Source organism: Sminthopsis crassicaudata, chromosome 4, assembly GCF_048593235.1.
Source record: "Sminthopsis crassicaudata isolate SCR6 chromosome 4, ASM4859323v1, whole genome shotgun sequence".
NCBI classification, from domain to species: Eukaryota; Metazoa; Chordata; class Mammalia; order Dasyuromorphia; family Dasyuridae; genus Sminthopsis; species Sminthopsis crassicaudata.
Genome location: NC_133620.1, coordinates 427,194,082 through 427,338,260, shown reverse-complemented (window position 1 = coordinate 427,338,260; position 144,179 = coordinate 427,194,082). Strand labels below are relative to the sequence as shown.

General features: G+C 39.5%; 3 protein-coding genes across 9 annotated transcripts in view; all 3 read left to right on the top strand.

Annotated features, from left to right (window-relative positions):
• Window positions 1-19,500: 19,500 nt before the first annotated feature.
• PSMA5 (proteasome 20S subunit alpha 5) lies at window positions 19,501-37,124 on the top strand. Its single transcript, XM_074262900.1, has 9 exons — window positions 19,501-20,222; window positions 22,116-22,182; window positions 24,646-24,772; window positions 26,503-26,570; window positions 27,441-27,548; window positions 27,657-27,715; window positions 29,208-29,310; window positions 31,586-31,672; window positions 36,867-37,124. Exons 1-9 carry the CDS (start codon window positions 20,194-20,196, stop codon window positions 36,942-36,944), a joined length of 726 nt encoding a protein of 241 aa, XP_074119001.1. The 5' UTR covers window positions 19,501-20,193; the 3' UTR covers window positions 36,945-37,124.
• A 4,478-nt stretch (window positions 37,125-41,602) lies between these two features.
• On the top strand, window positions 41,603-111,722 carry SORT1 (sortilin 1). Of its 4 annotated transcripts, none has more exons than XM_074262895.1 (20): window positions 41,603-41,949; window positions 77,353-77,412; window positions 78,551-78,624; window positions 83,421-83,523; window positions 84,138-84,302; window positions 87,461-87,534; window positions 92,769-92,818; window positions 94,963-95,093; window positions 98,323-98,467; window positions 98,997-99,152; window positions 101,869-101,975; window positions 103,360-103,462; window positions 103,787-103,955; window positions 104,624-104,814; window positions 106,124-106,313; window positions 107,517-107,633; window positions 108,103-108,223; window positions 109,866-109,972; window positions 110,349-110,472; window positions 110,682-111,722. In XM_074262895.1, exons 1-20 carry the CDS (start codon window positions 41,632-41,634, stop codon window positions 110,694-110,696), a joined length of 2,520 nt encoding a protein of 839 aa, XP_074118996.1. In that variant the 5' UTR covers window positions 41,603-41,631; the 3' UTR covers window positions 110,697-111,722. The 4 variants fall into 4 exon arrangements, with proteins under 4 accessions (XP_074118996.1, XP_074119000.1, XP_074118997.1 ...); XM_074262899.1 differs by having other exon boundaries at window positions 41,604-41,949; window positions 94,966-95,093; window positions 108,103-108,211; XM_074262896.1 differs by having other exon boundaries at window positions 41,604-41,949; window positions 94,966-95,093.
• Window positions 111,723-139,282: 27,560 nt separating this feature from the next.
• PSRC1 (proline and serine rich coiled-coil 1) overlaps window positions 139,283-144,179 on the top strand; it is a 5,236-nt gene continuing 339 nt past the window's right edge. The window contains exons 1-7 of one of the 4 annotated variants that reach the window (XM_074262892.1): window positions 139,283-139,395; window positions 141,131-141,184; window positions 141,311-141,368; window positions 142,157-142,595; window positions 143,158-143,272; window positions 143,369-143,605; window positions 143,902-143,995. In XM_074262892.1, coding sequence (XP_074118993.1) covers window positions 141,166-141,184; window positions 141,311-141,368; window positions 142,157-142,595; window positions 143,158-143,272; window positions 143,369-143,605; window positions 143,902-143,995 — 962 coding nt within the window. In that variant the 5' untranslated portion in view covers window positions 139,283-139,395; window positions 141,131-141,165. Of the gene's footprint in view, window positions 139,405-140,822; window positions 141,185-141,310; window positions 141,369-142,156; window positions 142,596-143,157; window positions 143,273-143,368; window positions 143,606-143,901; window positions 143,996-144,179 lie in introns of all 4 variants that reach the window. The other 3 variants (XM_074262894.1, XM_074262893.1, XM_074262891.1) reach the window with 3 other exon arrangements.

Sequence of the window (144,179 nt, the reverse complement as noted above, 5' to 3'; positions counted from 1 at the left end):
AGATGGTGAGCAATTTGGTGTGGGTTATATAGTCATGCAAAGCATATTTCCATATTACTCATGTAAAAGAAAACATTGACCAAAAAACCCGTGGAAAAAATAGAGAAAGTAAAAAACAGTACTCTTCAATACACATTCAGACTCCATCAGTTCTTTCTCTGGAGTTGGATAGTGTTTTTCATAATAAACCCTTAAGAATTTTCTTTAATCTTTGTATTGCTGAGAATAGCTAAAATCATTTGTCATTGATCATCATACAATATTGTTTTTACCGTACAATATTCTCCTGGTTCTGTTGACTTCACTTTCTATCAGTTCATGCAAGTTCTTCCAGATAAAGCATCATTCAATGAGATAATATTTGTAAAACACTTAACACAATACCTAGCACATGGTAGCCTTTATAGAAATGTCCATTTTCATCCCTTTCCTAAGAATCATCCACATAATAATGATAATGAATGCATGAGAACTGATAAGATTACTGAGTGAGATTGGATTGAGGGAAAAGAGAAGAGGATGATGGACAGCACCATGGGAGAAATTCAAACTTAATGGATATGACCAAGTTAAAGATCTAGCAAAGGAGAATGTTAACAATTAATGGATAGCAGAGCCAGGGAAGAAAGTGTCAGGAAAATTTAAGAGGCTAGAGTATCCAAGAAAAAGAATTATCAACAATAAATATCAAAGGCTGAAAAGAGGTCAAAAAAGTTGAAGACTAAAAAAGGCCCTTTAGATTTGACAATTAAAAGATCATTGATAGCTTTGGAGAGAGCAGTCTCAGTTGAATATTGGCGATGAAAACCAGAATGCAGAGGAACAGGAAGATCAAGTACACAAAAGAAGATCTATGATAGAAATGATGAAATTTTGAGAGCATGGAGATATTGATTTTCAATATCTGAAAAAGGGGAGGATATAGGCTTGGGGGAAAAAAGCCATAGACCTAATTATTACTGATATTCATCGGGTGAACATCAATAACTACCACTTAACATATCTTTTTCCATCTTCATGATATCTTTAAAAATTGTTAACAACCATCAACAAAGACAAACACTGAAACATACAAAGAACAGAAAAAACTATATATGAAGCTGTGGACTTTTGTAACTACATTTAATGACTCCTCTGTACCACTCCTCCAAATATGTACAAAGGGCAACCATTCCAGAGGTAACCCTATAGAGCCCTAGAGAGCTGGACTTTTAATACTACTTTATCTCTTTGAGAGTCTACCAACATGTTTTTCATCAACAGTCAGTCAATAAGGTTAATGTATAGGAACAGATAGTTCTCAAAGGAAGAAATTAAGCTATCAACAGAATTTTGGAAAAATTATCCAAATTACTAACAACTATAGAATGCAAATGAAAACATTCTGATGTTCTATCTCACATCAGCAAATGTGAGATAAGCAAAAATTACCCAAAAGGGTAAAAATTACCCAAAAGGGTAAAAACTACAGGAAGGCAGACATACAAATATATTTTTGATAGAGTTATGAATGGGTACAGCCATTCTGGAAAACAATTTTGAAGTATACTGAAAATATCACTGAACTGTGCATACCTCGTATGACCTAGAGATAACACGTGCAGGCTCAAAGGGATCAAAAAGGGAAAAAACCCATATGTACAAAGATATTTATAGCAGTTCTTTATATAGTGGCAAAGAATTGGAAACTAAGAGAATACCCATCTGCTGTGGAATGGTTGAATGAGTTATGGTATATAAATTAATGGGATATTATTGCACCATAAAAATGGCAAAAGGGATAGTTTCAGACAAGTGTGAGATATAAACTCATACTAAGTGAAATCAACAGAACCAGAAGGGCCATTTATACAATAACAATCACAACCTTATAAAGAAAAACAATTTTGGAAGAATTAAGAACTCTGATCCAAATGTGGTTCCAAAAAACGGATGTTAAAAAAATTCCCAAAATCAATCACATGATAGGAATTTGTCCCACTTGACTATAACTATTTGATGCAAAGGTTTTGCCTTTCTTTCAATTTGGAGGGATGGAGAAAGAGAGTTGGAGAAAAGAGGGGTAAAAAAAGGAGAAAAATAAGAGAAGCAAGTCATTGAAATTCTTTTAAAAGAATAGAAAGAAGATTAGTAGTAGAAAACACAGATTGGTTGGGCAGCTTTTAAATAATGTGTTAAATCTGTTTATACTCAGAGGGACAACAGATTTTCATGCCAATCCTTTTTTTTTTTTTATCTTGTCTTGTACATGGAAATTCTCATCTTCTTTGATAGTGAAGTTCACAATTTTTAAATAGATTTAATCTGGGCAAAGGCATTTACTAAGAATAATTGGTACAAAGTATTTTTCTATAAACCTGGAGTTTACTCTCCCCTAATACACAGTGTCTGTACAAAGAGTGGGCTCAAATTTATAGTACAAAAGTAGTGAGATGTACATATGAGGAATAAATGTGACACCAGCATAGCTCTCCATTTCTGCTCTTTCTCCCTTTGTAGAGTCCTCCCTCCCCTTCTTGTGCATGGTAGGCCTTTCATTTGTGATTTCTCTCTTCTAAAGTTAAAAATATTCCTGACTTCCCTTTACGACTGTTTTCACACCTGTCTTTCCTTAATGTGTACCTTTCTGTTTTTGATACAGATGCTTCCCCTGCTGGGGGATACTGCAACTGCTGCTGCCTTGAAGAACTCTCAGAATTTTTTGAACCTTTTAGAACTTAAAAGATTGCCTGGAAACTCTGCTTTAAGATTCTTATTCGCTTAAAGTCAAGAAAAAACAAACACAAAAGGACAGAGATGGACGTGTACTCTGCTGTTCTGGCTGAAGAGGGAAGTGGGACCAGCTGTCTCTCTCCCACCTACCCCTTGAGAGGCAGCTCAAACCAGAACTACCTTCCTTTTCTCCTCTCCCCTTTACCCGGGAGCAGAGGGAACAGTTGCCATTTTTGTACATCTACTAAGTTCAGGATTAGAAGCCAATTAGGGAACTCTGTTATCACGTAGTGCAACTCCCTATGAATAGCCAGAAATAGGGTCCTCTCCAAGAAGTATAGAAGGGACAACTGTGCATGCTCCAAGGACTGTCCCCAGAAGCCAATCTACCCCCGCTTTCTTTCTCTTTTCTTTCTTTCATTTTTAAAAAAAATCTCTATTACTTCCCACTAATTCACCATCCACACCCAAAGAGAAGCCTTTCTATAATAAGTACAGTCTAGCAAAATAAATCAAAACATTGGCTGTGTCTAAAAATGTATGTCTCACTTCTAGTCCATCAGCTCTGCCAAGAGACAGCAGACATGCTTCTTATCATCAGTCTTCTGAAATAATGATTGATCACAGCGTTGATCAGTTCTCAATTTTTCAAAATGGTTTTTCTTTTTCTTTTCCTACACAAATCTTTGTGAGAATAACCTTTGTAAGTATTATAAAAAGGGAACTGGTAGGATTTCACAAATAGTATTCTACAGCAAACCACATCTTTACAGATAGACTGAAAGGTACATAGAACAGGGTCTCAGAATGCTTGTCATTTGCTGGCTACAAAAAAAATTTTGATTTGATAGAGTAAAATGTCTTTTTAAAGGTTCTTTTTCAACAAGGTACCTCTCATGCACACTCTAAAATATAGAAGAGACCTTGAAATATATGACTACAGAGATAAGTTTATTTGGTAACTCTAATCAATATCAAGCAAGACATAAGACAAGGACATGTATACTTGCCAAAAGTGTTCCTTCCTGTTATGGAAGATGTTCAGCATATACCTTAAAGAGCGATCCCTTGATAATGAGATAATCCTCCAGCAGCTCCTGTTAGCAAGTGACATAGCAGAGCTTCTTCTTCTTCTTTTTTTTTGTAATGTATAAAGTAATTTATTGACATAATAAACTTTCTATATTTTTGCACCTTTAAAAATTTTAATATGTGATATGTTCTTTTGCTATAATTGTCTTTTTTCCATTTTATATATTTTTTATTAATTTTTATAACATTTTCTTTGACAGTACATATGCATAGGTAATTTTTTTTTTACAACATTATCCTTTGTACTCCCTTCTGTTCTGAGTTTTTCTCCTCCTTCCCTCCACCCCCTCCCCTAGATGGCAGGCATTCCCATACATATTAAATATCTTATAGTATATCCTAGGTACAATATATATGTGCAGAACCGCATTTTGTTGTTGTTGTTGCAAAGGAAGGATTGTATTCGCAAGATAAAAATAATCTGGGAAGAGAAACAAAACAAAACAACCAAACAAACAAAAAAACCCCAATGCTCTCAGTTTACACTCATTTCCCAGTGTTCCTTTTCTGGGTGTAGCTGATTGTCCATCATTGATCAATTGGAATTGGATTAGCTCTTCTCTATGTTGAAGATATCCACTTCAATCAGAATATGTCTTCATACAGTATCATTGTTGAAGTGTATAATGATCCCCTAGTTCTACTTGTTTCACTCAGCATCAGTTGATATAAGTCTCTCCAAGGCTCTCTGTATTCCTCCAGTTGGTCATTTCTTACAGAACAATAATATTCCATAACATTCATATAACATAATAATATGGTATAATAATATATTATATTAATATTATAATAATAATAGCTTCTTCAATGAGATGCACAAATACAGAGTTTGGTTTTGAACACCAGAGGATTTTTTAATAATATTTTCCTTGTCTTTTTAAAAGTATTATAATAGCTTTTTTATTTTCAAAATACATGCAAAGATAGTTTTCAACATTCACTCTTATAAAACTTTGTGTTCCAAATTTTTCTCCCTCCCTTCTCCCCATCCCCTCCCCTAGACAGCAAATAATACAATATAGGTTTAATATATGCAATTCTTTTAAACATATTTCCATATTTATCATGATGCGCAAGAAAAATCATATCAAGAAGGAAAAAAATTAGAAAAAAAGAAAACAGCAACAAAAAGGTAAAAATACTATGTTGTGACAATTTTCAGATGAAGAAATTGAAACCATTTCTAATCATATGAGAAGGTTCTCTAAATCACTATTGATCAGAGAAATGCAAACTAAGACAACTCTGAGATACCACTATACACCTCTCAGATTGGCTAAAATGACAGGAAAAGATAATGATGAATGTTGGAGGGGATGTGGGAAAACTGGGACACTGATGCAATGTTTGTGGAATTGTGAACAGATTCCACCATTCTGGAGAGTAATTTGAAACTATGCTCACAAGGTTATCAAACTGTGCATACCCTTTGATCTAACAGTGTTTCTACAAGATTTATATCCTAAAGAGATCTTAAAGGAAAGGGACCCACATATGCAAAAATGCAGCCCTTTTTATAATGGAAGAAACTGGAAAGAGAGTGGATGCCGATCAGTTGGAGAATAGCTGAATAAACTGTGGTATATGAATGTTATGGAATATTATTGTTATGTAAGAAAGGACCAGCAGGATGATTTCAGAAAGGCCTGGAGAGACTTACATGAACTGATGCTGAGTGAAATGAGCAGGACCAGGAGATCACTGTACACAGCAACAGCAAGATTATACAATGATTAATTCTGATAGATGTGGCTCTTCTCAACAATGAGACAATTCAAGCCATTTCCAATGATTTTGGGATGATGAGAGCCATTTATACCCAGAGAGAGGACTATGGGAACTGAGTGTGGATCTCAGCATATATTTTCACACTTTTTTGTTGTTTGCTTGCATTTTGTTTTCTTTCTCATTTTCTTCTTTTTTGATCTGATTTTTCTTGTGCAGCATGATAATTGTGGAAATATGGATGGAAGAATTGCACATGTTTAACATGTATTGGATTGCTTCATGTCTAGGTGAGAGAGTAGGGGGAAGGGAGGGAGAAAAATTTGGAACATAAGATTTTGCAAGGGTGAATGTTGAAAATTATACATGTTTTGAAAATTAATATCTTTAATAATAAAAAGAAAGCTATCCTCAGCTCTGTGCTGTTTAATATTTTTTTAGCAAGAATATGAATGAAGGAGTAAAGGAAATGTTTATCAAAGCTGCAAATGATACAAAATTAAGAGGGAGAGTTAACAAATTTGGTGATTGTAACCTAAAATATCTTAACAAACTAGAATGATAAGCCAAATCTATTAAGATAAAAACTTAATATATGTAACTATAAAGTCCTATATTTTGGTTCAAAAAATTTGATTAGATTAGAAGGAAAGCAAAATCTGAGAAATATTTTTTGCAGCAAGTCTCTGATAAAAGCATAATTTCTTAAATATATAAAGAATTGAGTTAAATTTACAAGTCATTAGCCAATTGAAAAAATGGTCAAAGGATATGAACAGGAATTTTTCAGATGAAATCAAAGCTATCTTTGATAAAATGGTCTAAATCACTATTGATTAGAGAAATGTAAATTAAAACAACTATGAGGTACTATCTCACATCTATCAGATTGGCTATTATGATGGAAAAGAAAAATGATGAATGTTTGAGTTGTGGAAAAACTGAGGAAACTAAAGCATTGTTGGTGGAGTTGTAAGGTGGTCCAACCATTTTAGAGCATTGTGGAACTATGCCCATTGGGCAATAAAGCAATGCTTTGCTATAGCAATACCACTACTAGGCCTAAATCCCAAAGAGATCATAAAAAAGGAAAAGGACCTACACGTACCAAAAATATGTATAGCAGCCCTTTTTGGGGGTAGCAAAGAATTAGAAATTGAGAGGATAATTATCAGTTGGGGAATGGCTGGACAAGCTGTGTTATATGAATGTAATAAAATGCAACTATACTATAAGAAAGAATGGGCAGACATAGTTCAGAAAAACCTGGAAAGACTTGCATGAGATGAAGTGAAGTGAGCAGAACTGACACCATTGTACAATGATCAATTATGATTGATTTACTCTTCTTAGCAATACAATGATCCAAGACAATATCAAAGGACTCATGATAGAAAATGCTATCCACATCCTGAGAAAAAACTAGTAGAGACTATAGATAGATCAAAGCACATTTTTTCCACTTTGTTTTTTTTCCTTTTGTTCTATATTTTCACAATATGGCTAAAATAGAAATACGTTTTACATGATTGCACAAATGTAATATATCAAATTACTTACCACGTTAGGGAAGGGAAGGAGGGAGAAAAGGAGAAAATTTAGAACTCAACATTTTATATTAAAAAGGAATGATTAAAATTGCCTTTATATGTACTTAGGAAAATAAAATCCTATTAAAAAGAAGAAAATTCAGCATGAAAATAAAAAATTGGGGCAAAAAGATAAATAGATAGATAGAAGGATATATTAAGTTAAGTTTCAGGCACTGTGCTAAATATTTGGAGTGCAAATAAGCCAATAAAGAGCTGTCTTCTAGTTTATATTCTAATGAGGGAAGATAAAATATAAACAGAAACTGGAAAGTAGGACAACAATGAGGTTGCATAGGCATGGTATAGAAATTACCAAGATTATTGACCTTCATTCTCAAAGAGCACCAAAATGATATCATTATGTCAGGGTCAAGGTACAAGGTGTCCAATTGTGACTCATCAGAAGCTCAGAAGGTTCCACTACAGGTCAGGGACAAATAGTCTGTATAAATATTAGGAGTGGAAATGTCTTTAAATTTACACATCTCATGTTTCTTTTGAGCTACAGTAATTTTGCTTTGCTCCTAGAGCACAGCACCATGTTGGGCGGTCCTGTGCCAGTGTCTCCCATTGTGTCACAATCAACTCAAAGTTCTTCATAGAAACCTTGAAAATGTTATTGTTATAACTTCTGAGCTCCATGTGAGTGCTTGCCTTGTGTGAATTCTTTACAAAATAGTCTGAGCATTCAAACAGGGCCAGACCATCTGAACTGTGCTTTTTGCAGCAGAGTTTGAGTGCTTGGCCGTTCAGCCTGAGAAAATACTTCAGTATCCAGTATCTTATCTTGCCAGTTGATCTTGAGAATCTTCCTAAGACAATTCAAATGGAAGTGATTAAGGAGAACTCTGGCCAGGAATCTTGCCAGCAATGACTAAGAGAGAGGATTCCAAGTAATAAAGTAGGATAACCTACTTTCCTTTCCTTTCTAGACTTGGATGATGGAAGTGTCCTTGAACTCTTGGGGAATAACCTCCTTTTGCCACATGACCTGGAAAATCTCAGCCAGTTTTTTCGTAAGGAGTGGACCCCCCCACCCCCGCCTTGTAAATCTCAGCTAAAATAGAATCAGCATTAGACACTTTGCCACGTAAGAGGAGCCTAATGGCATTCAAAACCTCTTATTCAGTTGAGAATTTGACAGGAGATTGGTTTCAACCTGAGATATATAGTCATTAGCTTCAGGATGATGATCTGATGAACTACAGAAGTGTTCATTCAGCCCAGGATCAGGTCTTTATCACTGATCAATGTGGTTCCGTCAGAACTGAGTAGCTGAATTGCACCATAGGTCTTTGGCCCATAAACAGCCTTCACGGCATCACAAAAGTGATTTTGGATGATTACTGTCAATGGCAAACTGAACTTCATCTGCCTTTCAGCTGAGCCAAGAATCCTGTCTCTAAGTTTCATGTGTACTTTACTTTTCATGAAGTTAAATGCTGCCTTCTAGAGACAGATGGACTATCCTGGTAGTAAACCCTGTGAAGCTCTCATTTTTCATTTAGCAATATCTGATTTTCACATCATTTTCATCAAACCAAACTTGACGTTTGCAAGGTCCAGATGCGTAAATCCAAAGCCGTGCACCACATCCCTGAAAGCTGCCCACTCCTTTTCTGCTCTATTTTTGTCAACCCCGTGTTGACTCAGCTTTCCCTCCAAGTTAGCAATGAACTGTTCACCTTTGTGCTCTAACTGTTGACATTGAGTCCTCTGGAAGTCTTCTGCCTTGGAGCCAGCTGTTTTTATTAAATCGGAATATTTAACTTGGAGAGAATGTCTTAAAATCGGTCCAGCACTCTGACCACATATCACTTTATCATTCTCCCATCTTTTCTCCTTATAATGATGTAGCCTATTAACTGCCAGTGTTTGCTGCAAAAGTGCATCCATGAAGTTTAATTACATTTAGGTAAAGAGAAGACTGCTGTTGATTTCATGAGATGCACAAGTCTTCAGGACTAAGTGACCATTGTGGTAGTCATTTCGCCTATTCCTCCCCAGGTTTAACTCTGCAATTAAAGTCACCCAGAATTACAACTTTTTGGCATATAATTAATTTCGCCTTTTTTGTTGCTTTTTTTCTTGTTTCCCCCCCCCTCCCTTGATCTGGGTTGTTTTTGTTTTTATTTGGGGGGGGGGTTGTTTGCACAGGGTAACAAATATGGAAATGTGTTTGGAGTAATTGCCTCTATTTAACGTCCTCATCATATTGATGAGTCTCCGAATCTTCATAAACTGTTTTCTTTGAAACTCATCAGGGCTAATTGTGGTGGGAGCATGCATACATACACACTGATGGTGACTGTGTGGCCCTTTGCTGCAAGGGGCAATCACACTGTCATGAATCTATGGTTTGCTCCTTCTGGGAGCATACAGTCTTTTTGAGTAGCTTCTGCAGAACCCCGGCCAGCTCCGAGTTGGGTAAGCTGGCTTTAATTTGCCAACCTTGCTTCACTGCACCAATGGCGAATGAAATCATCTTCATAACTTGTGTGTTTCAGCGACAAGACTGGATTCCCACCTCCCACAGTAAGCAGGCCAGATGATTTTTTTTTCCTAGCCTCTTCCTCACGCCAGGAGATGAGCAATGCAGTCCTTCAAAAAGGCTGTTCAGAAAACTCAGGGGTTGCTAAATCCCACTTTTTTAATTCAGGAGAAGATGACCTTCTTGTCCAGCCTACCTCTGTGCAGGGTTATCACCGTAATCACCAATAATATCCACACCTGATACTCTTATCACTTACATCTTACCTTTGAGAAAGGTTAAAAATGGCAAAATGGTATGGTTGATGTCTTTTGTCCCAGGCATAACTTGGATTTGGGCAGAATTGGGGGAAGCTGTTGACCTTATTATCTTTCAGAATCATTAAGTCCAATGACAAGACAAAAGTCAAGATGACTGGTGACAGCTCAGGATGCAGTGGGTTACTTTGGTATTTTAACGTCTAGCCAAGTTAAATGTGTCTAGTTCCCGTTTCATCTGCCTTCATGGCTGTTTTCATTTGCCCATTCTGCCTGAGGAAGAGGCTCATTGATGGGCTTGAGACCCCTTGGTTACCCCCTACTTCATTTAGCTTCTCGTAGTCACAGGTGGGAGTTGGGTGAGTGAGGTAGATACCAAAGATGGTAAGCAACCCTGAAAAGGGCAGCCTTCTTATCAAAGGTATTAGTCTTTCCTGAACACTCTATACCCAAAGATATGTGAAAAAAAGTCTGGGGTTTTTGGTGGGCTACAAGATTAATATGAATCGAAATATGAAATGACAGTCAAAAGGGCTGCTTTGATCATAAGTACCATTAATAAGGCATAATATCTGGAACAAGTGAGGTAAGAATTTTACTTTTAAGTTACTGTGTTTCATGGTATTTCACAACCTATTATGTTTCACATTGCATTTTTTAGGATTTTTAAAACATATTCCTTGGTTGTGCTGATTTTTTCCTCTTGTTTGTATTTAAAAACTATATGTCATTGCTTTTTGAGGGAGAGAGAGAGAAAGGATGCTGTGATTTTGTCCTCTGCCATACTCTCTCTTAGGTTAGATCACACCTGAAGTACTCTTTTTTTTTTTTCCTGACCACCACATTTTAGAGGGATGTTGTTAAACTAGAGTGAATCTAGAAAAGAGCAATTCAAAATGGTTGGAGAACTGGAAACTATGCCAAATGAGAAATGTTTGAATGAACAGGAGGTATTTAACCTAGAAAAGATTAGACTTAAGTTGTATGTTGGACATATATGTTTGCAGAAAGGTACAACATAAAAGTGTCCTTGACAGACTTTCAAATAGTTTTGTTCCATAATTACAATGACCAAAAATCTTGGTCATAGGAAGAAGGGTTGGAAAAATATACCCACCTCCCTTCTTTGCAGAGGAAGTACTCTATGGATATAGAATGTTGCATGTACGTTCAGATTCGGTTATAAGGTTATAGGATCATAAATCTACAACTAGAAGGGATTCTCAGAGGCCAACTAGTTCCTTTTTCTTGTTTTACAGATAAGGAAACTGAGGCAATAAAAAACTAAACAAAAAGTTTAGTTTAATTTTTTGCCCAAGGTCATATAGTCAATGTCAGAGGAAGGATTTGTTAGTTGATTTTGCTGAATTAATTTTCTTTCTCTCTCTTTTTCCATCACTCCCCTTTATTACAAGGGAAGACTACTCAGTAGGTAGGGAGATGAAGAAAGACATTTGAAAGTTAAAGTGATATAAAAACAAAAAATATTAACATTTAAAAAATCATCACAGTAAGAACAAACTAAGATAGCATAAAGCAACCCAGTGAAATTGAAAATATTCAGTTTATATAACCAATAAATCAAAATCTCCAGATATAAAACAGATGGATTTGGGAAACACAAGATCCAGGAATATCCAGTAGTCCTAGACTTATAGACAACATCTTGTGTATAGCTTTATTCTTTAATTGACTACCTAGACTGCCTGCCATAGAGGTTATTACAAGTGACGTGAAGGGTAAATCTCAGTATTCATAGGATATTTTTTTTTGTCTATTAAGATAACCAAATTGTTTCTTTCTGAGTTTCCTCCAACTCTAACAGTCTATAATTTTATAAGTCAAATTTTGAAAATTCAATAGTTATTTTGCATGGGAACTCTAAAATCAAAATCAATCAATAAAAATGGCAAGGTGGACAATTTCTAGTTGGAAAAATGTTATAGTTCATTGTAATAATAGATAAAACCTCTATGCTTTCTCTCTAAAGTAGCTATGGCAACTCTATGATGAAACTAATATGTTTCCATTTTTTTGCAAGACTCTTTTAAAAAATTACATTAAATTATAAATAATAATTAAGAGCCTCAGCTCTTAATGTAGAACTGATTTTAATGACAGTTTGTTCTTTCCTTTCCAACTATTTGCCTAAAAGGATTATAAAGCACTATAAATAGTAAAGTTTTAGGACTGTATTGTCAAATAATAATAATAATAATTTAAATATATTTTATATCTTTTAAAATAATAAAACTAATAATAACTAAAAAGTTTATATAATGCTTCACAGAGATCTCTTTTGGGCTTTATCACAGGTACTACCATTATTATTTCTATTTTGCAATAAACAGACTCAGAGTCCTTGATCCCAGAGCTTGTAAATATCAGAGATAGGATTTAAACCCAAGTTTTTCTGAATTATCCATTGTACTATGCTGCAGCTAGCTGTTAATTATCAAGATTGGGAATCTGAACTCCTGGGTTTTCTGCTGACTTCTCCCAATTGCCAGTAATTTTTTTTTATTTTTCATCTGTGCGGCTAACCACATACCAGCCACACAATAAAACCTGTTGATAGTTTTATCTGTAAACTAGGAGGTTCTCACTTTCCCCTCTCAAAAAGGCACCATGAGGCTTCCTAAATTAGATTTGTGGTTCGTTATTCAGGGAAGTACAGCAGCTGTTTAATAGCTACTTTGCTTGCCTTTGCTGCCACCACTCAAAGTCCAGAGAGCTCCCTTGTGGTGACAGCTTTGGGAATGTAGCCCATCTCATATCTTCTTTGCCATTCTGTACAGTAATCATCAGGCCAGTAACTTCCACATGGGGCACACTTTTTGAACACAGTAACAATTATTTTATGATAGGCAATGATAATAATACAAAGACAGACTAAAGGATCTGACGATGATAATGCAGAGAAGGGGATCAAGATCCTAAAATAAATCTTAGAGATTATCAGATCCAAATCCCATATTTTACACAGAAATTGAAGCTCAAAGATAAGTAATGATTTGACCAAAGTCAAATAAACATTAAGAGACAGAGACAAATTAGGCATATGGGTCCTTTTAACTCCAAATCCCAGCTACTAAAGGCCAACTTTAGCTCTAAAGAAATACTTCATATTGGTTCCCTTACATGGTCTAGATAACACTTTCTCTAGATCTATTCTGACCCTTCCATCTCTAAGTATAGCATATACAGAGAGGGAAAAAACCTTTATAACAAATATGTTTAGTCAAGCAAAACAAATTCCTACATTGGTCATATCTAAAATATGTTTCTCAGGCTGCAGATGGGATGTTTGTTATATATTATCGGTTTGGGAATTTGATTTGCTTGACTATATATTTGCTTTATGTATTCATTCATTCATTCATTTGTTTGTTTATTTATTTATTTATAACTTTTTATATACAAGATATATGCATGGGTGATTTTTCAGCATTGACCCTTACAAAACCTTCTGTTCCAACTTTTTCCCTCCTTTCCCTGACCCCTTCCCCTCGATGGCAGATAGACCCATAAATGTTAAATATCTTAAAGTATATATTAAATACAATATATGTTTACATAGTCATATAGTTATTTTTCTGCATAAGAAAAATCAGACTAAGACATAACGTAAAAATAACCTGAGGAGGAAATCAAAAATGCAAGCAGACAGAAACAGATACATATCTGTTTTAAAAGGTTTTTTTCCCTTTTTAATGGGAGGAGAGAGGAAAGAAAATTGATATTATTCATTGGGAAAAATAAAATTTAATTTTTTAAATGTACCTAAAATGGAAAAAAAATTTATCTTATTCTGAATCTTGAGTCCATCACTTCTTTGTCAGGAAGTGGTAGTCATTATTATCAGAATTCTGAAGTCTCAAAAAATGTTAGTGTAATATATTATAAAGTAGCAGTCACCAAAACCATTTTGTATTGTTTAAGAAATAGATTAAATGATCAGTGGAATAGGTTAGGTTCACAAGACAAAATAGTCAATAACTATAGCAATCTAGTGTTTGACAAACCCCAAAATCCCAACTTTTGGGATAAGAATTCATTATTTGACAATAACTGCTGGGAAAACTGGAAATTAGTATGGCAGAAATTAGGCTTAACACTGTACACCAAGATAAGCTCAAAATGGGTCTATGATTTAGGCATAAAGAATAAGATCATAAATAAATTAGAGGAACATAGGATAGTTTACCTCTCAGACTTGTGGAGAAGGAAGGAATTTGTGACTAAAGAAGAACTAGAGATTATTATTGATCACAAAATAGAAAATTTTGATAACATCAAATTAAAAAGCCTTTGTACAAACAAAACTAATGCAAACAAGATTAGAAGGGAAGCAACAAACTGGGAAAACACTTTTATAGTTAATGGTTCTGATAAAGGCCTCATTTCCAAAATATATAGAGAATTGACTTTAATTTATAAGAAATCAAGCCATTCTCCAATTGATAAATGGTCAAAGGATATGAACAAACATCTTTCAGATGATAAAATTGAAACTATTTCCACTCATATCAATGAGTGTTCCAAATCACTATTGATCAGAAAAATGCAAATTAAGACAACTCTGAAACACCACTACACACCTGTCAGATTGACTAAGATGACAGGAAAAAATAATGAGGAATGTTGGAGGGGATGTGGGAAAACTGGGATACTGATGCATTATTGGTGGAGTTGTGAACGAATCCAACCATTCTGGAGAGCAATCTAGAATTATGCCAAAAAAGTCATCAAATTGTGCATATCCTTTGATCCAGCAATGCTACTACTGAGCTTATATACTAAATACTAAAGAAGGGAAAGGGACCTGTAGGTGCCAAAATGTTTGTGGCAGCCCTTTTTGTAGTGGCTAGAAACTGGAAAATGAATGGATGCCCATCAATTGGAGAATGGCTGAGTAAATTGTGATATATGAATGTTATGGAATATTATTGTTCTGTAAGAAATGACCAGCAGGAGGAATACAGAGAGGCTTGGAGAGACTTACATCAACTGATGCTGAGTGAAATGAGCAGAACCAAGAGATCATTATATACTTCAACAACAATATTGTATGAGGATGTATTCTGATGGAAGTGGAAATCTTCAACAAAGAGAAGATCTAATTCAGTTCCAATTGATCAATGATGAACAGAATCAGGTATACCCAGGAAATGAACACTAGGAAATGAGTATAAACTCTTTGCATTTTTGTTTTTCTTCCCGAATTATTTTTATGTTTTGAATCCAATTCTTCCTGTGCAACAAGACATTCGGTTTTGTACACATATATTGTATCTAGGATATACTATAACATTTAACATGTATAAGACTGCCTGCCATCTAGGGGAGGGGATGGAGGGAAGGAAGAAAAAAATCAAAATAGAAGTGAGCGCAAGGAATAATGTTATAAAAAATTACCCATGCATATGTAGTGTAAAAAAAAGTTATAATTATAAAATGAAAAAATAAAATTTAAATTAAAAAAAAGTTAGTGTAAATTGTTCTCTTTCTATTCATTTCACTCTTCATTAGTTCATGTCAGGTTTCCCAAGTTACCCTGAAATCATTCCTTCCATTATTTCTTATGGCACAATAGAAATCTATAATATTTATGTGTCATAATCTGCTTAATCATCCCACAGTTGATGGGTACACCTTTGATTTCCAATTTTTTACAATTAGAAAAAGCTGCTATAAACTTTTCTACATGGGTTCTTTATCTTTTATCTTTTTGGAGTTAAAAACCTTAATAGAGTATCCCTGGCTCAAAGTTGAGTAACTTTGGAGGCATAGTTCCAAACTGCTTGCCAGAATGCCCAGATCAATTCACAGCTCCACCAAGCAGCAACACTATTTTCTGCAACCCTTTTAACTTATGTCATTTTCTTTTTTTATCAACTTTGCCGATCTGATGGATGTGAAGTGATAGTTTATTCTTGATCTAGGATTCTTTAGTCCAACTCTTCAAGATATTTATAGTATACATAGTTTCTATGTCTGATTTTGTTGGCTTGTAAAGAAATCTACCAATCAACCTCATCCCAATCTTCTTTTGGGGATCAAATGAAATAAAATATGTAAAATCCTTAAGCTTCTATAAAAAGCTATAATAATTACAGTAATCATCATCACCATTGTCTGTCTTTAAAAACTATCTCATTGGCTACTTTTTTCTCTTTTCTTAGGGATATATGCAGCTCTTCTGTTCTTTATTTCATTTTGGGGAAGAGGGAGAAGGCATGAAAGGAAGGGGAAGCAATTGTGATTAAATGACTTGCCCAAGGTCATATGACAAGTGTCAAGTGTCTTCCCATGGCACACTACACTTGCCTCTAGACTCCTTTGGAAGCAATATCCTCTACTCAGTAATGAACTTTTCTTTCCCACCTTATAGCCATAAAGATAGTCATTAACCATTAACCACAACTGTACCAGCTCTACATTCAAGAACTCTGAAATCCGCATAGCCAACCATAATCAGATGAAACTTTTCACCCCTCACTCTCCCTTTCCTTACAAAATCCTCCTCTTTATCTGCCCTGTGATCTCCATGCTTCTACTCCACCATTCTCTCCTAGATCATTTTCCAATCTTCACCTGTTCTTGAATCGCTAGCCCCTTATTTCATTGATATACCTTGACAAATCTTAGCTTTCATCACTCCCACCATTCTCCTCTTTACTCCTACTACACTTGTTACTAAACAAGAGTGAAGAAAATCACACAACCATTATGATTGGGTCCACTACAAACTTAAGTTACATAATTTCAACTGGGTCCTCACTGCCAGGTAACCTTTCAAGAACTACCTTATCTACTCACTATTTTAATTTTATTTATTTATTTATTTATTTTTTTGGCTGAGGCTGGGATTAAGTGACTTGTCCATGGTCACATAGCTAGGAAGTGTTAAGTGTCTAAGATCAGATTTGAACTCAGGTTCTCCTGACTTCAGGGCTAGTGCTCTATCCCCTGGGCCACCTAGCTGCCCCACTATTTTATTCTTTACAAACCTTTTCATTTCTTTTCAAATCTTGAATGGCCTCCCTTTTCTCCTCTCCTCTTAGTGGGAATATCTAGCAGGGAAATTTGGAAGAGAGATTGCATAAGATGAAGTCTAGACTGGGACATTGGGTTGGGACGGCAGTCCAGACTGGGAGAAGAACAAGCCTTCCTGGGAGAACTTCAGGGAAGCTCGAGGAGATTCAGAGCCAGGATTCAGGAAGAAGAGGATTCGAGATTCTACCTTCGCTCTGGCTGGAGGCTCCAGAAGTCTCCCAAGAAACCTGATTACAGAGGAAAAGATTACACAGAAAAGAAACCTCCTCCCAGAGAAGGATTCCAGTTGAGAGACGACAGGACCTTGACAATAAGGCTGGAAACATAAGAGGGAACCTAGCTGTGAAGACATTTAAATGCCAGTCTGAGGATTGCGTTTATCATAAAAGCATTATTGAATCACTGAAGATTTTTTAGTTGAGGGGTGGGGGTGGGGTTAGATGAATGTTTTAGGCATATTAACTTTTCTGCTTTTTGAAGGATGGGTGGGGAGACACTGAAAAGAGACTAGTTAAAAAGCTAGAGTCCCAGTGAGAGGGGATAAACTAAAACTAGGAGAGGTTGCATGGATGGAAAGACAAAGATGGCTGTGAACAACATTGCAGAGAAAGAACTGGCAAATCTTGACAATTGATTGGTTAAAAGAAAAGTGAAGAGTGACTCCAATGTTGTGAAAGTAGATAGTTGGAAGAATGATGATCCCTTCAATAGAAAAAGGGAAATTTGGAAAAGGGACGAGTGCTACAAAAAATGGATTCTTTTTTGAATATGAGTTTGGAAATTGACATCTAAGAGGAGATACCTATGAGGCATTTGATAATTCGGGACTAGAGGTCATGAGAGATTAAAGCTAGAAAGACTTGGGAGTCATCTGTACTATGATGATAACTCAATCCTTGGGATCGCCAAGGAAGGTACAGATATCATAATCTAAGTCACAGCTTTCGGGAGATATCTATACGTACTAGGGAGAAGTATGATGGTGATCCAGTAACAGAGACTGAGGAGCACCACAATAGGCAGGAAACCAAGAAACCAAAACTCTACAAAAGTCAAGTAAGGAGAGAATGACTAGAGATAGCCAAGTAGCAAGAAGAATGTGGCCTGAGAAAAGACCAATGGATTTAGTAGTTTAGAGACTGTTGGTAACCCTGGAGATCAATGTTACTTGAATTTTATGGTTAGAGGACAGATTGCAAGCTATTAAGAAGTGAATGGGGTGGGGCAGCTAGGTGGCACAGTGGATAGAGCACCAGCCTTGAATTCAGGAGGGCCCAAGTTCAAATCTGTTCTCGGACACTTAACACTTCCTATCTGTGTGACCCTGGGCAAGTCACTTAACCCCAGCCTCAGGGGGGAAAAAAAAAGTGAATGGGAGGTGAGTCAAGGGTGGCAAAGGGTATAGACAATCTTTGACAAGTTCGGTTGTGAAACTGGATAATCGTTAAGAGGGACTATCAGAGTAAAGATCTCAGTATATTTGTTAGCACCAGAGAAGAAGGATCTTGGGCATTAGAAAAATCCAGTTTTTAACCAAAGACTTGAGCAAAAAAGGGGAGAATTGGGATAGGATTGGCTACAATGAAGCACATATGGAGAACAGACAACTCAAAATGGCTGGTTTCTATCTTCTCAGTAAAATAGGAGGCAAAATTCCCTAAGATCTATAGGGGAAGGGTGGCTTAGAAGGTCTGAAGGGTGAGAAACTTTGGAACAATTTCAAAGGCTCAACAGAGCTAATCATGACAGAATAAAAAGCTGCCACACATGGTGGCTTACTGGCTCCCAGGAGGGTTCAGAAACACATGAATAGAACCAGAGGAGGCGGATGCTGCGGGTCACCAAAGGTAGGACTTTGGCAAGGCCTGACTACTGATAAAACAAGAGATTCAGGGGTAACTGATGGTCTGTCACAGCGTCAAGATCACAGAGAGAAGGGAGATTAGAGCAGGAGAGAGAGACTAGGAGAGCAAGAATGGGTGGCGGGGCTGGAGGTCACTGTGAGAATAGACTCAGGAGGGTTGAACAGGACAGTGGCAGATTAAAATAGGGGTCACGGATAAGAAATTACTTATAATAATTATTATAACCAGGCTGCTGGAGTGTAGGACTCTGAGAAGGGATATCCACTCAAGACATTGGTGCAATGGTCTAAAATTCATCTATTAAATTAAAAAAACAACTTCATATCCAGTCATTTGAGTATTTTTACAATATTCCTAGGGGGTTGTGATGCTATTCTCCCTTTTTTTTTTTTTCAGATGGGGTAAATGGAACAAGAAGCACTTATTAAGCACATAGCTATATTGTTATCTTTATAACGTGCATATATGTTATATATGTGTGTGTACCTATACATGTGAAATAAAGCACCTTTATAACGTACTCATGGCACCTAAACTGCGATCTGAAATCAGGGAAAGAAATCGAGGAAGGCAGCTTGCCAGAATCGGGCTTATCTTGGATCTGAGGCGGGGAAACCTTGACCAATCACTTCTTTTCCCTATCTCAGTTTCCCCATCTGTAAAATGAGCCACCACAGCACAAGCTTTGTTTGGGCTCAGGCACCCACGGGGCCCCGGCGCATGCGCCATGAGTCAGGCTGGCCGTAACGGGACTCGCCAGACTTTAGCTGCAGAGCCGGGCGTCCGAGTCCGTAACGGCCCAAAGCCAGCCCGGTGCCCTTTATCGTCGCTCCTCGCTGAGCCTCGTAGCCGGGAGGACCAAGGACCCGCGGCTCGGGGAGCCGATTCCGGGTTCGCCGTCCGGGCCTCGTTCTACATTCCAGGGCCTGAGGAGGTGCTCCCGGAGGAGCAGAAGGAAGTCGGGTGCTCCCCAGGTAGGAGCCGCAGGAAAACCGTGGGGCCGGCAGGTGCGTGGCGCTTCGCTTCTTTCTAAGGCCGGAGGAGGATGATCCATCTTGGGCTTATGCAGAGGACAGGAATCCTTCACATTCTTCCCAGGCCGGGGTGCCCCTAGCAACCATCCGCTTTTCCAAGCGGAAAAACGGTGCTTGACCCGCCCCCCGCCGGGGCTCCCTAAGCCAATCGGAGCCATGCCGGGAAGACTTGGACCCAATCTCCTCGGGAAGAACCATGTTCAGCCAATGAGAGGCCGGGATCAGAGGGCGGGATGTAGGGGTCGCAGGCGCCTGCGCTGTTTGGGCCCAGGCGCTCCGTAGGGGATTTTTCTGTACGTCCGGGGCCGGTGGAGGCACGTTGGGCCTGAAGAGTGTCTCTGCGGCCGCTGATTGCTGCTCCTCACCATGTTCCTCACCCGGTCCGAGTATGACAGGTTCGTGCGGGCGGAGGAGTCCCAGGGGGCAGACGGGTGGAGAGAGAGACCGCAGAAAGGCAGGCCACGAGCCCGGCCTCGGTTCTGCCTTGTCATGAGGCTCTCCGGGAGCCGGCTCGGCGCGAGCTCGGAGACCTACAGGCCGCCGACCTCGGACTCGGGGCTCGGTCCGTACTTCATGCTTCCGGCCTCTGCTGAGTCATCGTAAGCGGAGCGGAAGCGAAAGGACCCGGCTTGGCTCTGGCAGCGGGGCAGAGGGCCCGAACTTTAGCCTGTGCTCCGGAGGAGGGCAACAGGAAGTCCTCCGGGCGCTCCCGGCCCAGCGGTCGGGCTGTGGAAGTCTTAAGTGAAAATGAATGAGAACTCCGTGGAGTGCGGTGGGAGCCCCAAATCCCCCCTTCTGTGGCGTTTTTCTCTCCTCCTAGGGCTGAATGAGCCCCTCGAGCTGCCCAAGTGCACTGTGGGATCTGTAGTCTTTGCAAGTTCCAAGCAGAGTCTCTTAGCCGACTTCTTTTATCGGAGAAGCAGGAGTTAATTTACATGGTTTTATTATACTGGTGCACGAGTGGATTTCATTTTTAAAATCCATTTTTATTTTCTATAGGAAAAGTTAAGTCAGATTGTAGATATTAAGTATTACAGCTTCACAACTCGCATTTTTAGAATTTCATTTACTGGGCCCCAGGAGGACGCCAGAAATGTAACATTTATACCACGGACGTTTTTTCTTTCAGTTTCTGTTTTGATCAGTTTCGTATCCATTCCTGCTTTTGAGTTCCGAGGCTGTAGAGTTGGATATTTTCCTTCCACAAGTCTGAACAATAGTTGAGAACCAAGTTTGATATAGAGAAATTTTCCTGGCCTGTCAGTCCCCTTCCTTATTCCCTATTCAATGAAAGATATGTGTTAATATATAAATGTGAACTTTCACACGCAAGTCCAGGCTTACAGCTTTTCCCCCCAGGACATTGAGGATGTCTCTGCGTTACAACATATTCTGACCTTTATAATACTATTTTCAAATGATACAATCTTTTGTTTTGCTAAATGAGAATGCAATGGTAAAACAAGCTAAATATAAGAGTAGTAAGAGCAAGGTGCCCCTAGATTTCAAAGGGAAAGAAACCATTTGGCTGAGAGAAAGTTTTGTAAAAAATGTAGCATTTGGTTTAGACTTTTAAGGATGTACATGATTTTTGGCTAAGTGGAAATGGGAAAGTAAGGCTTTATTTAGGCAACAAGATAGTAAGAATATAGGTTAGAGTAAGAGAGTAATGTTTGATAAATTGTTAAAAAAAGGTATCTTGAGGTCCACTCATGGAATGCTTTCAAAACCAAATTAAGAAGTTCAGATTTTGTTTGAGAAGCAATGGAGAACCACTGAAAGTTTTTGAGCAGGAGAATGACATGATGCAATTGTGCTTTAGAACAATTAATCTCTGGTGTGATGGATTGGGGTGGAAAGAGACTGAAATCAGGAAGATGATTTGCAGTGGTCCTCAAACTTTTTAAATAGGGGCCAGTTCACTGTCCCTCAGACTGTGGGAGGCCAGACTATAGTAAAAACAAAAGCTCACCCTCTGGCTCCTCCCCTCAGCCCATTTGCCATAACCCGGCGGACCTTATAAAGCGCATCTGGCTCATGGGCTATAGTTTGAGAACCCGTGGCATAGAACAACCCAAAGAATTCTTATTCCAGTTAAGGTTAAGCAGTGGAAATTATTGGTTCAGTCTGGAAAGAGTCTTCTCTGCTCATAGGTCCCATTCTTTTGAGAGTGTTATTTAGCATGTAGTGAGTAATACCACCCTAATTGAGCTAGCGGTATAGAAAAGCTTGGTTTCATTATCTGGTGACACTTATTGATTTATTTAATGACTTATTTTTCCTTACAGGGGTGTGAATACTTTTTCTCCTGAGGGAAGATTATTCCAGGTGGAATATGCCATTGAAGCTATCAAGGTATGATAACAACCTGTTCAAAACATCTCTTGGTAATTATATTGCAAAATACTTTGAAATTGTTCTTTGCCCAGGATCTTTTGAAAAGTTCAGCTTCATGACTCAAACCCCTTATTTGGAAGGAAGAGCATTTGGGATTTACTGGAGAATGAAAGCAGCAGCTCCTCTTTATATGAATCTTTATGTTTGTTTGCCTTAACATTTTCTCAGAATTTAGTGTCCTTTATAAGTGCTTTGGGCAACAATTTGTGGGAAAAAATATTTGAAAAAAAAGTTTCAGCTCTTTTTTAGCATCAGATGGGAGTAATTCATAATTACGTTAGCATGCTCTTTGTAATATTTTGACATGGGATCAGGGTAGATACAAGATATTAATATTTCTGGCATTGGTCTATTAGTTTGATACCTGGAGGTCAGTCACTAGGGTGAGGAAAAATACAATTTTCCCTAGAGAGAAATGTCAAGATGAAGATAAAAATGTTCTTGAACTTGGACAGGATATTTTGTACAAAGCAAGTAGCTCCAAAAATAGATACGAAATACTTGCTTTGTACAAAATTGTGACATTTTGTTGAAAAGAAAAGCTAGTGAAGGAATGCTATTTAGATTTTTGGCATTGGGAAAACAAAAGGCCAGTCTTATAGATTGATTTTGTAAGAAGAAATTCCGTAGTCAATATTTTGAGGACTTATAATCCCAGTACTGTGCTAAGTGCTTTCAGTGAGGTGGGGGGAAATAAAAGGAACATGAGATACCTATAACCTTAAAACTTATTTGGGATAATTAATATATGTTAAACAGTGAGAGGAGCAGGGAAAGGGCATGGGGGCATCTGCTATCAGCCAGACAGGTTTCTAAGCTGCTTGGATACTAAACTTATGATGACAATTTTTAAGTGCACTTGGAGTTGAGAAGAGGGATAGTAAAGTCAGGAAAGCCTTAATTAAGAAGATCGGACTTGAGCTGGCCTTTAAAGTATAAGTAGGATTTGGATGAAACAGTAGAATTTCCCCACAAGGGAAACAATTTTTGGGAAAATCATTGGTATGTTCAAGACACTGAGGAAATGGCTTAGATTGGAATTGAGCTTTTGTATTGGGAAAGAGGGAAAGTTTGGGCATGATACTAGAGGGAATTGAGAGTCATTGTTGGTGTGTGAGGTAGGAAAGAATTAATGAAAACAGTATTTTAGGAAGATTAATAGAGCATCAATATGCAAGATTGAAGTGATGAAAAACTGGAAGGGAAATAGGCTATTGTAGCAATCCATTCAAGAAGTGCAAGGATCTGGACTAGTAGTGGCAGATAGAATGGGAAGAAGAAGAAATCTGAAAATTTAGAAGAGAAAATTCTTGTCTTTCAAGTTACTATGTTTTGTTCTTTTTATCAGGTTTAAAAATCCATTTTTAAGCAAAAAGGATTGTGTTGCTATGCCCACAAACCTGGTTAATATTATTGGATCAGAATAGCAGTAGCAGAAGGCAAAAGACTATCATAAGGAAACAGTTCAGACTTTGTCTGAACTTTCTCATTTGGGCTGTTTAATTCTAAACCTTGGGCTGTGTAGCGAGCTGTTGTCTCCAGAAGCTGCCGGATTGCTCTATGGGAAGAGATCTGCTGTGTCTACTCAAATCTCTCAGACAGATTCTTCTTCCTGTAGTGAACCGTTGTCTCCAGGCAGTTGCTGTTAACTCTTGTCCAGAGAAGTGACTTCCCTTCCTGCAGAGAGCCCCGTCAAGCCTGATGTAGTGCAGAGTCTCCTTCTATCTCTGGAGTGGTGATCTTTTTTATCCTCCCAGAGAATGGGCGTGGAATAATGCAAGGGCTTCTGGGAAGAAGTACTCCAACCAATGAGCTTGCTTTTCTTATCAAGTCAACCTGAGTTCTCACCTTGTAATTGTCCAGAAAACCTGAATTCTCACCTTGTCATTGTTCAGACAACCTGAGTTCTCACCTAGTAATCCTAACAGGGCTGGAATCTTCCAGTTTATTTTTTAACTTAGAATTTCCCCTTAATTATTAGCCTTAAAGTTGATCCCTTTTTTGATAACTTTCTACATCTTAGACGTATTAAAATAACTGTAATAGTATCCAATAATAACATACCCCTTCAGAGTTTACAAAGAGCTCTCATGAATTGCTTGTTGGATCCTTACAATAGGCCTGTAAAATGAATGATTTTGGTATTCTTCCCATTTTACAGATGAGACTAACTCGGTGTAGATTTAATAGTATTCTTTTCATTTTATATATCTACTTGTTTTACAAAGGTCATTTCTTGCCCAAGACCTGGATCTTGTACATGGCAGGAACCTTTCCCGGGAGCTCTGGTTCCTCTTGATGCAGAAGTGTATTGGTTGAAGTGTTAGTCGTAGCAAACTCTGTATGTAGCTTTGTGCCAGCAGGTATATTACCCTGTATTCCTGTTTATTGTGGTCTAAATGAGAACTTCTCTGTCCTTAGCTTGGCTCCACAGCCATTGGGATCCAGACGTCAGAGGGTGTGTGCCTCGCTGTGGAGAAGAGAATCACCTCCCCACTCATGGAGCCCAGCAGCATTGAGAAAATTGTAGAGATCGATGCTCATATAGGTAAGGGGGAGGACCTGTCCTGTGAGATCCAGCCGGGCTTGGCCTTCCAAGATGCTCCAAGGCAAATTTGTGAAATGGGAGTTCATCAGGGTAGGCCATAGAAGTATGGAAACTCTCCTCTCAGAAGGTACTGGCCTATGATAGCTGGTTTTCCAGGCATCAGGCCAATGGGGCATAACTGCAGGAGCAGGAAGCAGCAGCTGCAGCACTCATTTGTATTTAACTTACTCCCCAAAGTGCCCTTCCCCCACAAATTTAGACTTGGCAGACCAGAGAGTTGTTGAAATGTGTAAAGGATTGGTTGTGGGCCAGCTCCCTACGGTGGCTGTCTTCATTGGTGCATAATGTTAGCCCTGGAAGGGGGCCACCTGCTCTAAATGGAGATGATCAGATATAGCAGGTCATGGTTGTCCCCTAGGAAAAATGAGGGCTCTAACAATAGATCTTCTAAGTGACAAAGGTTAAGAGGAGTATGAGTAGAACGGGTCCTTCTACTAAATGTGGCTTTCCTCCCTTTTCTGGTGGTTTCTCTTATTTTACCCTGTTCCTGTTACTACAGCCCCTTTTCTGTAGCTGTTGGCATCCATGTGGCATTGCGGGGTGAACAGTTGTACTTATTTATAGCATGGCATTTGAATTCATTATCCAAAGGCAATTTTGTGGTGACCTCTCTATTTATTGGACTAATGTCTCTCAGGTAGAACAGTTGGTTGCCTTGCCTGGGTAGTTTTCAGACCACAGAATTGGATTTTCACTTGAAAAAGCTCCCCTTGAGAGCTTGATATTAAGTGGTATTTATAGATAGGGAAACTGAACCCCCAAGAGGATAGGACTATTCAAGGTCATTCCAGCTCTGAGCTAAAAATTGTGTGGTCACTTATTCTATGGAGGTGGCTAGTGGTCACCTTTGCCTATGGTCTCCTTTTGGAGCCTCGGCTCATCATTTGGGAACCGTTCATTTTTAATATAAACCCCTGATCTGAATTTGGGACTGGGCCTTTGCAGTAGCTATGGGCAGTATTGTTTGACAGGTGTTGGGAGAGAAATGGTAATTAACTGTTTGTAAGTGCATTGACATCCTCAGAGTAAAAGAGCTGAAGAAATTGTTCAGGAGTATTGTTGTATATGGGAACTCTTTCCTGTCATATTTGGTCAGTGCTCTTGGCATAGTGGCATAGTGAGTAGGTGGTCTGCTGGACTTGGGAGTCAAGAAGACTTGGGTCTAAATCTAGCCATTGACGTGTAATAGGGGTATGACTATAGGCAAGTCATTTTAATTTTTCTGAGCCTCAGTTTTCTTATTTGCAAATTGGGGCTAAATAATTGTTAGAGGGATGTTGGAAGACTTAAATGAAATGTCTGCAAAGCGTTTTGTAAGTCCTTAAAGCAGTTGAGCCACTCAGTAATCCTTTAAAGTAGATAATATAGATATTATCTATTATTTTCAGTGTGTTGTATAAATGACAACTATTAACTGTTGACAGCTGGGCTTCCAGTTCTATTTCTGCTGTGGGTTTCCCCCCCATTTTTTTGCAACATGATTTCACTTGGATATAAAGTGGACCACTTATTCCCTTTGTTGGGTAGTACAGCCTGAGGGTCATTGAACAGCTGCCATTGTTCCACTCCAGAAATTACAGCATTTCATTAATAAGTGAGATGTTATGAAGCATCCAAGAGGGAAACTGGAAAGATTTACCCAGTGGGTCACTGTTGCTTCTGCATTGCAGGTTGTGCCATGAGTGGGTTAATTGCTGATGCAAAGACTTTGATTGATAAAGCCAGAGTGGAAACACAGGTAATGAATGCTTCTAGACATCTCTTCTCTTTAGTATAGTCAACATACTTTACCTAATGGTGACATAGCCACCGCAGACTGCATTGTACTTGTTTGTGTTAGTGTCAAATACTGAATGGGAATTTTGAAGGGTTGAACCCACAATTTTCACTTGTCTGAGGCTCAGAGCCTAGCTAGTCAAACCTCCTAGATGAAAGGATGCCCATTTTTTTGTTCACCCTTACAAATAACCCTTTGCTTATGGTGAATAATGATTTGTGTTGAGTGTCTGATCCGGAAATACTGATTTTAATGGGATTTTTTTGTTGTGCTTTTACTCTTAGTGCCTGCTTGAATCAAATGAAATAATTATATAAAATGCTTTATAGATCTTAAAGTGATACCGGTCGGTTGCCATTATTATTGTTGTTGTTATCTGAAGGACAGGCTAGTAAGAAAAAAAGTCATGAACTCAAAAATTCTTTGAACTTATTTATAAGGTTTGTAATTAAAGGGAAATTTTGATTTTAATACAAAAAGAAGGGTTATATGAGGACCTTGAGGGAAGTTCTTGCATTTTTTTCTCAGAAGATGCATGTTTAGTTTTCTGAGATTAACCCTTTGTATCTGGATTGGGATTAACCATCACTTATTGCTTGTAGTCTTGATACAGCTTCTCAAACTGTACTAAGATTTTTGAGACATTTTGTATTGAAGGGTTATTTCCAGAACAATTTTCTTCATTTTCACTAAGTCCCAAGAACCATATATGTTGAGCTTTTCTACTCCTGGTTCCATCAGCCAAAGGTACTTAAGCCTTCTGTTTACAACTGTAGCTGTACAGCAGTATAGTTAAAACAAAGGTTGTGCTATATTTTGCCATTCCTTTAGAACCACTGGTTCACCTACAATGAGACAATGACAGTGGAGAGCGTGACCCAGGCTGTTTCCAACCTGGCTTTGCAGTTTGGGGAAGAGGATGCAGATCCTGGTGCTATGGTAAGTATATTGTTAGTGTTGAGTTTTCTTACTGATGCATGATTTAAGACTCTTATTAACAATCAACAATTTCTTACTTCTGTCATACCTCCTGCTTTCTCATTGTAGTCTCGTCCATTTGGAGTGGCATTGTTATTTGGAGGAGTGGATGAAAAAGGACCACAGCTGTAAGTAGGTTTTTTTTGTTGTCGTTTTTTGTTTTACCCCCTTTAAGAGATTCTTTTTGTTTGGCAAAATAGCAGTAGCTTTCAGTCACTAGAAGATATTCTTTAAGCCTCTATAGAAATTGTTCTGTAGTTGTTGGTAGAGGTCTTCTCAGAACAGAAGAAACTGTTGTTACTTTTTGCCATGTCTTTCTTCTAAGGACTTAAAATTAGTTATAAGAAAAACCTCACTCCATTAAGAAGTCAGTGAGAAAGTTAGGAATTAATTAGATTATTGTCCAGGAAGAAAGTCTTTTAAACTTAGGAAAGCATCTAGAGATGGTTTTTTTTTCTATCATTAGTTAATAACCTCTGTGGCTCTCAGAAGGGTTTGGCCTGGTTTATTTCTCCCTTTCTCTGTCTCCCCCTACTCCCTTTTACACACACACACACCAGTATATATGTATAGGCACACATTAAAAAAGAGAATTGAGCAGTCTACTTAGTATGATCAATTCTGTTTGAAAAAAGTTATATTTCAATTTGGTTGTAGTTTTGTGTTTCTAAGCAGCATGGTGCAATGCATAGAGAGCCAGATTCTTGCTCTCAAAAAAGAGAGTTTTATTTCCAATGGATTTCACATGGATCCTTTGGAACTTTGACATAGTATGATGCTTAGGCAGTTGGCTCTCCCTCAGAAAGTACCCAAAGCTCCTTGCAGGAAGTTTTTCACAAGAGAACTAGAAACCAGAATTAATTGGAGGCAAATCCCACTTCCACCCTATACTATACCACCAATCAAGTCATCCCTTCTCAGTGCTTGGAGTCACTATACCCTACATAAGGATCCAATAGGCCACATTGATTTAGAAAGCCACATATTAGTATTATCTATGTTTTATTGTATTTTTAATCTGGTTCTGCACTTGGGAGTGTAATAGGCTGTATAGTTCACCCTTCAGTTCCAAACAACTCTATAAGACTATTCTAAGTGGCAGAGAAAGTACTAAACTGAATTGGTAAAAAGACTTCTCTCTCCAGAGTCCCTCTCACTATTTCTTGAAGATATACAGTTCAGAACTTTTTTTTTTTTTTTTTTTAAATGACTGCATTTGCAGTAGTTCTGTTACTACAATGGTTCTATGACTTTAGGGTAAGTCATTTCATATGGCCCCATATTTTCATGTGAAAAATAAAGAGTTTTGGACTAGACCATCTCTAAGATCCTTTTTTCTCAATCCTGTGATTAGATATTATTTTCTGAGCATCCTCAAATGTTATATATAGATGAAGATTTCTCTTCTAAATCCCAGTTGCTGCTGTCTGTTTTCTTAAGTACCCTAACTAGTTTTGTTCTCTTAATTGTATCTGTGTCCAAGTGTGTTATTTGGACTTTGTTTCCCTTTATTACTTGACTGTGTACTTAAGAAATTGTGCTTGAATCCCTTAGAGTTGTATGATATCAAATGCTTATCCAGATTATGTATTTTAATTCTCATCTTTTTACAACTGGTAGGTTTCATATGGACCCTTCAGGAACCTTTGTACAGTGTGATGCCCGAGCAATTGGCTCTGCTTCAGAAGGTGCCCAAAGCTCCTTGCAGGAAATTTATCACAAGGTATTCAAATTCAGTCAAAGTGTTTTCTGTGTAGGCTGTGGCTGCCTCTTAAAACAGTTATTCAACTGAAACACTCAAGAGTTGTAGTATTATTTGAGATTTCTCAGAGCTAAAAAAAAAAAAAAAAAAACTAAATTAAAAGCCTTAAACAACAGGAAAGAAACACCTAATGTCTGTGCTTCTTTTTTCTCCTCTTTAATAATGAGAAGGGTAAGGGCAACGATCATCTCACATAATCCCCAATAATTTTCCTGAATTATTTGAGTGTCAAGTGGACTTTATTTTATGGTTGGACAAATTTAAGTTTCAGAGATAGATCACAGCAAAGTAGAGAATACACTTTGTGTTCTGATCATGAGCCTCCTTTGACCTAATAGACATAATCTATTGAAGCTCACCAAGAGTACATAACCTTTTTTTTTTTATTTCAGTATTAATTTATTGTTCCAATTACCATAAAGATCATTTCCAACATTTGTTTTTGTAAGATCTTGAGTTCCAAATATTTTTCTCCCTTTTCGATCTCTCCTGTCCCCAAGACATCAAGCAATCTGATATAGGTTATATATGTACAGATATTTTAAACATATTTCCATATTAGTCATGTGAAAGAAAAATCAGAACAAAGGGGGGGCGGGGGGAAACAAACCCCCCCCCAAAAAAAGTGAAAATAATAGGCTTCAATCCAAAAAATCCTTTTTTTTTTTTTTTTTTTTTTTCAGTACTTAGTTCACAAGTTTATTATGAAAACACTGCAGCGCTCTTGTGCAGTAACATCTTACAGGAGGAAAAAAAAAAAACAAAACCAGTTCAGTTCAAAACAACTCACCAGTATCTGACAATAACAAAGAACAATGTAGGGCTGAGGCTGGGAAGGGAAGTAAACTGAGTGCAGACAAATCATACAATTAAATTAAACAGTATTCCCTGAAAATAAACAAAACAATTTCAAAACTCACAAATAGAGGGAAGGCCTTGGTACTTATTTTTCAAAATGTTCATTAAGCTCCAATGATTGTTTGCTGCTATCCTTATCTACTGTCATGCTGAGTAAAGCTATAGCTAAATGGAAAGTTAAATTGTATTCACGAGGTGTTAATGTTTACATCTTAATATTTGCAGTCTCTCAGAGAAAGCAAAAGTAACTACAAATAGCCTATATCCCCATAGTTTTCTCTCTGAATGCAGATGGCATTTTCTAATCCAAGTCTATTGGAATTGTTTTGGGTTCCTGTACATATTTTATTTTTAAAGTATACTTATGTAAGTAAAGAAAAAAAAACTTTTCCAAAAATTTCTCTAAGATAAGGAATCATAGAAGAATTATCCATAATTTTTTTGGTGTCTTAGATCAAAGCCCCATTTTGTGAATCTCTATATATATTCAAATATTCTTTAATACAATTCTCTAGTCATCCTCTCAAGGTTTAGAAAAAGGAGGGATAGTTGATTTTTGTTGTTATTTTTCTTAAAGATAGAATGAACTTTTAAAACAAATATTCCTCTTGATTCATTGGAGGTTTTTTTTCTATCATTGTCACTTCCAAATTTCCATCCTTGTCCATAATAGAATCCTTTTTTGTTTTGTTTTGTTTGGTTTGGTTTTTTTTGTTTGTTTTTTTGTTTTTCTGAGGCTGGGGTTAAGTGACTTGCCCAGGGTCAGACAGCTAGGAAGTGTTAAGTATCTGAGATCAGATTTGAACTTGGGTCCTCCTGAATTCAAGGCTGGTACTCTATCCACTGCGCCACCTAGCTGCCCCTGGAATCCTTTTTTTATGAAAAGACAAAAGCTAAACAAAATGGGCTAACATTGATGTTAGTCTAATACCCTCCCCCTGAGAGGAGAGACTCCTCCAGGATCAGGACTGCATTGGTCTAAATTTCTTTGTCTTTTAGTGTTGTTTGCCTTTAAATAAAGTGGTGGCTGTGTTCTTTTGGTCTTACATGTATCAGTTCAAATAAATGTTACTAAGCACCTATGAATTCTGTATATTTTGACATTTATATGATACATTTTTATTCTATTACATTCAAACAAAACTATTTGTCCATTTTCCCACTGATGGGTACCCACTTTCTGTTTTTTTGTCATGTTGTTGTTGCCATGTTTATTGGTGTATTTTCTTTCTGCTTTAACTTTGTTGGAGTACATATGCAACTTCCACAGCAGGTGGGCCAATTGACAGTATTAGGACAACCTTTTTAAAGGGAGGGCGATTTGCTTTCTGTGTATTACTTTATCCAAACTCTTTTTCCTTCCCCTTTTTCCCTTAAGGCTATGACCCTGAAAGAAGCAATCAAGTCATCACTCATAATTCTCAAGCAGGTGATGGAAGAAAAGCTGAATGCAACTAACATAGAGGTACTTTGGGGGTGCATTTCTTTTTCTTCCAGTAATATATCTCTATAGGCCCATATTAAGAACTTGAGGAATTTGTGGACAGACCCTGCTTTTTACCTCTATATTTCTCCATTCTATTTATTTAATATGCCTAATTTAATAAGCTTCAAATATGGGAATGATGAATTCCTGATGAGGGATGGACTATATCTACTAAAGGCTTATAAGAATGTAGAACCATGTGTAATAAACAAAGGTACCTCATAATGTAATGCAAGGAGGTAAATTTGACTTCCTGGGCACAGGATGTGATGGGAAAAGTCTCATGACTGAAATCTGACTCTTGGACAGTATACTTTATTTAAAAACAAAACAAAACAAAACAAAAAACAGCACAGGTTAAATCAGGAGGGTGAATATGGGTGAGGAAGACAATCATTTATCAGATGTCTGCTGTGTGCCAGACCCTTAGTTGAGCTCTGAGGAATCAATAGGAAGCATTCAGGTGAAGACCAACAACCAAAAAAGAAAGAATATTGTTATTGGCATCTCCTTCAGACCACTTGGAAAAAAAAGAAATAGATGAGGAGTTCTGGGAATAGATCATGAAGCCAACCCCCAAATGTGTTCTAGCAGCAAGGGGCTCTGAGATAATCCACATGTCTGTATAAATCCTGTCACTGCTCAAAGCAGAACATTTCATCCTTCTCAGTAAAGTACGTGGCTTAGGTGGGTACTGGCCCTGGAACCTGAAGGATCCAAGTTCAAACCTGGCCTCATACAAATGGACTAACTGTGTGATCGTGGGCAGTTCTTTTAATCCTGTTTACTTCTGTTCCTTATGCATAAAATGAGTTAGAGAAAGAAATTTTAAAACACTGTAGAATCCTTGCCAAGCAAACTCCAAATGGACTCACAGAATCATATATGACCGAAATGGTTCAATAATAACAAAAGAAAATCTTGCCTTCCAGAGACTAGAGGAGCTAACAATGGCAGTTTCTCTTCTGGTTCTGATTTTCACCAGTAAATGCTTCAGGAAAGATCACAGGATCATAGGATGGGCTCAGAAGGGTAAAAAGCTGTCAGGAATACTGATACAGAGAGGAGGAGCAATGAGGGAAGTTATCTGATGAGAGAAAGACAGAATTTATTGACCAACTGAAAATTTATTAAAAATATGAAAAGTAGAAGCAAAGACAGTAATGAAGAAATGCAAAAGCAAAGCTTTGACCTTTGATATTAGGAATGCTAAAGCTTGGAATAAACTCATACTGATGAAAGACATTAGTGTGAGAAATGTTGGTTGGTTTTTTGATTTTTATCTCCATTGAGGGCAGAGAGTTTCAAAGAAGGGATGGGACTGCTTTGGGCACATACGGAGCAATAGCATGAAGAGAAGACAAAGAAACTTCATCTCTTTTCGTATTGATTGCCTCTTAAAACAAAGTGATCTTTGGAAAGAATAAAAATGATTAGTAGGGAGTTGATAACTAAGATAAGTAGAGAAGTATAGTATATCTAGTTTCCTTGAATCAGATTACCAGGCCCAGATGAACTACATCCCAAGATACTGAAAGAACTGGCAGGCGTGATTGCTCAGTCAGTCATCTTTTTAAAACTATGGATAAGATGGGAGAAAAATAAATGTTCCTGTTTTCAAAAAAGGAAAGAGAATGAAGTCCACTAATGGTAAGCTGGTGAGCTTGATTTTGATTCCTGGTAGATTAAAGGATGTCTTATTAGAGAGATATGGGTAGTGACCTGAAGTCCATACAGCATCATTAAGCACAGATCATTCTAGGTAACAGCCTGGTAGGTTAGGGGAATACTGATTCCTAGATTTCACCTAAGGTTCTTGATACATTTTTACCTTGTATTTGTAGGAAAAATGAATGTAGCCAAAGAAAGATCATTAATTATTTAATATTAGTTTGGAAGGAGGGCTTATGTGGATAGCCACACTCAAAATAGTTATTTATGTTTCAGTGTCAACAAGACAAGAAAACTCTGGGGTTTTCTGCCCTTTTTTTTTTTTTTTTTTTTTTTTTTAAAGAAAAAACTTTTTATCAGTGACTTAAAGTATAGATTGGAGGCTTATCAAATTTATAGATAACAAAGATAAACATAAGGGGGAGAATAACTAACATACTGGATAATGCTTGTCCTTCATTCTAGAAAAGGACCATGATATCATGGATAATAGTCAATATCCAAATATAGATTGGAGGCTTATCAAATTTATAGATAACAAAGATAAACATAAGGGGGGGAGAGTAACTAATATACTGGATAATATTTGTCCTTCATTCTAGAAAAGGACCATGACATATCATGGATAATAGTCAATATCCAAAAGAATTTTGGTAGGCTAGAACCTTATAAGGCAAAATTCATCAGGGATAAATATAAGGCCTTGCCCTTGGTACCAAAAAAATCTTTTCCACTAATGTGAGATGGAAGCAGCATGGGAAAAGTATCTGGGGCTTTTGGTGGCTTGCAAACTTGAAACATGTCATTTGTGATAATCCCAGTGTTCCTTGTTCTTGTCAGACATTGCCTGGAGTTTGTGTTTGATTCTGGGCATCCCAGTTTAAGAAAGATATTGATAAACTAGAGAAGGGCACCCAGAATGGTGAAGAGCCTTAAGTTAATGAGATGGAAATTGTTTGAAAGAACTAGGCATTTTTAGTCATTTTGGAGAAAAGAAGACTAGATGTGGTTAAGGATGGGAGAGTGATTAAGCCCATTCTGTCAGTCTTCACCAGGTCGTACGTGGAGCAGCAGGTATGTTATGGAGAGGACTGCTGTTCAGGTCTAGTATATAGTAAGAGTAGAGACTCTTAAAATTCTAAAAGTCTGATTTCTGAGAGTATTGAGCAAAGAGATAGATTTGAAAATACTTTGAAAAAAGTTTATTCTCAACACAAATGTTACAATGCAACATTTGTTGCATTCATGTCTGTTGTTTATAATCAGTGTTACATTTTTAGCATATAAAAGTAAAGAATAACTTTTTACCAATTCATATTCAATTTAACAAACAAGCATTGACATGAGCAGAACATTGTGTTAAGCTCTGGAGAAGGTACAAAGGATGGATAAGATGTGATCCCTGCCCTTGTGGAGCTTATGGTCAAGCATGGGGAGATTTTTGACAGCCTTTATTTTGTAGGCCGACTTTGTAACTTACCTTTCTCTGGTGCTTTCCTGTCTCATCCAGATTACCAGTTCCTCTTCCTATATGTTTAGTACAGTGGTTTCCAGATCATCTTATATGGACTATTATTAAAAGTTTCTGTTGGACTTGATTATCTCTCTTTCCCCAGCCTTCCTTTTTTCTTTTCTGCTCTTCCTATGTGATATCATTCATTGAGACAGGAAAGATAAAGGGGGGAAAACACAATTAAGTTTTAGGGAGAGTAATAGTACTTTGTAATTATTTGAGAAGAGAATTCACAGCTTATGTGGGAATTTTTATGTTATATACAAATATTTTCTATATAACTATTTTGCAATTGAGCAGGGCAGGATGTGACATCATAGACAAAGAGCTGGCCTTGAAACCAGAAAAACTTAGGTGCCAGTTCATCAGTGAAACACACTATGGCCCTGAACAAGTCACTCATAATGCTCTAGACCAACAGTTTTCAAACTTCCAATTCATAAAAATTATTAAGAATGCCCCAAATAACTTTTGTTTATGTGGCTTATATCTATTTCTGTCTACCATATTCAAATTTAAATGTCTTAAATTATTATGACAATAAAGAAAGTAGTTTTGATCTCTGATTTCCCCCCTTGAAAGAATGTAAGGAATCTCCCGAAGTCTTCATACCCTTTGAGAACCACTGCCATAAGCAGATTTCTAAGACTCTTAAATTGCTGAGAAGGGGCTGACCTGCATGAGTTGAAGGAAATTCTTACCTTGGAGTTCTCTATAATGATGAAGTGATAAGTGCAAGCTCCATCCCTTCTTCCTGTTCTTTAGACATGTTGGTGCTTTTCTTATATCCAGGCACTGGCTGTGGCCTTTGAGATTCTAGTGGAGACTGGGCTGAGAGTGAGGGGAATACTTCTTTTTTTAATTTAATACAAAGCAAAATCTTCAACTATCCATGATGTTCAATTCTAGCTTTCTCAAAAGTTTCAGTGCAGATGAAATGGAGACAGATCCAGCGAGGATATAGTTGGAGCATAGATTTGGAATTGGAAGATAATCAGTCCCAACTTTATCATTTTTTCAGGACAGGAACCAAATACCTAGAGTAGTGAAGTGACTATTCCACAATCATAAAGGTAACTAGGAGCAAAACCAGGTCACAGTTCAGGCCAGTCACCTGAATGACTTTGGCTCGTCATTGTAACAATTATAAAACTTACTAAGTAAGTAGCAGGAGTGCTCACTTTTTAATAATACAGGGGCATATTTGTGGGAAGCCAGTAAATTTAAAATTTTAAAAGTTGTGTGGTACGATTTAAATGGAATGACTTTAAAAACCAAATGTAGTACCAGGTTGGACTACTTTCAGCTAAACATTGAGATGATGTTAAAGCATTTGTCCCTAGCTATCAAATTGTAAACTTAATGATTTTGAAACTAAGGAAGAAATGTTGAAAACTCCCATGGTCTTAGGTAGAAGAATATCCTGCTTTCCTCACTCTATATCTTGATGGGCAGAAGGGTCAGGATTGTTCATTATCACTGATTTCCTGTTTCACTGGTTAAATAATATCTTTTTATTATTTGTGGTTTTTAAAAAATATGTAAATGTTAACACTGGTGAAATTTCCACATGGTTTTCATAATCTTCAGTAGAAGTTCTGTGTGCACATATGTGAACATTCTTAAACCTACCAACTATTCTCTCATGCTGCTAGCTTTTGGGTATTTTTCTTATTGTGGATCCAAGGATTTAGACTCTCTTTCTACAATCTCCTAAGTCAAACAGCAAGTGGTGAATCCATTTTAAAGGAAGAGATTTGGTCAACAAAAGTTTTATTTTAGAGACCTAGAGCTATTTTAGTGACTTGCAGAGCTCTGGTCCAGCCTGCAAAAGTTATCCTTAGGACAGCAGATCCTTTAGCCCCTAATGAACAGCTGCACTCCCAATGGGTATCCCTCCCCCACCAGACAGAACGTGCCCTTCGATGTGCCCTGTGCCCAGCAGGGTGACTAGCCCAGCTCTCTAAGCCCTGCCTTTTTCTCTTCTAGCTGGCCACTGTGGAGCCTGGCCTGAAATTCCATATGTTCACAAAGGAGGAGCTCGAGGAGGTTATCAAGGATATTTGAAGGAAGAGGGACTGCAGAGTTTGGCCATGGCTCTCTTTAACTTTCAACTTTCCTGATTGCAATTTTTATTTCCGCTCTCTACTCTTGGGAAGACTTTCCCATGGTAGTTGATGTGTGTGTGTTTTTTTTACAATTTATGTACATAAAGGAAGACTGAAATAAAGAGAAACTAAAAACTAATTTGTTGTACTCTGTCTTATGCGTGTGAGTGTGTAAGTGGGAGGTGCTTTTATTAGGAGGTAAAAGAAAAGATGACCTGTGCTGTGCTTTCTTTAAGGTAGGGTGCTCTCTCAAGTCTCTTGAGTCTTCTAGTACTTAGAACAACTTAGGAAGCTCATCCAGGGAGCCCTTGGAGTAAATTCCAGCTAGTAAAACTCCCTCCTGTGGCCTAGAAGGTTCAGTGCCACAGAACATCCTTGTCAATCAAACTTCTATTTAATGGAGCTTAGAAAGATGATAGCACTGATCTCCCGGTCACCTCTCCTCTATAACCCTAATTAATCTAAATAATCATGAAGGACAACGACAAGCCATGTACTACTTTAAGGCTTGTTTTTCCAAGTGACCAACAACACAAGATGGCTCTCTAGTGAGAGAATATAATCTGGTCAACTTTCTGTAAAATACTAATTGACCCCTGATAAAATTCATGATTCCAGTCTAGTTAGCATTAGAATTTAATCAAATTATGAAGAATAGAACTAGGTCATTCTTCAAATCTTAACTATCCATAGAGCAAAGTCTTGTATATCCAAAAGTTATTGGAAGAGACCTTTGCATTTGGTATAAAATAGGGTGAAAGGAAAAATTAACCTGAATAATTGTGGATAAAGAAGAGTTGATTGTAATTTACCTCCAGGAACCTCAGAATTATTTCCTTGGCTCTGAAATCTGTAATGATATTTAAAGAAGAAAACATCAATGAAAAATGTTAGACCAGTTTGAATTTTTGGAAGTAGAAGCATGGTGTATTGAATTAAGAGTTGGTTGTGCCTCTAACATATACTGGTTTTGTGACTTTGTGCTTATCATTTGAATTCAGTGTCCTAAGCTACTCTTAAGACAAAATAATTAAACAGTTGCTGCTCTGCATTGGCAGTCAAAGTTTTCTCACTGGGGAATATTGTACACTGATGAAATCACAGCCATAAGGAAAAGAATCTTTGGTTCTGACTGTTGGAAGAAACTAAATCTGAATCTAATCTGTAGCATAAAATTAAAATAGGTTACAGAAAGGTCCTTGGAGATAATTCAGTTTAGCTGTTTTACTTTAGGAAAAATGGGGAAAATTTAGGAAAATTGGAGCCTACCAAGATTCATTTGCCCAACTTCACACAATTAATGGAAATCAAGTTATTACATACCAGGACAATTTTTATTACGTTTGGAAACTAAAGGATTTGAAGTAACTTGGAATTGCATTCTAAAGAGATGATTTAATATACTGTTAAATTTACTTTCTGGATTAATTTCATGTTCACCTTCATTTTTGGGTAAATGATAAAAACTGGAACTTTAAATTATCTTTACATCCTTTTCCCTCTTTAGTTGGGAATTTATGGCTTACAGTTCAGTAATTCATTATGCAAATGTTTATTGAATGATGTTCTGTCAAAGAATCCAAAGTTCTAGTGTTAAGCTGTACAAGAACAGAAATCCTGCTTTTTTAACTAAACTTTCTCTTGTAGGGCCGACTCAGGTAATGTGTTGTATTTGATGAATGAATCCATCTCTGTTATAGTTGTGTGGTAACACAGATGAATGAAAACCAGGATAGAAATTATCAGTCATCTCACTTTGAGGAGAGGTGAGAAATTTTGAGAGTGTCTGATCTTGTGGTTTAATTTGGGAAGAAAATAGCTAGGAGTAACACTTAGCCCAAAGCTCTAAACAATATGTAGCTCATGTTTTATGAATTCCCTTTGAATAACTGGTGCTTCATTTTTAGTAAGAGTACAACCATTAAAACCAAAGTGAACTTTGTATCTTAAATAATTACATGATTTTGAATAGGCAAACTTTGATGTATTATCAGTTCCAGATTTAAGATTTTCTTTTAGGTATACTCTTGGAATTATTAGGTGACAGCTATTTAATTTCCATTAGCTTTCAGTATTTTAGGGTTGTTATCCACATCCATCTATTCATCTGGCAAAATTTTCTTGGATAAAATATAAAAGTTTGAATAGAGAATAAATATCTTTTGACTGGGCAAATGAAATGGAAATTTAGAGTAAACTGGATAAAATTAACTCCAGCTTTTGTATTGGATAAATAAATAAATACATTGAATATATTAACAAAATTGAATACATTGAATAAAAAATAGAACAAATAAAAGAAAGGAAAAATGTAATATTATAGAAATGTTTACAAATTGTTACAAAAATGAAGTAAAGATCTATTAAGCACCTACTCTGTGCAAGGCATTGTGGAAAAAGACAAAATGATACTCCTTGCCCTTGAGTTTAAACTATAGCTGAAGGATAAGTCACATACTATTATTGTTATATTGTTATATTGCTCTCTATATTGAGTCATATATGTAAAACTGGAAAGGATTCCAAAGGTCTTCTAGTTTAACCTTTTATTTATAATTTTATTTATTTTAATGTTTATAATAAATATAATTATTTATAATTTGTAGCTGAGAAGAGTTAAGTGACTGGTCAAAGTTTAAGCATCAGCAGAGGCCGGATTTAAAACATCTCCATAGTCTGCTTATACTTAAACCCTCTCTTCCTCTCTCTTTCCTTCCCTTTCTTCCTTTTTTTCCTTCTCTTCTCCATTTCTATTTCTCTCCATTGTACCATGCTTTTTGGCAAATGCACAATAAAGGTAATTATAAGATTGTTGAATTTTTAAAAACTAAATACTTAGGACTAAATTTGTGCAGAACAAATGAGTTCCTGACTAAAATTATCTTTAATCAAAGGTAAGCATGTACTTTGGTGATCTTTCCAGGAGGTGGCGCTGTCTTTTTCCCCAAGACAGACAATAGCCCATTCATCCCAGAGTGTCACCCAAACAAAGAAATAATCCTTTATTCCCTCCATTAATCACATGGCTACTACTAGCACTAGCTGTCTTGTGATCTATTTCATAGTTGGTACAGATTAAAAGTGGTGGATGGGGAACAAGAAATAGTCCATCATAGTGGTGTTATGGAAAGGGACAAAGTGTTCTGTTTTTCAGGGAGTCTTTTGTCAACAGGCATTATCTTTTTGTGCCAGTAGCAACTGGAGACTTTGATTCAATTTTCTTCTGTTATCGGTTTGAAAGTACATCTTCATATTAATATTCCATTATTATTTTGGGAAATTCCTGTGCACAATGTTTGTTTCCTAGTTAAATTACTGCCAAAGAATCTTGTTACAAACATCAGGATGACGCATTATGTTTTCTAATATGTTCATATTGTTTCTCATTTAGAGTTACTGCTAAATGGGGGGAGGGCGGAGAATCACCTTTCGCCCACAAATTCGCTTTTCCTGGATGAAAGTTTCTATGTTTGTTATGCTTTGGCACGTTTTCCGTCATGGTGCACTTTTCCTCTGGGGTTCTTTACACTGAAAGAAGGGAGGCACGCAAAAACTTTCTCACAGTAAGGGTGGAGTCGGTATCCCGAATGCCCGAGAACTGGTTCTACCTGAGATGCATCTCTGAGCATCTTGCTCATGTGGGTAATTCCTGAGTTGATGGAAGCAGTGCGGTTTTTTGTTTGTTCTGCAGTGTCCTAGAAATCAAACGTGGACACAATGGACTACGGAATGGACGGCGCGTCCTGTGTGTAAGCGAGTGTGTGACTCGCTTTCACTTCACGCAGAAGTGAAAACTGCAGGCTATCCCTTTCCCCAGCTGTGCCCCGAAGCGCCTTTCCGCTTCGGCTGGGCCAGAGTTGGGCTTCCTCCCGCCCCTCTGCAGGGAAGGAAAGCAGCCATGGAATCTCGAGGCTTGCTCTGCTGTCGGGGATGTTCCGATCGCTATCTGGCTGGGCAGGTAGGCTCAGGCCTACGCGGCGCCCCTCTACCCCTTAGGCAGCCCGGGCTGCAGCCCAGCAGCAATCCTGGGCTGGGCTTTTAAGTGCGCGGGAGTGGAAGCCGAGGCACGAGTCGTGAGCCGGCCTCCCCCTCCGGCCCATCGCGGGCTACCCGATTCCCCGGGGAGGGTTTTGTTGATTGATTTCACAGCTTTCCACATTCGCCAGACTTTGCCTCGAAAGGAAGTTTGGGATAATCCGGGCAAGCCGGGGGCTTGGCTTTCAGGTTTGAAGGGGCCAGGGGAGGGGGAAGGGCCGCTACGGCAAAGTGCCGGAACGAGGACAGCAGCCTCCCCGGGGTCTTCTCCAGCTCTAACTCGGCGAGCCTAGCCACGAAGACGCGGGGCAGGGGGAACGATGACCTCAGCCCCTTTCGACCAATCAAAAAAGCCACTGGAAAAGCCTCTCCTCTCGGCCAATCGGCTCCGTGCCTGGGCGTCCGAATCGAAGACGCCCGAAGCTGGAGGCGACGCCGGCCAATGGGGAGTGGCACCGGCGAGACGGACTTGCAGGCTAACCTAAGGGGCCGGAGAGGCCCGGCAGGCAACAGCCAATGAGGGCGAGGATCAGTGGAGGGGGTGTGGCGGACCGCCGAAGAGGGGAGCGGGCGTTTGAGGTTGCAGGTGTCGGCATCGGCGTCTGACAGCGATGGAGCCGCCCCGGGGAGCTGCTGCAGCCGCCGTCGGTGGTCTCTCGCTTTGGCTCCGTGGTCTCGGCCTCCTCCTGCTGCTGCCCGCGGTCCCGGCCGGCCCAGGCGGGGACCGGCTGGACGCTCCGCAGCCGCTAGCGGCCGGGACTCGGACTGCACTGCTGGCCCGCCAGCCGGGCCCCTCGCTGGGGAGCCCTGTGTGGGGAGCCGAGGACAGGCCCGGCGGCGGCCGGCGGCAGCGGAGCGCGAGCGGGGAGGACGAGGGCTGCAGCCCGCTACAGGGCTTCGAGGCCAGTCTGGTCAACAACACGCACCAGGTGAGACCACCCCCGACCCGGACCCCGGCCTTCTCCTCCGCCGCCCCCGCGACGCCTCCCGCCGGCCGAGCGGGGGTGGGGTGGGACGCTTGACGTGTCAGCTTGGGGCCCTCCCCGCCGCTCCCCGGGATGGGAAGCCCCGGGCCTTTAAACTCCCTCTTCTTTCCCCCGCCATCCCCACCCCCACCGCCCCCCCGTCCCCCAGCGCCGAGATTTCAGGGGAGGGAGCATCAGATCCTGCAGACTTTGTTCCTCCTCCTCCCTCCTGCCCAGCACCCCCAGACGTGCTGTCGGGCCTCCCACGGGGGTGCCCAGCCCTGGCTGCGGAGCCGCCGAACCTCGCACTGGGCATCCCGGGTGGGGGCAGGGGGTGCGGCAGGTTCTGGTTCCGCTGGTTTTGTGTTTCGCCATTGGGGTGTCTTCTTGTGTCTTTATTTTCTCATGTGACCTTTTGGTAACGTGTGCGGGGTGGGGAGCGTAGTTTTTCTCTCCTGCGGCCCCTCCCGTCCCTCTCCATCCGCCTTAGAGTAAGGCACTTCAGCACCTTTCCCCGGTTAGCAGCCTCCCACCCACTCGCCTCCCCCAATGGAGCGTGATCTCCCGGATCCCAGGGGAAAGAGCTGCGGGGAAACAACTGTTTCGTGGCTTTGCGGGCGTTACTGTTGTTAATTTTTCTGGTGCCTTCACTTGGGCATTCAGAAGTTGGAGAGTGAGTCTTTTGAACTTATTTTAAAAAAAAATCATGATCAAAGTTACTTAGAAGTGAAAGGATGGGGTCTGAACTCTGTTCCATGGTATCTGATCTCCCCAAATACCAGGAGCTTTGCCCAAAATGTCCAGAGCCGGTTGAAAATCTTTGACATAATTTTGCAAATAAGATACATTAAAAACCGCAGTTCTTCCTATATTCAGGGGGCAAGGGTCATACAATTTCGATCAGTTCCATTTATGTGGAGTTTGACTGCCTTCTTCCTCACAACTCCGAGAAGTGAGTGGTTGCAGAGAAGGAAACTCGGGCTGAGAACTTGACGAGTCGCACACTAGGGGCAGAAGAACTCACCTCCAGGTCCTGATTCCAAGCTCTGTGTGTTTCTACCATGTCATGCCATCTCTCCATAGGAATAAGCTACAGGACAGTTTCTTTGTAATCCAATCGTTTTCCGGCCCTTGCCTACTTTCCCTTAATTCTGTACAACATAGACAGCCTTAGCCTGTGTTGTTAAAAAATAATAATAATAATAATAATGAAGCCTTGTTTTTATTTGTTATTTTCTTGTCTGTCTTTGGTATATTTTATTATCTTATTCCCTGATATCATTTTCACTCATCTTGGAGAAAAACTCATGTTCACTACTACTTTCTATACCCATCTTTCATATATCCAGATCTCCAAATCAGAATCCAGAATGTGCTCTCTTAATGTGGTGCTAGTTATCTAACCATTTACATACCATTTGGCTCAGCATTTTCCTGCATAGGGAAAAGAGGAAACTGAAGGTCAGAGAGGTTAAGGGATTTGTCTCTCTCTAATAAGGGTCAGAAGCAGAACTCAGTTATAATAACCGGGCTTTTCCATTATGTCATGTTGCCCTCACATGTCTTACTGAACTAGAAGACTCAGAACATTCACAAATTTTACATGTAGAAACAGTCTGACTAAATATGCAGTCTGTGGTTGCTTGAAGGTATCTAAATTGAGCTTTTAAGAAGGCAGTTGATCACAGATTACTAGTGACAGTAGGATGATATTACTGTTGAAAATGTGGAAAGTTTCTGTAGAGCAAAAAAAAAAAAAAAAAGTTTAAGTCATCCCTTTCCTGCTTAGGCTCTGCTGAGAACTATGGTTTACATCTTTTCCACTTTTCCCCTTCACAGCTTCTTTCCTTGGGTCAGCTAGTCTTTTGCATTCCTAGTTCACATTCCTAATTCCTCCCTTGGTGGTTATCCCGCCTTCAGGGCCGCTACAGTTGCTGCTGTTGGATGTACTCCTTCAGTGAGAGATTTCCCTTTTCCAAACCACAGTACCTGTAAATATGTCTGGCCTAAGCAGCTTTTTGTTTGTTCATGCTTATTTGCCCACTGTAAAGGCAGCTTTTTGTTTGTTCACGCTTATTTGCCCATGGTGAAAGGACCATTTTATCAACATTACTTTTTAAAGCAACAGATTAAGAATTAAGAAAGCTGGTCTGAGAGAGTCTGGAATCTCTTATATCAAATTAGTTGAATAGGAGATATAAGATTTGTGAGGAGAGGTCATGACATTTTTTTAAGTTCAGCTATTAATTCCCTCAGCTTTTAATTTGATCATTATAGTCTTACTGTGATCTTGTCCCTTCCCAATAGCTTTATAATTGTTTTACATTTATTATCCTTAGTTTGTTTTCAAGGATCTTTAATTTATTTCACATTAATATGCTCTAATAAAAAAAACAGGTTTTTGTTTTGTTTTGTTTTGTTGTTTAGTCTGATGCTACTTTAAACTTAGGATATTTGATCAGGGCAGCTAACTTAGTAACCAAAAGTGGTTCTTTAATAATCATTTCTTTTCTACCTCTTAGTAGATCTAGATTTCATTGTTTGGACATCATTGTCCATACAATTTCGATCAACTCCATTTATGGAGCTGTAAAATAAAAATATTATTGTAGTGCTAAAACAGAAGTGTCAAAATCCTGCAGAAGCAAAACTGGCAAAATTCTAAGTGAGAATACAGCCCAAACCAGATTAAAATGTAATTTGATAATGTTTAACAATAAATAGCAATTTGCTATAACATAGGTAATGTGAATTTAAGATAATGTACAGCCCCAGGGATATGTTTCCTTTTGAGTTTGACACTGCTGAGCTAGAGCAATTTTGAATTGTATCCCCAGTTATATAGATGAAAGAGGACTGAGAAAAGTTTTCTTGTCTAAGGGCAAATTGATTCCTTGGTAAAAAATGGGGAATGGAATCACAGTATTTTAGAACTTGGAGCAGTCAGTCTTAGAAATCATCTAATCCTTCCCCATTCTTTTGCAGAAAATTGATGTCTGGGTCACATCAGTAGTCAGTTTTGGTGCCATGTTTCAAGTTCAGGTCATCTGGCAACAAAACCACTGCTCTTTCCACTATTGGAAATGTCTGGATTCTATTATCTAACTTGGATTGGTACTTCTTATGATTTCTTGCTGTTTACCATTAAAAAGAGCAAAATAATGTAGAAAAAAATTAAACCCCAGAGGGTCTTACCAAATTATATGCCTATATAAACTGTTTTTTTTTTCTTAATGTCTACTATTAATGATACTATATATCATAACACTGATCTTGCTTTTTAGAATATTGGTCTCCAATCTTCCTTGAAAGAAAAATCAAATGAAATATTGCAAAATATTGAAAAGAACTGATATTTAATATTCCATATTTTTAAAAGACATGTGGATATAAAAACAATTTGTCTTTCCAGCCATTTATTTTTGGGAAATTTTTTCCTGTATTTTTACTCGGGATACTGATTTGTTTTTAAATTTTTTCAAAATAATAATAGCTTTTTATTTTTTAAAGATACATGGAAAAATAGCTTTCAACATTCACCCTTGCCAAACCTTGTGTTCCAAATTTTTCTCCCTCCTCTCCTTCCTCTTTTCCTAGACAGTAAGCAATCCAGTATAGGTTGAACATAGTTAACTGTTCTTCTAGAAGAACAGTGCAGTTCTTCTAAACATATTTCCATATTTATCAAGTATATTTTGATTAATTGAAATTAGTATTTATCTTTCCCATTGAGGAATCGTTCATTATAAATGTCTTGTGTAGAGAAATAAAGTGATTGAGTCCTACTAAGTACAAGGAGAGAATTGCCCAAAAAAACAAGTAGACACGATTTCTAAAATTCCTTAACTTGAAAAAAATTGCTACCTGAAATGTTGGAATTCTATTATTTTATTCTTTTCCTGGGCCTATTACTTGTTTTCATACTATGCTTTTAACTGATACTCTTCAGGGAAGTTCCTGAACAAGTTGTAGTATTTGATTGTGATGGAATACCATTGTGCTATAAGAAAGAGAAGCACAAAGAATGGTTTCAGAAAACCGGAGAAAACATTATATAAATTGATGCAAAGTAAAGTGAACAGCGCCAGGAGAACATTGTACATAGTAACAACAATTTGTGCCATGATCAACTGTGAATGACTTAGCTGTTTTGATCGATGTAATGATCCAAGACAGTTCTGAAGGACTTATGAAAAATACCATCCACATCCAGAGAAAGAACTGATGCAGTCTGAATGCAGATTGAAGAATACTTTTTAAATTTTATTTTTATTGTTTCGACATGGTTAATATGATGATATGTTTTGCATATTTCTTGCTTTCATTAATGGGTGGGGGAAGGAAGAGAATTTTAAACTCAAGTTTTTTTAAATGAATGATAAAAAATATACATATACGTACACATATATAAAATGACTGATAGGAGCAAAAGTTACATTCATGGCATGGATAATGTTTTGTATATATGAAAGAAAATTTGATTAAGTTCCAGATAACTTATAAATATGTGCTGCTTCAAAACATTCCTCCTTTAAGAACTCCTTTGGGGACAAGTATTCATCCCATTTTAAAGCAGTGAAATGTCTTGTCCAAAGCCAGAACATTACCCAAGTTGTATTTTAATTTCTGACTCTACATTCAGATCATTCGACAATTTTTATCTACTTTCTGAACCCCTGATTCACATAGCTATAAATTGTTCCTTTTTTTTTTTTTTTAAACCTCCTCCCCATGTTTCTATCACTAACTTCTTCTTTACACATAACTCCACAACTTCTACAAAAACATCAAAGCATTTGGTTTCTTAAATAAACAGACTCCGGAGAGAGGCTGTGTTGTGTGGGGCGTCTGCACAGAGAAGAATGTGTGTGTTTGTTTGCTGGTGCTGGCAGGGCCGAGGCCCAGCCCTTTCAGGGACTGAAGGTGCCTGTTGGAGACTTCTGGGATCCTCAGCACTAAGCCTTTTATCCTGGATCACCAGACTGCCTTCCGGGCTGGAAAGCCTGAAGGTCTTTGCCATCTTGATCTCTTTTGGTTTCCAAATAAGTAGTGTTTAAACTTTTTATAGTAGAAAAACTCTTTATTTTAAATAAACCTTTGGGATAACCTTATAGTAAACTCTTTGAAATTAATGTTTTTATGCTTACTATTAATGGTCCCGTATAAAATAAGAATACATTTTAAACTTTGTTTCATAGCAATTTTTATTCAACATAGAGGGGTTCGGTGGCAAAAGTACTAACTGGAGACAAAGGACTGAGGTCTAAATCCTGCCTTTTACATATAATCTACTTTCTACCTTTAACTCTTTGGTCAAGTTACTTAACCTCCCCAAGCTTCTATTTCCTCCAAAAATGAGGAGGTTGGGCTCTTTAACAGTTCTAGCTCCAAGATCCTATAGAAATTTGACAGTATGAGAAACAAAACTTAAACAAAGTGTTTTGTCCTCACTATTTATAACATTTTTGTAATTGGGAACAACTTTGTATATGGTAAGTCACCTGGTAAAACATTTTACAACGTTTTTCATTTTTCCTTCATGTAAATGCATCTTTTTTTATTTCCAAAAAAAAAAAAAATCACATTCTTCCATTATGAATTTTTGTTTCTAAATTTACTTTTCTGAAGGTAAATGCTTCTTATAACTTTGTCAGAACTTTAAGAAAAGTTTGTGACAATGTACATTCCATATCAGAATCACTAGAAATAAATCCACATTATAGTGAACTGTCGTGTTTGCATTTCTTTTGTATTTGTGATTTTGTTATTTGTTTCATCATCAAGTGTCGGGGTTAATAATAACACTTTTTTTTTCCTCTTCATACTTTCTTATTTTATCCACTTAATCACAATGGGCACTAATATGAAAATTTTAGTAATAAAATTAAGAATGTAAATGAATGCCTATTAACTTTGCATGTACCCTGATAAGAATTGTCATCCATCATATACTATTGGAACTGTTTGTGACCTAAGCCAACTTTTGGTATGGATTTAAATCAATTTGTGATCAGTCCCTACATGACTGAAAGTGTTTTGCATTGAGTTTTCACATTGTCTTTTCATTTTTTTCCCTTCACAAACACTATGACTGTTTTTGCAGAACATTGCAGGGATCTGTGCAACATAGATTGAGAAACCTTGGCCTAAATTACAGAAATGCATAGCCTTTCTTCTCTTATCTTGAGAAGTGTTTCCTCCACTAATCATTTGGCAGAATAGAGTTCATACAGAACCAAAAATCATATTTCCTTATTGAGCTTACCAATCCCTGATTGACCCATCTTTATGACTTCCCAAATCTTTGCTAAGTGCCATCCTCTCTAAACAATTCTCCTCACCATTATTCTAACTGCACAATTTTAATGGCACTAGAGTGACTTATGCAGGGATGAACCTTCAACAGACCTGCAGAAGTAATAAGTAGTTTATTTGAGAAAAGAAAGTTTTAACAAAGAAATGGGGGAGGGGAGACCAGGACAGAGGATTTACAGGTAGAATTTAGCACTACCTAATGGTACAATTAATGACTATAAATTTGTGCTTTGGGATTATTGGCTAGGTTTGGGGGGATTTGTTTTGTTTTTGGTAATTCAGTTTTGCACATGATCATTTTGACAGTTATTAGCAAGCTCCTGAGTATAGATTTACAGTCATTTTTATATTTCAGAAATTCCTATATTGTGATCATTGCCTTGTTCACAAAGTACAATCCTTATCCACTTTTGTATTCTGGGATTACAATCTCTATGCCCTGTTTCTCCCCACCCCCACCCCCAAGGTAGCAAAATGATTTCCATGTTTTCCTAATTCTGCTCTAACCCACTAGGTTCTTGATGGGAGTCTATAGGAATCTTTTGCTGCACAACTTGGTTTTCTGTTTGCTTCTGCTGTCAAATGCAGGGTTAAGTTGGCTACCTCAGGAGGGTAACTTTCTCTGGTTACAATATTTCTACTCTACTTTTTAGTAAAGAAAATCTGAGAAATTGCATTTCCTGTTGACTTAACATGATCAAGAGTTAATATTAGAGCAGGTAAAATCACCTCTCTTGATATGTAATTAAACTTAAGATACAACAAAGATAGAGCTTTGTCTGAAAACATCTGGGCCTCTTGCTGCTGATGTCAGCACCGAGAGGACTGAGCTAGAAGGATGGAGAATTACCCACCAGTGAGATCCTGGTCCTGAAGAGCTTTTATGTGTTATTCCCCAGGACTCTTTCTGTCCTTAAATGAAATAGCTCAGTATTTAGTCTTTTTGTTGTATCTCCCTTCTAGCACAGTGACAGCTTCTTGTAGATAGTTGTATGTGTGGAGGGGTCTCTAGGTAGTTCTCAGGCTTTTGGCCCTAGAGCAAGTACGTTCTTCACCTGGGTGTCTCCAAAGTTGTTGGCTGCTACTGTTTTTATTTAGAAAATTCTTTCAATATAATTGGTTTCCTTTGTAATCTTATATTTTTTATTTTGTGCCTTCTTTTGAGAAGGGATTCATAAGCTTCACCATCTACTTTAGGGGCCCATGACACAACAAATAAGAACTCTAGAGTCCAGGAATAAATGACCAGTTTGATTAGTTCTTGACAGAGTTTTGTCAATGCATCTTTTATTACATTCATTGCCAGATATTTAGATGCACTGTGGCTTAAAGCTATCTGGGTTGAGTGCTTCAACACGATAAATACTTCATACTCGTAAAGGATTACTAAAGGTGAATGTTGGAAACGTGACTTTTTAAAGTTTGAGATTTAGAGTTTTCTCTTTTTTCCAAGAAACTTTACAGTAAACACCAAATCCTTGCATTCATTCTTGTTTTGTTCAACTAGAAAAGTTATTTTTTTGTGTGTAAATTTTATTTTGCTTTCCATTATCCTTATGAAAAAAGAAAGGAAGAAACCAAAGGCTATTATCACAAATATTTAATGGCCGATCTGTCTTTAGAAGGAAATTGCAGCTAGTCTGCTTTCCAAGTTGCTGAACTTGAACCTAGTACAGATTTTCACATCTGGGTGTAATTTGTTGCCACCTCCTGATCTTGCTTCAGTGAAATGTGACTCTTTAAAAAAAAAAAAAAAGACCACAGAAATATTCCTTTCATTGTACAAAAGAATACTTGACTTTTTAAAAATGTAGGTGATTCTTCAATCATTTTTGTATAAAATAATTTAATTATACTAATAAAAGCTGTTAGGTTTGACTGTCCAAAAGCTTCACATTCTTAGTATAAGTAGCAGTATGTTTTTGGGGTTGTTATTTTTTTCTTTTTCATACAGACTTCTGCCAAAACTGAGGATCTTTTCTTCCTGGCTGCCTGTGTGTCTGAAAATAGGATGATGAACACATACCATTAGTGTGTAGTAGCATCTGTAGTCTCTTACTAGGACTGACTTGTAAACTAATTGGCTCAGTTTATTTTCATGGGAAAAACATTTTATGCTTTCTCTCTTTCCAAGGTTTAAGAATACTATTGTATCTGTGTTTGGTTTTTGTTGATAGCTTTATTTTTTTCTTTACTTCTCTGAAAATTAACATAATTTTCCCATTAAGTGCCAACTTGCAAATTTGATTCCCCTGAAGGAAAAAAAGGGAAAGAGACTGGAAGGGGCTGAGCATTTACAAAGTTTGTCTACTCTGTTCCAGGCACTGTGCTAAATATATATTTTTTATCAATGTTATTTCATGATCCTCACCACAACCCTCGAGATAGGTGCTAGTTTAGTTATATTTTGTTTAGCTGATATTTAGCAAAAAGATAAACTTTTTTGATTAAGCACCTATTTTGCAGAAAGTATTGGAGTGGATAGAACTAGGAGACTCTGGCTTGTAAGTAATTTTAAAATTGAGATTCCTATAATTTTAGAGTTAGAGAGGACCTTAAAAACAGTTTGTTTCATCTTCCTCATTTTACATATGAGGAATCCTGGGCAGAGAAAGTGAAGTGAGTGCTTGAGGTCACACAGGGAACAAAAGTGGATTCAAATTCAGGTCCTCAAACTTGAAATCCTGTGTTTTTTCTAATCTACCACACTGACTCTTGAGTGCCATTATTTTAAGAGGCAGCATGGTATGATGGATAGAATGCTTGGAATCACCAAGTTTTAGATGCAAATTCTGCCTTGGACACTAACTGGCTACATGGGACTACAGGCAAATCACTTGATTTGGCTAAATCCAAGATTCCTCACCTATACAATGTGGCTAATTATTCCTATACACCTATCTCACGAAGTTGTTTTGAAGATCAAATAAGATTATAATATGTCAAACCCTTTGTAAAATGTATAAACTGAACAAATCTACTCCTTTCCCACAAGACAGTTACCATGTCTGCCCCAGAATTTTCTTATACTCAGACTAAACATCCCAAGTTTCTTCAACTATTCTTCTTACAGCAGGATCTCCTGGTCCATCATTTCTTGAATCTCAGAGATTTTTCAGGGCTCACAACTAATTGAACACTATTCTTTGCATGTGACCTGACCTCAGGGCATAGTCCAGTGGCTCATCATCATCATCATCATCTTCTTCTTCTTCTCTCTCTCTCTCTCTCTCTCTCTCTCTCTCTCTCTCTCTCTCTCTCTCTCTCTCTCTCTCTCTTCTTTTCTTCTACTTTTTTGTTTCTTTTTTCTTTTCTTTTTTTTTTTTAGGCTATACATGTACACTAATTTAGTTATTTGTTTTACAAATTTCCACATGAGTTATGTTGGGAGAGAAAAATTATAACAAAAGAGGAAAACCACAGAAAAGAAAAAAAAGGACAAAAAAGATGAAAGCAACATATTTTGATCTATATTCAGTCTCCACAGTTCTCTCTCTGGCTGTGGATGGCATTTTCTTTACAAAGTTTATTGGAATTTTCCAGCCTTGGATTGCTCAATTGCATAGGAGAGCTAGCAGTTAATCATAACATAATCTTGCTGTTGCCATGTAGAATATTTTCCTGGTTCTGCTCACTTCACTCAGTATCAGTTCATAAGAAATCTTTCTAGGTTTTTCTGAAATTAGCCCATGTATCATTTCTTATAAAAACAATAATATTCCATTACTTTCACATTCCATTAACTTATTAAGTCATTCCCCAAGTGATGGGCATGTATTCAGTTTCCAATTCTTTGCCACCACAAAAAGGGCTGCCACAAACATTTTGCACATGTGGGTCCTTTTCCCTTTTTGATGATCTCTTTGGGATACAGACCCAGTAATTGGCACTGCTGGATCAAAGGGTATGAATAGTTTGATGGCCCTTTGGGCATAGTTCCAAACTGCTTTCAAGAATGATTGGATCCATTCACAATTCCACCAACAATGTATCAGTGTCCCAGTTTTCCCACATCCCTCCAACATTCATCATTATCTTTTCCTGCCATCTTAGCCAATCTGAGAGGTATAAGGTGGTACCTCAGAGTTGTCTTAATATGCATTCCTCTAATCAATAGTTCATCATCTTTTTTAGGACTGTTAGAATACCCAATTCCCCAGTGTCCAGGCTCTTTCCATCTCTTGTGAAATACTTCTCTTTGCACAACTCTGATCATCTCAGTCCTCTGTTGAAAAACCTTTGATGCTTCCTATTGCCTGTGGGATGAAATGCAAACTCCTTTTCTCTGCCTTTCTAGCCTTATTTTCCAGCTCTATAATAGCTGGACTAGGTTACTAATTTTTTTTTTCCATATTGTTCTGCTTCCTTTCTTCCCCGTGTGTCTAAGCCGTCCTTCCCCATATTTGCTAACCCACTTTATTTAACACTCCATTCGGTCACCGCCTCCTCTCTGATGCCTCCAGTTGAAATCAATCTTTCCTCAGGGGTTCCTATTGATTCTTTATCTGCCTGTATTATAGTCTACCTTCTGTTATATGTAACTTCTTGGCAAGCTATAAGTTCCTTGAGGGCAAGGACTTAAATTTCATCCTTGTATTCCCTATGCTGAGCATGAGGCCACTTGTGCTTAGCCCTTTTCAGTCAAGCCAGTTTTTTCACTATTCTTTCCCATTCTTACTCAGGTCTCTAACTCCATTCATGCTCTTTTTCTCACCTGGAATTTGTTTTTATAGCTGTCCAAATCCTACCCCTCTTTAAGGACCTAGCTCAAAAGCTGCCTCATTTATAAAAACTTAATTATTCTGCCTATGAGTGATCTATTTTCCTTCCATCTCAATTCCTTCTGGCTCTTGTCTGTACACTGACATCCGGCACTCTGGTGATAACTTTTTTTTATTTCTGTTTTCAGGTGTATACGCTTTAGTTTTCCCAGTCAGGATATTAGACTACTTCTGTGTTCCTCTGGTGCTTGTGAAATACTTGATTGAGTTATAGATCTAAGACAAGCTGAAACCAGTCACTTCTCTAGATTTCTAAGGTCATAGAGGGAGTCCGGAGGTTGACTAATCCAACTTCCTCATTTACATATGAGGAAACTGAAGTCAATGGAACTTAAATGTATTTGCCCAAGGTTACATAGGTAATAATCATCAGAGATGGAATATGAACTCAAATTCTGTTTGCAGAGCCAGTGTTTTTTCGATTGTCATCAGAGTGTCTCTTATTTTCCCTCCCATAAAATAAAATTGAGATGCAAAAGCTAAAGACAATATATCATTTCAAGATTAAAATGTTTAAAAAAATAGAATACAACAGTTCCCTTTTATATAATATTGTAGAGGTGTGTAACTTTTGCTTCTAATAACTTAGAAGTATTTATGATAACTGAAATAGAGCATTTTAAGTACTCAAACTTCTTTTTACTTTAACCGTTTTTATTCAAATCTTCTAAAATCATGACTTCCCAACTTGTTAAGCAATATACTGAACAATTTATTCTGGACACCATTTAACCTATTCTTGATAATTTCTAGTCATTAATTTTAACATTCAACATTTATTAAGATCCTAAGGTATCCATCTGTATGATACTAAATGCTTGGAAAATTCACATAGCTTATATTACGGGATCTTCCGCTTTCCTGTAACTTTTGGTCTAAGGAATATTGTGTATATATAAATATAGTTCTCTGTAATCTTACTTTCTAGAGAGAAAGTTAAAAAGTGCTATATATTAGGGCTAGGGGTGGGATAGGAGGGCTGTTACCAAGAGGGATATAGGAAAAAGCTTCATAGAGGACGCAGCATTTGAATTGAGCTTTAAAGGTTCATTGGGAACTCAATAAATGAAGAAAGGATATAAAGTACATTGAGACTAAAGGTGTGGGCAGAAAAGTGAGGAGTGAATTATCCATATTTGCTAGAGCAAAGAGTTCATGAAGAACATAATAGGAGAAAAGTATGAAAAAAAAAAAAACCTCAAGATGTTTATAGATTGGAGACTCTTGAATGCCATGTAGAAGAGTTTGAATTTTATTTTGTAATACATAATTACTAAAGGATTAATAAGTTCAGCCATCCGTCCAAGTGGAGATATGATGTAAGCTGTTGGTATCCTAAAGTCATAGGATTTAAACCTTAGCATTAAATCAAACTCTAGACATGAGTAATGAGTTTCTTAAGATTACTCTTCCGTGTTAACTATAGGGAAATGGAGATTTAAAGAAGCTAATTATCTGACTTGTTCAATGTCACATAGGTAAGATAGCAGAAGATAGCAGAACCAGAATTTGAACCCACACCCTGTGACTTTAAACCTAGTTCCCAGTCTCAATTTAGAAACCATGCTAGGCTCTCTAATTCCAAATCAAGTGTTCTTTGAAGTCCCAGCACCCAAAGCATTATTAAACTGCCTATACCTTTTGACCTAGCAATACCACCTAATAGGTCTGTTTCTCATTGTCATCAGGGAAAAAGGAAAAGAACATATGTGATATAAAATATTTACAGCAGCTCTCTTTTGGGGGGCAAAGAAAGAAAAATTAAGGGGATGCCCATCAATGGGCAAAATGGTATAGGTTTATAATGGAATATTACTCTGCTATAAAAAAAATGTGTCCTATGATTTTAGAAAAAACATGGAAAGACTTAAACTAAATAATGAAAAGTGAAATGAACAGAACCAAAAGTTTGCTGTATTCAGTAACATCAATATTGTTTTAAGAACAACTTTGAGCAAGTAAGTCAAATAACTGCAAAGGTCCTATGAAAGATGTTATTTACATCTAGCGGAAGAATTAACATATACAGTTATCTGACTTTTCTCATTGCAGTCTCACTATATTAGGGGTTGACATAAGACATTAAACAGAAATTTTGGGGGGGGGTGTTTTGTGGAAGTCACAGGTGACATGTGATGGCCAGCAGATGACATGGAAAATGTTTAGATTCAAAAAAGTATAAAATAAATGTATAATATTGCATAAAATCAGCATACTTTATCTTTTACTACCATAAAAATTTGGGTTTCTTTTCTGGCATGTAGGCAGGGCCAAAAATTTTTACTCAGATTTTCCAGATCTAAGGGATACCATGTGTTAACCCCCACAGTGTGGAAGGGATAGTTGTCAATACATATTTGTGTCTAATAATAGCTACCTTCGGGAGAGAAGAGAGGAAAAAAAAGTGACATAATAACTTTTATATTTAGAAGGAACCTGAAGTTTCATATCCTTGTTTTTCTATTCTATTTTAATATGGAAATATTTGTTTTATTTCTTAAGTTCAGAATAATAAAAATACATAATCATAGATATTAAATCAGGAAGGAACCTTATTGGTCATGTAGTCTAACCTTCTTTATAGATGAGGAAACAGCCCCTAAATTGTCAGCGACATGTCCACAGTCACTAAGGGAGGAGGACGCTGGGGTTCACACCCAGGTTGCCTTGGAATTCAGTACTGGTCTGGAGATCAGAAGAAGTTTGGGGCTGGAGACTGAACAAAGGTAGGCTAAAGACACAACCGGAAGGAGCATCCATATTTAGGATCACCAAATCATAGGTTAGAGATGGAAGGGAATTTAAAAGAAATCCAGGCCAAGGAAGCCAAGGTGCAACCCAGAAGTTAGGTGACAGAGTCAGCATCTGAACCCAGGCTCTGTCTGATGTCAAACCCAAGACACTCTGCACTGTACCCGGAGGTAATACTAGCCAAAGGCAGCCAACAAGCTTGTCTGCAAAATATTGGACAGAGAAAAATGGCAGTGGGAAGCAACAGAGTTGGAAAGGCGGCTGCAGAAAGCTTGGCCTGGTACGGCCCCAGATGTGTTATGACTTAGTCACTCCTGATGTTATCAGCCCTGCATACAGCCAGGAAATGTCCCAGGCAAAATTCAAACCCAGGCTCTGCTGGCTGAGACCAGAACTCTCTCCAGCATCTCAGTCATCTCATGTTCTCATCTGTTGATGGTGTGCAGGTCTGTTTGCCAAAAACAAAATGTCTTTGTAGTTCTCCTGTGGGCCTATTTTGGTCGTGTCTGACTCCCTGGGGCTTTCTTGGCTGTGGCGGTTTGCCATCCTTCCTTCTCCAGCTCATTTTACAAATGAGGGAACAGAGGCAGACAGGAAGGATTAAGGGTCACACAGCTAGGGAGTCTCTGAAGCTAGGTTTGAACTCAGGTTGAGTCTTCCTGACTGGTCTGGCTGGCACTCTGTCCACGGTGCCCCCCAGCTGCCCATTGTAATTGTAAGATATATAAAGTTCCAGGGAAATGAAATTGAGGATTAATAGAATTTCACTGATGAAAAGGACTCAGTGGCCATCTAGAGTTCAACCCACCCCCCCAAAATTTCCTCTACAACCAGCCGTGGCAAGTGACCATCTAACATTAGCTGGATGAAGACCTACAACGAAGGAGGAGACCTGGGACTTTTGAAAGGACCCAGTTCCACTTTCACTTAACTCTTATTGTTGAGGTTTTTGTGGTTCCTGTTTTTTTCCCTGACCTCAAGCCTAAAACTGGATCTCTGTAACTTAATTCTGTTGCTTCTTGTTCTACCTGTATGATCAAACAGAATGAGTTGAATCCTCCTCCTCTTGACAGTCCTTCCTTTATCTATTTGAAAAAAGCCCTGCTTTCCTCAGTGCCCCCACCCTGGGGGTGGCCCTGGGCTCAGCATCCATGCCTAATGCCTCCTCCCAAGTCAGGATTGCTCTTTGAAAGCTCTCCTTCTTAGCATTGTCTTTCTTAAAATATGATGGCCAGAACAGAACTCATTGTGTGATTCCATAAACGCACGGAGTTCCCTGAGCAAGGCAAAATATCATGAACTCATCCCCTCATTCCTGGGAGCTGCCTCTCAGTGTTGTCTGAGGGCCCATTAACTGCGTTAGCATGCCAGCTGATTGGCGCTGAACTTGCAGCCTCTAAAAGCTCTCCATCTTTTTCAAGCAAACTGCCATCTAGTAGAGGAGAAAGAGCAGGGAGTCCCCATCCTGCTTCTAACGCTTTCTGTTCATGAGGCCCCCTACAAGTCATTCAAGCTTCATGAGTCTGTGCTGTGCATTGTGGAACCCACCTAATTGTCCTGTCTTCTAACCTAGTGTCAAACAGAAATGGATCCCTGCAGGCAGCATAATGACTTAGAAAACCACAGATTAACATTATCCATGATGTATTTTTGTTTATTTTGTTAAACATTTCTTAATTACATTTTAATCTGGTTTGGCCATCCTTATTTTTTAATTGTATTTTCTTTTTCCAAATATATCTAAAAATAATTTTCAACATTCATTTTTGTAAAACTGTATTCTAAATATTTTCTCCCTCTCTCCTTTACCTCTTCCCTCCCCCAAGACAGCAAGCAATCTGATATAAGTTAAAAAATGTTCAGTCCTTTAAAATGTTTTTCCGTATTTGTCATGTTGTGTAAGAAAAAAAATTTTAAAAGCCACAAGAAAGGAAAAAAAAAACAAACAGAAAGGTGAAAATATTTTGCTTTGATCCACATTTATTCTCCATGTTCTCTCTCTGGATGCAATTGACATTTTCTATCCTAAGTCTGTTGGAATTGTTTGGCCATACTTAGTGGACCGGGAGTTTGATACTTCTAATATAGTTCACATCTCTCCATCTTTTCCATGAGAGTAGTATGAGAGTCTTTATGAAATGTTTGGCAATATTTAAGTGAGCAGTTTCTATAGCAATGCCCTGATAATACAGGTTTGATGACTTTTACTTCATCTGACATAAAATGTTCTTGATACCTTTTTTTTTTCTAAATCTATTAGTAAAGAGAATTAAGAATGTAGGACATGGATGGTCAGACATCTATGAGGGACAAGTTGAGGCTATGTCTTTAATTCAATTTCATGACTTTTTCCAATGAAGTGACAGTGAATAGTCTGGAAACTATCTAGAAAAAGTTGAGGTGACCTAGGAAGAATAATTGGCAGATAAGGAATGGTTGGAAGGGAGAGGAGAAGGAAGGGATTCTAGGCTAGGGAAAATCAAGTGACAGACCTAAATGTTTGTAATTGGAAGGGTGGAGGGTATTTCATACATGTATTGGTTGTGTTATGTTTTATTTCAAAAAGGAATGTTCTCATCTGTTGATGGTGTGCAGGTCTGTTTGCCAAAAACAAAATGTCTTTGTAGTTCTCCTGTCGGCTTTTAGGATATTTTTTATCTCTTCTCATTGCTTCTATTTATGCCTGCTTTCAGAAGTTTCTTCTTTCATGGATTTATTTCTTTTGATATCTTGTAGGCTAGGGATCCAGATAATCAAGCTTAATAAAATGGTGTATAAAGTGATAGTAAGTGCTAAGTGAGGGCCTGAAGTATGTCCTGTTGAGCCAGAGTTCTGCTTGGAGATATTTTTTATATGTGGATTAAAATCATTCATTTTAGTTGCTTTTAAGTTTTGCTTCTTTTTGAGATTTTGGCTATATTGAGATGGAGATGAGTTTGGTTGGAGTAGCTGAATAAATGTAAACATAGGAGGAAGTTTTGTACAGGTAGCACTGGATAATCAACCTCCACTGATAAATGAAAAATCCAACAAGTTTAAAGCTAGTAGCTATCTTGGGCATAATCTAGTCCACCGCCCACATTTCACAAATGAAACTAGGGCCCTGAGAGATTAATTGAATTGCAATGCTTGCTCTAGAATCCAGATCTCCTGCTTCCAGTGTAGGGCTCTTTCTGTCTCCTATGAAAAGCATTACTTAAAATGTTTTGTATTTGACTTTTCATTTTCTAAAAATAGTCTCTATGAGAGCTGGAACATTTGTGGTTTTATTTTTAGTTCATGTTTTATGAACTTAGCAGTGCCTTGTCATTTAACAGAACTGTATTCTAATATTAAAAACCACATTACTGCATTTTTCCCCACTTGCGAGAATACCACATCCACCATACTTCAGGTCTTTCTTTTGCCTCTTATACTTTCCAGCTGAAATTACAAAATCTAAATCTAAAAGTCCTATCTTAGCACTCCTGAAATTGAGTTATTGAACATCTCTTTTTAAAAACTTGATAGTATTTTATTTTTTTTCCAATTAGATGTAGACAGTTTTCAACATTCATCTTTGAAAGAATTTGAGCTCCAAATTTTTCTCCCTTCCTTCCCCAAGACAGCAAGCGATCTGATATAGGCTATACATGTTAATCATATTTCCACATTAATCATTTTGTGAAAGAAGACTCAGAACAAAAGGGAAAAACCACAAGAAAAAAAAAACACAAAAAAGTGAAAATAGCATGCTTCAATCTGTATTCAGATTTCACAGTTCTTTCTCTGGATATGGTCAGAATCCCTTAGAATGGATCATTATAATACTGATAAATCTATAATAGTTGATTATTGCACAGTGTTGCTGTTAGTGTGTACAGTGTTCTCCTGGTACTGCTCACTTCACTCAGCATCAGTTCATGCAAGTTTTCCAGGTTTTGCTGAAATCCACCTGCTCATCATTTCTTATAGCACAATAGTATTCCATTAAATCCATATACCTCCCCAGTTGATGAGCATCCCCTCAATTTTCAGTTCTTTGTTACCACAAAAGGAGCTGCTATAAATATTTTTGTAGTTGTGAGTCCTTTCCCTTCTATCAAATATCTTAATGGTACTTTGCAGGTATAAAGTATTTTCACTTATCTTAACCTATCCTGAATCTCCTTATTAAGTATATAAAAGTAGTACCTAAGCAATCTCTTCCACTTACAAATGAAGTGCATGGGAGGATAAAACATCATCACCTTGCTATCTCTACTTTTGACCTATTTAACGAAGTTTACTTTCTGTATTCAGTGATGGCAATCAGTCATTGAATTTAACTACTAGTTTTACGTATCAAAAATGTTATTCCTGAATCAAGCCGTTCTCCAATTGATAAATGGTCAAATGATATAAACAATTTTCAGATGATGAAATTGAAACTATTTCCACTCATATAAAAGAGTGTTCCAAATCACTATTGATCAGAGAAATGCAAATTAAGACAACTCTGAGATACCACTACACACCTGTCAGATTGGCTAAGATGACAGGAACAAATAATGATGAATGTTGGAGGGGATGTGGAAAAACTGGGACACTGATGCATTATTGGTGGAGTTGTGAACGAATCCAACCATTCTGGAGAGCAATCTGGAACTCTGCCCAAAAAGTTATCAAACTGTGCATACCCTTTGACCCAGCAATGCTACTACTGGGCTTATATCCCAAAGAAATACTAAAGAAGGGAAAGGGACCTGTATGTGCCAAAATGTTTGTGGCAGCCCTTTTTGTAGTGGCTAGAAACTGGAAAATGAATCAATGCCCATCAGTTGGAGAATGGTTGGGTAAATTGTGGCATATGAATGTTATGGAATGTTATTGTTCTGTAAGAAAGGATCAGCATACAGAGAGGTTCGGAGAGACTTACATGAACTGATGCTAAGTGAAATGAGCAGAACCAGGATATCATTATACATTTCAACAACAATACTGTATGAGGATGTATTCTGATGGAAGTGGATATCTTCAACAAAGAGAAGATCTAATTCAGTTCCAATTAATCAATGATGGACAGAATCAGCCACACCCAGAAAAGGAACACTGGGAAATGAGTGTAAACTGTTGCACTTTTGCTTTTCTTCCCAGGTTATTTTTACCTTCTAAATCCAATTCTCCTCATGCAACAAAAGAACTGTTCGGTTCTGCACACATATATTGTATCTAGGATATACTATAATATATTTAATATGTATAAGACTGCCTGCCATGTAGAGGAGGGGGTGAAGGGAAAGAAGGAAAAAATTGGAACAGAAGTGAGTGCAAGAGATAATGTTGTAAAAAATTACCCATACATATGTACTATTAAAAAAAGGTATAATTATAAAATAAATAAATAAATGAAATTTAAAAAAAAAAAAAGTTATTCCTGATGCCATATTGGTCTGGCTATCTACAGCCTTTAAGCAGGTGCCACTCATGTGAAAACAGATCTACTTTTACTCTTTCTGGCCTGGACGCTTTCAGAAGTTTTATTTTGGGTTTCAGATATATAACTAAAGATAGGACTATCTCATTACTAGGTTTCTTCCAAACTTCAGGGACCAACTCCCAAGTTCTCCAAAATATAGTAACATTTATTTAATTAGACTTCTAGTTTAATTAGAAGTAAAACTCATTTAAGTTTTATATGACTTCTACATTTATTAATACTTTGGAATTGCCTGTGCATTAGATGCCTTAATTAATTCATAATCCATAATCCACAAAAATGTATATTTTTATTGCTTCTCATGCTGTGCTGTAAGATATGATGGGAGAGTAATCATAGAGTCTTGTACCTTGACCTATTATGTTTGAAAAGAAATTTCAAAGAAGTCAGTATATCCTCATTTACTGGATCATAGGCAATCACTGATTCATTTGTAACTTTGGATATCAGTAATAATAAATCATTTGTTAAGCACCTGTCTGTGTATGGCATTATACAGACAACTATTAAAATATGGTTTATGTGTGGTGCTCATAGTGTACGATTTCTTTCTTTTTTCTTTTTTTTTTTTTTTTTTTTTTTTCCTGAGGCTGGGGTTAAGTGACTTGCCTAGGGTCACACAGCTAGGAAGTGTCAAGTGTCTGAGACCAGATTTGAACTCGGGTCTTCCTGAATTCAGGGCCATAGTGTACTATTTCGCAGTTGTTTACACATAACCTTAGAATTGTTTTTTGTTGTTTGATGTATCCAATATGGTCATTTTCCCAACTTGATTCCAAGCACTGCAAGGACAAGAACTATGGCTTCCTCTATCCACTGGTCTTAGGCTTTTGATAAATAAATTCTGATTGAAAAACTAGAGCTCAACAGTATAAGATTCTTTATTGTTATATAGGACTCCACAACTCTTATTAAACTATACATTGATCTTTTAGTGAAGGAACTTTAAAATATTTAATAGGTGTGGGAAATGTCTTTAGAAATAGTATAACTAGATGACTGAGCCATGTTTATTAAGCTCTGTACTCAGAATAATGAATCACTGTATTAGATCAGGACCATAGGTGGCAGAGAATTGCAGCAACAGGGAAGAAGAGTTAGTGAATCAAGATAAAGCCAAGAATAAAAAGTTAATGGCCAGGCATATGTAAAAAACTGAAAATTATAGGTCCAGATGGCGTGGGGGTAAGGTTGTGGGTAAGTAGTCAGAAACCAGATAAAGACAGAAAGATGGTAGCACATTAGGTACCAGGAATCTGGGCAAAGCAAAATACCAGAAACCGTGCACAGGAGGCAGAATAATAGATACAAGATACCATCTAAAAGGAGAGACTGGAGCTAATGTGGATTGTCTATTTCTACTTTGCCCTTTGGCGCTAAGAGATGTAAGCAGTTTTGGCGTTTGTTTTAAGATTTCTTGAGTAATTTAGTGATTTTTTTTTTCTTCATGATGTGTTTTTCAGGCCAGTTGTTTTTAATGTGGGATATTTTTTCTAAAAGTAACAGTCTTTTAACTTTGTTATAATATTTCTTGTCTCATGGAATCATTGATTTCTATTTGGTCCATTTAAATTTTCAGAGAGTTTATTCTTGGGCAAGACTTTTTCCTTGTCAAGCTGTTAATTCCCTTTTCAATTCTTTTCTTCCATAGCACTTATTTCTTTTTCAGTTTTTCTCCTTTAGTATGCTCATTGCATTAGAGTCTTTTTTTAAAAAATTAATCTTTCATTTCTCTCAGGAATTAAAAGTGAATTTATGCTCAATCTGCACTTTTCTTTGAGGCTTTAATGTTTAAGAGTCATTCTTTTCTGGATTTGTGTCTTAAGTTTTCCTGCCACCATAATAGCTTTTTTTTGACAGGGTTCTTTCTTCGTTTGCTTCTTCCAGTCTACTTTCTGACTTTAGACTCAAGAGGGCTGGGTTCTGCAGCACTTGGGGAGTGAAGGTCTGGGCTGCTCCTGTTGACAATTGAATGGTTTGTTGTTGCAAGCCCTTGGAGACCTGCAAGCTTCTCTGACTGCCAGATCTATTGGATCCAAGGCACAGTTGCTAACCCATCTGAGCCTAGGTCGATTGCTGCTGAATTCACATGCGTCAGATAGTGCTGTGCTCTTGGGTTCTCTGAAGCTACTCTGCTACTACTGGTTTCTCAGCTGCCCCTCTCAGTACGACACCTCGGTGCAGGAGGGACCCTCCTCAGTTCCTCCTGGATCTGACAGAACTGCCAGCTGGCCCATATTCCCATTGCGAAGCCCTGGTATGCATCTGGGACTTCCTCTTGTCCTGCTGCTACATAGTCTCTCCCAGCAGTCCTGGCCAGATTCTGTCCTCAGCAGCTGCAAAGATCTGCTTCCATGGGGAAATGACACTCTGTGACTTTTTCCCCTTGTATTTTCCCATCAGCATTAAGTCTAGTGCATTTTCTATATCTGTTTGGGGGAATCTGGAGAGGAGCTCCCCATGTCTTTATGCTATTCCACACTCCTTCAGATCATGCATTCCTGGCTTGAAATCCCAGCTCTGTCTCTGTCCAGACTCTATCCAGTTTAAGCATTTTCCCACCTAGAAATGGATTTTCCTACTTTAGGCAGGTGTTGGTGTCCTCCCCCTCCACCCTCTCCATGGGTTACTAGAAACTAATCCGTTTGGTGCCAAACTATGGTTTAGAAGCAGTGAAGGGTGTGTGTGGTTCACTTATCTGAGAAATCACCTACCGTCTATTACAATGAGTAATGGGTTCTTTGGCTGGCCATGAACACAGCACAATTACCACATCTCTTAACAAACCTGATGGACCCGTTTCTTGGTCACAGCTTTGGTAAACTCTATGTAAGTGAATTAGGATTTTGCCTTCTGAATTGACACAGGCATTGGATTACAGAATTAGGGCATGTGGCAGAGTTGGACCTGCTCTGCACTCACCACTTGTGTAAACCTCAGCTCATCCATCACCTGAGTCTCAGTTCTCATCTGTACAAAAAGGGGCATGGGCTAAATGATGCTTAGAATTCCTTTCAACTCTAGCTCTGTGACCTGGGATCCTTTAAAATCTTTCTTCTTCACTAGAGAATTTTGGTCCCAACTGATGAATGGGGTGATCATATCGAGGTATCATGTATAAAGCTGAAAAAAAATTAACTTTCTTATATAAAACATAGTTTATAGTTACCCTCCCCCATGTCATAAACCTGTTTATTCTTATTTCACTACTATAAGTTTCTTAGTTATAGTATTTGATATAGTATTTGATATTGATATCTGATAGTAACATTGTCTAGAAAGTTTGGGTTTCAGTTTTATCAAGGGAACTGCTATGCCTTCCAGTCCATCTTTATTTTATGTATTCCAAAAATGTCTCTTCCCTTTATTTAGATGTCTCTTATTCAGTTCATTTTACCTTGATTAGAGCAATTGAACCGTGACTTGTTTGCTAATTATATACAGCTGTATATTATTTGAAACCTTTTCTGCTCCAATTGAATAATTTTGTGGTTTCAGCTCAACTTTGTTTACTTCCTCTTAGACAGAAGTAATTTTCTTGAACTAGAGGTAGATCAAAAGTAGACTTAAAATCTATGTTTCCACAAGGTCATCTCCCATTTATGTAAAGTTATATAAAATTTCTTGGAAATACAATAACAAATATAGTTGTTCAGTGATGTTCTAATTTGACAGTAACAGGTTATTTGCATAATTCAGGAGATTGTCCCGTGTATTCTCCAGATAAGAGAGGGATCCTTTAGAGGTGGTGAATGCCTCCAGTTGTTCCTATTTGCATATGGCATTAAAGTAATTTCATTAAGCTCTCCTATATAGTATAGGATCTCCTTAATGAGATTCATGACCACTTAAAAAGAGATTAACCTAATAAAAAGACAAAACCTCCTAAGCCAGAACATTCAGAATGGTTCATTTTATATTAAAAAGGAACTAGAACCAGTAGATGTCCATCAACTGGGGAATAACTAAACAGTTATGTTACATGAATGTAAGAAATGATGAATATTATGAATGCAGAAAAACATGGCGGAAGACATAATTCAAGCATGCCTCCAAAGAAAAGATAGCAGAAGATCCTATACAGTCTTGGACTTCCAAGTGCTCATTTTGTTAAAGAGACCCCCGTATCCCATTGCTTTTGCATGACTTTGTGTTTCTGAGGAAGAAGGAATTTATAATTAGATTTCTTTTTTTACCTCAATAGTATTTTATTTTTCCAAATACATGTAAAGATTGTTTTCAACATTCATTTTTGTAAGATTTTGAGTTCCAAATTTTTTCCTCTCTCTTCCTTACCTTCCTCCCATTCCCAAGACAGCAAGCAATCTGATACAGGTTATACATGTATACTACTTTTAAACATGTTTCCATATTTGTTATACTGTATTTAAAAAATCAGATCAAAAAAACTAGAAAGGAAACCCCCCCCCCAAAAAAAGGTGAAAATACTATGCTTCGATCCACATTCAGTCTCTCTCTGCATTTAAATTCACCTGTGAGTTGGGTGCTATTATCATTTCCATTTTACAGATAAGGACGCTGAGGCAGGCAGTAATTAAAAGTTTTATTTGTATATTTGACACATAGTCCAGTCATATAGATCAGATTTGAATTTTGGTCCTCTTGACTCCAGATTTAATGTTACATCCAATGCACCTTTCAGCTGCCTGTGTGTTTTGTTAGAGTCAGGACAGGGAAACTGTTCAGATACTCATCTCGGCAAGAGGAAGAGATATCTAATCTTGTTGAATATAATATGGCAGTCATAAAATTAGCCACAATACAAAGCAATAAGTGTCATGTGCCAGGAACAGAGAATAAATGTTATATGAATTAGGGGATGAGAGGTTAGAATGAGATATTCTAGGGTCAGTCAGGCTAATCAGAGAACACTGAGCAGGAGTTAGGATTTTAGTTAGACTTGTTGGTTGGACCAGAAAAGGGAAAGGTATTCTCCCTGAAGAAATGAGAGTGATCATCTCCTATAATAATATTCCTGGGTTATTAAGAAATGATGAATATGCACTTTCAAGGTGCAAAACAGTAAAATGGAGCTAAGGAAACAACAGACACAATTATTAAAACAATGTGAATGGAAAGAACAGTCACAAAGACAAATTAAAAGAGAATATTGCAAAATAATAAAGAACAAGCATAACTTGAACAACGAGATAATGAGCACACACTTGCCCCACACCTTTGCAGAAGTAAAAGTCAGCAGGTGTTGCACATTACATTTTCCGGATTTTTTCCTTTTTTTTTTTTTTTTGTCTTTAAAAAATAACTTTGTTATGTGGAATGTCTCGTCAGGAGTGGAGGATTGCTAGGGGAAAAATGGTGATGAAGAAAACAACCCAAAAGATCAGTAAAAATGTATTTTTAAAGAGTACTAAAAAGTTGGGTACGTATGATACCTTTCTTTTTGTCATTGACTTAATCATAATAGCTAACATTTATATAGTTGCTTTAAAATTTACAAAGCACCATCCTGTGAAGTAAGTTCTGTTATTGTCCTCATTTTGTTAGATTACGAGAGTGAGGTCTAAAGGGGTTAAGTGACTTAGCCAGGGTTGTCCAAACTACTCCCTAAATCAGGGTTTAAGCCAAGTCTTCCTGACTCCCCATCCTGAGCTCTTGTCTCTGTGCCCCCGCTTCCCAGCTTTTTCCACTTCCATGGTTTTTATATACCTAACATGAAATCTCTCAGTCATTCAGTCACTCTTTTAACATCATTCCAATGCTTAATGCAGTACCTGGCATATAGAAAGCACTTCACAAATCTTTGTTGATTGATTAATAATTTCAGATTATTTTCCAGAATGATTGTACAATTTCTTTTGCTAATCTTCTCACTGCTAATGCATTGCCTTCTTTTGTCATTTGCCAATTTGCTGAATATGAGGTGAGACCTTAGAGTTATTTTGATTTATGTTTCATTTCACTTGACCTACTTATTTATTGGGCAGTGGCTTCTGGGCTAAAACACATTACCTACATTTCTTGCATATCAGGCCCTTGTTAGTGCTATTTGAAGTAGCAATTCCGCCCCCCCCCCCCCAGTCAATAGATTCTCTACTCACCAGAGTTGGAATGACCCAAATCCAGAACTAGATTCTAGCCTTGAAATCATCAGTTATTGCCCTTGACTTAATTCTTCCAGATTCAGTCTTACTTCCTTCATTGAATGCCAGGATAGAAGAGGTAGCCCATTGGGTGCACAGGGACCCACTCAGTTCCCAGGCAAAGCAGTTTTGAGAGTGCTGCCTCCACTTACCACCTGAGGTTATGTTCATCCCTGAGAAATTACCAGAGCTGCCCGCAGGTACGTGGCTGAGAGTCCTAGATTTTTGAAACCCTGGCATGAGAGGCAAGCTGATGGATCTCTAGAGCTCAGGGGCTAGTATAGCCTGATTTATTCCCTCATGAAGGGAAAGGTGGAACAAAGCACTGCAATTCTCCCCAAGAATGTTATTTGGGGGACAGAATGATCTTGCACTTGAATTTACTCTCATGTTTTTTCATACCCAAAGGGAATGGTATTATCTGAGCACGGGGCAATACTTAGCACATAGAAATAAAAAATTGTTTTTTGTTCAGACTCTTTGCTTTATTAGTGTCTATAGCTTGCCTTAAGTCCTAGACTTGACTCCAAATCTTCCTAAGAAATCTAAATGTCCCTTGTAGCAAACTAAACATTATTCCAAATTGGACAGGCAGTTCCATAAATCCCTTTCTCTATCAGGACACAAATATCTATTGTAACTACTTGCCTACAACTAGTCAAACCTCTATATTCTATAATTTGATAAATATCAAACTGAATTGTTTATGGAGTAGCTTTTTCTTTTTCAGTATTATTAACTCAAATCTTAACTCAGTGTCCTCATCCTAAGTCCCAAATACTACTGCAGCAGGGGAATAGCATTAATCCTATATAACTTTCCCCTTTCCCAGGACAGATAGACTCCTTACAGCGAACCCACTCAGACACAGGGTAATTTGGGTTTTTTATTTATTTATTTATTTATTTATTATAGCTTTTTATTGATAGAACATATGCATGGGATTTTCCAACATTGACCCTTGCAATCACTTCTGTTCCAAGTTTTCCCTTCCTTCCCTCCATCCCCTCCCCTAGATGGCAGGCTGAATCATACATGTTAAACATGTTAAAGTATATCTTAAAATACCATATGTGTGTAAATAATTACACAGTTCTCTTGTTGCACAAGAAAAAATTGGATTTAGAAAGGTAAAAATAACCTGAGAAGAAAAACAAAAATGCAAGCAGTCCATTCATTCCCCAGTGTTCTTTCACTGGGTGTAGCTAGTTCTGTTCATCACTGATCAATTGGAACTGAATTGGATCCTCTCATTGCTAAACATAGCCACTTCCATCAGAATTGATACTCATATAGTATGTTGTTGAAGTGTATAATGATCTCCTGGCTCTGCTCATTTCACTCAGCATCAGTTCATGTAAGTCTCTCCAAGCCTCTCTGTATTCCTCCTGCTGGTCATTTCTTACAGAGCAATAATATTCCTTAACATTCATATACCATAATTTACCCAACCATTCTCCAATTGATGGGCATCTACTCAATTTCCAGTTTCTGGCCACTACAAAAAGGGCTGCCACAAACATTTTTGCACATATGGGTCCCTTTCCCTTCTTTAATATCTCTTTGGGATATAAGCCCCGTAGTAACTCTGTTGGATCAAAGGGGATACACAGTTTGATAACTTTTTGAGCATAATTCCAGATTGCTCTCCAGAATGATTGGATCTGTTCACAACTCCACCAACAATGCATCAGTGTCCCAGTTTTCCCACATCCCCTCCAACAATCATCATTGTCTTTTCCTGTCATCTTACCCAATCTGAGAGAGTGGTACCTCAGAGTTGTCTTAATTTGCATTTCTTTGATCAATAGTGATTTGGAACATTGGGTTCACTTTATTAACCAATTCCTTCCTGAACAAATGTGACCCAAAGTCCATTGGAATATGGGGCAATGATCTCATCTTCTAAAATTGCTTTCTGCTGAGAATGAACATTGAGTTGGATCATTCTACAGGGTCCTATTTGGAGGGGCTTGAGCCGATTGAAGATCCAGAGAATTGTCAGACCCCTGCAACTGACCAATTTGCCTTGGGCTGGTCATTTGAAGATGAATTGCTCAAAGCTTAGAAGAAAATAAAACTAAGAGAACTAGAAAGAGTATGAGAGAGCACTAAGAGCAGAATCCTTATTCTTAGGAGGTGTGCTGATATCTTCCCTGAAGATTTTGCACAAAAACAGTTTTCAGAAAGGGAGTATCCTATCAGACTAAGAAAAGCATTCACAAATTCTTCCTCAACAGGTCTCATTTAACTGTCCAAAATAAGATATTAGAATGACTAGGCCAAATAGTTATTTACTTAATTATAATATATAATGACTATATATTTTCAGATCGAAAACAGCAAGATATTCATACTTGAACTATTTTTGACCACTTACTCTAATTATAGAAATTTGCTATAAGAGGAAAAAGCAGGGGCTTGATTATAATAGCTAACAATCTCATCTTATAGCCAATTCAGCAATCTGTTTCAGCAACTTAATGGTATTTCTATCAAATGGTAGGTTACTAATATTTAATTCAAATAGTCATTCCCAAATTCTGAACTCAAAATAGTATGTTATAATTCCAAGAGATTTTCATCTCTGTAGCAAATTTCACTTATCAGAGGTTTTTAGATCCTAAACCATCAGTCCCATGTGCCTGCAGAGCACAGCCAAAACTAGATGCAGGCAGAATTGTCAGGGTGAAATCTTGCTCTAGGTACTTCCAGAAAGCTATAGATTGCATTTGTTATCATATTCAATGAGTCCATAATGCACTTAATAAATAATTTGCTGAATGGATTTTAAATAACCATTTTCAGAGAATTTCAGAGAACCAGAAACCTAACAAACTTCTCTCAGAAGTTCCTTGCATTGCTAAGCAGTAGAACTTTTGCTATATAGCAACCCAAATGACTTTGTCTTAAAACAACCACTGACTTGAAAAACAAACAAATATTCAATTATTAACACCCATGTAAACATAAATTGTTCCATTAAACAATAGAAGCAATTAATGTTAAAGGAATTTCATTTAACCAGCAGTGGGGGCGGGGGTAGAGGTTTGGGGGTAAGCTCCAGTGGGTTTGTTTTCTCACTTCTAATGAGCAGCCACACCAAATGAGGGAAGGGTGGACTAAGCCTTTAGCTTCACAAGCCAACAGATCATATAAATAACTAGAATAGTTTTCCACCCTAAATTTCAGATTAACTACCAAAAATCCCAATCAAAAACCTTTAGAAACTTAAAGGTGAGGAGACTGGAACTTTGCATCCAAAACAAAGCTTTTCCCAAACCTGGCAAGTTGATAAACCAGGGGAGTGGACCCAGAGCAGGGGCTAAGTGCTGCTCCCCTGCTTCTCCAACCCCACTTTAAGAGTCCCAGAGGCAGGAAGGGAGAAGGCCCTGATAGAGTGCCAAGGTTCCACCAGAGCTCTGGGTAGGATTCCAGTCTGAATCCCTTATGTCAGACCCCTTAGACCCACTCTCCATAGGGGTCTCCAGCAGTCTCACCCTGCCATGTTCTGTCAGGAATCCCAATCATGTCTCTGAGGTTAAATTTTTCCTATAACGTCTACTTTCCATCCTATGGATGCTGCCTTCCTTTGGGTCAGACCAGCACTGTGAGCTTCATATGGTATTGCTACCTCCACTCTGCTTCCCAACCCCACTCCTCCTTCTTAAAGCTAGCTCTTCTAGGGTGCTAAGTGCCCCCAGCTAAGGGCATGCCAACCTAATGAGTTGTTTTCCTTTCTTCTGACATTTTTTCCTGTCATTAATTTAAAAAACCCCTTTCTTTGTTCTCTACTCTCATATTTATCATTCCTGGTGTCTATTGTATCCTTCCATTTTGTCAGTAACTCTCCCCACAGCCACTGTGAATCTTCACATGACAGATCCCCAACTTTTGGTGCCTGCCATCATCTTTTGTCTGCATAACCCACATCATTTAGGGGTATTTGAACCTCATTATTTGGTGCCAGCCCAACATCCCGCTCCTCTGCTCTGTGCTCAACATCATAGTCCACATAGACAGACGTTATTTGAGGTTTTAATATTACAACCGTAACCCCAAATTACTTAATTGGCAATCTCACAGTTTTCATAAATGATAGCCAAATGCAAGTAATATAGCCTATTTCACAAATGGATAGGAATGCCATGTAATTTACAGTCAAGTTTCCAATTTTAACATACTCACTAATCGGAAAAAAACTTATTTTAAAAATCAATACTTTAGCTTGTGAGATTCTATCAATTGCTTTTGAAAGTCAGTTTTTCATGTCCTTTGTTTTTAAAACTACCTTTTTTAACTTTTAAGATTCACAATATAGGTAATATCTAAATAATTTTGGACCAAATTTCATAAAACATATACATATGTCCAGCAGAGCTGACAAAATTTTAAAGCATAGCTCATGATTTTTACAAATTGCCCAACATACAGTTTAGAAAAACAATTATGTTTCATCTAATGAGGAGATACAAACATGACCTCTTTAGGTAGGTTATTAGAGGATTTTAATAACAATTGTTTTTACTTAAAATCAAATACAGGCTTAAACTTCTAATAGTAATACTTCAGCATTAATAAACACATATTTCTAAAATCTTTTCCCCAAATGCATCAATTGAAAGTAATTCTATCATATACAACTTAAATTTAAACACACAGTAATTTAGGTCACATTTTTGCAAGAAAACTCTTCCACCTCAAAAACTCCATTCTCTTAGATTGCCTGAAATCTTTTTTTTTTTTTTTTTTTAATTTATTGCCTGAAATCTTTAAAATGGTAGTAAACAGGGGGCAGCTAGGTGGTGCAGTGGATAGAGCACCAGCCTTGAATTCAGGAGGACCTGAGTTCAAATGTGGTCTCAGACACTTAACACTTTCTACCTGTGTGACCCTGGGCAAGTCACTTAACCCCAGCCTCAGGGGGAAAAAAAATGGCAGTAAACTCTTTGAGACCTGAGATGAAGACACAGGCTCCTGGAAGCAAAATGACAGTGGCTTCTATTTCCCCACTCAAATTTTGGGGACTCAAATTATTGAGAAGGGGGAAAGATTTAAAGTGCAAAATGAAATTCTCTAGACTTCTCCAAGCCATATGGAGGTAGACCACACCCCTGAGAAGTTTTGGGACTCTGGGGGGTTGGGGAGCCTGGGGACAATCTAGAGAAAAACTGAGATTGCATGAAGTTTGGAGGAAGGGAACAGAGGAGGGCTAAAGACAAAGAACAAAAGTTTCTTTTCAAATCTCAAATCTTTTCAAATTTCAAGGAGCTTATATTCTTTTGGGGAAGATAAATCCCACCCTAGATTTCAGTTTTCTAATTTAAGTTTTATTTCTCCAATTTAATTTTCATAACTGTGAAAATCAAATGCTCATCCATGTTTCATATCTTGGTAGTTTGGTATAGGACTAAATCTTTATATTACTCTAGGTGTTGTTTTTTTTTCAATTTTATCACATTGCTATGGTATCTTTTAAAATCATATAAGCATAGTTATATTTTTTAAAAGTATTCCATAATTTCCAAGAAATGTAAGAAAGCATGTAAACTGAAACAAAATGAGGTAAAAAGAATCAGAAATACACTTTTCTCAATGACTTACAAAGATGTAATAGAAAGAACTTTTCACAAAGACTGAATGTTGTATAATTATAATGATTATGCTCGACCTCTAAGAAGAGATGAGAAAATGTCCTTCCTTTCCTTCTTGAGAAGTGCAATGGACACTTTGAGGTATGACCCATGTAAAAGTGATTAGTGTACTTTTGAGTTTTTTTCCTCCTTTTTAATCATTTATTACAAATGTTGGGTCTCAAGAGAGGGGATAAGGATATATTTGGAAATTAAATCTTTAAAATTTTGTAAAAGCAAAATATTAAGAAAATCGTTCCATTTATTTGGGCAAGCTTTAACCATAAATTAGTGATGTTTTGCTATGTATTATACAAGTCATCTAAGCAGCCATCAGGCTTTCTGATAAGGCAGCTCAAGTTTTTTTTCCATCCTTGAAAATTAACAAGACCCAGAGCGCTGTAGTTTTTATTCTTGACTTCACTGCCTGAAACATCCCTTTACCTGTGGTTTTGTATACGAACCATGTAGCTTTTTAAACCATAAAGATAGCCCCCTACCCTTAAGGAACTTTTTCTTTAAAAAAAAGGGGTTTTTTGAGTGTATAAGTATGAGTGCTTTTTTTTTTTTTAAATAAGTAGGCAAAGATGGATTACAAAATATTCTTTCACCATCTTGTGTTAAATTTATTTTTTTGTTGCTAGGTGCCAGGAAGCCTTGTAGAAAAGTGGGCAAAAGATGGTGAATGGGAGATTGAGGAAGTAAAGACAGAAGACTGGGGATAAGTAGTTTTCACAAAAGATGGAGATGCCCTAAAGGGGAAGGAAAGAGGTAAAAAATGGAGGAATTGATGTGGAGCTTAAAAATGTGTTTAAAAAAAAATAGTTTATCAGCACCCTCCCTACATTCTAAATCAGAAGTGGCCAACCTAAAGAAAAACATGTCATAATTAATGAGGCTGACATATTTAAAGTAATTTTCTGTTCTTTGAAAGTTTTTAAATATTTATTATACAGATAGGAAAAGTTTAACAAATACCAGTGTTAGAATTTTTAAAAACATGATTGCAGACTTTTGTGAGTGATACTTGGGAAGTTTCTCAAACTTAGGTAGTTTGTATTTCTTCTGCTCTTGAAGTCCTAGAAGAGAAGCTTACACTTAACATGGCTTTTCCTTGGGATTGTCTCCATCTCTGACTTTCTTTGCTCACAGACTTTTAGGTACTTATTAGAATTTTAATTTTCATCCCAATCAGGGTGTTAAAAGTAAAAATATAGATGAGTTGCATTTGCACTGAAAACCAGATTTCTCTCATTGGAAACTTTATGTTTTAAAAAAGAAAATACAAAGAGGTATTGAAGTTAAAAGAAAAATAGTATGAAGAAGAACAAAAGAACAAAAATTATTGTAAATTCAGTCTGTATTTCCAAGATGAATCTTTGGATGTTGCTTTCTTTCCTATAGAATCAATAAATAGAATTTGGTTTCAAGTTGTTTACAAGCTATTGAGAGCCTCTAACTCCAGAAGTGTTATAAGGCAGACTTCCTGGACATTGACATGATTTAGTAATAATAAGTGTTTTGGTGCTGCACTGGCCTGATCTGGATATGTAGGAGTTAACTAAGGTGTAGGTTGTTGCCTAACATTGGGAGGCTGATCTAGCAGGACTGAGAAAACAATTAGTGTTAGAGCCAGACCAAAGCAACCACAAGTCACAGAGCCACCATTTGGGGAATTTTTTTCTTCTATCTTAGTTGTTGCCCATTAAGACCCTCTTTGGAAAGATAGTCTGTGTTCTGAATGTTTGTAGTTCAGATGTGGTTTGTAGTTCAGATTTTGTGGGAGTCTCTGCACATTCCCACTGTTGAGTCTCAAGTGACTGCTTCAGATGATTTCAGTGGCTTTGGGATTGATGAAGTGAGCATCTGGCCGTGTGGTGTATGCAGCCAATATAAATCGCCATAAAAGTTTAAGACTTCAGATCCAGATAAACCAGTCAGGCCTCTCTTTTTTTCAGATGCGTAGTTTGTGAACAAAACTGAGCTTTGTGTTTCCTGAGACTCATGAGATCCATTCACAGCATCCACTGACGTTGGCCAGTGGTATGTCTTGAGAACCCATTGAGTGCATGGCCTTGGCCATGCTGCTTAAAGCATGTAGAAGACAAGGGGGGGGGGGGGAAGTCTAAGTTTACAATCATAGAATCATAGCCTGAAAAACCAGAAAGGCCCTTAGAGATCATATAGACTTTTTAAAAAATGGTTATCTTTTGTGTTTACATTACTTTTATATTACTTTTATTTCTGAATGCAAGGCTTCCCCCTTCCACCTAATCTAAAGAGCAATCTCTTGTAACAATTTTTTTTTTTTAAAGCAGGGGGGAAAACAATTTAACCTAACCATCCAGCACATCAGGAGGCCTAACAAGGCACATAGTGTTCCACACTCGTGCCACCAAGGAAAGGCTGTGCACTTTGTCCTGGACATTGTAACTAACATTTGGTTGATATAGTCATGGTGTCGGGGTTTGTCCCAATTCTTTTTATCTCACCTTACAACTTTTGACAATTGTTTTCTTGCTTCTCTGAATTCTTAATGGTCATGGTATCTTTTAGCATTGTAATATTCCAATTACATCTCATGCAGCACAGTTTGTTTAGTCTTTCCCCAATTTCTGAATATCTACTTTATTTTCAGTTTTTTTTCTGCCACAAAAGATGGAGCTGTGTACATTTTGGTGTATATGGGACCTTTCTTCTTTTGACCTTAGGTTATATGCCTAACAGGGGAATCTCTGATTCAAAGGAAATAGGCATTGTAATCACATACTTTTTAAATAGTATTTTGTTTTTCCAAATACATGTAAAGATAGTTTTCAACATTCATTTTTCTAAGACTTTGTGTTCCAAATTTTTCTCCCTCCCTTCTTTACCTCCCTCATCCCCAAGACAGCAGTCGATCTGATATAGATTAAATATGTGCAATTCTTTTAAATATGTTTCCATATTTATCATTTTGTGCAAGAAAAAATCAGATCAAATGGGAAAAAAGATTGTAGTTACAATTTTTAAGCATAATTAAGTTTTTCAAGACCAGTTCACAGTGTTCCACCAATATTATATTAGTATATTTGTATTTTTAGAGTCCCTCCAACTTTGAAACACGTGATAAAATAAAAACCCTTAAGTTGCAAATGGGAAACTGTAATCATGTGAGAGAAATGATTTGTCCAGGGTCATGTGGGTTACTAAGTAGCAGAGCAGAATTTATGTATTAATAAAATAGGGACTTTTCTCCAGAGTCTGTGCTAGAGAATGAAGGAAAAAGATTCTGCATTTTTTTGGTTTATTTCAGACTCTGGGAGGGGATGTTTTGAGTTATCAAAATTGTTGACAGATCTGATATTTTGTAGGTGAAATAGTTGGGAATCAGAATAGGAAGTAAATGTATTTTCATCAAAATGTATTGTAGTCCTGCTGTGTGAGGGTAAAAGATGGTTCCTTCCTAGCCCAGAGGCTAGCTGAGGAATCAGAAAATGTACTTAAACAACAATACCTAAATTTCTAGTTTAAAGGGACAAAATAACATCAACTTTGGGCAAAATCTAAAATAGCCAGCTTATTATTTCCATGTTTCAACATATATACTATATTTTGGATTCTAAAGTTTTAAGCTAGTTGAATGATAATCTCTTTCCTTTCCCTCAGTACTCTACAATGTACTACAGCTTTTTTTTTTTTTTGGGGGGGGGGAGTTGATCCTAGATTCAAAGTTCTAGCCACAGAATTTTTTTATACCATCTGAGGACTTTTTTTTTTCTGCTACTTTTATTTTGAGTCAAAGAAAAAGGAATCCAAAAACTATATAATTGCATATCCTAGAAAAACTGGGAATATTATAATTGTTCTCATTGTGTTAATAGGTTAATCAAGGTTAGGTTCAATAGATTAATTTTTTAGATTAATTAATGTTTAGTGTTTGATTATCAATGTGGGCCCTTTTAAAACATCTTCAAAATACTTTGCTAACTCAGTCTTTAAGGTGATTGGGTAAAAGAAACTAAGTTCCTTCATCTAGTACAACTAGAAGACTTACCCACATGACTTGTTTGGGGAAAAAAAGGGAATGGAATGGGGAAATAGAGAGAAACTTAAATTTTCCAGACCATTGAGTATCAGAATTAACCAGCTAAATCCTATAATCCCCATATTCTGTTCTAGGAGTCAAAGCGTTTCCCTATTAACATTCTTTTAACTCTTGGTGAAGGAAAGAATTTTTTCAAATTATTTGAGTAAAGCAAGTGACTGGTATGAGATTGGTATAACTCTAAAATATATTCATATTCTTTTCATTCTATTTCTTGCAGCATGTATTTGATGATCTCAGTGGCTCAGTATCTCTCTCATGGGTTGGAGACAGCACTGGGGTAAGTATGATTATAGTTAATAAATTTGTTCACTTTCAGGATTTTTAAACCTTGTATGCCATTTTGTGATGTTTTTAGAATTTTTCCTGATTTGTGGAAATTTCATCTTGCCCAAAATACAAAATAACAGGGAGCTCTGTAATATAATTGTCTCTTTAGAAATGGAAGAGTGGAGTGGTCAGTCACTCAGTTCTTCTGCCTTCAGGATGATCTTCATCTAAACCAGCTTTTTGCCTAATATTTAGAGAAAAAAAAATCTCTGAAAGTTTCCAACTTCAAAAATGCTCTCTTGAGAATTGATTATATATCTTGGAATTGCTTGTGAGTCCTAGAGACTGCATAAAATTAAAATGAGTGAGTAGGCAGAGCGGAAAACAGTATGTTGGGAGACCTCCAGAGAAATGTGGATACTAGGGAAGATGGCGGAGTACCTGGTGAGACAGAAACCTGGGTCTCACTTGTCATAGCCTCTGTCTGAATGTCAGTCTTCTTCATAATATAGGTTATTACTCAACTGCTTCTGCTGAATAGCCGTTGCTAACCATTTGCAATCTTGGATATTCCTATCCCAAGTGTAGTGGAGATTTTCCATCATAGGCATTGTTGTTAGACTGCAAATAGAGAAATCATGAGGAATACTTCCTCAGTTAAAGACCAGTATAAGTGTCCCCTTTTTCTTGGTGCAATAGTAAACTGACTCCACAGTAATTTCAGGTTTTCTAGCCTGCCTAATGCCTATCCTAAAGTTGTAGCACATCATAGGTACACTGGCTTCATTATTACCTGTCTGCTAACAACACTTCCCCATCAAAACCTCCCATTAGCAACCTGAGGAAATACAAGAACTATTCAGAAGTACAGTAGAATTTATCTACAAAGTAAATACATATATTTCCCTTATTAAAAATCCATAAGTAACTCCAATTTCTCTTATATAGAAGGTGGAAACCATTCTAACTTCATTATTTAAAGTCATCTTAAATTTTGATAAGGTTCTATATGTAGCTTAGATTAGTTCTTGATATGGTGATAATTTGAAGTTTAACTCTTAGTATGTCTTATTTACCAGTAGCTGATTTATTTCTGTAATAAATCTTTCCAAACCAACTATTGATAGCTTGCTTTTGTCTCTCTCTAGGTCATTCTAGTCTTGACCACATTTCATGTACCATTGGTAATCATGACTTTTGGGCAGTCTAAGCTTTATCGAAGGTGAGATTTATTAATAAGTGTATTTGAGAAGTGAATATACATTTGAATATTGGCAGTTTTGTATTAAAAAGGAACTACCAGGCTGCTCAGAGCTTCACAAGTTTGTGCAAACACCCTCCCTCCCCCATTGTGATTGTCTCTCTGAAATAGCCTGAGAGTTGTTAACTCATTAAATCATTAAAAGAAAGAATTCCTTCTAGAGGGACTGGCTAATCCCAAAGGAATTGGTGAGCTTGAATCAGGAACAGAACAATGAAGATCCTATTTTGGGGGGAACTTTGCTATATATGTGTGTAAGGCCTAATGTGCTAGGTTTATTTTAAGGAATGAAGTTTGAGAGTTATCTAGGTTTTTGTTTTTGTATATAAAATTCCATTCATTCAGGGTATCCCAAAAGTCTTAGAGTAATTAGATTAAAAAAAAGATACTAAAAATGATATTAAAGCTGTTCTAGCGTGTTCTAAACTTGCCACAAAAGCTTTTGCCTTTCAGCCATGAATGCCAGTGACAGCTCCCACCAAGGAATCAAAAAGATGCAGCCTCACAAATGTTTTAAAGGCTGTCTGACCAAAAAAAAACACCTTTAAAAAGCTATTGAGACTTTGTCTAAGCCCTAGTCACAATTCACTGTGGCAGTTCAGGTCCCATGTGAAGCTCAATTCCAATCTTCTGAGATCATGGAGAATCTGTTTTAGGTCTTGATCTACAGCAGTGGCTCTCCAATAGATAGATGAGAACCTTCATTCATATTCACTCTAGAACCCCTGCTTCAGTGTCAGGAGTCACTTTCATAGTTTCCTTTCTGGCAGAGTGATATTAGTTTGCAAATTATAAGTGTAAGACCCAGAAAGTATTACTGAGAATTCTTAGCAATTTACAAGAAGACAGTCTATTGTGTTTTGGAGAGCAACAATGAATTATTGTTTCTTGGGTCTAGAAGAGGATTTTTAAGCTCATTTGGTTTGCTGTCCTGAATTCTAAGCAGTGTGTTGCAAAAAAAAAATGAGCCCAGAATTTGAGGGGTTAGAAGATCTGGGCTCTTCCCTATCATATTCCTGGGCCTTAGATCCTTTATCTATAAAATCAAAGACTGACCTACATGACTTCCAAGATTCCTTCGGTAACTCTTTGCTCCTTTGAATCTTCCTAAACAGAGACAAAATATATGGCTTTTTTTGGGAGGGGGGGAAGGGCAGGAGATGGGGAAGATTTCATAGCTACTCATTTTATTCCAAAGGATATTCGTGTATATCTAAATTTCTTAGGAAGTTTTATTTTAAATTATGTAGTTTTCATTGGTAATTGAAAACATTACATTGATGTTTGTAAAAATTGGTGAATTTTCTTTCAGAATTCTTCAGGTATTAAATACCCCTGTTTATCATACTGCTAAGCACCAGAAATGAGAAAGTTCTCATCCTCAGTGAATTTATATTATTTGAGAGGACATAATATAATCACAGAGAAGTAAATGTGGAATAGATACAAATAAATAGAAGTAGATTTAGGGGGCTGTGGGCATTCATAATAGTGGGAATTTGAAACTCCTCGAGCTGGAATTAGGGGTTCCAGGGCATGAAAGGAAAAGCATTTCAGGCTCAGGGAGGGCAACCTGATGGAAGGCTCAGAGCCAGCAGATGGAACATTGTGTACGACCAACAGCCAGGATCCAGTCTTCTGGAGCACAGAGATGCTGATGGGCAGTACATGTGGTCAGCCTTGAGAGATAGGCCAGAGCTGCTGCCAAAGGGCTTCCAGCACTAAACAAAGAGCTTGTCCAGAGGCAGCAGGGAGCCACTGAAGTTTGTGTAGGTCATAGTTAGACCTGCACCTCAAGAATATTGCTTTGGTGATTCTGAGGAGTCTGAGAGTCCTTGGACCCCAGAGCAAAGAGGAGGCCAGAGGTGACAAAGACCCCAAGTGAGATGATGCAGGAATGGAGAAGGGGTTTAAGGAGCAGGCTGTGCAAATGATTGGTTCTGTGGAGGGACAGTAGTTCTCTTAGAAGAGCAAAAGTGGAGAGGTTCTTTGGGCAGGGAGACTGAGGTACCTTTTCTGCAGGTTGGGCTTTTGCCTAAGTTTTAGGCTTATGATTTAAATGTGGGGCTTCCCTAATTTCTAATTCAGTGCTCTTGCCACATATGCTACTTGGCCCTATGCTTCCACTGCCTTGTACAAAGTTGCTTTGCATATTGGGGCTCCATTTATTATATAGGACCAATATCAAGGTGTGGCAGAATAAAGAGCAAGAGAATGACTTCTCTCATTCTTTTTTTAAAAACAACTTTTAAGTTAGTGACCAATATCAGAAATATTCAAATAAATCCAGCTACATATGGTACACAAAAACAAATCCTAAATTATTTATACTTTTTTGATTTTTAAAAAAGTTCCATTTCTTCTTTATGGCTCTTTCTGGGTATTTTTTCTGTATATTTACCCTCAGATTTTGTTCTAGTCAGAATTTATATTTCATTTGATTTCTTTATCATAACCATTGTGTTAATTCATTGTATAAAAATTAGAAGATTTTTCTTGATTTTCATGTTGGTCTTTTTTAATAATACAATAGCATCCGATTACACTTGTACAACACAGCTTGTTCAAGCTGAATATTGCATTTTTCTACCTCTTCTGTGACTAGTTCTTTTTAAGTTCTAGACATTCCTCCTGCATTGTGTAGCCCTGAATAGAACCTTATGTTCTTGGTTCTAAGCAGATAGAGAACATGATAAGAGCATCTCTTTGTGTTTTTCTTCTTTGTGCTATCCATTATTGTGGCTGCTTTGGGGAAAAAAATTCAACCTTAAGAAAAGATGTTCTTTCATTGCTGCCTGAACATCAAGTGACACAGGCCTTTCCCATGCTGGTTTCATATAAATTTTTTTTGCCAACACAAACAGTTCTTGTTGAATAGAAGTTCTGTTTTTTAGATATATTGTCACTTTACCAAGGTTACTTTGAACTCTAATTATATCATAGGATCAAAGTTTTTTTTTTTTTAACTCAAACCTTTACAGAGGAAACTGTAAGTTGCCCAACTTTCCAGAGCTCATAGAGGTAGAATAAAAGGCTGAGCAAGAATTTGAACTCAGGACCTCCATTTCTAAATTCAAAGCTCTTGCCAATCTGCCAGATCCAGAAAGAGCCTTCAGGGTTCCCAAGTTTCCAGTGCCCAAACTAATCTTCATTATTCTCTACTTAGCTGACTATAGCACCAGGTTTTAGAGTTTTGGTTTGTTTGGGTTGTTTTTGTCCTTTGCTTTTCTGAGGAGCAGGTATATCTATTTATTGTGCCAAATACTTAGGAAGCAGGCTGACCTGAATCGTATTCAAAGTTTTCTTTGGTGTGGCATAAAGGCAGAAAGTTTTAAAACCAGTGTAATTCATGCCATTGAAAGGCCATAAAGCTGTTAATGATTGCTTTATATAACAACGAGGAACTGTTTAACTCGTAAATATAACTAACCCCTGGATTTCTGCTTCTGTATACACCTGCTATCAAAAGATAAATACTGATTTTAGAGTCAGAGTTCTAGAGAGGTAAGATAGGAATCTGTTTGTAATACCCCATTCCCTCTTCAATCTCCCTTTTATCTTATACTTAAGTTGTATTGACAGCAAGACAATTTCAGATCTCTATCTGCTCCGAAGGAAAGGGAGAGGGGGATGGGAGGAAAGTATAGCTAATACCCAGTATGGACTGATAATTTTGCCCATTAAAAAGTAGTATCTTTTGGGACAGGTACTTTTTCTTTTGGAAGGGGCTATACCTGTCATTCCATCAATGTAGGAAACTGGTATAGGGGCTTCCTTCCACTGACACAGATCAGCAGCTCTCAGAGAATTGCTTAGCACTGAGAAGTCAAATGATTAGACCACTGTCACTCAAACAACACACAGCAGCAGCCAGGGCTTTGTGACTTTCAGGTCGGGCTAGCCTTTGTCCACCTAGAGAAGCTGCCTCTTTAAGCACAGATTAGCTGGAGTCAGAAATCAATTCATTTTTCAGCTCATAGCTACTTGTTTTTCTTTCCATTCAGCATATATTTTCATACAGAGGAAGACCTCAAGTTGTAATAAATAATTTGCTTACATACATTAAGATGACTTAAGTTTTGAATTGAAAGTCTTCCAATTAATCAGAAATTTTATCTTGAGCAAAAACCTTAACCTTTCTGTTTTTCAGTTTCTTGATATAAATTTAGGGATAGAACTAAATGTTTAAGGTCCCTTGTTGCACTATAATTTTATAATTCTTTGCCGTAAGTGTCATTCATGAGGCACTTTTGTGCCTCAGGTTGTACTATTAATAAGCCATTGAAAAGTACTTCTTAATTACATATTAGTTATCCTGTGGTAAGAGTCTAAACTTGCCATTGGAAGCTTAAATTCTATGAAAATTCATGATCCAATATACTATAGCAAGACTTAGACTGAGGTGGTAGTGATATTAATTAAAATAGCCTATGTTTGTTTATATATGCTTTTTAGGATTTTCAGATTACATTCATCATCACCTTCTGAGCAAAAGGTGCTCCCCTTTTTACATAGAGTCTGAGAGGTTAGGTGATTTACATAAAGCCACTCACTGCCTTTTTATTTTCCCTTATCTCCTGGGAGTGGGGTCAGAATGGAAAGCTAACGTTTTTTAAGTATTTTCAAAGTTAGTATGAAAAACTTTAGTTTCTCTAGTTGTATTCTTTCTGCATTACAGAATTGTAAAACACTTTGTTTGGGAAAGAAACTGTGTTTTAAATGATTTTGTTTTCTGTCTCTTTCTCTTCCTCATTCAGTGAGGACTATGGAAAGAACTTTAAGGATATCACAAATCTCATCAATAACACTTTCATTCGAACTGAATTTGGAATGGCTATTGGACCTGAAAACTCTGGGAAGGTTTGAGTCTTTTCTTTCTAATACTGAAGTATTTATAAACTGTGCCTATGGGGTAAATTTCATCATTGTAGAAATGCATTAATGCAACAGTAAACTTTTATATGGAGATGGAGAGTTAAATGTCTAATTTTATAGTGTGTTTGATACTCTGTGTAGTAAATAGCAAAACAGTGAAGCTACAGCTCAATACATTTGAACCTCATTATACTGCTATTCTCTTTGTAATTCATTGCAGAATAAAGAAGGCTCTGTTAGGATGAAATTCCGTTCAAGAGGGTTTAATTATTGAAGTACCAAAAGACTTTTATTACAAGTCAGTTTTGACTATAAGAGGGTGCCACCACAACGTAAAATCTGAAGATTGTTATGATTTAGTTCACATTTATGGAATGCTTAGAAATCATCAAATGGTACTTGATAGTTTCAAGTTTGTAGATTGCATACACATTGTAATTTAAGAGCATAGAGGAACAAGCTTATTTATTTAACCTGTTGCTTTTTAGCTTTCTTCAAGGTGTTTTCTAATGCTTGTTCATGATCTCAGATTGTTCTCAGCTAAATTCTACATTATAGGCAGATTTTATCCTGATCTCATGATTCATTTTTTCTTTTAGGTAATTTTGACAGGGGATGTATCTGGAGGAAGTCATGGAGGAAGAATCTTTAGATCATCCGACTTTGCAAAGAATTTTGTTCAGACAGATCTTCCTTTTCATCCTCTGACTCAGATGACCTATAATCCCCAGAATTCTGACTACCTTTTGGTGGTCAGCTCTGAAGTAAGTTCAGTCAAATCTTATATGTTTGTGGTCTCAGCATAGATAAATTGAAATGGGTTTTCGGTATCTATGTAATGTTTCTGTGCTAGACTTCCCATACTTGGGGGTATGAAATATGTCGTTCTACCTTCCTTCTTTTTTGTGAAGGACACTTCATAAGTTACTGAGTTGCCCCATTTCCTCTGATCTGGGACACAAAATGAAGATGTCTCTTACACTGTGTTTAAGAGTGTATCAAAGATTGGCTTTTAAAAATTTCCATAGGTAAGTATGATATTTGCTGTTACGTTCTTAAGGCAACAAAGAACTGTTTTAATTGACAAAGAAATTAAATTCTTTCAATCAAGCATTTATTAAGTATCTGTTATCTACCAGGTTTTATACTAGGCTTTGGGGATACAAAGGCAGAAATGAAGTAGTCCTGCCTTCAAGGAGTTTATATTTATTCTATTAGAAGACAACATGTTCATATAAGTATGTGCACAAAAAAAGGTAATTTCTGAGGAGAAAGTCACCTCAAAGCTGCAGGGAGTCAGGAAAAGTTTCATCTAGAGCAGAAGATCTTCACTTTGTCTCATGTCCTCTTCAGGCATTCTGCCAAAGTCTTATCGATCCTTTCTTAGGATAATGCTTTGAAATACATAAGATTAAAAAGAAAGTCAATTCTATTGAAATAGTTATCCAAAATTTTTAAAAATAAATTCACTTGTTCCAAATTCAGAACTGCTCATTTAGAAAGTAGCATTTGAACTGAGTTTTCAAAAACCCGGGGATTCCAAGAGCAAATAGCTATGAGGAAGGATTATATATCAGTCAGGGGTACCTCCCACCCGGGCAAAGACTACAAGGCAAGAGATAAGAACACTGTGTGTTAGGACCATCAGGGAGGCTACTTGGGCTGGAGCATGCAATACTTGGCAAGCAATAAGGTATATAATAAGGCTGGAAAGGGGCTGGGTCTGGTTGTAAAGGATTTCAGAGTCAAAGTTTGTATTTTATTGTAGAGATAGTGGGAACTGCTAGGATTTATGAAACAGGAGAGTGAGATGGCCCCTTCCATACCAGTGTGATGACTGGGGGAGGGAGAGGTGCTGTTTGGGTGCTGATGGTCTAAGGGAGAAGTCCTGAGAGCCAGACTTGGGGTGAGGACCAGAAACATGAGGAGTTATGGGGGCAACTGATTAGGTAGGAAGGATGAGAAAGGTAGAGGAGACTAGTTTTGTCTCTGAGGTGGTGCCATCCACAGAAATACGAGTTTAGGGACAAAGGAGGAATGAAGGGGAGACAATAATGACTTAAGTTGAGTTTGAGATGCTTGCAGAATGTCTTGTTCAAAATTCCTAATAACCACTTGGCAACAGATAGTTGAGCTCCTGAGTTAGCTGAATGCATGAACCATTCCAGTTGGTGAAGTTGCTGAAAGTGCTGACAAAAGAGGTGAGCCCAGGCTTTGGCCTTGGGGTACATGCCCCATTAGGGGCATGCTGATTCCACATGAGAGACCAAGGAAGGCTAGTCATATAAGGAGGAAGAGAAAACCAAAAGAAAGTAGTCTCCAGACATGGAAGCACCAAGAGCAGACAGGTTTTTCAGGAGCTCGGCTATGAAAAGAAGGATGGTTGTAGGCTTGTTGTTTCAGAAGATCCTAGAGTTCAGCCGAGATTCTCTTTTAAGCGTAGGGAGACATTGGCAGGTTTATAGGCAGCAGAAAGGGAGCCAGTCATGGGGGAGAGACTGAAGATAGAAGAGGGATTGGGGGAGGTGGGATGGGAGGGCGGCATCAGGGGTGCTCATAGAGGGCCTGGCAAGGAGAAGGGCCCCCTGCTGTGAATCAAGGAGAGGCGGGGTGTCAAAATAGGGAAAAGAGGGAGCACCTTGTGAATGGCCTCTGTTCTCCTCACAGCAGAGATGTGGAGGGGGTGCTTTGGAAGCCCCCAAGAAGGAAGAGGTTTGGAGAGAGGCAGAAGGGAATTGGCTCGGCCAGGAAGTGCCCAATTGAGACAACTTAACATAATTTGTAGTGGACCCCACAGGCCCAGTTGTAAGACTTCTTCAGCTCTGTTTGCTACTCTCTCTAAGGGATCTTATTAGTTCCCATGAATTCATTTTTCTCGGTGCTGATGATCTACATGTCACACTCTTAAGATCTATCTTCCAGCAAACCCCCATTTGCCTGCTGGGCCCCTCTCTCTGAGGTAGGTATCTCACCCCAGAGACATTCAAAACAGAATTCGTTTTGCTTTTTCTCCAACTGTGGGCTCCTCCAGACTTCCCAAAGCCCTCTATTCCCCAGGGAAACTGCCTCTGAGTCATCCTTGGTTCTTGCTTCTCTGTCTCAGATCCGGTCAGCCACCTGGCCTGTGGAGGCTGCACCTTGCCTGCCTTGGCCTTTGCTCGACAGCTTCCTGTGGTTCAAGCTCTTGTTATCTCTCACCTCCTCACTCCTCTGCCATTTCCCTTCTTCTCATCACACCTCTGTGATTGGTTCTCTTGCTCCAGTTAAATGTGTTTGCCCATCTGACCTTGGGGTGTTGTTGTACCCCAGAAAGTCATGGGCTTCCTCATCCTCTCTGCTGCCGCACCCCAAGGACTAACTGGGCCTTTCCCTGGGCCCTGCCAGAGAAGCTTCCCATAGATACTGTCTTCTCTCCCTTCATTAGAGTGTGAGTTTCCTGTGAGCTGAGACAGATTTGGCTATAAGTATCCCCATTGCTTAATATAGCACTTGGCACATCATGCTTAATCTATTGCTTTTCCATTCTGTTCTCTTCCTCCCCATCCAAGTAAAATCAAAGTTCCTTGAGGGCAAAAGCACTCATTTTTGTGTGTATATCACCAGTGTCTAGCACAGAACTTGTACAGGAGAGTTACTTAATAAATGCTTGTTTAATCCCTCAGTGAGAGAGAACTTCAAAAGCAGATAGTCTACAGAAATCCACACCAGTTAATAAATTAGAGTAGAGGAAAGGAGGGCAGAAAAAGGGAAATTGGAGGCCCTGAAGATACTTTACCTGTGACTGGTTGGTCAGATGTCAAGAAAGCCCACAACAGCTTGTCTCCTGAGCCACAGTCCAGTGCTGGACTTTCTGGCCAGATATTGTGCCTCCAGGTAGCTCTCTAGGCTTGGTTTAGGCTAACAGTCATTTGTGATTTTTCAGAATGGCCTATGGGTATCAAGAAACTTTGGGGGAAAATGGGAAGAAATCCACAAAGCAGTGTGTTTGGCTAAGTGGTAAGTAACTAATTGAGGGTGGCATACGTGTGTGTGTGTGTGTGTGTGTGTGTGTGTGTGTGTGTGTGTGTGTGTGTGTGTGTGAGAGAGAGAGGGGGGGGGGGCATATTAACTAATCCATCCTTTGGAGGGGGCTTATGGTCTGGTGAAGGTGACTGGATTTAGTGTTTTGAATCAGAGGGTAATTATCCCAGTCCCTGGGTGATCAGCCTCGTCTCTCGGTACTTTTCATGCCACTGAGTGAGGTTAGAGCCTTTTCTTCATGATGCCCACAGAGAGTCCATTCATTTTACTTAAACTGAGAAAGCCAATGAAACAAGTAACCTTGGCTAGCCTTCCTGATATCTCTAGTCAGTGGAGGACCCTGCTCTGACTCCTTGGACTTTCTCTGCTCTCTCTTCAGGATGAAGCCCCTGTAAGAGCACCTTTTCTATAATTCTTGGGATTCTTGCCAGGCAGGTCTTTCCAGTGCTTTTGGAATAGAAGTCCTGCTTCCTATCCATTTTGCTTAGCTGAGATCGTGAAAAATAAGCATGTAAAGATACTGTACTGTGCTTTTAAATACAATTAATGAGATATTTTCAAGGTTAATTTTGTTTAAAACCTAATTTTCACAGAAGATGCAAATCTCCTGTACACTAAAGCATATTTCCCTTGCTTATAAGCCATGTAATGAGAAGAGCAACAGATTGAATTCAAGAGACTTGCATTCTAATGTGACTTCTGCGACTAATGTATTATTGAACCTTGTTCAGATGACTATATTTGGAGAGTTTTATTTTCCTGTAAAATGAGGGATGATTAAATTGAGCTGAAGATATTGGACTCGATATCTAGGATTCTCATAAACTCTTTGAATCTTAAAGCATTTAATCTCTCTGGGCGTCAGGTTTCTCATCTGTCAAATGAGGGGTTTATGTTAGACTCTTGTCTTTCTCAGCTCTTAAGATTTTCTGGCAGAAGAGCCTTTCAGGATCTTGCTAAAATTGTTTATACTCAATTCTTCTAAATTTAGCTATCAGATTTCCCAACCTACATTAGATTAGAAGGGAATAAGCTATGAAGGACAAGTATACTGAAAATGCAAGAATTGTTATATAACTTGAGATAGGAAAAAGCAAGTACAGGAACTCAAAAAAGTATATTAATCAGGGGTCATATAGTATTAGGGTGAACAGTTTTATACAACTCAGTAGCCAGTAAAACCATCAGTGTTTCTATAATATTGATACAAGAATTGAATATGTCAAGAAAAGATATTTTCTGCTTGTTAGTTGGAAGACAAGGATATATATTAATACCTTTTGGTGAGATTTTGATTAAACAATACTAAAAACAAAAGACGACTTTGGTATGAACTTCAATGATTGGAAAATGTTCTTACAGACCATCAAATTCCTTTATAGTCCTGGGTAAGAATTAGTATATGCACACTCTTCTTATTCTCATGATGTAACCTTAACCCTAGTTCCAAGTAATTTTTAAAATTAAAAGTTGTAGACATTTTTAAAAGCCGCTAAATAATGAGGAAAGAGATTATCCCTTCTAGATAAATCAGATGCTAGCACACTTGCTCTTTCCTAATCTTTAAAATCAAAGTGCTTTGTGTTAAAAATAAATAAAATCCATTAAATCTTGTATCCAATGCAAGGATTTCTCTCTTGTAGTTATTTCTAACTTCAGTATTCCAGTACCTACATTGATGATAGCTGCTTGCTAACTTCTTATGGCAATATTTTGGGTTTTTTTCTTTTCTTTTCTTTTCTTTTTTTATTAGTTTTGTCTTATTACAAAATGAGCCCAAGCAACAAGTACAAATAAATAGAATATGGAGTCTAATCATAAAATTCAAACAACATTTTGATCAAAATAGAAAATGTATTTAACAAATACTTTGAACCAGCCACCACTAGTTTGCTTTCTGACCTCTCTTGCATATTTAAAAAAGGTTTATTGCTATTTTTGTATGGTCATGGTAAATGTATGTATTCTCCTTCCTTCCTGGTTTTGTTTCATTTTGTATCTTTTCTAATTTTTACAATCTACTTCATATTTGTTACTTCTTATGACTTTGTGGTATTTGAAATCAACAGCTGTCCAAGATCATCCATTGAGTTATAAAAAGGTAACCACCAAATTACTGAAGTATCTCATTAATGTTGATTGGCCACAATTTATTTAGCCATGTCCCAGTGCTTAGACTATTCTGGTTCCAGTTTTTAACTCTTTCCAGATAAAGTTGCTATGAATATTTTTAAGAGATAGGTATTTTTTCTCTTTTAATAACATGATAATCATGTGGTCAGTTTTTGTATCTTGAGTTGATCTGGCCACGATGCTTTTGCCATAAATCTGGCATCAATTTATAGCCCCAACAAGATTGTAGTAATCATTCTCACAATACATTTTTTGCTACTTTGTCAATTTATGGAATATAATATGAGATCTTAAAGCTGTTTTAATTTACATTTCTATGATTTCTAGAGTTTGAAGAGTGTTTTTTAATATTTCCACATTCAAAGATTGCCCTTGATCATTTTTTTCATTGGAGAATGGAAGTGGTTTTTATTTATTTGTATCCTTATTAGTTCTTTAGAGATAAGATATCAAATTTTTGTCAGCTATATTTGCCACAAAAAAATTTTCTCTTAGTTTCTTGTCTTTTCATTTTCAGAACATCCACATTTTATCTGTTCCATTTTTTTTTTTGTTATTGTTCATTTGTTTTAGTCATGTTTGACTTTTGGTGACGCCTTTTAGCATTTTCTTGGCAAAGATACTAGAGCAGTTTGCTATTTCCTTCTCCAGCTCATTTTACAGATGAGGAAACTAAAGCAAACAGAGTGAAGTGACTTTTTGAGGCTTACTTGCCTAGTAGGGCTCTGAGTCAGGATTTGAACCCATTTCTTCCTAACTCAAACCCCAGTGCTTTATCTACTGTACCAACTAGCTGTTCATGTCAGAACTTAGTAACTTAGTTTTGTCCACTAGAAATTATAGAGCTTTTATTCCCAAGCAGATTCTTGGGATCTAATACCCTCTTTTCTATGATGGTCTCTAAGTGGGCAGCTAGATTTCAGTCTGGCACCTGTAAATTGAAACTCCAGGTAACTTGCAAAAGTCTGAGATTGAAGTCACAATAGCTTACTTAATGAGAAATTCTACTAAGTCTTTTGACAAAAGATTTAAACACAGAAAAATTAAACCCTGTGGACCTAAAATTATAATTTTCAATAATTCAGAGTCCTTACTCAGTTGCCATCCTTAAAATGTTGGTAGCCCTTTTTATGGGCTAGCTTTTGTTGAAATAAGGTCATCAGTGTGTGCCCTTGGCCCAAATCTTTGTTTCGATGGGCTACCTTAGAAAAACAGACTTTCTGTGCTCATAATAGGCATATGACTAATGCTGCTTTGCAATGTATGGTGGTCGTAGAACATCTGGGGATACGTTTTGCATTTGATATTTTCTTATATATTCTAATTTTTAACTCAAGCAAGCATGACCTTGCATGACATTTCCTCCAGATAATCTCAGTAGCTTCCCACACAGACTACCTTACATAAAATTCAAATACTATTTCAACACTCTGGCTAACTTCCACATTGCCCTAAATTTTCATCTTTCTGCTTAGATACATTGAGCTCATCTTCAGTGTTACTGATCTCCAGTGTTACTTACCCTAGAAGAATCACTTGATCATGGATCTAGGCCCCTTATAGATATGCTTGTTCCATACCTGGATCCTTTTAGAGGCCTAAGTATGTGCACAAGTGTATATGGGGCATGACAAAGGGCACCAAGAGACAGCCCCATGTTCAGGAAGCTTGGTATACTTGAGAAAGGAATGTAGGATGGTATGAAAGGAGGTGCCAGGCTCTGGAAATATAGAGACAAAAATGAAACAACTTTGCTCTTGAGAAGCTTACATTCTATCTTATATGCAAGGAAGGTCTGTGGAACAAATAGTTTTGAGCTGGTTTTTTGAGGGATAGATAAAATTTTGATGCTTAGGAAAGGACATTTAAGGGAAGTTAACAGAATTTTTAAAAAGGATGCCAGCTACAGTGGATTGATAAAATTTAACTACAAAAGAGTTTTCTTGGGGGATAAAACTGAATGATACCTTTAAGTTATTAATATCTTATTAATTATCCTTATGAATCCTTATTAATATTTAGTTATTATTAATTTATTAATATATTTAAGATTCAAAAATAGAGGTCACCCTGTATGTATAGTGGGTACTAGGCTTGGAGTCTAGAAATCTAGATTCAGATTTCTCCTATGTGTTTGCTGTGTCGCACTGCAACTAGTCATTTCTTTTTTTTTTTTTTTTTTTTTTTTTTTTTTGCTGAGGCAATTAGGATTAAGTGACTTGCCCAGGGTCACATAGCCAGTTAAGTGTTAAGTGTCTGAGACCAGATTTGAACTCAGGGCCTCCTGACTTTAGAGCTGATGCTCTATCCGCTGCACCAACTAGCTTCCCCAAATCATTTAATATTTATGTGCATCAGGCATCTCCCAAGGATTTATCTATTGCCTTGGTGAAAGGAGCCCCCCAAATGAAGGAAATCATAGATCCTTTTTAAGATTTAAAAATATCGGGGATGTTTTTAACTCAGGAGGATTTGAATTCAATTCTGGCCTCAGACAATTAATGCTTCCTAGCTGTGTGACCCTGGGCAAGTCTCTTAACCCCAATTGCCTCAGGGGGGAAAAAAAGGATCAAAACATCTTCAATCTTCAAATCAATAATTGGCTTGGATAGGTTGGGACCATTTTTGTTGGTCCCTGAATAAATTGGGAAGATGTATGGATCATATGATCCTAGATGTTGAGTTGGAAGAGAAATGAGTACTTATTAATCCTTGTGTCATTGGGGAAACTGGGTGCTGGGAAGCTATTGATTCAGGGTCACACAAGGGCACAAGCTTCCAGCCTAAGGCTCCAGCCCTCACTGTCCCTTGCTGGGTTTGACCTCTGATTTTGGAGTTGAAAAAATAAAGATCTCTGGACCTTTAGAGAGAGGTCCAGATTCCTGAACTTTACAGATGAGGAAACTGAGAACCTAAGAGGTTAATTGTCCCATGGGTGGAAAGGTTGGAGGAGCCAGGGAGGAGATGGCTGCGGGAGAACTGGGGCTTTGACAGACCTGCATTAGCTTGTTTGTCAAAGAGATAACATGGGTGGCAGATTTGAACTACAATATTTTTCTGTCTTTGCCTTGTTTTAGGGGATCAAAAAACACCATCTTCTTCACTACCTATGTGAATGGCTCCTGCAGTAAGTATGTCTCATTTCTGGAAAGGATGTCTCAGTAGGATGTATGCCATCAAAAACCCAGCCCCAGGGGAATGAAGATCTCATCCAGGCTTTGAAACTAGTTGTGTTGCCTTAACTAACTCCCTCAGCTTGCCTGGACCTTAGTTTGCTCATCAGTTAAATAAGGGATTTGGACTAGCCAATCTCTGATTCCGTGCCCAATGGAAACCATTTGGACCAAAGGAGATGGAACCTTGGAAGAGACTTTTAAGTCAATTCAGCAGATTTGCATTTTTACATCGTAGGCCCCCAAAAGAAAGTTGTATTGGCCAGAAATCAAAACCAAGTTTCCCATGTTGCAGGCAGGAATTTTACCACAAATCTATTGGTGTAAAACTAAGCTTAATATATTGGAAAGTCTTAAACCAAATTATGATATAGTTAAAATACTTTTTGCTGACATGTAGAGTAGGTAATTTTTTTGTTGTTTTTAGAAATGTTTAAGGCAAAAGTTTGCTATTTTCTTTATTAATAAGCAAATTGAATTAATGTGAAAGAGCATGTTTATGATTTTATCAGAACAAAGTTTCTTTTAAAAACATTTTGTTCGTGTTTTTGTATGTTCATTTCCAAATACATCTCTTTCTCCTCTATTCACAGAGCAGTTCCATGTAGCAAAGAATAAAAAAGAGACAGAAAAGACGGGCCAGCAGAACTAGCTGTCCCCAACTACCAAATCTGATAGTATAGACAGTGCTCCAAACCTGTAAGCCCTTCCCTGTGAGAGAAGGAAAGGAGAGGCACATGTTCTCTTCCTCAGGACCATGATTGATCCCTATCATTGGGCAGCAGTCCATTTTTGTTGTCATTTTGCCACGTATATTGTTGCAGCCATTCTCTGTCTGCTTCTCTTAGTTCTGTTGATTTTATTTATTAAATGTAAGTTCATTTCAAGCTTCCTACAAAGATTCTTCAGAATCTCGTTGTTTGTGTGGTCAGTAAGGTTACATTTTGCCCATATTTTCTGGTAGAAGTGGAACCTTAGCAAATGTCTCTGGCTGTGGGGTCCCAGGATAGAAAGATGACCCTTGTAATTGTCTTAGAAAGCTCAGACCGATACTCAGCTTCACCAGCTTCAAGCTTTCCATAGTCGCTCCATCTCTGACCATTCCACCTCTTGATATCTCTGTCAGTCTGCTGGGTGGAAGGTGAAGCTTCAGAAAATGGTAGCCAGATTTTGCTGCCCTAACTTTGAAGGAGAGGGTACTTTTTATTTTGTTGTGTTTTCATTTTAAATGTTTTAAATATTTTTCTCTTTTTTTATATCAAGTCACTTCCCAAAGACACTTCCCCTTTAACCCCCTACTACCACCTCTTGTAGCAAATAATACAAACAAAACAAATCATATTGGTGATACCTGAACAGTGCCTCTTTCCACATACTCCCAACAAGAGGAGAAAGATGTACTTTGCCATGAGACCTCTAATTGAGGGCATTAGTATAGTTGTCATGTTTATTGTTTTCCTAATTCTGCTTTATACAAGTCATCCCAGGTTCTTCCTAATTCTTCACATCCTTCATTTCATATGGTACAATAATACTCCATTTCATGGATATACTACAGTTTGTTCAGTCATTCTCTAACAGATAAGCTTCTGTTTTCCTTTGAGTCCTTTGTTACTTCAAAAAGTACAGGTATAAATATTTTTATATGTAGGAATTGTCTATCTTTGACCCCTTAATCTATGTCTAGTAAGTGGTATTGTTGAAACAAAAAATTTGTATGGTATAGTGGAGTTTTTAGTATATAGTTCCAAATTACTTTTCGGAAAGGTCGGACCAGTTGACAATTTCACCAATAGTGCATTATTGTGTGCAAAGTACACACAATATATGTGTACTTTTTATGACAAAAATAAAACATTTGTTAATAAAAATAAGCACGTGATACATAACTTCTCATATGATGGTATATCTATGTCAGTATTGTGACTTGATCAATTCTTCCTTATTCACAATAGGCATTCTGTAATTACACATAAGCTCAGAGCAGCCCAATGGCAATTATTTTGTACTGCACATTGTTACCTGTAAAAAGAATTCAAAACCACTTGAACCTGCGTCATTTTGCAAAATTGTTAATTCACATTTTGCTTTCCTTAAGAAGCTGATCTTGGAGTATTGGAATTAAGAAGAACCTCTGATTTTGGCAAAAGCATCAAGACCATTGGAGTAAAAATCTATTCTTTTGGCTTGGGGGGACGATTCCTCTTTGCTTCAGTAATGGCTGAGAAAGTAAGTCTTTTTTTTTTCTACTTAAAAACCTTTTCTGTTTAAGGTTCAGAGACTTATTTGTCCTTTTTATATTCAAAGTCCTCAAAAAGGTTGAGAATCCAAAGAAAATCCTTTTAGAGTTTGTTTAATTCTTCCTAGATCTGATACTTTCACTTTAAGTAATTACCACCAAGTCAATTATGGTACCATTTTGCAATTTATAAACTCAGTATTCTTCAAATGTGGACAGCTGAAAATAGCAGCTGTGTAATCTGCTGTAATCTGTAATTCAATTTGTTGGCTTCAAAAATAATTGTTGTTGTTGTACTAACAGCATTTTTTTTAAATCTCTAGATTCTATTTTCAAACTGGAATAAAACTTAGAGAATAAAAATATTTCGACACCTAAGTATAAATTATTAACTCTTGTCATTAAACTTGCTATTACTTGTCAACTAATAAGGCCCTCTCCATATTAAATGGTAGCTATTAAGATTCACAAAATGTTTTCCATATGTTAACTTACTAGGCTTACCTAAACTTTTCCTTTGCCCACTGATCTGCCTCAGGACTCATTCTTAGGTCCTATCTCATTATACCTTATAAATAATATTTGTAGCATGAATGAATGTCTACGCTAAGATCTTTATCGGAATATAGGTATTAAATGACTTCTTAACCATCAAAGAATATCCCTCCTCTTTGCTTTTAATTTCTTTTAGCAGCTACTATAGTTAGGCAGCTTTTCTGAGCTCACAAACTCTCTGTATTCTGAAATTTAGCTCTCCAAAACTCTCAAAAGGAAGTCATGTTCCATTGTTTTCTTCTTTTGGTTTTTCTAGTAAGAGAATGGGGAAAGAAGGATTATCTTTTTTGTAACCAGACCTGATGAGACTTCCAAAGAAAAATTTAAAGTCTTTCTTTAAGATTCTTTAAGTTGGGGGGGAGGGGCAGCTAGGTGGCACAGTGGATAAAGCACCAGCCTTGAATTCAGGAGGACCTGAGTTCAAATCTGATTTTAGACACTTAACACTTCCTGGCTGTGTGACCCTAGGCAAGTCACTTAACCCCAGCCTCAGAAAAAAAATAAAAAGATTCTTTAAGTTGGGATTTTTAAACTACTGTGCTCAGTAGAACCAATAGCTAAATCAAACCAAGGACAGTGTCTTCACAGTTTTAAATACATTTAACTCAGCTGAAATGAAGGTCAAGAGAAAAGTTGCAAGGTAGATCCTAAGGGAAGTGTACTTGAGGCAAGATATCTTGGAGGCTGTAGAGCTATCCTTGGAAGTCTTAGGTTCATACTCTGTCTCCAAGCCTTATTGGCTATGTGGTTCTGAGCAAATCACTTCTCTCAGTGATTTAAGCAGTCCTCTGAGATTACAAGTTGCAAATAAGGTACCAACAAATAATAGATACAGTCCAAAAAATTTTAAAAAACAAAACAAAACACAAGACTCTCTCTCCAAAAGAGTTAAGTTAAAAGATAGAAACCAAATATTTTATTAAAAATTAATATTAAGTTGCCATATTTTTTTGCATGAGAATTTGGCCAATAAAGGTTGTATGGGTTGCACTCAAATGGTACTGTCCCAGTAAGGTAATTAAGAATTTCAATGAATACAAACTTCAATGAATACATTATGTTGACCCAAAAGAGCATAAGCTATGACATCACATTTTGAAAATTTGAAGGGACTATAGTGACCATCTAGCATGTTTCCTCAGAAAAATTTCTTTTACAACATATCCAACCTTTGTTTAAAGACTTCCAGTGGAAGGGAGGAGTGCCCCAGTTCCCAAGATAATCCATTCTGGTTTTGGACAGCTCTAATTATTAGGAAGTTTTTCCTTGCAAGCAGCTTAAATATGGCATTATACTGATTGCTAGTGATTCAGAGACTAAGCAAACAGCCAAGGAGCTTAAAGATAGAATACTACATTTGCACAGATAAATAAGTTAAAGATCACTTTGGGGTAACAGAAGCGTTCTAACTGATTGGGAGCTCAGTAGAAGATACCATCAGAGTTGAACCTTGAAGTCAGGTGAAGATTTCCAAAGGCATGGGGACCAGGTTTTGCACTAAAGCAGGGCGAGGAAGGAGAGGAGAGGAGATTGGGAAGGAATTTCAGTTGCCATTATAAATCATTTACAGGCAGATGATAAGATCTGAGGTGTGACTGTCTCTGCTGAGTTGAATTAGTGTGTGTGTCAGTGAGGATTAAGGAAGCTGATGATTCACTGTGCTGAAGTGACATTGACATGTATATTGAAATTCCCAAGTAGATTTTTGGGGAAGAGAAGAAGATTGAACTTGAGAAAGGAGAAAGAATCTCCCTCTGGGACATTGTTGCAGGGAGGATCTCGGATAAGCTGTTGAAAATGGGCAGAGTGTATCCCAAAGAAGGAAAGACTGCGTGTTGAAGGCAGGAGGAATGTTAGCAGTCTCATGAGAGAGTTAAAGTGTGTCTGCTCCTTCTGGCTTAGTAGGTTGGAATTAGGAGGAAAAGTATACCTGATAGCAGAGAGGGAAAGCCGATGCCCTGTTTTCTTGAACACAGGGAAACCTGACCACCCCAGAAGGGGAAAGCAGTGTGAGAGGACATGGTCTAAGATAAAGAAAAGTATGTTAACAATAAAATGGGAGTTAGTTAGAGAGGCCATAAGAAAGAAGGCAGAATATTGGGGGCAGGGGAAACATTGCAAAAGAGGGATTTCATTCTGGGTTTCAGTTCCAAATCACAGGCATTAGAAGAATGCTTTAGGATGGGAGATTAGTATTGTTTGGTTGATAAAGAAGATCTTGAGACTGCTCTTCAGTATCCTGGATGCTCTGCTCTGGATGCTCTCCAGCTTGTCAGTGTCCTTCCAGTGTCCATGGTGCCCCTGACTGAGCGCAGTGCTCCAGCTGTGGTCTGACCAGGGTCCGGTACAGCAGAACACCCTTCCTCTCGTCATGGGCTATGCCTGCCTTTGCAAACACATTAGCATTTTTGTCTGCTGTGGTATCCCATTGACTTTTATTGAACTGCAGTTTACCAAAACTCCTAGATCTTTTCCCAAACATGATGCTGTGGATTACTGTGCTACTGCTCATTTTTCTGATTGCTGATTTTTCAGGTTACTGATTTTACCCCCATAAGGTCATTCATTGTTTATCTGAATGAATGGGAGATTGCTGACTTTATTGTCTGTGTGCATATGTGTGCATGTGTGGGGTTGAAGAATAATTGTTTCCCTTTTTTGCAGGGTGCAACAAGAAGGATCCATGTTTCCACAGATGAAGGAGAGACGTGGAGTATGGCTCAGCTACCTTCTGTGGGACAGGAACAGTTCTACTCTATTTTAGCAGCGAATGATGATATGGTGTTCATGCATGTCGATGAACCTGGAGGTGAGCTCATGTTCATTGCATGTTCTTCAACATGTTACTATCTCTGTTCAAAGCCAAACTTTTTTATAACTTTGCTGCAGTGGGTATGGATTTGTGATTTGATTGGGAACTTCTTTGTGAAATACGGTCTTAGAGAGGGCTGCCTGGGCTGCCTCTGGTCACATGGCTTATTTGTGCAGAAACAGGGCTTGAGCTTATTCTGTCTGAATTCTGAGGCCAGCTGTCCGTGTCCTTCTCAGTGCCGCCTCTCAGCTTCGCGCGTGTTGATGGTTCTTTCCTACTTACATTCCATCAAAGAAACGTGCTGGCTTCTCTTTTTAAAAAACCACCCAGCACCTGGCATGACACTGTGATGTTCATCTCTCTGGGAACACAGAGGCTTAGAAGGAAACTTCCTGACCCTAGTGCCATGTGGTACAAAAACCCTTTACATCTCAGCGTCAGCAAGGGGAAGACATCCCCAGTGTTTGCCATCAGTGGCCTGTTTTCCCTGATATTCTTTTCTGAGAGTTGGTTCTGTTGGTTTCAGATACTGGATTTGGCACAATCTATATCTCAGATGATCGAGGCATTGTTTATTCCAAATCACTGGAGCGGCACCTTTATACTACGACAGGAGGGGACACAGACTTCACCAACGTGACGTCCCTTCGTGGAGTCTACATGACCAGCGTCCTCTCTGAAGGTCGGTTATCTCCCTGGGCACACTTCTTGGGTACCTTGCTGTGTCAGGGAAAGATCTAGCTTTGTGGGATGGACTCTCTAATTCCCTCAATTCTAAAGAATCTTAGCTGATATGACAAGACTCTGAAGGATCTTTAACTCGGGTTTATAAGTCTGCTCCCTATTGTTGCAGCCATGAGTATTCTGGGCCTCTGTCCGTCTGAAGCAGGGTTTGCCTGAGAGGCTCAGGCAGATGGGGAAGTGGGCAGAGCTGGACCAAAGGAAAAGATTTGTCTGGGGCTGTCACATCGAGAGCCCGGGAGGACTTAGGACGGAACCAGCCTGACTGATCCCACCACAGCCTTTTGGAAGATGGCTATGGGATGGAGAGGAGACAAGACCCAGTGACTCCTCAGATTTTAAATCTCAAGTCTTTCAACATACAAATTTGTATACAGCAAAACTAAAAGCCAGGAAACCAAATCCGCTGCTGCTTGTTAAGTTGTTTCAGCTGTGCCAACTTTTCATGACCCCATTTGAGGTTTTCTTGACAAAGATGCTGGAGTGGTTTACTGTTTCCTTCTCCAGTTCATTTGATAGATGGGGAAATTCAGGCAAACAGGATTAAGTGATTTGCCCAAGGTCACATAGCTAGCAAGTGTTTGAGACCAGATTTGAACTGGGGAAAATGAGCCTTCCTGACTCTAGACCTGGTTCTCTCTCTATTGCACCACCCTGCTGCCCCTCAGACGTTATTAGATACTTACTACTTACCCAGAACAATGGTAGAGACAAAAATCAAATGGACCCTGCCCTTAAGAAGCTTAAATTGTATTGGCAGAAACAAATGTGCATATGGACAGTAAATTTGATTAGATGGCAGTAGCAGCTGGGGATTATGAAAAGCCCCACGTAGGAGCTGGATGGGAAGGGGGATTCTCAGAAGGTGAGTAGAAGTGGCTCCTGGTGTGGGGAGAGGCACAGAGATGGCTTGGTGAGTTTGGGGGCCCCGGTTGACTTGTCTGGCTGGAAGTTGGAGTACAAGAAGAAGAGGATGTGCTGAAGTCAGCATGAGAAGGATTTTGCAGGTTATCCCAGAGGGATCAAGACCCACTGCAGCTTTTTGAATGTGGGAGTGACATAATCCTGTGCTTTGTACCCCCCCTATATCCTCTGCCGATAGGGAAGAATGTGAATGGGGGATACCCAATGTGCTGTCAGGCTCAGTTAATATATTAGTTTTCCTGAAGTGTTCTCCCACCCTCTCCCCTTTTTAGTCTTTGTCCCAAAGAGATAGTCCCTGGGTAGGAAGAAAAGAAAGGAATGTATTTGTGAATAAAGGTGTTATCAAAAGAAAAGATACCAATAAAAATTATAAAAATAAAAAAAGGAAATTAAAAAAAAGGAAAATAATTGGCAAGTGTGTGTGTGTATAGGACAGATTGCCAAGGAGAGCCAGTAATCAGTAACCAGTAACCAGTGCTACATTAATCCTTGTAAAAGGCAAGAAGGCCAGGCCTTAGAACAGTGATTAGAGGAAAGGGGAACAGATGGAAAAGATACAGCAAAAAGATTGGGCCAAACAAAGAGCATTTGTGGCTTCGGGGTTCCTAGGTGACAGGGAGGAGGCAGGCTGCCACAGCAGGCATAGGGAAACCTCCTTATCCCCTCTCCTCTACTAGGCATACAAGGCCTCCTCCACACCAGCTTTCCTCATCTCTCCTCCCTAGGGGAAGCTTGACACAAGTCCTCCAGCCCCAGTCACACCCACTCCACTAAAGGTAGTTCTGGCCCTGGCCCCAGGTAGATTCCAGCAAGTCCAGCCTCTTCTGCTTCTCAGGCCTTCTTTTCTCCTTTCCTTGAACTCTGTTCTTCCCATGCAGCCTTCCTGCTTACCTGCCCTTTCACTGGCTTTTTCTCCATTGATTCACACTCACTCTCTCCTTATTTCTCCCTCTTTTTTTCCTTTCTATATAAAGCCTTTTCCTACTACCCAGACTGCTTTCCTCCCCCAAAAAACAAATTATCTACCATGTTGTCTGTGTATTTTGTATATGCTTATACCCTTTGCACATTGTTTCCCCAGGGAAAATATAAACAAAGGGTCTCATTTTTTTCTTTCTGTCCCCAGTGTTTGGCTTGGTATCTGGCATATAGTAGGTACTTAGTGTGTGTTTATTGATGGATGGAAATAAAAATCAGAACTTTGATAAGACAGGATGAAAGGCAGTAGGAGAAGACTGCAATTTGTTTAAATTTGTAAATTTGCAATAATAACTAGCCCCAGGGAGTCTTTAGAGCCCATTAAATGGTCCTTAGATCTGTCTGAATAAAGGTCACAGTGGTTTTCCTGGATGACTTTACCTCCAAGACAAGCATGAAGAAGGGCCATATATCTCTTTGTTTACTCAGGTTAGGATGGGAAGTGGAGGAAGATCTTTGGAGATCTTTTTATTCTGCCATTTGATTTCCTTTGGAAATTCATCATCCTGTAGTATTGAATAATTGAATAATAGAATAAATAGAATTTAATCATTAAAATTAATAATTAAAACAGAATTATGTTCACTTGCTAGTGAACATTTAATTAGTTAATATATATTGGGATCTAGAGTTTAAGGTACTCCAAAAGTTAAGAAGACCTCCATAAACTGTATTCTTTTTCAGAAGAAGAACTATAAGATGAACAAATTTGGGCACTTGGGCTGTTCATACAAAGTGTCGTTTTCCCCAATCAGATAATTCTATCCAGTCCATGATTACTTTTGACCAAGGAGGAAGATGGAAGCTCCTGAGGAAGCCTGAAAACAGCAAGTGTGACTCAACTGCTAAAAATAAAGAAGAGGTTTGTTTATTAAACTTTCTTTGTTCCCATGTTATATCACAGGCTGATCTCATCATACAGATTGGCAGAAGAAACTTGAAATCATTATTTTCACTATCTAATTAACTAGGAGCCACAATTTAAAATGGTGAATTTAGAGGTAAAAATACTTTAGCTGATGGAGAATAGAAACTCTGAAGAATGACTAAAAGCATTTGTAATTATTCATCTCATAAGGAAAGTAGTTGAAGGGTAACTATTTCTTCTATTGGTCTAATTGCAGTCTGTTCTTCTTTTGAGTCTGGCTCTTTCTTTTAAGTTTGTCTCATTCTGGGGTATAGATGTGTTTAGTTGAGTCAGTAACAACATACATTCTGTTCCTGTGGCAAATGGATGTGTTGGCAAACTAATGACGACAAGGTTTTAATATGAAAAGCTCAGGTGTCTGTCAAGATACTTCAAGGTTCTGCAAAATGTAGGAATATTTTGTCAAGTAAGAATAGTATAAAAATTGCTCCTCTCCTTCACCTCTGTAGCAGGGAAATCAATCAAATATTAAGCACCTGTTGTGTACTTTCAAGAACAGTAAATGGAAGAGACAGTTTTAGGAAAGAAGTCTAGAAGCCATCTACTCCCTGAGATCCCAGAAGTGGATACTTGGGTGTTGAGAGGCAAGAAAGGAAACGCCAAGCATCTGGTTTTTGATTCTGCAGATCTGAGTAAGGTCTTCTGACTTTATGAAATTTTCCTTCAAAAATGACCAGTTAAATGGTTTTTATTGGGGAGTCACTAGAGTTTACTACACAGGCAGTGAGATGGCTAGACGTTGCCTCGAAGATCACTCTTTCAGCTGAGTAAAGACTTGGAACAAGAGCCTCAGGTGATGAGAGCCTGCACCAGGGGGTGGCAGGGTCAGGGTAAGCCGGGAACAGACATACATAAGAGATGAAAGTGGGGTTAACAGGCCTTGAGGTTGTGAGCCTGAGAGCCTTGCTCCCCTGATGGGGGAAAGTGGATTCGTGTAGTTTGGGCCTTCCTGGGTGGAAGGTGTTCTTGGGACATCCAGTCTGAGGTGTCCAGTAGACAACTGGAGATGTAAGACTGGAGGTCAGCGGGGAGGATGGGCATGATGCCTGTGGTCCCATCGAAGCTAAAAAGAGTCCCAGACCTTCAAGTCTGAAGTCACGCTGCCTCCTAGCAGCTTCCTCAGGAGATTAATTATTTCCTGATTCCATTATTGTTCTCACTTTGTATATAGGCCCTAAAATGGCAAATTATATGCTTCTGAATGAGGGATATTTTATTGAAGGAGAAGTGAAATTCAAAGTTTTATTGAAAAAAGCTTTTGATACAGGATAATCTTTCAATCTCAACTGAAACCTCTTCTTCTGGTTTCTGTTTACAGTGCAGTCTCCACATCCATTCCTCCTACAGTATTTCCCAGAAGCTGAATGTTCCAATGGCACCCCTGTCAGAGCCCAATGCTGTGGGCATAGTCATTGCTCATGGTAAGAAGGAAGCTACAGGTACTGCACTCAACACTCTTCTAGGTTACTTTCTTCTTCTTTGCATTTCCTTGAAAAATACAGCTCTTGAGAGTGCTTTTCGCCTATATTCTAGGGTGATATTTCAGAAAAACAGTTTGTCGAGAACCTGGCCAGAGATTGCCGTGCTTTTCTACCCGTACCCACCTCTTAAATAGCCTACTGTTCTTTCTGGTCTCTTCTTTTCTGAGAAGAGATCAGATGAAGTTCATTCAGAATTGCTGGCAATAGGACTCTTTCTGTTTCCTGCCGGGCTGTGCTCACGAGAAGGGGTGGGTTGTGTTGCAGGTAGTGTGGGAGATGCCATCTCCGTGATGATCCCGGACGTTTACATCACCGATGATGGGGGCTACTCCTGGTCTAAGATGCTGGAGGGACCTCACTATTATACCATCCTGGATTCGGGGGGCCTGATCGTGGCCATTGAGCACAGCCGCCATCCTATCAATGTGATTAAGTATGCATGAGCTCCACTCCACTCACACTGTCCCCGGATAGGGTGGATATGGGGATGGTGCCCAGTCTGGAGGCGGGAGGGCACAGGAGGGCACAGTCTGGCTAAGGTCAGACTTCAGAGCCGGCAGAACATCAGGGAGGGCTCCTCGAAGGCGCTGCCGGCATATCGACTCTGAATAAAGGTCATTTCTTGTCTTTTCTTCCTTGCTCTTTCCAGTCCCCTAAGAGTTTTTATCACTTTCCTCAACATTCTTACCCTTCTGCCTTAGGATATTATGAAGCTATTCAAGCAATCTAAATTGGAAATAAATGTTCCAAGTGCTAAGTTATGATGAAATAATTTATATTTGTTTTTGGAGCCCATCCTTCCTTTAGGCCATGACTACCTGCCCTCACTCTCCCTTTTTCATTAAGAGAATTTTTCTGGACCTTCTTCACTCTAACCTTCCTTGTAGAGGAATCACTGAATGAACCCCCTGTTCCTCTCCCATTAACTGTGGGCAGCAAGAGTGGAGTTGGCAGACAAACAAGCCTCTGCCCAGCTTGAGCTGCTTCCCCCAATTTGGGGCCTGCTCGCCTAAGGTGGCTTCTCAGTGTTACCCATCTGTATTGGATTCTGTTGTTAATGTTCAGAACCGCCATTATAACTCTCGATTAATGTACGTTTAGGTTCTCCACGGATGAAGGACAGTGCTGGAACAAATACCAATTTTCCAAAGAACCCATTTATTTCACTGGTCTTGCATCTGAGCCTGGAGCTAAGTCTATGAATATCAGTATTTGGGGTTTCACGGAATCTTTCTTGTCCCAGAAATGGGTCTCCTACACCATCGATTTTAAAGACATCCTTGTCAGGAACTGTGAGTGTTTCCTGTCTCTTCCCTGTCTAATTAGCCCATCTGGCCAGGGGGGATGGAGTAGGGGTGGGGAGAAACAAGTAACTAGTAGGAACTAACCTTTGAGAAGAAAGAAGTCACCTGAGTCTCCAAGCAGTGTTTTCTCAAAACAAAATGGAAAAAAAGTTTCAATTAATTGTTAGCATGTCAGAAGAAATTGCTGCTTTGCCTTGTGAGCTTTTCAGCAATTTGTGTGATTGCCATAGTTGGATGTGTGAGAAGAGATTCTGAACATTTCAGTCATTTTCATAGAGAGCTTTGATTTAGTTGCTCTGTCCACAGGACGGACTCCAGAACAGGAGCTTGGCGGGCTTGAAGCTTCCTGATTTGGGAACATATTTAGATCAGCCTCCAAGGGCTGCATCTTTAGGCAAGTGTCTCAGCAGGTGACAGGAGGGCTTCAAGAATGAACCGGACTGATGAGTGATGTGGATTGTTGGCAGGAGATGAGACAGCTTGTTTGATAGCTGGTAGTCGAATCCCTCATCAGGAAGATTATCAGATTCTAAGCCTGACCATTGATAAGATATTTTTTTATCCAGTCTCTCAGAATCCGAGGTCAGTCATTGCACAGAGGCCCAAGACTCTCTAGTTTTATTGTTGCTTAAAGATTGATTTAGCATCCATGAGTCATTCTGCTCTAAATTCATTAAATAGACTGTGGGAAGTGATTTAGAAGCTTTTCCTAGAATAGATAGCTAAAATGTGACCATCCTACAAAAGCATTTAAGTTAAATTGGTGCTAGATTAGCAGTTTCACGTACAAGATGATCACACTATCCCACTGTCATCAGGACATGGCCTTTGGAGTCGTTCTAGTAGTGGCCACAGATTATTCTGAGCCTTGGATTGTCTCTTCCCAATCCCCCTACGATCTGCAGCACACGTTTGCAAAATGATTGACCAAGGTTAGAGATGTAGACCCAGCTCCTCCTCTGTACTCCTAACTCTCTCTGCTTAGAAGCCGACATATACTAGGATTGGACTCATAGTCTTTGCCTTATTTACACTTTGTTCTAACAATCAAATCACCTGCCCCTAAAGTGAAAAGAGAATCAATTCTGCACTCCAGGAGCTTAGCCCACATTGAGGGCACAAATATGAACATTTGCAAATAAATGGAAATCTGGTGGAAACAAATGGAGACTCCAGATTTTTCAAAGGGTTCTGTTTTCACCCCAAAGAGAAGCTGAGTTTCCCCCGCTCCCCCTTCTGCTGCTGTACATCACAAGGTTCCATCTCTTCCTTCCCAACTCTTCTGTCCTTTCCTCAGGTGAAGAGAAGGACTATACCATCTGGCTGGCTCACTCTACAGACCCTGGAGACCATGATGATGGGTGTATCCTGGGCTACAAAGAGGAGTACCTGCGCCTACGGAAGTCCTCAGTCTGTCACAATGGTCGAGATTACATGGTGACCAAACAGCCTTCCGTCTGCACCTGCACCCTAGAGGATTTTCTCTGGTAGACATAACCTTGTTTCTGTGCGGCCTGCCTTTCCCCTTTCTGGCATGCAAACAGAGGAGGGGTCGCTTCCCCTTTGCTGCCTCTGATTTAACAGATCTATTTGTATCTGAGAAAATGTAAATATTTTTTCCAGTGTTTGTGTATCTTTCCCAAAGTGGCCGAGTTGCTATTTGTAGAGCAGATGCCTCATAGACACAGGAAATGGAGAGACAGAGGAAGTAAGAAGTTTCCACCGACTGAGTGAGGTTGAGGCAGGGCCGGGAACTTCGTTCAGTAATTTGGGAAAAAAATGAAAAGAGAACGAACCCAAAAATCTGTAGAAAATACCAGGAAAAAATCCCTAGGAAAATGGGCCTGTGGCACCTGAGCCTCAGAGGGAAGAGGTAGAGCCAGAGGTGACGGAAGCCTCCCTGCTCTTCTAGGCTGTCACTGGGCGGGCATTTCTCTCCTTCCATGCAGATGCCATTGACTACATTGACTGGTTTCTACTCAACTTGGAAATAGTCTCACTGTTTTCTTTTTCCATAGACTGACTTATAAGTACCACCCAGATAATTACCAAAGGGACTGGAGATTCATTTTTGTTGCCTTAATTAACAGTGCTAAAAATACCTTTTTTGAAATATTTTTTTGGAAACCTAAAAGTTCCAGCCATGCCGTTGGAAGGAAAAAAAATTTTCCCCCAAAAAATGTGGTCATAGAAATGTGGAAAACAGCCAACATTCTGCTTTAAAATACCAGTGTGCCCCTTAATGAAGATTTCCTGCTTAACTACTTCTTTCTTGTGTGGGTATTCCATCAGCCCATTATAATTCAGAATTGCCCGACTTAGTCCCTTGGTCCTTGTTGACCTTGTAAGAAATCTTGCCAGCTCACTTTGAGGTGCTTGGCTAAAGTGGTGGCTGTTGTATCTTGGTGCTTCTCATATCCATTCCAGTCATTTCTTCTAAAGAGGCTGAAAGTTTCCTTTTTGTTTTGTTTTTTAAGGAAAAAAAACTTCCAAAGGGATTGCAGATGTTCTCCCAGATTCTTCTTCTAGAGAAACAGGAATAGGGTGTTGTTATTCTCTCTTGCTTCCCTCCTCCCTCCCTGTTAAAAAAAAAAAAAAAAAAAAAAAAAAAACCAACTGTCCCGTTGTTGACTGTTTATTTCTTTCCATAGAACTTTGGATGGCTCTCTTATTTATTTTGTCTGTTACAGTGATTTTGGCTACTTTCGTCCAGAAAATGATTCCAAGTGTGTGGAACAACCGGAATTGAAGGGCCATGATCTGGAGTTCTGTCTATATGGGAGAGAAGAGCATTTGACAACAAAAGGGTAAAGTGGATGCATCCAGAATGAATGATTTGCATTTCAAAGTAAAAGGTACTAAGATTAAACCCATAATCTTAGTCTCATTTTACACCTGTTCTAACAGCCAAATGACCCACCCCTGAAGTGAAGAGCCCTTGTTATCCACACAACAGTTTCGAATTTTTTTAAAGCTCCCTAGCCCAGGAGAGGCCTACAGTCCTTTGGCTTTCTCTGGTATTAGGTATTTTCCCCAGGGGAATATGTCTTTGGCACAGGAAGGTGAGCAAAGAACAGTCCAGGATTCTAGTTCTTCATGGGCTTCAAAGTGAGAAGTCCTAGCAAGGATACTGTCAGGATGCTAAAACCAAAGGATTATATGGGACCTTAAAACTTTGGGGTGGCTGCTAAGGGTTTAACTTCCCCTGAATGAGTAAGAGCACCAGGAACACACCCTTCATTTCTTTCTGTCAGAGCTCCTCTTTTTAAATTTCAGGTACCGGAAAATTCCTGGAGACAAATGTCAAGGGGGTATGAGTCCAGACCGCCAGGAAAAAGACTTGAAAAAGAAGTGTACGAGCAGTTACTTGAGTCCAGACAAGCAGGTACCAATGGAGGTACTATCTCCTCCTTAGAAGGTCAGCCGTCCATTCACTGGATTGGGAATGCTCTTTAACTGGGCATTCTGCCCAGCAACTAAACATCTAGATTGCAAAATACATTGAACATGTATTGCAGCAGGGGGGAAAAAAAGCATTACAACATAAAGCGCAGAGATTAGTGAATTTATGGAACTCATTTGGGAAAAAGGAAGGCCCAAGAAGCTGGGGTCATAGAGGATCAAGTTACAGGGCACAGGGCCTATGCATAGAATGAACTGATCCAGATTTAGGCTCAGCTTACAGGCCTGATTAGTTTAGAACTGTAAATTTTCAGAGGAATTCTTTGACTGCAGATTGTGGAACAGTGAGAAGGGTCGGGTAATAAAAACCAAACAAAGTAGTATGATAACTGAGAAGGCAGGGAAATGGGTGGCGGCGAGTGACAAAACCCCCATCCACAGGAAAAGCTTGTCCCTGAATCACCTAATGTGCAGGTAGAAAATCGACATTCCCAACCAGGTACTGCGACATTAAGAAATTACAAAATAGCACACAGTGAGAGAAGAAGAAATTGGTTCCTACATAATGTTCCTACTTCCCAAGTAATATAATATGTGAAGATAACTCTAGCCTAAGTATAGAATCCCTAGCCTCAGTTCTCTAGTTGAACTCCCTCATTTTACACATGAAGCAATGTCAAGAAGTTAAAAAGTCTTGTCCAATGTCACATTGATTGAAAATAATATCACTAATAATATCTGGCCTCTGTTTAACACAAGATAGGATAGGGAGACATTACAGATGTTTATTAGACTGATGAGGTGCTAGCTCCCAATCTTGATGGTGGAGCCAAGATTCAGACTGGGGTCCTCAGCCTTGAGCTCTCACCCTGTGTCTACTCCCCAGTGAGACTCCAAATGACACTCCGTTGTGATGTAGTCCTAAGTCCCATCTACTTCCATGGCATTGCTTCTTTGACTTCACCACTTTTTAAATTATTTTTATTATAGCTTTTTATTTACAAGATATAATATGCATGGGTAATTTTTCAGCATTGGCAATTGCAAAACCTTTTGTTCCAACTTCTCCCCTTCTTCCCCCTGCCCCCCTGCCCTAGATGGCAGGTAGACCAATAATGTTAAATATGTTAAAGTATATGTTAAATACATAGTTATTTTGTTGCACAAGAAAAACCAGACTTAGAAATAAGGTAAAAATAACCTGAGAAGGAAAACAAAAATGCAAGCGGACAAAAAAAGGAGAGGAAATGCTCTGTAGTGGTTCACACTCATTTCCCAGAGTTCTTTTGCTGGGTGTAGCTGGTTCTCTTCATTATTGAACAAATGGAACTGATCTGGTTCATCTCATTGTTGAAGAGAGCCATTCTGATTCCACCACTTGAGGCCATTGTGCCAACAACCAGAAGCTGACAGGAATAGGTCTTATCTGGCTGCAGTTTGACCTAAGATATTGTCATCTTGCATGTTGCAGCTGCCAAGTCTGTGGGACAGTAGGGAATGTCTCTTCAGTTTAGTCCAGTTTTAGTAACTAGGATCACACTTTACAAAAAGGAAGAGCGAGATATATTTCATTGTTTAAATCTGCTCAAGAATATTCGTGACTATTAAAAGCATTTGTATGTTTTCTGTTTACCAAGAAATCTTCATCAAATTCTACTCCAATTATCCTGGCCATTGTGGGATTGATGTTGATCACAATCATAGCTGGAGTTCTCATTGTGAAGAAATACGTCTGCGGGGGCAGGTAAGGACCCTGGAGCAAAGAAAAGATGCTAATTCAAATGGAAAAAATAGCCAGAATATGGCTGATTGGCCATGAATAACCTGAGTGCATCCTTGAAATCAACACATGTAGAGTGATCTTGTTGAAGAATCTCAGCCAAATCTTTTTGTGATTTGTTCTGTTGAAGTATTATCAAGAATTTGTTAAGCACATATGGTGTTCTGGGCAGCGTGCTGACCAGTGAGTTTACATTCGAGAGTTTACATTCTAAGCATCTGAAAAATAGGTACAAAATCAATCATTGTAGGTGGATTGTGTTCCCTCTATGTTTGACCCATGACTTAAGAAGTCACGTCCCTACCTCAGCAGAACATTGACAGGGATTTTCTGTTCACAGGTTTTTGGTGCATAGATATTCAATTCTACAGCAGCATGCAGAAGCAAATGGTGTCGATGGAGTAGATAGTTTGGACACGGTCTCCCGTAACAATAAAAATACTTACCATGATGACTCGGATGAGGTAAGGCAATCTCTTGCTTATCTCAATAATGGGATTATCGGAGACATGGGCCAAGAGAGAGGCTACCAAAACACCAAACGTGGCTCTTGCCCTCCTGTTCAGCATAATGGAATAAGCTGTAAAGTGCTTAGTGGTGGCAAGACTTAGTGAACCCAGAAATTGAATGACTGCTCTCAAGACATGAAGTCTCGGTTTCTCTTTTTCCTCAGGACCTCCTAGAATAGTTGTTTGAAGGAGTTGGGACAGACAGGCTCAAGTGCTGGTGATGAATCTGCATTGCTTCCCATGATGCCTGTTTCTCTGATGTGGGGAACGTCTTTCCCAATATGAGGAACCCAGCTCCATTTTTTTGCTGCTTCCATCCAGACCCAAAGGACCTTCACAACAGAAATGCAAGACGGGGATGGGAAACCCCTAAGACTCTTCAGGATTCAATGCCTCTAAGAAAAGAAGTTCTTAAATAATTTCTTTTTATTTTAATTTGTCCTTCTGCTGAGGAGTGTGGTAGGGATTTTTTTTTAAAGGGAAATGAAATGGAGTTTGAAAGGAACATTTCACTAATGCTATTATTGCTGTATTTTTACATGGTGCCTACCTCAGGGTAGCTGCCAGCTCTAGCATAAACTCTCACATTGTGCTCCATGCCGTCATTGAGCTTTTACACAAAGCAGCTGCGAGAATGAGGATGGAGGCTGCAAAGACTGACATGGGCCTAACAGGTTTTCTCCATCTGGGGACAAAGCTGATCCAAGAACAGCAGGCACTAGCTCGGCACACAACTCCCCCCGGGATTTTACAGGGGCCATAGACCACAGTGGTTTTTATTTCCCCCATTTTCATCAGGCAATACCCTTATTTGTTGCTCTCTGAATTAAAACTGAGCCATGAGCTTCTGAAGTACTAAATCAGGAAAACTTAAAAGGGAAATATTCTTAATTGGGGGGGAGGGAAGGAATGGGATAGAGGGGGATATATTAGATTTAGAATCAAGTACAGAAGAAATTATTGTTCCTTTTGAAGCATTTGTCAGACATGCTTTGTATTATGTGTGTGCTAATAAGTTGCTGCAAAGTATGTATTTGATATGGTTGCTTGATTGGGTTAAATGATTTCTTCAAGAGCTAATTTTTTGAGTGAGCAGTGCAATCTCTGTAGGAGTAGGCATTGCTGTATTCCATTTCTTTCATTTTTGGCCCTTTGTACCTCATTGAACTATTCGGTTGAATTATAAATATATAAAAAAAAAAGCCTATTTGCTTTTGAGTTGCTGTTTATCCATCCATCAAGTTAGAACCAAGATTTTCAAACTTACAGGCTTTTAAAAAATGTATTCCTGGATTGCCCTCCTCATTTCTGTTCCTTATTCTGCCAAGCAATTTGCTAGCTCAAAATTTTGGCTATACCCTTGCCCATCTGGAACCTTGCTGCTTAGAAAACATCTTCTAGTCTAGAGGACAGAAGCTTTATGATACATTTAAAATTTGGGAGGGTAGGGAACTCTCCTTTTGATAATTTTTTTCACGATAATGAATTATGGAATTGCGGGTGGATTTTTTTCTCATATAAAGAAAAGTTGCAATCAGTTATGCTGATCATTTAAAATATTTGCTGTACATGGTACGGCATAATTAGTTCAGTTTATATGTACTGTGCCGGTCACAGTTTCTCAATTTCCTCATTTTCTCCTTTAACTGTAATTTGGAATTTTTCTGTCCTTAAAAACTGCTAATTTACTGCTAGGCCACAGTTGTGGTTAGGAAGTCGGTAAAGATTAAATGTGCCAAATTAATTTTTATTGACATGCATGAACAGATGGCTAAGTTCTCCATCATCAGCATGGATTAACAACAGCAGGGAAAAAGTAGGGAAGAAAAAATCCAGGAGACTTTGCAACTGCAGTAAAGTACACGAGTCAGGATTGTTTAGGAAGAAAATGAGACAGAAAGTTATCAGTTTTTATAAAGGGAGCTAGCATATCTATGTTAAGGCTAGAGAGCATCAGGCTTTTTAGGTGAAAAAAGGTTTTTAAATAACTTTAACTACTAAGTCATTCCAAAAATATACCCTATCTCAAATTAAAATATTTTCAACAATTCATCTCCTTCCTTTTCTTGCTTAAAACTGAGGCTCAGAAAACTTATTTATATTACATTTCCCTTCTCATTATATATTAAATTAAGAACTGGCACTATCTTCCCTTTAATATAAATGTTATTCACATATATAATGGAAAAGTTTTAATATTTTTATAAGACAGTAATACTGTCCATTTTTACGTTTTCATATGCAAAGCACTTACGAGGCATTCACATATCAAAGTCTGCATTCCTAAAATATGTGTGCTCCTAGGATTATTCCCATTTTGCAGGTGATAAAATTGAGACATAGAGTAATTTGCTAAAGATGAAACCGCAGTTAGGGGCAGAACTTGTTGCCATAGTCTTAAGATAACTTGGACATTTTACTTCACAAAGTCTAATGCTGAACATTTGTTGTTTTATCTTTAGCTTCAGATGACTATGGGTCTCTAGAAAAGGACTCGATGGTATTTCTTTTTGTGCCTGTACAGAGAATAATGCAGTGATACATCATCACCCAATTTGTTCCTTCCATTCTATTTTGCTAATTTGCTCAATTGGTGAGAGAACAGCCTTAGTGAAAAGTAGATCAAAAGTGCACTTCCCGTATGTACTATTTAACTTCTCTCTGCAGTTGCAACTTCATATCCCTTTCGATGCTTTTAGACAGATGTGGCATTCTTGTGCAGGCTGGAGAAAGTTGGTCCCGTAGTAGAAGCTATTACTTACTACTTGTAGGACAAAAAGGAGCTTAAGATCTGTGACCTCCTGATGCTGGATCAATAGCACTATCTTCCTTTCTAGACCTTGTAGTAGCGGGAGTTGTGACTTCTGAAACTTTCATTAATGGCATTTGCTGAAGAGAAGTTGGAAGTAAGTAGGACTGACCCCCAAGATCAACTGAGACCTTTAGTTTGGTAGGAAAGTTGTTCTCCCCCGAGAACCAGAAACATTTGCTTCAAGCAGTCATTTAGTCCGGTAGGAGACAGGTGTGAGGTTCAGAGATTTTAGAAAAGACTTTGGTGGAGTGGAATCCCTTAAAAGGAGTTCTGGGAGCATTGTTGTCTTCCGTCAGGTGGCCCCAGGTAGGCCCAGAAAATATTCTTGGTGAGTGTTGTGAGACTCTTCGGTGTCATTGATTTGTCTCCCGTTTCCCTCATCTTTCTAAGTTGGCCATTGACAAAGGTGACCTAGAGACTGCATCAGTAAGAATGCTGCTGTAGACACGAATCTGTGCACCATGATTTGTCCTCTGGTAGCTTTGGGCTGGAAGTCCTAGAAAAGTACAAGAAGCCTGCAGGCTTTCCTTCTTGAGCCAAGGACAGGCCGGACTAGCCCACAGGGCTGTCTCATGTCCTGAGAACCTGACATAGCAATAAATTGGGTTGTTTAAGCAGATCTCCTGAACACCAGCACCTCCCTTCTTCAGTCAAGCAAGTGAACACATGTGCTTCATCTCTCTAACAGAACCAAAGTTAGGATTTGCTGCATCCATCATCACTTACATGGCTTTCAGTCCCATCCTGCCATTGTCTCCTGGTAGCCAGCCAGTTTGAGGAGCCCTGTCCTGTCTTAGGGAATTGATAGCCATACCTACAAGCACTCCAGGGCTTTCTTCCCTGTGGAGGCGGACTGTCATAACAGGATCTTCTTGATTTCTCTTGTGTTACAATGAAACTATCAGAATTGAAATACTAACTTGGAATTATCCACAATAACTTTCTATGTTCATTTTTTCAAACTGGTACGTTCTTAATTGTCCTTGTTTATACATAGATCATAAAGCTGATCTGTACCTTTTATATATTATAAATACACACACATAAATGTGTGTCTATATATTTATGTGTGAATATATGTGTATACATATATATGGAAACACACAAACATATTAAAAACCTGTATATTTTACATAATAGTGATTTATTGACATGCCCCAAGATTTTAATGAAACTTCCATCTTTGGATTTTTGTCTGGTAACATAAACAGCTCCCTGGAAATTCAATCCACTTACCTTCTTTGGAAAGTCCAGGAGGACTCTCCTATTATTCAAATGGACAGGAATGATGAGAGTCTCCCTATGTCCGATGCCTGTGTCTGTTCCGTGTCTTCCAAAGCAAGTGGGGATGCCAGTTCCCCAACTGAGAGGCAGCTGCTTTTCTACTAAGGTGTAAGGTAGTACTGGAGATAGTGTCACCGCATGTACTCTCTTTTTCATTTTCTCTTCTCTCAGCACAGCCAATTGCATGTAGGGCAAATGATGTCCCAGTAACCCACATCTGTTACACAATAAAGCCATTACGTGTGCGCATGTGAGTGCGCACGCACACACACACACACACACACACACACACACTAAGCTCTTCCATATTTAGTATCTTCCAAGAAAGGGTCAAAAAGATTGAAATGAAACTCAAATTTCTTTAGCATTATGTAAATAAATCTGGATGTGTTTAACTTTGTACTGGTATTTTTCTGTATATTTGCAATATTTGGGTTAGAATAAAACAGAATGGACTTTGTGTTACCCGATCTATTGAGATGACTGGGCTACAGTTTGTTTGTTAAGATGGTTACTTTTCTAATTTCTCATCTTTAAACTCCCACTTTCTTTTGTTTTAGACCACAGGTGGTCGTTCCATCCCTGACTTCTTAGGGAGATGAGAACCCCCAAAATGAGGTGATCACGCCCCCCCCCACTTCTCAGCAGGGGAGATGAAAGCACTAAAAAGGAGATAATCATGCCCTCCCCTACATCTCAGGAAGGGAGATGAAAAGCACCAAAGAGAAGTGGAGATTTGCTAGCGGGTTTCTGGGTCAAAGGGCCTTATTAGAGACAAGTATGCACAAACCCATCAGCATGGGAGTTATTACACAAGCACATAGCAATAACGCAGAGGCTATTAGTGGTGACTCCCCACAGTCAGTGCAGACTCAATGTGGTGTAACAAACAGGAATTGTACATGCAAGTAGTGATATAACAAACAATATAAATCAACACGGTTTTGTAAAAGATTTCCAGAAGTCCTAGAAGGAGGGTATGTAAACATCAGTCTTACATACACCTTCTTCAGCAACCAAGAGATAGTTCTAGCCCTTTACATTTAAAGATTTAAAAAACTGGCAGCCAGAAGAGAGGCTACCTAAAAAACCAAATTGGTACTATCTTAGATCTGTCTTGGATTTATGGGAATGGGCATTTTCAGGGATTCTCTGGTTCTGGATGGGCAAAAGGAGCTTCCTTTAGCATTTTTTTTATATCTGCACACTGGGCCTCTCCCCAAGCATTCTGTTTCCAGATAATGATCTCCTTCCAAGGGATGAAATTACAGCCACTTACTTCTTTCTTTAGAGAGATATAATTATTAGCTACACCTTGTATATGGTGGCTAATCTTGGCCAAATTGTAAGGTGAACCTGAGAGGATGAGGGCCCTGGTGCCTTCCACACCTTTCCCTACTCCTGAATTCTTTGCCCAAAGGACCTCACTTTCACGTAAATGTGGGCTAAAGAACCAGCTTTGATCAACACATCCAAGAGTGTTGGCATTTTTATTGAAGCCCTCGAAAACAAAATCCCTAAAGGTAGAATTCTGAATGATGGGGAAGATTTTCATGGCCGTGAGCCCTAGCCCTTTTATATAAAGCACATTATGTCTGTATGTGACTGTCCTCTGGCCAGTTAACTGCACTGTATCAGGTTCCGTGACCCTCGGTCATGGTGAACTTTCCGCCCTTTACCCACCTACCCTTTCACATTTAAGGTATGGCTAAGAAGGAAGGGACAGTGAGTGGAATCCTGCAGGAACAGAGAAGGCTTGGGACCAGGAGGAGTCTAAAGCCATTCTTTTAACAGATTTGCTGTTGACAACCTTTATAGGCATCTAGAAGATGCTGCCTTCTTGTAACTTCTTTAGATTCCCTCTGATGTTGGGGTTAAGGGATGGTAGAAAAATCTTTGAGGTTTAAATTCAGGGATTTCATTGTATAATAACCAGTATTTTGTCCAAATCAAAATGTTGGAGGCACTCTTTAAGAAAAAATAATCCAGGAGCAGCTTATTGATGCAGTGGATGACCATCAGCCTTGAATTCAGGAGGACCTGAGTTCAAATCTGGCCTCAGACACTTAACACTTCCTAGCTGTGTGACCCTGAGCAAGTCTCTTAACTACAATTGACTCAGCAAAAAAAAAAAAACTCCCCATCTCCCACCTGCTTTGACAGATTCCACAAGGAATATCCCCTCCAAAGGAGGCAAGAAGGGCCCGACTTTTATGACCACCGGGTGGTAGCAGCTGGGAAGGGCAGACCGCCGGGCCCACATGCATTAGTTTGTCCTTGTGGCCTTGGTGGTGTTGGGGTGGGAGCTCGTATTTCAGAAAGTGGTTTCTGGCTATGAGCGGTCACTGCTCTCGCTCAGGAGCTCGGACACTGTCGACAGAGGTCCTCATTATCCTAGTGCCCACTATGTGACTCTGCCTTCCTACCGAGTCTTCCCAGAGAAGAGAAACTAGTTTGTTCTTAGTAGATGTGACAAATACCCAGTTCCAGTGCATATGCAGACATCCAGATGCCCGCCCAGCACAGAGCCCATCCCACCCAGTCTCAGGCCATATAGCAATCAGTTCTCTACATCTTAGCCAATGTGTTCATTGATGGAGAGTGGGGGTAAAGGTAGATCCTAGGGTAAAACAAGGGGCTTACCTTCTTCATCCAGACATCTTACATCAGGAATAGAGCATTGGTCCGTGGATACTGCAGCCTAGAAGGGAAGTAAAAGGTACACACATGTGATACAAAGTAGGTTATGATAAACACAGCAAGAGGCAAAGTGCTTTGGGAGTCCAGACCACAGGAGAGTAGAGGAAGTTTGGAAAGTCTAAATAGAGACGGTAACGTCTGAATCAAGTCACAAAGTTAGATTTCAACAAGGAGATTTGAGAGGGGGTAAGTTGGGTAACATTCTAAGCAAAAGCAAATACATAAAAGTGTAAAGAAAGGGGAAGAGGTCAGGAAGCAATATAGAGAATTGCTGTACCATACTACTGGGAAGGTAAATTGAGACCTGGTCATAAAAAACCTTGAATGCCATTTTTTAGGGATTTAGACTTTAATAAACAATAGAGAGCCAGGTAATGGGGCATGGTCTATATCCAGGAGTGACAGGGGGAATAGGAGAAGATAGATGCAACTGATTGTTTTTGATGGGATGTAGAATGGTGAAAGGGGTCAAAAAGCACTCATGATCATTAAGGTCCCAGGAACTGCTAAGAGAAGCTACTGTTCAAATCCTCCTCCTCATCTCCCCCAAATCCAGTCATTTGCCAAGTATTACTGATTCCACAATTCCATTAGTCTGGTCTGGGTGAAAGACCTGGACTATTTCCTTGATGCTCTCTGGAAAGGTTGGAGAGAACGAGAACATCACCCTTTGTGCCAGGGACCTGGCAATGATGGACCTCCGTGGTCCCACTGCTTGGAGCTAGTCTATCTGTTCTCTGATCTCCCTCTCTTCCCTACAGCCCGCACCTCAGCCTTGCAGCTGGAAATGGGTAAGTGGAAAACTGGATAGCTCAAGGCTGGGCTGAAGCTGTCAGCCTAAAGATAAGTGCTCTATTTCTCCCAACCAGAAGTTATGAAGCCCAGCCCACCTACCTTCATGATAAATAAGATTGCCAGAGGAAATCCCAGCATAGAAGTCGTCCCAGGACTAGCAGCCTGCGCCAAGCTGATCCGACTCACTCTGTCTTCCTGGGATCAGTCAGCCATCAATGCCCCTTCCCCTAAAGAGGATGGAGAGTGCTGACTACCTGCTCTAGAGGAGGGGAGATCAAGAAGCCTAAGGAGAAGTAAGATAACGGCCATTCTTTTAAGCACACACACACTCTTTAGGCTCCATACTGGTTTTGTCCTAATTTAGTTATTTGTAGAGTCACTGATTATCTCTGGGGCATTTTAACAGTTGGTACAAGAGGTCCCATTTGTTGAATCTATTTGGGAGGCATGTTCCTAGGAGGATTCTTGCTGCTAAAATATATGTTTTGGTGTTTTAGTGTTTGTTGCTTTTGATTGAGAAATCAGTGTAGTATTTGCACATTAATTTATAGTGACTTAAAATTTTATTTTTTTATACATTTGCTGTATATTTGCTATATTATTTGTTCTGAAGAAGTAACTTCTATAAGAAGAAGTGGAAGGAGGACAAGTAGAATCTAATCTACAATTATCTCCCATACTTCTCTTCTTCTCTGATAGCCAAATAATTACAGAAGAAAATGAAAAGTTTGTGATGTTTTGAAATTGTATGGCAAAGGGAGATCCCGAGAGGAAATAGACAATAGAGAAATGGCAACAAGCCAAGTGACCATAATGATAATATGCTTCCTCTCCCCATCACCACAGGCATTAGGGAATGTCTGTCATCCCAGACGTTACTCTGGGTCCAGAGAAAGCAGGGAAGCATTTAGAAAGAAACAAGCTTTATTGCTATGTTAGGGACAACTCTACCCAAAGAGGAGGTTTGTGCTGGGGTGGTTGCCCCTCGAGCTTGACTTCCCAACAGACACAACTGAAGGCAGCCATGGTAGCTATCTCCAACACCTTGGTTTTCTGTTCTTAGGCCTCTTAAGGTCCCCACCTCCATGCACTTTGGCTATGTCCAACAGCTCTGTGATGTTGAGCTGGAAGGCTTCTGAGTGAGTCATTCAAGCTGGGTAACCACATGCTTGAGGGCTGCTGGGATAAGGTAAGTCTCCTATTTTCTCAGGCACAAGGAAGAGGAAACTTGGGACTCCGTTAGGAGACACAGAGGAATGAGTTGCCTTTAAAACTAAAACCCTGCACATCAGTGAGAAACCATGTTTCCTGTTTTCATATCAGATCATTTAGCTTGTTTTCAGTGACCTAATGGTTGAGCCAAAGTTTGCTTCTTTGAATAGATTTACCACCTTTCCTTTAGCTCTTAGAAATGGGCTTCCCAAATCTTTCTCGTGGGAATCAGCAAAAGATTAAACACCCTATCATACCCAATTTTATGTAGTATTATGTGTATGTAGGCTTTGCCTCCCTCCTAGGAGAAACCTCATAGACAGTTCTTACCATATAGAGGGTCAGAGTTCTAAAACAAAAGGGGATATCAATAGGTTAATGAGTTGGAAATAAAGTATTTACATCCTCCAAAGACTTACTAGAAAACCCCATTTCCAGACAGGATAGGGAGGAAGAAAAGAAAAGCTTATCAGCCCAATAACTGAGGAAGAATTTGTGCAAAGAGAATTTCAGGAAGTATAAAAGTATCATGGATTTGGCCCATAATGAGAAGAAAGCCAATGTTCTGCATATTCATTCAACAAATGTTCATTAAGTGTATAAAATATATATTGTGTACAAACTACTCACTGTGTTAGTGGTTGAAAACAAAAGAAATGACTGAGGTGGTAGGGAAGGGTAAGATGTACACAAATAACATATAGAGCAGAATGTGATGAGGGCATTAAAGTGCTGTAAGAGTGTAGAGGATGGAAAGCTAACTTCTGGTAGTTGAGATTCATGAAACCTTAGGAAGATATTGGACATGGCCTATCTCAATATTCCTCTTCCCTTTAGCTGAATCTACTGAGAACCTTCAGGAGATCAAGCCTCCCTGAGCCAAGTCTCTTCAGAGTGGGGCTCTCCCTGAAATTCTGATTTAGGAGCATGATTGCTCCTAAACAGTTCCCTGCTTTGTCTCTGCTTGGGCCCAGAATAAGCTCTGGGGTGACAGAATGTTCTCTAATGCCAGGAAGAAAATCACATTGCCTAATAGCAGAGGAAGGAGGGAGTTTTAGAAGTCTTTACTCCTGGCCTCCCCGCTTAGTCCCTGTTGGCCCCAAAGATGGCTGCCCATTTCACATACGAGTCTTCCTTCCAGCTGCACAATGGGAGGCTGTGAGCAATAAGCCCTTAATAGCCAGCCGGCACACTCTCACCCATTTGCAGCTTGGAGACTCCTTCCTTTTTTAAGTAGCAGCGGTCAATTCATTGAGGGCTGGTGCTGTGATCATCCCAGCTCCTCTTTTCTGCATCTTGGAAGCCACTGATAAAAAGCTCTGTCTCATGTGTGGATGGGAGAATAGGGAATAGACATGGGGTGGAATTGAATCAAGATGACTTTGAGTACCATAGGTCCAATCTAAGATCATGCTGGCCTTGAAACGTGAGTTCCTAGGCTTTGCCTAGGCTCAGTGCTTTCATATAGGAAAGAGTACCCCGGGGGAGAAAAGATTGGGTTATACTTATTGAGGATACTGATCCCTGGTCAGTTCATTTAATTCCATTAATGAGATTTAGGCTAGCTTCCTTGCAGGAGTGAAGTAGTGATTCCTACTGATATTTGTCTTTTATCCACAGTTCTGAAGATTTTGGTATATGAGGTGGAAATAGGTTGCTATTAAAATGGAGGGCTGGCCCCATCTGGGTCCCACTGAATTGGAATCCCTAGTTCTCAGACACTATCTTTCCTTTTGAGGAAAGAAAAAAAGCATCACTCATTGGTCTAGCTGTATTTCCCATCTTTGTTTTCTTTACTATCATTTCAACTTCTTCATGCAGCTTTTCTGGAACTGAAATGCTGGATGGTAAACAGTTTATTATTTCAAAAACTAACAAACTTTACAGTTTTTAAAAATAAAAAACATAAGGCATATAGACTTAAAAGGAATTGTAGAAATTGTAGAAATAATTCTCAGTATTTTCACTTGACAAGCAGGGCTTAACAAAGGTCCAGCAATATATCTACCAAGATTATAAAAGGTCTGTCTTCAAGGAGGTCAGAAATCCTTAACCTGGAATAGAGAAGGCAAAGGAATGTTATGACAAAGACAAAGAGGCAGGCTTAGGACTTAAGAAGGAAATGGCCCTAAACTTTAGCAGAGGAAATTAAGATATTAAAGACATCTCAGAATGTGTAACTAAGAGTTACCTTTGTCTTCTGGCACTTCTTAAAGTCTCACTCATCTGAAACAGCCTTTGGACAATCCTGTTCAGAAGTAGGTGGGTGGAGAGCTTCCTAAAACACCTTCTACCTTGCGATCCTATGGGTATGAAGCAATGAAAACTGCCACTAGGTGCCACAGACCCAACTCCACATCAAATCAGACTCATGACTAGTAAAACATTTCTAGGCTTAGCCAAATGTAAACCACTAACAAGATAAATTACCCATCATTGATGGGATTCAGTTTATTTCTTTCCCCTTTTCCAGTAGCAGTCTCAGTTTTTATGAAGTGCCAGATACTGTGCTAGGTATTGGGGACAAAAATATAAAGAATGAAAAGTCTAGATCAAGAGGGGAAAAATAAGAAAGAAAAAAGACAAATGATGACAACAACAAAGGTCTAACAACTAAAACAAAGGACAACAACAAAGGTGGTCAATAAAATACTATGTTGTGATCCACATTCAGTCCCTATAGTCCCTTCTCTGGATGCAGAGAGCTCTCGCCATCACAAGTGTATTGGAACTGACCTGATTCACCTCATTATTGAAAAGAGCCATGTCCATCCCAGGTGATCATTACATAATCTTTTTGTTGCTGTATACCATGATCTCTTGGTTCTCTATTCACTTCACTTAATATCAGTTCATGTAAGTCTCTCCAGGTCTCTCAGAAATCATCCTCCTGATCGTTTTATAGAACAATAATATTCCATAGCATCATAATTTATTCAGCCATTCTCCAGCTGATGGACATCCACTCAGTATCCAGTTCCTTGCCACTACAAAAAGGGCTGCCACAAACATTTTTGCACATGTGGGTGCTTTTCCCTTTGGGATACAGGCCCCAGAGAGACACTGTACAGTTTGATAGCCCTTTGGGCATAGAGGAAACATTAAATGTCTACTATGTGCCAAATAGAGATACAGAGTTGGACATGACTGAAATGACAACACAATAATGTACCAGGTACTGTGCTAAGTGTTCTTGTTCACAGATTAATGGAAGGAACAACTTGTAAATAACTACGTACAACTAAGTAACTTCCATACAGGGTAAATAGAAATAATAGAGAGAAGATACTAGCTTTAAGGCAAATCAGGAAAGTCTTCTTATATATGGTGGAATATTAATTGGTACTTGAAAGAATCCAGGGAAGTCAGAAGGTAGAGATGAGGAGGGAGAGTATTCCAGCATATACAGCCTGAGAAAATGCATAGAATTGGAGCATCCTGTGTCAAGAACAATAAGGCCAGGGTTACTAAAGAGTAGACTATGGGAAGGGATGTAAAGTGTAAGAAGACTGGGAAGATTTGGAAGGAGCCAAGTTATAAAGATCTTTAAAAGCCAAACAGAAGATTTCGTATTTTATATTTGTTTATAGCAATTTACATATCAATACACATGTGTGAATGGATGTCTACATACATATACATACATATTGTATACATATATACATATGTGCATATATTTCTATTTTTATACATATATATATACACACACACATACATATTGGTTATGGGTTTTTTTGTACTACCTACCCTAAAGTGATATTTAAGAAAGTACTTTGTCCCAAATGGGTCACCCTGAATCTGAATCCCTAATGCTTAGACACTATCTTTTCTTCTAAGGAAAGAGGGTTTTGCTCATTGGTGATTCCCTTAAAATTCTACAGAAATATGAGTTGTTTCTAATACCTTTTGTTGGGATTAAATTTGCTTTTATTATACAAATCAACTGAACCAATTTTGCTTTGACTTTTTCTCTTCCCTTGGGTCATGTGTTTCAAGTCTAGTTTCTAATGTAATTTTTCCCATCCTGGGGCTGGAGTGGAAGAGAGAAATCTCTGTGCGTTCCCACCGGATTCCCTTCATCAAGCTTTGCTTTAGACTACTCTTCTCCCAAGCCTTTCTTTCTTCCTTCACTCTGTTCTGAGATTTTCAACGTTCTGAGGCAGGCTTTCTTCCTGAGCTTCTGGTCCAGCAGCCCCCGAAAAGAGAAGCAACCTTTCTTTGCACTGGCCTCAGCTGTGAGAGGAAGAAGGAGGAAAAGAGGGAACTTGAGGGACTTGAGGGGTAGTGATTATGGGAATGCCTTTGGAAAGTTTGTTTTTTTTTTTTTAATGAAGTTCCATAGTTGACTATTCAATGGAGCCAGAGAATGCGAGACCTTAAAATCTAGAGGGAAAGTCAAGGCTTTTCAGCAAGGTCAATATAATTGGCACTTCCCCACTCTTATGTGTGTGAGAGATGCATCCAAGATCCTGTGAATGAACACTGTTTAATAAGGGATCAGATTTCACTTATTTGCTAATGTAAATAAGTCCAAGGGTTAGCCATGATGAAACAGGCTGGAGCTGATCTGTTGTTAATGGGGGCATCTGGGGTTGTCAAGCATTCTTCCGCTCCCTCAGCACTTTGCTGGCTGCTTCAACCTCGTACCCTTCCTCTTCTCCTGCTCTCTCTGGTGCTGAAGCAACTGTTAAATGAACCCTCAGCTATTAAATCTAAGGAAAATGAAGTGCTCTGTTCAGCCAAGCCTGTTACCTTCCTGTTCATCTTTAGGATCCTGCTCTCCCAAATAATAAAATAACAAAATAACGCATTCACACCTCCTTGATTTGCTAGCAATGTAATTATATTCTAATATTTCCTATCCCTGAAGCAAAACTAAAGCAAGTTTGGGACTTTTGGGTTAGTGACTCAATTGTTCTAATGCTCCCAATGATTTCCTTATAAAAGCCAATCGAATTCAAGCAATATTGAGCTAGAAGACTATTTCAGAGGACCAGAGTCAAAGTAAGGGAGATGACATACCATTCACTGGGGGGGAGGGGGAGATGTAATACATTCAGAGGTTATTGTCCTTCTTGCCCAGAGAGGACCAAAATGACATCACGGTGTCATGAGGTGTCCAGCTGTGACTCATCAGGCCAACACAAGCTCAGAAGCTTTACCCAGATCAGGCACAAATAGTCCGTATGACTAGTAGGAGTGGAGATGCCTTATCCTTGCCCTTCTCATGTATCTTTTGAGCTACTGCAATTCTGCTTTGCTCCCAGAGCCCAGCACCTGCTTTGATGCAGGCTCACTCACCGTCCTGGGCCCTCCTAGGCCAGAGTCTCCCATGTCTCCCAATCACAACCTTGAGAGTGTTACTGGATTGCTTTTTCTGACCGCCACCTGAGTGCTTGCCTTGAGTCCTTCAAAAAATAGTCTTTTAGGCAAAGTATGGTTGGCATTCAAACAACAGGGCCAGCCCATCTGAACTGTGCTCCTTGCAGCAGAGTTTGAGTGCTTGGCAGTTCAGCTGGAGAAAGCACCTCCACCTCCAGTCCTTATCTTGATAAATGATCTTTAGAATCTTCCTAAGACAGTTCAAATGGGAGCGATTTGATTTCCTGGCATGGTGCTAGTACACTGTCCAGGTTTTCACAGACATACATACAGCAATGAGGTCAGCCAAATGACTCTGTAGACTGGAAGTCTACTACTGGTAAACAGTCAAATTAATACATCTTCTCTCCCATACTTTCCTTAGGGACCTCCCAAACATGAGGTAGGTCTGGCAATGTGCGTATCAACTTCGTTTGTACTGCCGAGGAATGTGTCTCCACATTCAATATTTCTCCATTTACTCTAACTAATGGTTCCATGCATGGAAGATGTGGTGCTGGCTGGCAGAAAACCGGTTTTCTAGGTGTTCATGGTCAGAACAGAACTAGCACAAGCAGCAGAGAATCAATCCGTTGCTTCTCAGTGTAAAAGTGACAGATCTTCTGCAAACAAAAAGTCACACACCAACTCTCCTCTCCACTTTGCTGTCAGTGTGGGAGGAGCAAGCTCCCAGCCCTGCTTCACTCCATTGGTGACTGGGAAAATGTGAGAGTATCATCCATTATCCAGAACCCATGCAAGTGTGCCATCATGGAACTGCATATGGTGCTGACGAGACTGATAACTTTTCTGGAAAATTATGGCATAATCTTCCACAAGCCCTCATGACTGACAGCAAGACCTTAGTCGGATTGATTAACATTGTGTACAGATCTGTTCTTCTCTTGCATTTTTCCAGAGTTGTCAGATACCATTCTTTGGCCCTTTCTGAAGCCACGCTGGCTCTCTGGTAGATGATCATCTTCCAAGGGAAGGAGGAATCTATTAAGAAGGACTCAGGCAAGAATCTTGTTGGCAATGAGTAAGAGAGAGGCATGCATGTGATTGTTTATCTTTATAAACAACAGAGGAATTCTTGAATGAGGGTTAACCTCTTCTTGCCATATAAATCATGAAATTTCATTCAGCTTTAGTATAAGCAGTTGAGCCCCTGTCATGTAAGTCTCAATTGGAATAGAATCAGCACAGAAAAAGAGCCTAATGGCATTAACCACCGTATACTTTAGAAATTTGGCTAGGGAAGAAATGGCTTCAGCCTGAAGTATATAGTCAGTGGCGTCAGCATTGACTGATGATGGTAGTTGTTCGGCCCATCTCTCTAGGATCATGTCCTTAATCACTAATCGACATGGCTCCATCATCGAGTAGTTAAATATGCCACAGGTCTTTGGCTCATGAATGACCTTCAGGACATCATAAAAGTGCTTTGGATTGTCACTTAACTGAATTTCATCTAACTTCTTACTGAATCAAGAATTCTTCATTTCTCTATGCTTCATGAGCACTTTATCTTGATGGAGTTAAATGCTGCCTGCTTAGAGAGAAACAAACTATCCTGCTGATCAATCCTGTGGAATTCTCATTTTTCATTTGGCAGTTTCTGAATTTCCCTGTCATTTTTTGTCAAATTAGTCTTGACGTTTGCAAGTATTCTGGCCCAAATGAGTAAATTCAGTACTGTACACCAAATCTCTGAAAGCTGCCTACTTCTTTTCTGCTCCACTGTTGCTAACTATATGTTGATTCAACTTTCCCTCCAAGTAGCAATGAACTGTTCATGCTTAGAGAAGCACTCTATACTCTATTGTAAGTAAGTCTTCTGGTAATCATCTTGGAGCTAGCCACTTTTGTTGAATGTCAGTGTTTAAGCTTGCAGAGGATAAGGGTAAGACCATTCCAGCACTTTGTGCCCCACATCATAGCCTATTTCTTCTGCTTACAATGACAGTCATTTAAACCCCAACATTTGCTTCAACTGTACATTCATGAAGTTTTATTGAATTTAGGTTAACAGAAGACAGTGTTGGTGATGAGGTCATGAGATGCACAAGTCTTCAGTAGTAAATGGCCATTCTTGTTTCCAACTTTACTTCAGAAATCCCTGCCACATTTGATAGTCTGTACCTTCTCTGGTGTTAATGTCATCCAGAATTGTCCTTTTTTTGACATACTGATGAGAGTTTCTATATAGCCATATATTTTCCTTGATCTCAACAGGGTTCATCATAAGGAGAGCATATACACTGATGGTGATGTGCTTTCCTCCAAATGGCAATCACATTATTATGGATCTGTATTTGCTCCTTTTGGAAAGCATACAAGCTTGTTAATGAGATGGGTTTTGACTGTAAAACCTAGGTCAATTCACAGTGCTCTCCATCATTGTAGCTACTCCAGAAAAATGTGTATCCAGCTCCAACTTTGGTAAGCTGGTGTTCATTTACCAGTTTTTTGTCCCTTGGAACTGTTATTGGGATACCTTAAGTGTTGAATTCTCTCACAATAGCTATTCATCTTTCAGGTCTACTGCATTTCATGTTGTCCATAAGTGTGCACATATTCCATGTACCAATGATGAGTGGAATTATCTTTGCAAAAGTTTTTATACTTTTTTCTTCGACCACAATATAGCATCCCTGCTCTAGTAAACAGGGTTAGAGTAGATGAAACAGACAAATTTTAGGGCACCTTTTCTATTTCCTTCCTCACACCAGGAGATAAGCTGCAGTCCTTAAAAAAAAGATAACTCAGGGAGATGAAAAGAGAAAAAAGAAGTAAAAAGTACTTGTAGAGAACAAAGAATAGCCTACAAGGAAGGAAAGAAGAGATGAACACTCATTTATGTAATTTCTTCTATTAGATATGTTGTCTTGAAATGGAAACTTATTGTATATTTTGAATCCTGACGTTCTATAGGGCACATGACAATGTTTTGGGGTTGTTGTTTTTTTCAATTTTTCCTTTTCTGTCTTTCTTATTTCTGTTTTTTTTCATATTTTGTATTTAGTTTAATAAACTTTTTAAAAAGGAAAAAAAAAGAGTTGCTCAGAACCAGGGAGCTTCCAGATTTTACTGCTCTTCAATCCAGTGAGAAGACCTTATAGCCTGGGCTGCCTATGTGCAGAGTTGTGATTCCAGCTCCCAGAATACTTATAGAATCTGCTGCTTCATCATTTGCCCATGGCCATAGGACTTTTAAGGTGGGTAAATTTGTTATGAGTGATGTCTTTTGACTAGAGAATCTAGCGAGGACGAGTTGCACAAAGTCACCAGCCTCAATCTCTCTTCCAAAGTCATCAGAGTTCAGTGGAAAGACAAAAGTAAAGATGACTGGCAGTGGTTCAGGGTATAGTGAGTAACTGGCATCTTCAATTTCTAACCAAGCTCTTGGTGCTCCATAGCACCTGCTTCTTTTTGCTACCTTCATATTCTATTGGAACACATTGCTCACATCTGCCTATTCTGCCGAGGAAGTCTTCACAGGTTTGGAGTAGACACTTCGTTCCCCCACTCACCAATGGCTTTGAAGTCCCTTACTTACCCTCAATCTTATTTAGTCCATTTGCCAAAACAGTTTACTAGAGGGTAGCTGCTCTGCATGCTACAGCTTCTTGGATTCACAAGTGAGAATTTGGTGGCAGGTGCACATAAAAAGTGGAAAGCAGGTGCTAGTCTTGCCTGAAAATCCACATACCCATACACATAAATGAATACATGGATACAAAGGGACATATATATAATGTATAATTTTAAAAGAGTGGGGGGTAGTAGTTATGAGTATACATCAGACTGGGGCTAATACACTTAACCCAATCAACTAGAATTTTCATCCCTAACAGATTTGCCTTTAGCATAAAATCTAAACCACAGCAAACCTCTGAAAGCCCAACATTCCTGATTAGACATTAAAATGCTTATTTCATACTATAGCCAAGAAAGGCTGACTTTTTCATGAAGTCTACAAGTCAGAGCTCATCCATAGACAACTGAACAACAAATTGAAGGATTTTCAACTAGACATGGGGTATGCTCATCTTTGCAGAAGATAAGCAGTTTTTACAAAGGTGCTCATAGGACCAGAGGATGTTTTAATATTTCACCAAAATACAAAGCATTCAGATGCAGGGATAAGCCTTAACAGAGTAAAACATTGAGAGCCATCTAGATAGGTTAAAGCCAAAGGTAGAGAAGAAAAGACCAAGTGAACAAGTACTAGGTAGGGAAAGAGTGTGTTTGGGCAGAAGTATCAAAGAAGTAATCTTTGGGTCCTAAATGATGAGTTGACAATGCAGAGTTATCATTAAATAATCAAAACGTATGCTTAAATGAAATGTAGCACAAAATGTGGGAGATCAGAATTTTTCTTTTCATGATCACCTTCTACCTTCTTTGCCACATCCTAGTCCTGGACTTTCACTAAAGTCATAGTGTTCCTCTATACATATTTTATTCTGATAAAATTTGCTTTGTAATCTTGGGCAAGTCACTTTCTTCACTGGCCAGAATTTCTTCAGCTATAAAAGGGAGTTAGTTTAAGATAAACTAAATGATCTCTAAGATTCCCTCTTATATTCTATACTTCTGTACAAGAGTCGTTTCTCTCCCCTCCTACCATCTGATGAGGTTTCTGGACCAGTGATTAGTTTTAGGGAAGTAGAGTTGGGACAGTGAAGAAAGCTAACCAAAACCTACTTGTTAGAAGCTGAGGGGATCCTTTCAACTCCCTTAATTTCTTTCACAGTCCCCTAAGGAAAAAGGAAAGTAGGCATATAGAAACTATGAGCTCCCATTATAGACAACATTAGTCATCCCCCTTGCTAGACTCTTGTGTCCAAATGAGTTTGATAAAAGGAGACAGGAAGAATATGGGGATCGACAGCTGGTGAAAGGGTTGGAATAATTTAAATAAAACCTATTTAGTCAGGAATTGATCATGTTGAAGGGGATTTCATTGCTAAAATAAAATGGTAATCAACTGTTCCTCCTCTCCACTGTAAGCCAAAAAGAAGAAATTGGCTTAAACTTCAGGATGAAGAATTCTAATTAAACATAAAAATTCTCTGATAAGTGTGGTATGTTTTCTTTTTAGAAACAAGGAATAAGGACATTTATGGAATTTATTTCTCTGGAGGTCTTTGAAAGCAGGATTGATTCTTACTTGTCTGGGATGATTTGATCTGACTGGGATTACCATTCCTGAAGGTCAAAAGATAGTGTCTGGTACATAGTAGGTGCTTAATATTTTTTTTAATAATTTTTTTTATTTAGAATTTTTCCCACAGTATATATGCATGAGTAATTTTTTTATAATATTATCCCTTGTATTCATTTTTCCAAACTATCCCCCCCTCCCTCACTCCCTCCCCCCATGACAGATAATCCCATACATTTTACATGTGTTACAATATAACCTAGATACAATATATGTGTGTAAATACCATTTTCTTGTTGAGGTGCTTAATATTTCAAGAATACTGCATTTACATCTGTGATTTAATTGACGTAGGGGAGCTACATGTGGAAACTTCCTCTACTGAGACTGCTCAGCAGCTCATTTTCATATATTTCATTTTATATGTGAAGTTTGGTTTTACAATGTTAGTAGCTGTCACATCACCAGGGTGTGATTCAGGATGCAAAGAGGTTTTTAAAAAAATCACATAGCTGGTTAGTAGCAATGATATAATTTTCTTTTGTGACTTATTTACTAAGTATTCTATAATTTTAATAACTTTATATTATTTAAAAATGTACTATATACCACCCTAATACCTACCTGGAGGTATTCAGCTTTGTACAGTTTTCACTTATCCTCCATTTGAGGAGGGAAATGGGAGTAGGAATTATATTTGCTGAAGAGAGGAATAAAGACATGGAGAGCATATTATGGTTTATCAAATAAGAGAAGGAAGAATAGGATAGTATGGAGAAGAAGTCTTTCGACTATAACACATAAGGAAAGTACAATTAGCTTAATGGAGCTAAAACTTGGGGGAAGGATAGGGGAGAGGCAGGCTAGGATGGCTGTCTAAATATCTGAAGGGCTGTCATATGGAGAAGATATTTACTACCTGTACTTCAGATACTAGAATCAAGAAGTAGAAGCTTAGGCTCATAGAAAAGTTGAGAAAATGCATCTCCATCCTTTTGTTGCAGAGATGGGGCATGACTGTGAAAAGATTGCCTTCTGTCAGATAACATCAATATGGGGCCTAGTTTTTACTGAATTGCTTTCTTTGTATATCATTCCTAGGAATGGCTCACTGGGTTGGAGAGGAATAAGAAGAGACAAATACAAAAAATGTGATGTTAAATCCAAACATATTAATAAAAACAAAACACATGTTAAAAAGGAAAGTTGTGAAAAGGCGTATTTCAGCTCTATGTAAGAAACTTTCTAACAAGGAGCATTTTCCAGTGCCAGAACACTGCCTTGTTAGGCAAGTACCTCCTCACCAGGATTAAAACCAAAGAGGCTGGGGGACCAATAACTGCCAGGAGTGCTTTCCTTCCTGAAATGGAACTTTGGACTGAGTAGCCTCTGAGGCCTCTAAAGTATGATTCCATATTCCCGATTTCACCCATACCTGATGGGGAAGCTAAACTAGGTGATGCAGTAGATAGAGTACTGGACCTGGAGTTAGGAAGACATCTTCCTGAGTTCAAACATGGCCTCAGCCTTTACTGTGTAGGGTCGGGTAAGTCACTTAACCCGGTTTATCTCGGTTTACTCATATTTAAAATAAGCTAGAGAAGGAAATGGCAGACTACTTCAGTATTTTTGCCAATAAAACTCTAATTGAGTCAAAAATGATTAGGCAGAACTGAAAGAAAAAAGCCCAATTGAACAATATATCTTGAAGTCATGTTATAGTCTCCCAAACTGAGCATTATTTCCCCTCTGTGACCCCATGTTACTGCTTTGTCTTGGCCTAGAAGACCCCAAGATTTGGCTACCCTAGTCCCTGGGATCTGGATGAGGCCTTGAGATGGACGCGAAAGGCTGGGGATTTGGTGCCTGCTGAGCCCTTTCCAGGTAGATTTGTCTCATTCTGCTCTGCAGATTTCTCCCTGAAGCATGGGACTTTTGTTCTGTGATCAGACTCCACAAATCCTGCTTGACAGGAATGGAGTAGCTGACCAAAGGTGGGGGAGAGATGTTTGGGAATGCTGAATAAAGCAAGAAGTGTCAGCAAGAGCCAAAAGCAAAAGTCTAATGGCAATAGGCTCTCTGCTCTCCTCGAGCATGGGTAGATCTGGTCAGTTCTGTGGAGTGGATTAGTACCATTCAAAGCAGAAATTCCTAAGAAACATCCAATGTGTTAGCAATAACCGTGGACCCCAAGCTGGCTAAAGTTTAGGCACCTTCAGGAATCTGAAAGGGTTCTGAATTAGACATCAGGAAATTTGGGTTCAAATTCCAGCTTCAAAGCTTCATAAGCCTGTAACCATGAGCAAGTCATTTTAATTCTCAGAGGCTCAGTTTTTTTCATATGAAAAATAGATATTTGCATGAGAGCAGGAGGGAGAAGGAATGGTGTCCCAGATACCATCTTCTACTATTTTGTATAGTGTTAGGAATTGTTAGGAATGCTCTTAAACCTTAAATCTTAAAACATGTCATAAATGTGAATATTATTGCTGCTATCGGTATTTGGACCCCTGTAGCCCTTAAAGTCTGCAACCTGAACTCCAAACGAGAGTAAACATGCCCAATTCTGTCCTAATTCCGTGGTTTGTGGTCCTCAAAACGTGGGGCCAGTCCAAACCTCTCATAGATGCTGTTGGAAAGAAATGCTCCGGAATTTAATGCTCCGGAATTTAAAATTCATGGAATTTTGCAAGAACCATTGAGAATGCTGCAGGTTGAATATCACTATAAATTTCTATGAGTACTTTGTATATTTAGCTATATGTTATCACCTGAAGAACACGGGGTAGATCTAACCCCTTTTGTAGGGAGGTCTGAAAAGGCTAGTATGATTCTGTTCTTGTATATAAGGGAAAACCCAAGCCTCGAGCCTCCTGGACTCATGATAACCATGTCCTAAATGCCAAGCAGGTGAGTGTAAGAACTCTTTTTCATCCAAGCAGCCCAGTATACTGATTTCAAGCCAGTATCAGATGAGGGGGCAACTAGGAAGCCTGAAAGTCATGGTCCCAGTCAATATCCTGGTAATAAGTGAGGCAAAGGGGATATAGGGAGAAAATTTTGTCCACTCAAGGATTCCTTCTCCTGTCTGAGAAAGAGTGACATCTGAGAGATAGAGCCAAGCCGCTCCTTTCCACCTCCTTAGGTAGGAACAGTTGTAGGGAAGAACTCACTGTGTCATAGAGAAATAAGTGAGATGGGAGGCACTGAAAACATTTCAAGATTTGGGTTTCCACGGATACTTTTCTGAGAGTCTCAACCATGTAAGCCTTCATTTGCTGGGTATCCTTGGTGCTTTGCGGCAGAGGTTCACAGTGCTGGAGCATTATCATCACACTGCACATTGCAAGTCTCTAACCTCACTATTGGCAATTCTAACCTCACTAACCTACTTCTGGGTCGCTAAAAACCAGTGTGGACTCAATGCCACAGCTCCTATCACCACTGACTTTGCTCACATCCAGAGAGCAGATAAGGAGTCACAATATGGAACAAATTTAAATGGAAAGAGCTGAGAAACCATCAATAGAGAAGTCTTGGATATCATGATCATTTATGGTCCTCCTCCCCTCACCACTAACTCTAGTAATCACTTTCAAGCCTAAGAGGGTTACTGAGATTTCTCTGAAGCCCCGAAGTTCACTCAACTACTGGCAGACTGCAGCATGACCTAAATAACATCAATCACCATTTCTTTGGCTGTGTCCAACATCTCTCAAGATAAGCAGGGAAATCTGGGGGCTTGTGCTGCCTTTTCTAGACCACAGACTCGGCTCCCCTATCCCTTGAACACTAGAGAACTCTAACCTGTACACTTGTCATATCCAGAACCCTTTGTGCCAAATTGCACACATTAAGCTGCAAGAGCCACCTTTCATATACAAAGATAACACTACTGACCCACCAGCAGTTCTGCATATGCTTCAGGGCATTTTACAATAAGGTCTAGATGATCTTTCCAAATCCATTCATCTGACCCATTGTATGTATTTGCAAAACTACTATAATGCTAACTAGCTATAGAATAAGTGAAACTTGTTTCCACCTAGGGGGTTAAAACATAGCACTAATACAGACAGAACCAGATGGTCTCTTAGATGCATTTGAATCCTCATTATGGGGATGGGGGAAAATTTGTTCTGAAAAGTGAAATAGATCTCTAGCTTCTAGGACTTATCATTGGGATTGAGGGAGAGAAGACTGGCACATTGTCTCTCAGAAGAGCTTGGATGCTTTTGTGGCAGGTATGGATTACTGGAATTCCATGTTTAAACAGTACTAATCAGGAAGGCTTCATTGAAGAAGGTGAGATTTCAGGGACTGAAGACAAATACCTTGATGGACTGGAGAGGGGAAAATGACCCAGTGAACTCATCCCTTCCTGAAATGTAGGAATCAAGAGTTCAGAAGGGCAATTTTTCTAGTCAGATGCACTGACATCTTTCCTCTGTCTACCCACTTTGTCAATTGGGAAAGTTACCAATCCTTGAAAATAGGTTATCCCTGAGCAGGGGTGGGGAGGAGGGTGAGGGAGTGGAGATGATAGGAGGTGTGGGAGGTGATGGGAACAATGTAAGATAGTCCTGTCTTACCACCTCTTAATTCTCAAATCTTGCCTTCTAACCCAAGATAATATGAAGAACCAGATTAGGCAAACCCCAAGTACAGAGTACTGACCAGGAGATCTTTGGAGAGTCAGAAGCCAGAACCTTTTGATGGGGAAGTAACTTTCAGGAGAAACATCCGTGAATTGAGTGGATGTGAAAGATTGTTTTTTGTCCTTCATTCTCGAAGAGGACCAATGACATCTTTATAAGACAGACTTGGGACTCTGGGAATTCAGTCATTACCGTGTCATCTCAGAAATTTTGCCACAGTTGGAAACTCAGGGATATAGGATAAAAATGAATCTGTCGGGTGGCTCTGGCTTCCTTCTCATCTTTAGGCTGTGCTATAATTATTCTAGTTTATTTGAATAAGGATTTAAAAAAAATCATTATTTCGTTTCTTCTCCTTGCAAACATACTTTTAAAATAGACAAGAGTTATAATCCCCATTTAACAGATGAGGAATCCAAAGTACAGAGTGTGTACCAACCAGCCTCACAATTCCTGCCTACTCAAGACAGTTCTGTATCCTGAATACCTCATAATGGGGTTTAACTCTGCCCTCTGGATTATACAAAGAACATTACACATTTCTACTTCTCTAAATGGATTTCATCAGTTGATACCAGTCTTTCCAACCTCTCTAACAAGCACCCCAACATAGCTAAGGATCTAAGGATCTTCCAGGCTGTGCCATGAGTACAGGGAGAGGGACAATATAAAATGTTGAGAGACCAATGATGAGAGACCAATCGTATGTCATTGATGTTCTGAGAGTTTTCCTATGGAGTCTCAGAAAGTGATGTGATAAAACATTTGGCTTTTTGGTTCCAGAGAGGCCTCCTGCAAGAATGTAGCTGGCTATATATGGCAGGATAATGGGGGGGAAAAGTCTCTTTATAGTGAGTTTGGAACAAACCTGTATCATTCAACCTTAGATCCTTAGCCTTCAATATTCAGCCATTATTCATTCCTGCTCAAGATATATAAAGTCCACACTTGATAGATCCTTGTCTACAGCATTTAAATTACTCAGATGTTAAAAATTGTCCCAATGTTTATCAAAAGGAAAGTTTGATAGAAAATGAGTGGAAGGAGAGAAAGTGGAAACAATGTTTAAATAACACTTTTTATAGGAGCTGTCAGAGAAAGACAGGAAAAACAAAGATTATAGCTTGGGAGTAGGGTAGGCTCAAGTAAAGGGCTCTCCTTGTTCCTAAACACTCTCTTAAATTGTAGCTTGGAGGTAGACTCCAAAACACTCTTAAATTGTAGCTTGGAGGTGGAAAGGGTTGGTCATAACTAAACTTAGATTTTTGCAAGAAATCAGCAATCTTAAAAGATTTATGTTGATTTAAAAATGAACATACTGAACATCTATACAAATGTATACATAAACCATACTTTAAATTCTAATTCTGATAACCCTATCACATTCTTTTCCATGAAGGGATCTTTTGACTTCACCCTTTCACGCAGGGTAATTGTTTCAGTCCCTAGGACGCTTAGGCCTGCCTTTAGCCATGTGCTACTTCAGCCACCTTTACTCTAATAATCTTATGCACCTCTCCCTTCTCTGCCCCTCCCATCTTGCCGTTTTTCACACTCTGGAAAATTAAACCAACTTTCACTGCTCCTGGAAAGGGTGGATTAAGCTAAACCCTAAACTCCATTCATTATCCCGGTAACTTTCCACCCCAAAATACTTCTCCCTGCCCCTCTCTTTTATTAAAAATGCCAAGAGCATTGTCTGTCTTTTAAAATTTGTATTCCCGGTGCTTAGCAGTGAGTTGGGATCATAGACCTTAACAGTTTTTTTTTTTTTTTTCCATTCATTTATACATTCATTCAGCCTCTCCACCTCTCTTGACCATTTCTGTATCTTATTGGTCATTTCACTCTTTCTACAGTCACTATCCAGACAAGATAATGATGCAGGCGATTCATATGCACAGGAATTCAGGATCCAACTGAAGAGGGACTCTTCTCCCACTCCCTGGCTACAATTTGTCCCTGTGGTTACAGCAGTAAACTGGCTACCTAGTATCTGTCTGAACATTTGTTACGGCATTGAGGCATTCTGGCTGGTTAAAGGTCTTTAGGGAGCTACAAAGAGCACAATCTCCCTGCTGCCTGAGTTTGCTTTGGAATGTGTGGCTCCCCATAGAAAGATCTGGGTTTGACCTTCAAGAAACCAGATCTGAGATGAGGAAAACTGATTTATTAAGAGTGACAATAGTTTGTTTTCACCCCCACCCCCAAACCTGAGTTCAGTTTACCACACTCCTTTAAGCCTGACCTTTTTTCGACACTTTTTTTCTAGTTAGAATGTGATAGAACAGAATATGACGAGAAACCCTCACTGGTTATGGGGTTCAGAAGTGCTCTGGCACAGATGGGGAAGATAACGATAATAGTATAATTAGGAGAGACAGAATACACAGTATACAAAATAACCAGTATACAAAAATCAAGAATTTAAGAACTGTCCTGAAAGCTGAGAGATCATTGGAGCAATGGAGGGGAGAGAATCAAAAGGACCTGTTTGAGTTTAGCCTGGACTCGTGTCTAGTCATTCCTTTTGTCCAAAACTGAATGTGCGCCAAGGCCATACCCTAAAAGTCATGAATTCTGGTTTGCTTGTCTTCTCTCCCAAAAGATAAACGTGATTCTGGCTTGAAGTCATGTGCGGTTCCTGAGAAAACATTTTGAGCGGGAGGTCGGGGACTGGGGAGTTCAAGAAAAGTGGCAAATTTTGAGTAAGACTTTGGAGTGGAGGAAGGACTAGATTTGGTTGAGAAGTGTAGGGAAAGCATCGCAGTTTAGAGAAATGTTGTGCATTAAGGCGTCAAGAGGCCTGAGCCAGCTAATCACCTGACCAGATTTTCTTCCGACTTGAACAAAATCCAAGCCGAGGGCTTAAGAAAAAATGATACTCGATGATTCAGCTCACAAACCACAGACCACCGGCTGTCTTTGAGAACTGCAGGCTAACCCGTGCTACCTACTTCCTTACTCTCACCTCGGTAAAGGAACAAGAGCTTTTCCACATTAATAATTCTAGTCACAGTTCATCTCTTCGCCTTTAAACAAGAGTTGGGCACTGGGGTGTGAATAGTTCATCCAACTCCTCAGGTCTCTAACCAGCTCCCCTTCAAGTCCCTTGGGGTGCACAAAGAGTGGGGGATGGGGTTTTGTGGCTGCGGGTGGCCGCACTTCTGATTTGCTTCTGTTGATAAAACTCTTAAAACCGCAACACGGAGTCCAGAACGGGAAAGCGGTGCCGTTTCACTGGCTTCCCCTGGTTCTACGATTTTCAACCTAAGAGACATTAACTCCTGGCCAGTCTCAAATTACTTCACTCACACGTGCTGCAAATAAATACCTTGAAGAGAGGAGGGATACACTTCCGCCTCACTTCTGTGGATAACATGGTCCCCCCACCCCCAGTGACCATGGGTCCAATCCTGGCTCCTGGCTCTCCCATGGACCCCGATGTTCCTCAAGTTAATTCTGAACATCTAAACAATTCTTCAGATCCTCCGAGTAGTCTTATGTGGGAGGCTCCTCAGCCCAAATCACATAAATCTGTAACTTCCTGGCTTTCGCTTCTTCCCCCCCGGCCCCGTTACATCACGGTTATTGCACTTAACAGAGGCTCATTGTCCAGCAGCCTCAAGTCCCCTTAACGGAGCTGAGAACCAGGGGACCTTCTGAGGTCTGTCACCAAGTCCACTGCATGTCTGCTTCCAGGCCAGGCCCCTGCTGAGTTTACTTGCTGGGAATCAGACAAAATGATCAAACTCGATTATGTTTCCTCCGCTTTACATCAGAGTGAGCAAATCAAAGGAAAGGGTGGGAGCGGAGACGTTCAAAGGTATCCCAGACTGCCGTTAGTGAGCAGGAGGAGACGGAAACGGGAGAAGAGAGGTATAAGAACTAGTCACGGGGCACGGAAATGGCCCTCCTCACTAACCGTAGGGGAAGGGGGGCCGAGAGGGCCGCATTCTATTTGTCAATTTTCTCATCACTTAATGCATTTGCTAACTTTGCTACACCACAGTAAAGCTTATGGCTACTTCCTCAAACTTGCCTCAATTAGAAACGTTTGTTATCGGTTTTCTGTACATTATGATGGTGTTTTGAAGAAAAACAGGCTTTTAACACCTTTTCCCGCACTTGTTTAGGCTTTCAAACAGTAGGCGCCAATTACGAGCCCAGAGAGCGCGGAAAAGACTAGGGCCTGCCCTCGGGGAGCTTCCATTCCCGGAGGGGGAAGGGCGGAAGGCGGTAGCGCAAATCCATAAATTAAGATCCGGGATGGGGGGTGGGGAGACAACGACTAACAATTGGGGGCCAGCAAGGAAGGTTCTCGCGGGCGGAGCCCCGGGCGGAAGGTCGCGATGTGGTCACTGAGAGGCCCCACCGCCTCTGACGGGGCAGCCCGGGAGCCACCCGCGCGGCGAGCGGAGCAGGGCCGAGCCGCTGAGGGAGGCGGTTGCGCCGCCACGGGGGCGGGGCCGGGCGTTCAACGGACACTCATAGGCGCGTTTTCTCGGGCGCACCGCGCTCCGCCCCCGTCCCAGGGTTGACCCGCATTCTCCTCGTGGGAGAGGGCGGGGGGAGGAAAGCGCCCCCTTGTGCGCTCTAGCGCGAGCTCCACAACCACAACGACCTCGAGAAGCAGTCACCTCCCGTTCTCCGGCCTCCTTCCGTTCGGATGCCCCGCCCCTCTTCCCTCGGACTTCCGGTCAGGCGGCTCCTCCTCTCCCTTGTGTGGGGCGGGGTCAGGAAAGCCATGTTACCAATCAGAGAGCGCTTCAGGGAAAAGGGGTGGGGTCTGGGAATTTCGAAAGGTACCCCGCGCCTTGGGGGTCAATTCCCGCGACTGGACCCAGAAAAAAGCTCCCTTTGCGACGCCAGGTGGTAGTCTCGTAAGCCAGGTGGGGGGGGCTCGCGCAGGATTGGCGTGGAGCTACAGGATCGGGGGCTACGGGGAACTAATTGGCGGTGGCCGGAGGAAAGATCGGGGATGGAGGAAGGGGTCCCCGTGGATTGGAACGAGGCCAGGAGGAGCGGGGTGCAGGGCCGGGGGAAGGGGAGCGCGCAGGGTCCGGGGGAGCTGGGCGGGCGGGGGCAGGAGGGAGCGTGCAGTCAGGGGACACGGAAAGGCAGGATGGGGGGAGCGGGGCGTGCAAATCCAGGGAGAGCGGGGCGTGCAGGACTGGGGGGGGAGCGGGGCGTGCAGGACTGGGGGGGGGAGCGGGGCGTGCAGGACTGGGGGGGGAGTGTGCAGGACTGGGGGGGGAGTGTGCAGGATGGGGGGAGCGTGCAGGATGGGGGGGGCGTGCAGGATGGGGGGAGCGTGCAGGATGGGGGGAACGTGCAGGATGGGGGGGGCGTGCAGGATGGGGGGAACGTGCAGGATGGGGGGGCGTGCAGGATGGGGGGAACGTGCAGGATGGGGGGGCGTGCAGGACTGGGGGGGCGTGCAGGATGGGAGGAGCGGGGCACGCTGGTCCAGGGCAGGACACGTTGGGGCACGCAAGATCGAGGGGAGCAGGGCGTGCGGAGCCGGAGGGTGTGCTGGGCCAGGAGCTGAGGCAATGGGGAACGCAGGGGAGGGGCGTGCAGAGGGGAGGGGGGCAACTTGCCGCGAGGGAGGGGGACTTGCATGACCGCGGGGGAGGCGTAGATGCTGCGGCGGCAGCCAGGGAGAAAGCATCCTCATTCATCCCTTGGGATGGAGTGGGAGGAGTTAGAGCATACGCCCCCTTTCCTCTCCTCCCTTCCCCCCCCCCTCGAGAAGTGGTCACTGAGAGGCCCCTCCACCTCTGACGGGGCAGCCCGAGAGCCATACACCTGGTATTTACTAGAGAAAGATGGTGTTCTGGTCGTGGAACTTGTGAAGACGAGTTCTATTCGGGTTCTGCACAAGTCGCTAAACTCGTGTTTGCCTCAGTTTTCTCATCCGTAAAATGGGGATAATAATAGCACAATCTCCTAGGATGGTCATGAGGATCAAATGAGATCACGTGTACAATAGCCATGCACGATGCAGACTCAATAAGCATAAATGCCGGTTATTGTCAGCATCGTCTCCCTCATCACACGGCCGGAGTGTGGAGGCCGGGCTTTTGTCCCACTCCCCTCTCCGGGTCCCTGGTCTCTGGAATGAACACTTTGATTTAGCTTTTACACACCGTTCAGTCTCCTGCCCTCTCGGAGAGTTCTCTTCGTTTTGTTTAATCTTGGTCTGTATGTCCCCTCCGATGTCTGACACATAGTCAGTGCTTACTGAAGGATTATTGCAGCGAGTCCCTCCCGCTGAGACACTAATTCTCTCAGCCTAATCCCGAAGGTGGTGCGGGGAATCTTCCGCCGGACTCCTAGGATGTAATCACTCTGGATCTGAAGGGGACTTCCCCCTGCACTTCCCAGCGGGGGATTATCCAGCTTCTTGCAAACCTAGGGAGGGGAGGCCCCTCACAGTCTTCCCGGGGCCGTTCCACTGCGGGGCACCTCTGAGTGTTGCAGGAATCCCGCCGTCTGGGCCGTTGGGTCTCGTTCTGCCGCCTGGGACCCATCGTAGAACCCCGAGAAGCGCCACAGTCAGAACAAAGTCTGCAGAATGAGGGAAGACCCCCAAATCCCATGCTTTCTTTTCAGTTCTGGCTCAAGCTGACTTTTCCCGAGGCTGCAACATGGACAATGTGGAGGAAGGTGAGACATCCCAGGTGCTGGGAGGGGGGATGGGCTGAGGCAGGCTGGGCCCATGTTATGGACATGAAGGGGGGGGTGGGGTGGAGGGGAGGGACCAGCTTTAGCCTCTGTAATTTGTCCCTTTAGACATAATGTTTATCGGGGATGAGACGTTGGATTTCAGTGTGCCCTCACCCTGGGACAGGTAAGGGCCCCTTGTGCCGTTTCTCTCTGCATTTGCTACTCTCTGTGAATCTGAAACCTTGCGGTCTGGGCAGTTTGGGGCAGCTGACATCACTGGGCCGGGTGTTTGGCGCCATCAAGGATGAGTACAGAACTAGGAGAGAACAGCGGTGGCTGGCGTGGGGCTTCAGGACAGCCAAAGGCAAAATAAAGGCCTCTGCTCCTCCCGCATTGTGCGTTCCCTGAGCCCGCCTTGCCCAGGTGCTCTGTGAGCCGGTTCGGGCGCTGGTTGGGGCGGTAGCGGAGCTGCGCTGGCTCTCCAAAAATGCAGGGGCTGCTTGGAAGTTCAGCCGTCATCGTGAATACTTTATCACTTTCTTAATTATAGACAATGAATAAAACAGCAGACGCTGCCTTGCTTTGTTAGCATTGGCCAGTCGAAGGTGTGGATGCTCCCGAGTTGTCCGGGAGCCTAAATGAGCCGGCTCCAGCGCACCGCGGCCGCACTCCAAGTAGCATCCAAACACTAACTTTGTAGCCAGAGCGAAAGGTAGAGCTTTGAATGGATGAAAAACAAATTGTTAAGCTCTTAGTGTGTGCTACACACTGTGGTAAGCCCCGAGAATAGAAATGTTTTAGCCAGACAGTCCCTGCCTCAAAGAACCTGTGTATTAGTAGAGCGGAGCCCCAGAGCGGAGAGCTGGCTGGGTTCGGCCGCTCGCTCCCTCGTCCCGTCCCCTTGCCCCCCTCTTTTCCCGGGGCGGGAATCTTGCCTGGATCTGGAACATCTAGGTTTGCTCTCTGACTCAGCCGAGAGGAGGAAGAGGCCGCGGAGCCCGGGATTCCTGAGCGGCCACCTAGACGGGGTCTGGCCCACCGGAGTGACACGAATACGGTGGCCGAAGAGCCCCAGGGCTTAAGGCTAAGCCTAGGCCCTCTCAGCCCCGAAAAGCTGGAGGAAATTCTGGCTGAGGCCAACCGTCTGGCGGCCCGACTGGAGCAGTGTGCCCTGCAGGAGAGGGACACTCCTGGTGATGGCAAGGGGAGGCGGGTGAAGGCCAGTCCCCGACGGGAGACGTTCGTGATAAAGAATAGCCCTGTCCGAGCCCTGCTGCCCACCGTGAGCTCTTCCGTCCGGGGGGCCTCTTCTCCGGGAGGCCTGAGCCCCCGACTCCGGAGCAGTGAGAAGAAGGTGTCGGGCAAGGCTCTTCGAGCTGCACCTGGGAAGAAGCCTTCTGGCACAAAGAAAGTGAGTATGGGGGGACATCACCCAGCGACCCAGAAAGGCTGGGTCAGCCCTAACAGGCTTTCTTGGGAATTTCTGTGGCCAGAAATGTATATGTATATATATACATAATTATATAATCATATATAGAATTACAATTATCTCATTTGATCTTCACAACAACCTTGTGGGAAGTAGGTGCTATTCCATTTTACAGAGGAATAAACTGAGGTAAACAGAAGTAAAGTGACTTGGGCAAAGTCACACAGCTCTAGCTAGAATCTTGAGAGAATTTGAACTCGGCCCCTCTTGATTCTGGCCTGCCATTCTCTCATTCACACCACCTAGTGGCCTTGGGCAGATTTAGCAAGGGGGGGGCGTGATCCTTGTCTTCAGTTAACAGAAGGGGAGCCCTGTGGAACAGTGATCAGCCTTGTTCTGTGAACCCCTTTTCCACCTTGTAATCCACCCCAGGCCCATCATCACAGTTCAGTGTGAGACAGGGTGGCCCTTCCCCACCGCTGTGAGCTCACTGGGAAAGGGTGCTCCTCGCTTCCCTTTCCATTTCCTTCCTCTCCCTTCTCAGGAGGTGCCCACTGGCAGTGTGCTCCCCTCCGCAAGAAGTCAGTCTTCTCCCCTCAGCCGGATCACCCCTCCAGCCCGGGGGAAAGTGGGACCCAGCGGCAGAGCACCTGTTGCCGGTAACAAGAACGAGGCCTCTTTGCCTTGGAGGGGACGTCCGGGAGACAAGGAGATTGTGGTTCTCTTTGCTTAGAAATGCCCTTCTTTATCGCCAGGCTCAGCTTCCACCACGCGGCCAGCCCTCGCCCTACAACACCCCCCGAGCACCCTTCAGCGCCCAGCCCGGACGCAGGGCCCGGCCAGCAGGCTGCCCACACCTACCACCATCCCCAAGCCCGCCGGCCAGGCCCTGCTCTCCAGCAGGAGTCCCCTGTCCGGGAAAGGCAGTCTGCCCCCAGAGTCTACTCCGCCTCGGAAAGGACCATTAAGGCCCAGCGCAGCGGGACACCGAGGTGAGGAAGGCTGGACTTGGGGAGGAGAACCCGGAGAAGGAACATTCAATGGACCCATTTTGCCCTCGCCAGGGACAACAACAAAGAACCTGCATTCCCTTTAATTCACACATTCACTTTAAAAGGTGGGGCGACAATCAGGGAGAGTGTGAGTCAAGGTGGCGAGCCCAGACTTCTGGACCTCTGGGTCTTAGAGGCTTTGCTCACTGGGACCACCGGCCTTATGATTTCCAGGGATAGTCTGCTTTCTCCTCTGACTTCTTATTAATTTATTTTTTTTGTTCACCCCCACCAAGTTTCTGCTCCCCAGAAATCAAGCCTTCCGGTCTCTGCTGCCTCCCGAAACCACCTGCAATTCCCTAAGAAGGTGACGACATCTGGACTCACCAGGTAACATGTATTGGGGTGGATTGGGTGCCTTGGCTGGAAAGGGTGTGGGGGTGTCTGCCAGGAATGGTGCCCCAAGGCTTCCCTTTTAGAGGGACTTAGGGATTCGGAACTCAGCTGGGGGAACAGATGCAGCAGGGCTGTTGTCCCCTCAATGGGGGGACACCAACTGAGGAGACGCCAGCAA

Excerpts from the sequence above, each read along its gene's own strand:
- SORT1 (XM_074262895.1), top strand. The coding sequence starts at position 41,632 with ATGGAGCCGCCCCGGGGAGCTGCTGCAGCCGCCGTCGGTGGTCTCTCG. Across the intron at positions 98,468-98,996 it reads GCATGTCGATGAACCTGGAG|ATACTGGATTTGGCACAATC; the intron begins GTGAGCTCATGT and ends TGTTGGTTTCAG. Across the intron at positions 101,976-103,359 it reads CTGCTAAAAATAAAGAAGAG|TGCAGTCTCCACATCCATTC; the intron begins GTTTGTTTATTA and ends TTCTGTTTACAG.
- PSMA5 (XM_074262900.1), top strand. The coding sequence starts at position 20,194 with ATGTTCCTCACCCGGTCCGAGTATGACAG. Across the intron at positions 26,571-27,440 it reads AAGCCAGAGTGGAAACACAG|AACCACTGGTTCACCTACAA; the intron begins GTAATGAATGCT and ends CCATTCCTTTAG. Across the intron at positions 27,549-27,656 it reads ATGCAGATCCTGGTGCTATG|TCTCGTCCATTTGGAGTGGC; the intron begins GTAAGTATATTG and ends TTCTCATTGTAG.